The 102,418-nt window shown below is 44.5% G+C and overlaps 5 protein-coding genes and 2 non-coding genes across 15 annotated transcripts; 1 reads left to right on the top strand and 6 right to left on the bottom strand.

Moving 5' to 3' along the window:
- Positions 1-20,186: 20,186 nt before the first annotated feature.
- LOC129823823 (cytoskeletal protein Sojo-like) lies at positions 20,187-48,628 on the bottom strand. 4 transcript variants are annotated; one of them, XM_055882845.1, is made up of 7 exons: positions 43,368-44,142; positions 39,035-39,293; positions 31,166-31,266; positions 27,583-27,813; positions 24,041-24,204; positions 23,675-23,888; positions 20,187-21,769 (listed from the first exon to the last, which is right to left on the bottom strand). In XM_055882845.1, the coding sequence occupies exons 5-7, from the start codon at positions 24,156-24,158 to the stop codon at positions 21,652-21,654; spliced, it is 450 nt and encodes a 149-aa protein (XP_055738820.1). In that variant the 5' UTR covers positions 24,159-24,204; positions 27,583-27,813; positions 31,166-31,266; positions 39,035-39,293; positions 43,368-44,142; the 3' UTR covers positions 20,187-21,651. The 4 variants fall into 4 exon arrangements, 3 of the variants coding, with proteins under 3 accessions (XP_055738820.1, XP_055738821.1, XP_055738822.1); XR_008754695.1 differs by lacking the exons at positions 20,187-21,769; positions 23,675-23,888; positions 24,041-24,204 and adding exons at positions 44,199-44,308; positions 44,401-44,535; positions 47,393-48,628 and having other exon boundaries at positions 27,588-27,813; positions 43,368-43,488; XM_055882846.1 differs by lacking the exons at positions 39,035-39,293; positions 43,368-44,142 and having other exon boundaries at positions 31,166-31,805.
- Positions 48,629-49,032: 404 nt separating this feature from the next.
- On the bottom strand, positions 49,033-56,281 carry LOC129823821 (uncharacterized). 4 transcript variants are annotated; one of them, XR_008754694.1, is made up of 11 exons: positions 55,870-56,281; positions 54,830-54,917; positions 54,620-54,689; positions 54,357-54,455; positions 54,070-54,130; positions 53,610-53,961; positions 53,196-53,465; positions 50,349-52,125; positions 50,129-50,201; positions 49,265-50,014; positions 49,033-49,142 (listed from the first exon to the last, which is right to left on the bottom strand). XR_008754694.1 is itself a non-coding variant. In XM_055882839.1 (10 exons), the coding sequence occupies exons 2-10, from the start codon at positions 54,898-54,900 to the stop codon at positions 49,869-49,871; spliced, it is 2,919 nt and encodes a 972-aa protein (XP_055738814.1). In that variant the 5' UTR covers positions 54,901-54,917; positions 55,353-56,281; the 3' UTR covers positions 49,033-49,868. The 4 variants fall into 4 exon arrangements, 3 of the variants coding, with proteins under 3 accessions (XP_055738814.1, XP_055738813.1, XP_055738816.1); XM_055882839.1 differs by having other exon boundaries at positions 49,033-50,014; positions 55,353-56,281; XM_055882838.1 differs by having other exon boundaries at positions 49,033-50,014.
- A 411-nt stretch (positions 56,282-56,692) lies between these two features.
- Positions 56,693-73,163, bottom strand: LOC129823822 (metal-response element-binding transcription factor 2-like). Of its 3 annotated transcripts, none has more exons than XM_055882842.1 (15): positions 72,948-73,163; positions 72,129-72,345; positions 71,938-72,019; positions 69,925-70,020; positions 69,366-69,463; positions 68,195-68,319; positions 67,996-68,091; positions 67,806-67,874; positions 67,327-67,450; positions 61,323-61,390; positions 61,072-61,245; positions 60,721-60,829; positions 60,555-60,598; positions 60,357-60,464; positions 56,693-59,320 (listed from the first exon to the last, which is right to left on the bottom strand). In XM_055882842.1, exons 1-15 carry the CDS (start codon positions 72,950-72,952, stop codon positions 58,951-58,953), a joined length of 1,785 nt encoding a protein of 594 aa, XP_055738817.1. In that variant the 5' UTR covers positions 72,953-73,163; the 3' UTR covers positions 56,693-58,950. The 3 variants fall into 3 exon arrangements, with proteins under 3 accessions (XP_055738817.1, XP_055738818.1, XP_055738819.1); XM_055882843.1 differs by having other exon boundaries at positions 60,357-60,461; XM_055882844.1 differs by having other exon boundaries at positions 60,357-60,458.
- Positions 73,164-74,325: 1,162 nt separating this feature from the next.
- On the top strand, positions 74,326-87,459 carry LOC129823819 (divergent protein kinase domain 1A-like). Its single transcript, XM_055882836.1, has 6 exons — positions 74,326-74,452; positions 74,564-74,647; positions 81,182-81,316; positions 82,497-82,604; positions 84,660-84,836; positions 85,050-87,459. Exons 2-6 carry the CDS (start codon positions 74,594-74,596, stop codon positions 85,860-85,862), a joined length of 1,287 nt encoding a protein of 428 aa, XP_055738811.1. The 5' UTR covers positions 74,326-74,452; positions 74,564-74,593; the 3' UTR covers positions 85,863-87,459.
- A 118-nt stretch (positions 87,460-87,577) lies between these two features.
- Positions 87,578-91,588, bottom strand: LOC129823820 (60S ribosomal protein L5-like). Its single transcript, XM_055882837.1, has 8 exons — positions 91,494-91,588; positions 90,908-90,977; positions 90,467-90,582; positions 90,227-90,361; positions 89,330-89,532; positions 88,449-88,626; positions 88,024-88,112; positions 87,578-87,749 (listed from the first exon to the last, which is right to left on the bottom strand). The coding sequence occupies exons 1-8, from the start codon at positions 91,494-91,496 to the stop codon at positions 87,647-87,649; spliced, it is 897 nt and encodes a 298-aa protein (XP_055738812.1). The 5' UTR covers positions 91,497-91,588; the 3' UTR covers positions 87,578-87,646.
- Positions 88,822-88,945, bottom strand: LOC129824623 (small nucleolar RNA SNORA26). The gene has a single exon (XR_008754776.1). It is a non-coding gene; the product is annotated as a small nucleolar RNA SNORA26 (small nucleolar RNA).
- On the bottom strand, positions 90,669-90,768 carry LOC129824616 (small nucleolar RNA SNORD21). Its single transcript, XR_008754770.1, has one exon. It is a non-coding gene; the product is annotated as a small nucleolar RNA SNORD21 (small nucleolar RNA).
- Positions 91,589-102,418: the final 10,830 nt, after the last annotated feature.

Raw genomic sequence — 102,418 nt, 5'->3', positions numbered from 1 at the left:
AGTGACTATGGTGGTGTGGGGAGAGCGTCCTGAGCCGGAGCCACCACCGTGGTCAACTGCCCACCCAGACCCTCCCCTGGACTTTGTGCTGGTGCGCCCGGCGTTCGCACCTTGAGGGGGGGGTTCTGTAACAGTCCTGACCTGTTTTATGTTGTTTTTTATGTGTTTATGGTCAGGGCATGTGTTTTGGGTGGGCAGTCTATGTTATCTGTTTCTATGTTGGTTTTGGGTTACCTGGTATGGCTCTTGATTAGAGGCAGGTGGTTTGCGTTTTCCTCTAATTAAGAGTCATATTTAGGTAGGGCGTTCTCACTGTTTGTTGGTGGGTGATTGTCTCCTGTGATGTTTTCGTGTTGTCGATGTATATTCACATACGGGACTGTTTGGCTGTTCGTTTCGTTTCGATGTCGTCTGTTTCCTGTTCGTGAGTTTACGTTTCAGTTATGTAAGTTTATGTTCAGGTTTCGTTCTACGTCGTTTTCTTGTTTTTAGAAAGTTTGGTAAAGTGTTTGTTTTCGTGTTGCCATCATCTTCAGTTTTTCGTTTATAAATAAAAAGATGGCTTATTTCCCACAAGCTGCGTTTTGGTCTGAAGATCCTTCTCTCCTCACCTCGTCCGAGGATGAGGAGAGCGACAGCCTTTACACCACTTCTCAGTTCCTATGCTTACTGGCTGATGTTTTGGTCACTTTTGAATGCTGGCGGTGCTCTCACTCTAGTGGTAGCATGAGACGGAGTCTACAACCCACACAAGTGGCTCAGGTAGTGCAGTTCATCCAGGATGGCACATCAATGCGAGCTGTGGCAAAAAGGTTTGCTGTGTCTGTCAGCGTAGTGTCCAGAGCATGGAGGCGCTACCAGGAGACAGGCCAGTACATCAGGAGACGTGGAGGAGGCCGTAGGAGGGCAACAACCCAGCAGCAGGACCGCTACCTCCGCCTTTGTGCAAGGAGGTGCACTGCCAGAGCCCTGCAAAATGACCTCCAGTAGGCCACACATGTGCATGTGTCAGCATATGGTCTCACAAGGGGTCTGAGGATCTCATCTCGGTACCTAATGGCAGTCAGGCTACCTCTGGCGAGCACATGGAGGGCTGTGCGGCCCCACAAAGAAATGCCACCCCACACCATGACTGACACATCGCCAAACCGGTCATGCTGGAGGATGTTGCAGGCAGCAGAACGTTCTCCATGGCGTCTCCAGAGTCTGTCACGTCTGTCACATGTGCTCATGTGCTCAGTGTGAACCTGCTTTCATCTGTGAAGAGCACAGGACGCCAGTGGCGAATTTGCCAATCTTGGTGTTCTCTGGCAAATGCCAAACGTCCTGCACGGTGTTGGGCTGTAAGCACAACCCCCACCTGTGGACGTCGGGCCCTCATACCACCCTCATGGAGTCTGTTTCTGACCGTTTGAGCAGACACATGCACATTTGTGGCCTGCTGGAGGTCATTTTGCAGGGAGCTGGCAGTGCACCTCCTTGCACAAAGGCGGAGGTAGCGGTCCTGCTGCTGGGTTGTTGCCCTCCTACGGCCTCCTCCACGTCTCCTGATGTACTGGCCTGTCTCCTGCTAGCGCCTCCATGCTCTGGACACTACGCTGACAGACACAGCAAACCTTTTTGCCACAGCTCGCATTGATGTGCCATCCTGGATGAACTGCACTACCTGAGCCACTTGTGTGGGTTGTAGACTCCGTCTCATGCTACCACTAGAGTGAGAGCACCGCCAGCATTCAAAAGTGACCAAAACATCAGCCAGTAAGCATAGGAACTGAGAAGTGGTCTGTGGTCACCACCTGCAGAATCACTTCTTTTTTGAGGGTCTTGTTAATTGCCTATAATTTCCACCTTTTGTCTATTCCATTTGCCCAACAGCATGTGAAATTTATTGTCAATCAGTGTTGCTTCCTAAGTGGACAGTTTGATTTCACAGAAGTGTGATTGACTTGGAGTTACATTGTGCTGTTTAAGTGTTCCCTTTATTTTTTTGAGCAGTGTATAACTACATTGGTTCAAAGTGTCTGAAATGTGACAGTTACAGTACATATTGTCACAGAACGACAACAGTAGGAAGGAAGTCAAAAACAGAAGACAATGACAATGGTTTATCTTCTACAATAAACAAGTTAACCAGAATGTTTCCCTCATAAAATAATATATTTTAAGTCACTGGGTTTAGAGTAGTAAAATAAGAGTGAAGTATTCTTTTAGGGATACCTCTGAAACCTGTGATTCAAACATAGACCTACAGGCTGCATCTGCACCACATGCCAGTACAACCACATCCTCTTCACTGATAGCTGCACACGCACATCATCAACCTCAGTGATTCACGACGGTGTGTGAGAGAGAGAACCAACAGTACATTGACACATCACTAAACAGCTTGGTTAGGGATAGCGTGAAGAAAAAAATATGCACAAAAAAAACAACACTTTTCTGCACACCATTTTCAAAACTAAGATGCACCAATTTAAACACTTTTACATGACTAACATGTTAGTCACTGGAACACATAGTAAAATGGGCCAGTTCTACTGCTTTTGGAGGAGAGTCAACTCAGTCACTTCTGACCTTTTGAAGAAAACAAAACCTACAGAGAGTGTTTGGATCGTATGGACATGTCCAGAGCCTAAATGCTCTTTCTATGGCCCCTAAATAGTGCTCATCATAGTTCTTATCACTGAAGGGTTCAATACGAGCCTAGTACATTTAGTTTGAAAGGGTATTTTTCTCTTCATGTCACACACATTGTGACATCCATAGTAAGAAGAATACAGATGTATAAAACAATGGTGTCAACAACTGAAGAGGTTCTTCTTGTTTAGAGTTGTTGTTTTCATTGTTGTGTCTCATAACCAGGACAACCGGTGCCAGCTGTCGTGAGATGGCGTGTGGCACACACTTCTCTCTCTCACTTCTACGTCAAATCACCCTGGGTCCTGCACTAACATGAACCTAACCTTATTTAAGGTAATATCTTGTGTTTTTCTTGTCTATAACTGTTCTGTACTTTGTCATGTATTTGTACTTTTATGTGGGTCCTAGGAAGAGTAGCTGCTGCATGTGCAGTAGCTAATGGGGATCCTAATGAACTATACAAGCTCAAACAAAAGGGCTCATTATTTCCTACAATATATTGCTACATTGGTTCAAACTGTCTCTGAAATGTAACAGATACAGTACATACATAGTCATCCTCAACCTTAGTGATCCCTGATGGTGACGGGGGTGGACAGAGAGAGAAAGAGAGACACAGAGACAGCGCGAGAGAGAGAGAGACACCGAGTGAGAGAGAGAGACAGCATCACTGTATACAGTGGGGAGAACAAGTATGATACACTGCCGATTTTGCAGGTTTTCCTACTTACAAAGCATGTAGAGGTCTGTAATTTTTATCATAGGTACACTTCAACTGTGAGAGAAGCATCTCAAGGTCCTGGAGTGGCCTAGCCAGTCTCCAGATCTGAACCCAATAGAAAATCTTTGGAGGGAGTTGAAAGTCCGTATTGCCCAGCGACAGCCCCGAAACCTGAAGGATCTGGAGAAGGTCTGTATGGAGGAGTGGGCCAAAATCCCTGCTGCAGTGTGTGCAAACCTGGTCAAGAACTACAGGAAACGTATGATCTCTGTAATTGCAAACAAAGGTTTCTGTACCAAATATTAAGTTCTGCTTTTCTGATGTATCAAATACTTATGTCATGCAATAAATTGCAAATTAATTACTTAAAAATCATACAATGTGATTTTCTGGATTTTTGTTTTAGATTCTGTCTCTCACAGTTGAAGTGTACCTATGATACAAATTACAGACCTGTACATGCTTTGTAAGTAGGAAAACCTGCAAAATCGGCAGTGTATCAAATACTTGTTCTCCCCACTGTATATACATAATGACATTTGAAATGTTTTTCTTATTTTTGAACTTGTGGAATGTTTACTGTTCATTTTTGTTTATTTCACTTTTGTTTATCTATTTCACTTGCTTTGGCAATGTAAACACATGCTTCCCATGCCAATAAAGCCCCTTAAATTTAAACTGAATTGAGAGAAAGAAAAAGAGGGGGAGAATAAGAGAGAGAGAGAAAGAACGAGACAGAGACAAAAAGAGAGCAATAATATGACATTTAAAATGTCTGTCAGACATTTCTATATAAATACAGTACAAATACACATCACTAAACAGCTTGATTAGGGATAACTTGAAGAAAGAAAACTGCATTTATTTTTGTATAACTTTCAGATAAAATGGTACAGTCAGACAGTGGGGGGAGTCTGTGCAAACACATACAGGAAGACACACGCATGCACACACAAACAGTCCCCACAGGCATGCAGGCAGACCTTCACACACACACACACACACACACACACACACACACACACACACACACACACACACACACACACACACACACACACACACACACACAATGTACGTTTATTGCTCTCAGTAAGCAGCCAACCCTCAGCAGGCCTGTCTGTTCTTTCCAGACAGCTTTGTGTGTAGCCTACTGTCTCCAAATAGCAAACCCACATTTGTACACCAAGCATTGTGTTCCCTGTAGTGGTAGCCTGCTGTGTGTGTGTGTGTGTGTGTGTGTGTGTGTGTGTGTGTGTGTGTGTGTGTGTGTGTGTGTGTGTCAAATAATATTTGCCTGTCGTGTCATGACACGATAATCTTACTTGATCTGTATTTCATTGTGCTTGTAAACCTAGCTTGGGCTTGTTAACCTAGCTTGGGATTGTAAACCTAGCTTGGGCTTTTAAACCTAGCTTGGGCTTGTAAACCTAGCTTGGGCTTGTAAACCTAGCTTGGGCTTGTAAACCTAGCTTGGGCTTGTAAACCTAGCTTGGGCTTGTAAACCTAGCTTGGGCTTGTAAACCTAGCTTGGGCTTGTAAACCTAGCTTGGGCTTGTAAACCTAGCTTGGGCTTGTTAACCTAGCTTGGGCTTGTTAACCTAGCTTGGGCTTGTTAACCTAGCTTGGGCTTGTTAACCTAGCTTGGGCTTGTTAACCTAGCTTGGGCTTGTTAACCTAGCTTGGGCTTGTAAACCTAGCTTGGGCTTGTAAACCTAGCTTGGGCTTGTTAACCTAGCTTGGGCTTGTTAACCTAGCTTGGGCTTGTTAACCTAGCTTGGGCTTGTTAACCTAGCTTGGGCTTGTTAACCTAGCTTGGGCTTGTTAACCTAGGGTCATAAATAGCAGGTTTCAAATTTAATTCAGTCAAATCTACCTTTTCCTCAGTAAAAAATAAAGTATGCATATTAATTAAATGAGTGACTATTAGTGACAATCATGCAGCTGATGATCTTAATGAAAATATAAAACTTCACTAGTTTTAACTTACCCTCGTTTCTAACTTGAGTACAGAATATTTGTCCTTACCCCACTGCATTTCATCTGAGTCCTAAAAATATACAAATTCTACACTACTTTGTCCTTGTTATGTAAACCCCTCTCCTAGTGCCAATTCCAAATGAGAAAGTTGGGCTGTCGTTTGAACCACAAATTTCTCCCTAGGGCTGGCAAGTTACCTTCTCCCCCTGGCAACATGACTCCACAGTTCTGCACACAGATGCCAAAATCATCAAAGTAAAGTTCAGGTCAAAAGTTTACTAAAATTGATTTAATTCATTTGAATTGAAAATATATCATAAATATTTAAACTCAGCAAAAAAATTAACTGCCCTTTTTCAAGACCCTGTCTTTCAAAGATATTTCGTAAAAATCCAAATAACTTTACAGATCTTCACTGTAAAGGGTTTAAACACTGTTTCCCATGCTTGTTCAATGAACCATAAACAATGAATGAACATGCACCTGTGGAACGTCGTTAAGACACTAACAGCTTACAGACGGTAGGCAATTAAGGTCCCAGTTGAGAAAACGTAGGACACTAAAAGAGGCCTACCCCAACATACCTACTATACTACCCCCCAACACACCTACTATACTACCCCCAACATACCTACTATACTACCCCCAACATACCTACTATACTACCCCCAACATACCTACTATACTACCCCCCAACATACCTACTATACTACCCCCCAACACACCTACTATACTACCCCAAACATACCTACTATACTACCCCCAAGATACCTACTATACTACCCCCAAGATACCTACTATACTACCCCCAAGATACCTACTATACTACCCCCAAGATACCTACTATACTACCCCCAAGATACCTACTATACTACCCCCAAGATACCTACTATACTACCCCCAAGATACCTACTATACTACCCCCAAGATACCTACTATACTACCCCCAAGATACCTACTATACTACCCCCAAGATACCTACTATACTACCCCAACATACCTACTATACTACCCCAACATAGCTACTATACTACCCCCAACATACCTACTATACTACCCCCCCACCATACCTACTATACTACCCCCCCTACTATACTACCCCCAACATACCTACTATACAACCCCCCAACATACCTACTATACTACCCCCAACATACCCACTATACTACCCCCCACCACACCTACTATACTAACCCCCACCACACCTACTATACTACCCCCCACCATACCTACTATACTACCCCCCACCATACCTACTATACTACCCCCCCACCACACCTACTATACTACCCCCCACCACACCTACTATACAACCCCCCAACATACCTACTATACTACCCCCCACCACACCTACTATACAACCCCCCAACATACCTACTATACTACCCCCACTATACCTACTATACTACCCCCACTATACCTACTATACTACCCCCAACATACCTACTATACTACCCCCCACAACACCTACTATTCTACCCCCAACATACCTACTATACTACCCCCAACACACCTACTATACTACCCCCAACACACCTACTATACTACCCCCCAACATACCTACTATACTACCCCCCCACTATACTACCCCCCAACATACCTACTATACTACCCCCAACATACATACTATACTACCCCCCACCATTCCTGCTATACCCCCCCAATATACCTACTATACTACCCCCCCACCATACCTACTATACTACCCCCCTGCTATACTACCCCCAACATACCTACTATACTACCCCAACATACCTACTATACTACCCCCCAGCACACCTACTATACTACACCCCACCATACCTACTTTACTACCCCCCACCATACCTACTGTACTACCCCCCACCATACCTACTGTACTACCCCCCAACACACCTACTATACTACCCCCCACAACACCTACTATTCTACCCCCAACATACCTACTATACTACCCCCCACCACACCTACTATACTACCCCCAACATACCTACTATACTACCCCCAACACACCTACTATACTACCCCCAACACACCTACTATACTACCCCCCAACATACCTACTATACTACCCCCCACCATACCTACTATTCTACCCCCCCTACTATACTACCCCCAACATACCTACTATACTACACCCCAAAATACCTACTATACTACCCCCCAACATACCTACTATACTACCCCCAACATACCTACTATACTACCCCCCCATACCTACTATACTACCATCCACCATACCTATAATACTCCCCCCCCACTATACTACCCCCCAACATACCTACTATACTACCCCCAACATACATACTATACTACCCCCCACCATTCCTGCTATACCCCCCCCCCCCCCCCCAATATACCTACTATACTACCCCCCCACCATACCTACTATACTACCCCCATGCTATACTACCCCCAACATACCTACTATACTACCCCAACATACCTACTATACTACCCCAACATACCTACTATACTACCCCCCAACACACCTACTATACTACACCCCACCATACCTACTTTACTACCCCCCACCATACCTACTGTACTACCCCCCACCATACCTACTGTACTACCCCCCAACACACCTACTATACTACCCCCAAGATACCCACTATACTACCCCCAAGATACCCACTATACTACCCCCCACCATACCTACTATACTACCCCCCACCATACCTACTATACTACCCCCCACCATACCTACTATACTACCCCCCCAGATACCTACTATACTACCCCCAACATACCTACTATACTACCCCCCAACATACCTACTATACTACCCCCAACATACCTACTATACTACCCCCAACATACCTACTATACAACCCCCCACCATACCTACTATACTACCCCCCAAGATACCTACTATACTACCCCCCACCATACCTACTGTACTACCCCCAAGATACCTACTATACAACCCCCCAAGATACCTACTATACTACCCTCCAACATACCCACTATACTACCCACCAACATACCCACTATACTACCCTCCAACATACCTACTATACTACCCCCCAAGATACCTACTATACTACCCCCAACATACCTACTATACTACCCCCAAGATACCTACTATACTACCCCCAACACACCTACTATACTACCCCCCACCATACCTACTATACTACCCCCCCTACTATACTACCCCCAACACACCTACTATACTACCCCCCAACACACCTACTATACTACCCCCCAACACACCTACTATACTACCCCCCCTACTATACTACCCCCAACACACCTACTATACTACCCCCAACACACCTACTATACTACCCCCCCCAACACACATACTATACTACCCCCCAACACACCTACTATACTACCCCCAACACACCTACTATACTACCCCCCACCATACCTACTGTACTACCCCCAAGATACCTACTATACAACCCCCCAAGATACCTACTATACTACCCTCCAACATACCCACTATACTACCCACCAACATACCCACTATACTACCCTCCAACATACCTACTATACTACCCCCCAAGATACCTACTATACTACCCCCAACATACCTACTATACTACCCCCAAGATACCTACTATACTACCCCCAAGATACCTACTATACTACCCCCAACACACCTACTATACTACCCCCCCTACTATACTACCCCCAACACACCTACTATACTACCCCCCAACACACCTACTATACTACCCCCCCTACTATACTACCCCCCAACACACCTACTATACTACCCCCCAACACACCTACTATACTACCCCCCCAACACACATACTATACTACCCCCCAACACACCTACTATACTACCCCCAACACACCTACTATACTACCCCCCTACTATACTACCCCAACACACCTACTATACTACCCCCCTACTATACTACCCCCAACACACCTACTATACTACCCCCCAACACACCTACTATACTACCCCCCCAACACACATACTATACTACCCCCCAACACACCTACTATACTACCCCCAACACACCTACTATACTACCCCCCTACTATACTACCCCAACACACCTACTATACTACCCCCCTACTATACTACCCCCCTACTATACTACCCCAACACACCTACTATACTACCCCCCCTACTATACTACCCCCAACACACCTACTATACTACCCCCCAACACACCTACTATACTACCCCCCAACACACCTACTATACTACCCCCCCTACTATACTACCCCCAACACACCTACTATACTACCCCCCAACACACCTACTATACTACCCCCCAACACACCTACTATACTACCCCCCAACACACATACTATACTACCCCCCAACACACCTACTATACTACCCCCAACACACCTACTATACTACCCCCCTACTATACTACCCCAACACACCTACTATACTACCCCCCAACACACCTACAATACTACCCCCCTACTATACTACCCCCAACACACCTACTATACTACCCCCCCTACTATACTACCCCCAACACACCTACTATACTACCCCCCAACACACCTACTATACTACCCCCCCTACTATACTACCCCCAACACACCTACTATACTACCCCCCAACACACCTACTATACTACCCCCCCACTATACTACCCCCAACACACCTACTATACTACCCCCCAACACACCTACTATACTACCCCCCCTACTATACTACCCCCAACACACCTACTATACTACCCCCCAACATACCTACTATACTACCCCCCCAAGATACCTACTATACTACCCCAACATACCTACTATACTACCCCCAACATACCTACTATACTACCCCCAACATACCTACTATACTACCCCCAACACACCTACTATACTACCCCCCAACATACCTACTATACTACCCCCCAACACACCTACTATACTACCCCCCCAAGATACCTACTATACTACCCCCAACATACCTACTATACTACCCCCCAACACACCTACTATACTACCCCCCCAAGATACCTACTATACTACCCCCAACATACCTACTATACTACCCCCCCAGATACCTACTATACTACCCCCCCAAGATACCTACTATACTACCCCCCAACACACCTACTATACTACCCCCCAACACACCTACTATACTACCCCCCACCATGCCTACTATACTAACCCCCAACATACCTACTATACTACCCCCCAACACACCTACTATACTACCCCCCTACTATACTACCCCCAACACACCTACTATACTACCCCCCAACACACCTACTATACTACCCCCCCTACTATACTACCCCCAACACACCTACTATACTACCCCCCGACACACCTACTATACTACCCCCCCTACTATACTACCCCCAACACACCTACTATACTACCCCCCAACATACCTACTATACTACCCCCCCAAGATACCTACTATACTACCCCAACATACCTACTATACTACCCCCAACATACCTACTATACTACCCCCAACACACCTACTATACTACCCCCCAACATACCTACTATACTACCCCCCAACGCACCTACTATACTACCCCCCCAAGATACCTACTATACTACCCCCAACATACCTACTATACTACCCCCCAACACACCTACTATACTACCCCCCCAAGATACCTACGATACTACCCCCAACATACCTACTATACTACCCCCCCAGATACCTACTATACTACCCCCCCAAGATACCTACTATACTACCCCCCAACACACCTACTATACTACCCCCCAACACACCTACTATACTACCCCCCAACACACCTACTATACTACCCCCCACCATGCCTACTATACTAACCCCCAACATACCTACTATACTACCCCCCAACACACCTACTATACTACCCCCCAACACACCTACTATACTACCCCCAACTGACCTACTATACTACCCCCAACTGACCTACTATACTACCCCCCACCACACCTACTATACTACCCCCAACATACCTACTATACTACCCCCCACCATGCCTACTATACATTTACATTTACATTTAAGTCATTTAGCAGACGCTCTTATCCAGAGCGACTTACAAATTGGTGCATTCACCTTATGACAACCAGTGGAACAGCCACTTTACAATAGTGCATCAGATCTTTTAAGGGGGGGGGGCAGAAGGATTGCTTTATCCTAGGTATTCCTTGAAGAGGTGGGGTTTCAGGTGTCTCCGGAAGGTGGTGATTGACTCCGCTGTCCTGGCGTCGTGAGGGAGTTTGTTCCACCATTGGGGTGCCAGAGCAGCGAACAGTTTTGACTGGGCTGAGCGGGAACTGTACTTCCTCAGTGGTAGGGAGGCGAGCAGGCCAGAGGTGGATGAACGCAGTGCCCTTGTTTGGGTGTAGGGCCTGATCAGAGCCTGAAGGTACTGAGGTGCCGTTCCCCTCACAGCTCCGTAGGCAAGCACCATGGTCTTGTAGCGGATGCGAGCTTCAACTGGAAGCCAGTGGAGAGAGCGGAGGAGCGGGGTGACGTGAGAGAACTTGGGAAGGTTGAACACCAGACGGGCTGCGGCGTTCTGGATGAGTTGTAGGGGTTTAATGGCACAGGCAGGGAGCCCAGCCAGCAGCGAGTTGCAGTAATCCAGACGGGAGATGACAAGTGCCTGGATTAGGACCTGCGCCGCTTCCTGTGTGAGGCAGGGTCGTACTCTGCGGATGTTGTAGAGCATGAACCTACAGGAACGGGCCACCGCCTTGATGTTGGTGGAGAACGACAGGGTGTTGTCCAGGATCACGCCAAGGTTCTTAGCGCTCTGGGAGGAGGACACAATGGAGTTGTCAACCGTGATGGCGAGATCATGGAACGGACAGTCCTTCCCCGGGAGGAAGAGCAGCTCCGTCTTGCCGAGGTTCAGCTTGAGGTGGTGATCCGTCATCCACACTGATATGTCTGCCAGACATGCAGAGATGCGATTCGCCACCTGGTCATCAGAAGGGGGAAAGGAGAAGATTAATTGTGTGTCGTCTGCATAGCAATGATAGGAGAGACCATGTGAGGTTATGACAGAGCCAAGTGACTTGGTGTATAGCGAGAATAGGAGAGGGCCTAGAACAGAGCCCTGGGGGACACCAGTGGTGAGAGCGCGTGGTGAGGAGACAGATTCTCGCCACGCCACCTGGTAGGAGCGACCTGTCAGGTAGGACGCAATCCAAGCGTGGGCCGCGCCGGAGATGCCCAACTCGGAGAGGGTGGAGAGGAGGATCTGATGGTTCACAGTATCGAAGGCAGCCGATAGGTCTAGAAGGATGAGAGCAGAGGAGAGAGAGTTAGCTTTAGCAGTGCGGAGCGCCTCCGTGATACAGAGAAGAGCAGTCTCAGTTGAGTGACTAGTCTTGAAACCTGACTGATTTGGATCAAGAAGGTCATTCTGAGAGAGATAGCAGGAGAGCTGGCCAAGGACGGCACGTTCAAGAGTTTTGGAGAGAAAAGAAAGAAGGGATACTGGTCTGTAGTTGTTGACATCGGAGGGATCGAGTGTAGGTTTTTTCAGAAGGGGTGCAACTCTCGCTCTCTTGAAGACGGAAGGGACGTAGCCAGCGGTCAAGGATGAGTTGATGAGCGAGGTGAGGTAAGGTAGAAGGTCTCCGGAAATGGTCTGGAGAAGAGAGGAGGGGATAGGGTCAAGCGGGCAGGTTGTTGGGCGGCCGGCCGTCACAAGACGCGAGATTTCATCTGGAGAGAGAGGGGAGAAAGAGGTCAAAGCACAGGGTTGGGCAGTGTGAGCAGAACCAGCGGTGTCGTTTGACTTAGCGAACGAGGATCGGATGTCGTCGACCTTCTTTTCAAAATGGTTGACGAAGTCGTCTGCAGAGAGGGAGGAGGGGGGGGGGGGAGGGGGAGGAGGATTCAGGAGGGAGGAGAAGGTGGCAAAGAGCTTCCTAGGGTTAGAGGCAGATGCTTGGAATTTAGAGTGGTAGAAAGTGGCTTTAGCAGCAGAGACAGAAGAGGAAAATGTAGAGAGGAGGGAGTGAAAGGATGCCAGGTCCGCAGGGAGGCGAGTTTTCCTCCATTTCCGCTCGGCTGCCCGGAGCCCTGTTCTGTGAGCTCGCAATGAGTCGTCGAGCCACGGAGCGGGAGGGGAGGACCGAGCCGGCCTGGAGGATAGGGGACATAGAGAGTCAAAGGATGCAGAAAGGGAGGAGAGGAGGGTTGAGGAGGCAGAATCAGGAGATAGGTTGGAGAAGGTTTGGGCAGAGGGAAGAGATGATAGGATGGAAGAGGAGAGAGTAGCGGGGGAGAGAGAGCGGAGGTTGGGACGGCGCGATACCATCCGAGTAGGGGCAGTGTGGGAAGTGTTGGATGAGAGCGAGAGGGAGAAGGATACAAGGTAGTGGTCGGAGACTTGGAGGGGAGTTGCAATGAGGTTAGTGGAAGAACAGCATCTAGTAAAGATGAGGTCAAGCGTATTGCCTGCCTTGTGAGTAGGGGGGGAAGGTGAGAGGGTGAGGTCAAAAGAGGAGAGGAGTGGAAAGAAGGAGGCAGAGAGGAATGAGTCAAAGGTAGACATGGGGAGGTTAAAGTCACCCAGAACTGTGAGAGGTGAGCCGTCCTCAGGAAAGGAGCTTATCAAGGCATCAAGCTCATTGATGAACTCTCCAAGGGAACCTGGAGGGCGATAAATGATAAGGATGTTAAGCTTGAAAGGGCTGGTAACTGTGACAGCATGGAATTCAAAGGAGGCGATAGACAGATGGGTAAGGGGAGAAAGAGAGAATGACCACTTGGGAGAGATGAGGATCCCGGTGCCACCACCCCGCTGACCAGAAGGTCTCGGGGTGTGCGAGAACACGTGGGCAGACGAAGAGAGAGCAGTAGGAGTAGCAGTGTTATCTGTGGTGAGCCATGTTTCCGTCAGTGCCAGGAAGTCGAGGGACTGGAGGGACGCATAGGCTGAGATGAGCTCTGCCTTGTTGGCCGCAGATCGGCAGTTCCAGAGGCTACCGGAGACCTGGAACTCCACGTGGGTCGTGCGGGCTGGGACCACCAGGTTAGGGTGGGCGCGGCCACGCGGTGTGAAGCGTTTGTATGGTCTGTGCAGAGAGGAGAGAACAGGGATAGACAGACACATGGTTGACAGGCTACAGAAGAGGCTACGCTAATGCAAAGGAGATTAGAATGACAAGTGGGCTACACGTCTCGAATGTTCAGAAAGTTAAGCTTACGTTGCAAAAAAATAAGAATAAAATACAAGATCTTATTGACTAAAATGATATAGTACTGCTGGCTGGTGAAGTAGCCTGGCTAGCAGTGGCTACGTTGTTGAAAGTGAAGCTGGCTAGGTAACCTCGACAATTTCACTAAATTTCTCTAAACTACACAATTATCATGGATACAAGGACAGGAAAGACAACTAGCTAACACTACGCTAATCAAGTCGTTCCGTTGTAATGTAAGTTTCTACAGTGCTGCTATTCGGTAGAAGTTGGCTAGCTAGCAGTGTTGGCTAGGTAGGAGGACGGCAGCGCGGCAGGCGAAAAATAGCTGGCTAGCTAACCGATAATTACTCAAAGCTACACAATTATCTTAGATAAAAAGATAGCAAAGAAAACTATGTAGCTAGCTAACACTACACAAGTCAAGTCGTTCCGTTGTAATGTAATCGTTTCTACAGTGCTGCTAATCGGTGGCTAGCTGGCTAGCTAGCAGGGTTGACTACGTTACGTTAGGGCGAGAATACCTGGCTAGCGAACCTCAGCGAACCTTGATAACTACACAATTATCACCGATACAAAGACGGCTATGTAGCCAGCTAAGTAGCTAGCTAAGATCGAACAAATACAAATCAAAGATAGCAAAGACAACTGTGTAGTCAGCCAACACTACACTGATCAAGTCGTTCCGTTGTAATGCACTCGTTTCTACAATGCTGCTATTCGGTGGCAAGCTGGCTAGCTAGCAGTGTTGGCTACGTTGCGTTACGTTATGGCGAAAATAGCTGGCTAGCGAACCTCAATAACTACACAATTATGTTAGATGCAAAGACGGCTATGTAGCTAGCTAAGATCAAACAAATCAAACCGTTGTACTGTAGTGAAAATGAAAATCAGACCGTTGTACTATAATGAAATGTAATGAAAAGTTTATACTACTATTCGGTAGACGGTGGACGTTTGCTAGCTGCTGGGCAGATAGCAGTGTGGACTACGATAGACGACGGAATACGATAATTACGCAATTATCTTTTATACACAGACGGCTAAGTAGCTAGCTAAGAAGAAATTGCTAAGGTTAGACAAATTAAACCGTTGTACTATAATGAAATGTAATGAAAATGAAATGAAAAGTTATACTACCTGCAGAGCGAATGCAAATGCGACCGTTCGCTCCAAACCGGATGTCATACATATACTACCCCCAACACACCTACTATACTAACCCCCACCATGCCTACTATACTAACCCCCAACATACCTACTATACTACCCCCAACACACCTACTATACTACCCCCCAACACACCTACTATACTACCCCCCAACACACCTACTATACTACCCCCCAACACACCTACTATACTACCCCCCAACACACCTACTATACTACCCCCCAACACACCTACTATACTACCCCCCAACACACCTACTATACTACCCCCCAACACACCTACTATACTACCCCCCACTATACTACCCCCAACACACCTACTATACTACCCCCCAACACACCTACTATACTACCCCCCCTACTATACTACCCCCAACACACCTACTATACTACCCCCCAACATACCTACTATACTACCCCCCCAAGATACCTACTATACTACCCCAACATACCTACTATACTACCCCCAACATACCTACTATACTACCCCCAACATACCTACTATACTACCCCCAACATACCTACTATACTACCCCCCCAAGATACCTACTATACTACCCCCAACATACCTACTATACTACCCCCCAACACACCTACTATACTACCCCCCCAAGATACCTACTATACTACCCCCAACATACCTACTATACTACCCCCCCAGATACCTACTATACTACCCCCCCAAGATACCTACTATACTACCCCCCAACACACCTACTATACTACCCCCCAACACACCTACTATACTACCCCCCACCATGCCTACTATACTAACCCCCAACATACCTACTATACTACCCCCCAACACACCTACTATACTACCCCCCCTACTATACTACCCCCAACACACCTACTATACTACCCCCCCTACTATACTACCCCCAACACACCTACTATACTACCCCCAACACACCTACTATACTACCCCCCCCCCCACTATACTACCCCCAACACACCTACTATACTACCCCCAACACACCTACTATACTACCCCCAACACACCTACTATACTACCCCCCACCATGCCTACTATACTAACCCCCACCATGCCTACTATACTAACCCCCAACACACCTACTATACTACCCCCCAACACACCTACTATACTACCCCCAACACACCTACTATACTACCCCCCAACACACCTACTATACTACCCCCCAACACACCTACTATACTACCCCCCAACACACCTACTATACTACCCCCCCACTATACTACCCCCAACACACCTACTATACTACCCCCCAACATACCTGCTATACTACCCCCCAACATACCTACTATACTAAACACCAACATACCTACTATACTAAACACCAACATACCTACTATAGTTAACCAATAAGGTCCGGATGGGGGTATATGGACCGTATACCATGGCTAAGGGCTGTTCTTATGCACGACGCAACATGGATGCCTGTATACAGCTCTTAGTTGTGGTATATTGGCCATATATCACAAACCCCCGGGGTGCCTTATTGCTATTATAAACTATATTTGCCCACTTTATAATTTTCTCTATTTTAGCATATTTTTTTATACTGAATGTTATCAGATATTCAACCAAAACTTAATATTAGATAAAGGGAACCTGAGTTTACAAATAACAAAAAATACTTATTTTATTTACTTAAACAACCAATTCCGGTGTGAAAAAGTAATTACCCCCTTACACTCAATAACTGGTTGTGCTATCTTTAGCTGCAATAGTTGCAACCAAATGCTTCCTGTAGTTGTTGATCAGTCTTTCACATCGCTGTGGAGGAATTTTGGCCTACTCTTGCATGCAGAACTGCTTTAACTCAGCAACATTTCTGGGTTTTCAAGCATGAACTGTTCATTTCAAGTCCTACCACAACATCTCAATTGGGATTAGGTCTGACTAGGCCATTTCAAAACTCATTTTTATTTGCTTTTTAACCATTTTCATGTAGACATGATTGTGTGTTCTGGATCATTGTCTTGTTGCATGACCCAGCAGCGTTTCAGCTTCAGCTCACAGACGGATGGCCTGACATTCTCCTGTAGAATTCTCTGATACAGAGCAGTATACATGGTTCCTTCTATTAAGGCAAGTTGTCCGTGTCCTGAGGCAGCGAGCATCCCCAAACCATCACACACACTACCACCACCATGCTGACCGTTGGTATGAGGTTCTTACTGTGGAATACAGTGTTTGGTTTTCACCAGTCATAATGGGACCCATGTCGTCCAAAAAGTAGACTCAAGTTTGCCAAAAAGCACCTGGAAGCAGGTTCTATGGACAGACGATTCAAAAGTATAACTTTTTGGATGTAAATGTGTAAAAAAATATATACACTGAACAAAAATATAAACGCAACATGTAACGTGTTGGTCCCTTGTTTCAAGAGCTGAAATAAAATATGTACAAAATGCTTGATTCTCTCAAATTTTGTGCACAAATTTGTTTGCATCCCTATTAGTGAGCATTTCTCCTTCGCCAAGATAATCCATCTACCTGACAGGTGTGGTATATCAAGAAGCTGATTAAACCACATGCTCATTACACAGGTGCACCTTGTGCTGGGGACAGTAAAAGGCCACTAAAATGTTCACGTTTGTCACACAACGCCACAGATGTCTCAAGTTGAGGGAGTGTGCAATTGGCACGTTGACTGCAGGAATGTCCACCAGAGCTGTTGCCAGAGAATTGAATGTTCATTCCTCTACCATAAGCTGCCTCCAACGTCATTTTAGAGAATTTGACAGTACGTCCAATCGGCCTTAAAACCGCAGACCACGTGAGGGCGAGGGGTTTGCTGATGTCAACGTTGTGAACAGAGTGCCCCATGGGGGCGGTGGGGATATGGTATGGGCAGGCATAAGCTACGGACAACGAATACAATTGAATTTTATTGATGGCAATTTGAATGCACAGAGATACAGCCATCAACTCATGTTTCAGTATGATAATGCACAACCCCATGTCGCAAGGATCTGTACACAATTCCTGGAAGCTGAAAATGGCCCAGTTCTCCCATGTCCTGCATACTCACCAGATGTGTCACCCATTGACCATGTTTGGGATGCTCTGGATCAATGTGTAGGACAGCGTGTTCCAATTCCCGCCAATTTCCAGCAACTTCGCACAGGCATTGAAGAGGAGTGGGACAACATTCCACTGGCCACAATCAACAGCCTGATCAAGTCTATGCAAAGGAGATGTTGGTGGTCACACCAGATACTGACGGGTTTTCTGATTTAAAATATATTTTTTGTTTAAAATATCTTTGACCAACAGATGCATATCTGTATTCCCATTCATGTTAAGTCCATAGATTAGGGCCTAATGAATTCATTTCAATTGACTGATTTCCTTATATGAACTGTAACTCCGAAAAATCTTTGATATTGTTGCATGTTGAGTTTCTATATTTGTTCAATATTAGTACCAGACAAAAGTTTGGACACACCTACTCATTCAAGGGTTATTCTTTATTTTTACTATTTTCTACATTGTAGAATAATAGTGAAGACATCAAAACTATGAAATAACACATATGGAATCATATAGTAACCAAAAAAGTATTAAACAAATTAAAATATATTTTAGATTTGAGATTCTTCAAAGTAGCCACCCTTTGCCTTGATGACAGCTTTGTACACTCTTGGCATTCTCTTAACCAGCTTCATGAGGTAGTCACTTGGAATGCATTTCAATTAACAGGTGTGACTTGTTCAAAGTTAATTTGTGTAATTTCATTTCTTCTTAATGTGTTTGAGCCAATCAGTTGTGTTGTGACAAGGTAGAGGTGGTATACAGGAGATATAAGAGAAGTGGTGATTACAGAAATAAAGAGAACAGGTGATTAGGGAAAAAAAGAGAAACAAAGTGAAAGAGGAACTGTGGAAGAGATAGATATCTAAGAGCAGAAGTGTAGAGAGAGAGACAGAGGGAACTGAGGAGAAAGACAAAGATAGTGACTGTGTGTGAGAGACTGACTGACTGACAAAGAAAGAAAACAAAAGAGAGCGAGAGAGACAGCAACAGAGAGAAAGAGAGATGGAAACAAGACAGAGACAGCAACAGAGAGAGAAAGAGAGACGGAGACAGCAACAGAGAGAGAAAGGGACAGCAACAGAGAGAAAGAGAGACGGAGACAAATACAGCAACAGAGAGAAAGAGCAAGAGAGGCAGAGACAGCAACAGAGAGAGAAAGACAGATGATGACAAACAGAAACAGCAAGAGAAAGAGAGACAGAGACTGACTGAAACAAAGAGAGAGAGAACGACTGACAGACACTACAAAGACCGTTGTTGGGCCCAGTTGTACCTCCTTGCTGTGCCGTTCTCTCTCCTTCTCCAGCTGCAGAGAGGAGACAGTGGCTTGCAGTCTGGCCTCTGCCTGGACCCCGCACCTGCACCTCCTATAGAAGACAACACACAGGTAATCTTCTAGCCATAGTAAAATTGACAGAAATACCACACTTTGTTGTTATGGATACAACACAGATAGAATGCATGGTTTCTTTTTGGGTATGTCCTTTTATAAACAGCAACAAAAGGAAGGTTTCGCCTTGCCCCTGGCATGTTGGGTGATGCTTTCCATCGCTCTGCACAGCCTCTCACAGCGAGTGTATCCTGCAGCTCCCCAGTCGTCCTCTGGAGTTCTTCTGTTGTTCTCTCCCGACACACAGGTGCTGGCTCTGCTGCAGAGTCCTGGAGCAATAGGTCAAAGGTCAGTTAGAGGGTGCCTAGGTCAATCAGATATCTGAAGCTGATCTGGGACCAGTTTATGGTTTCAGATGGTTCTGAAAGGTAACTGAAGACTGAACACCATTAAATGATGTTATGATGTTACTGGTGGTGTTTTGTCAGAACAATACTTCAGGTACGCAACCCACCTTGCAACCATCCATCTCTCCCTGCATCCATCAGTATAATAATACCAGAACTCATCTCTCCCTGCATCCATCAGTATAATAATACCAGAACTCATCTCTCCCTGCATCCATCAGTATAATAATACCAGAACTCATCTCTCCCTGCATCCATCAGTATAATACCAGAACTCATCTCTCCCTGCATCCATCAGTATAATAATACCAGAACTCATCTCTCCCTGCATCCATCAGTATAATAATACCAGAACTCATCTCTCCCTGCATCCATCAGTATAATAATACCAGAACTCATCTCTCCCTGCATCCGTCAGTATAATAATACCAGAACTCATCTCTCCCTGCATCCATCAGTATAATAATACCAGAACTCATCTCTCCCTGCATCCATCAGTATAATAATACCAGAACTCATCTCTCCCTGCATCCATCAGTATAATAATACCAGAACTCATCTCTCCCTGCATCCATCAGTATAATAATACCAGAACTCATCTCTCCCTCCATCCATCAGTATAATAATACCAGAACTCATCTCTCCCTCCATCCATCAGTATAATAATACCAGAACTCATCTCTCCCTCCATCCATCAGTATAATAATACCAGAACTCATCTCTCCCTGCATCCATCAGTATAATAATACCAGAACTCATCTCTCCCTGCATCTATCAGTATAATAATACCAGAACTCATCTCTCCCTGCATCCATCAGTATAATAATACCAGAACTCATCTCTCCCTGCATCCAACAGTATAATAATACCAGAACTCATCTCCTTCCCTTGTTGTTGTGCTTTTAGCAGGTCTAACCTGTCACTCAAAAACTCCACCTGTAGAAACAAAACATGAGGTGATAGTCAACATCCCTTCACATTTATCACTATACCAGAATGGAGAGTATGTGTGACAAGAAGATGGTTTCCAGGGCCAACAACAACTCCAAATGAGTGTAATGTGGCCTTTATGATGTCTGTCTCAGTCTTTAACCTCATTCTCTGGTCCAGTCTGCTGTAGGGACTGACCCTTTTTGTCTATCTCCAGGTTATGGTCTGTGATGACCACGTCCAGCTGGCCCAGCTGAGGAAGAGGGAGACACACAGAGAGGCCTTATTTCTTATTATTCCATCCATTAAGACTTTGGCCATTCAAATTAAATACACTATAACGCACCACGCAATTAATGTTGCCTCAGTTTTGTATTTGTGTGTGTACCAGCTGTCCTCCCTGTTGGAGCTCCTCCTGTCTCTCCTTCAGTGCTGTGTCTATGTCCAACACCTCATGGTTCCTCTCTTTCAACTCCCTCTGGCTGTGTACACACACACACACACACACACACACACACACACACACACACACACACACACACACACACACACACACACACACACACACACACACACAGTGGATCTGAAAGCATGTTATGTAGAGCTGGGGAACCTACCCAGAAGCACCGGCACAACTGTGAAATCACACACTCAATTATTCATACATATTTGGGCTGTGAAATCACTGTTCACCAGGGGCATATTCTATTTCAACCAGAAGATCTCATCTGATCACATCTGTGTAAAGGGCATTTTGTTTCACACACACACATACACACGAGGGAATCAAAGGAAAACTACTTGCGACTGTAATGCAGAGATGTTGTGTGCGTTTGAGATGAACTGCATTGCTGTCTGAATCACTGATCTACAAATCACCTTGCATCCTAAATAACTAGTCAGTGTGTAATCTCAGTTAACCAATAACAAAAAATCTCACGCAATTTGATCAGATGTTTAGGTAGTTCTGTCCAGGAGAGATGAATCAGTGTGTGACCCAGATAAGTGATTCTGATCCCCTCAGACAGCCTGTGCTCAGTCACAGTACGTAGTCTTTTTGATGCCTTTAGTTTAACTTCAATACTACTGCATCCATGCCTGAGGGGAGGAGTTACAGCACTGTAGCTGTTCAATAGGATTTACAGATCATCAGGTGTTACTGTAGTTGTCATTATGTTTGAATGAGAGACCATCCACATGTATACCTGTCAAAGCTTCACAATAATCCCCATGACATACACCCGGTTAGAGCGTGCCCTTTGACAGTTTGTGACACTGTCAACTTGTCAAGTCATGTTGGCTGGGGGACAACTGTGTATTTGACAAAGACGTTTACCAAAGATGAAGTGGCTGGTTGGTATCAAACAGAGGGCATTAACTCCATACCAGACAGACAAGAGTGATATTGTATTTGGAATGGAGAACAGGATGTAAAATGTAATATCCTGTTCTGTGTATCTATGTACACAAAGAGATCATGTGTATCAAATGATTTATGACTCATCACGGGTGTTTGATATCCGTGTGTGTGTCCAAAGCAACTGTTCTTTGTTCTCCGCACTGCGACAAAGCTTCAAAAGAATACACAATTTATACATTATAAAAACAATACATTATGAAATATATAAACAATAAAAATAGAATGATCCATATTATGAATGACAGAGACCAACTCAGTCTGCCACTGCATAGTACAGTTAGCCTTCTCATCTTGAAACGGAGGCTTTCTCTTGATGATGATGATGATGATGAGCTCACGTCAGGATTCAGTGCAAAGAGGAGATACGTTTTCAGCATTGCACCTAATTCTCAACAAATAAGTTATGCACAGTACGTAATATGTACTTTTAAAAATAGTATATACATATATTACACATATCATATTTCCTTTTTTATATAGTAAAAAGTCACAGTAAAAGACAAACAAGGTAATCTAAAATCAATGATTATTAAATCTGACCAAAGAATGTTTTCATTGTGTAAAAACCAAATAAAAACGCAGGACTTTGGAATCAGTCTTCCCAAATCCGTCGGTCGACGAAGTCGCAGACACAAATCCACAGCGCTCGGCAGGTCAGCGGTTGCCATGGTTACACTGTCCATAGACAGCACGTACTACTTCCGGTGTGCTGGCAGCGCTTCTTCAATGAAATAAGTTTTAAAGATGAAATACCTTCACCTTCAAATTGCCATGCAGTCATTTTATTACATTTTCCACTGACCGTACATGGGGAGGGGGACTTTTGTCTGTTTGGAGATGATTTTGTTTATGACGCATTTCCTAAAGGTTTGAGGGGAGACCTGTCTTCTTCAATGAAGCAACAAATGGAGACCACCGGTCAAGGGTGTGTGTGTGTGTGTGTTGGGCGATTGGCAGAGAGGCTCACCTGAGCTCGGCGGAGAGTTTCTCCAATGAAATGTGTCGTTCATCTGCGCCGAGCTGCATGCGCTGTAACAGGTCTCTCAGTTCCTGTAGTTTCTCTAGGGTGTCATGCATCTCATCTCGCACCTCCTGTAGCTGTCCCTCCAGATCCTTCCCACGCTGCACAGAGTTCCGCCTGTCCTCCTCACAGCATTGGAGCTTCTCCTCCAAGTCCACAACTGCAGGGGGGAGAAGGGGAAGAAAGGGTTTCCACAATGAATGTTCAGTTTAGTTCTAGAATCACAGAAGTCTAAAGGAAATGGGCCCTAATGAATGAAGAACTGAAGAAAAAAGGAAGAAAGGATCTAAAATAACTCCCCCAGTGTCCTACCAGCGTCGTTCTTCTCCTCCAGTAGGCCCTGGGTCTTCTGCAGGGTCTCCTCCACGTAGCTGAGCTGGGAGGAATTCATAATGGTGTCTCTCCGCAGCCTCTGCAGCTCCTGCTCCATGGATGACAGCTCCCCGCGACACGTATTTATCTCAGACGACAGCAGACTGGAATACACACACGTTAGTAGGCATACAAGTATCCTCACACAGATCAAATCAAATACACTGTCACAGACATGCAGAGATCACACCGGGAACTCACACACATTCTAGACACCCTCCATCTGGCGTCCACCTAACAGTGCACAACCGTGCCCCCATTACGCTACTGCACTACCCGCAAAAAAACTCAGGATCTGTAGGACCTGGGACCAAATTAAAGTACTAACTGAGTAACTTAAAACTAGAATACTAACTGACAAGTGTTAGAAATCTGAGCATCTTCCTTCCCCTGTATAGACTACATAGAAGAAGCAATGTCCTAAAGTGGTCCTCTATTCTCCGTTGTTAAACTCCACCCTGAGCACCGAAAACTCACTCTTCCTAGGAAGGATGCTTCAGAGAGCAGAGCGCTGTATATATATACCCCATGAGAGTGAGCGTGGGGGGCGGAGATAGGGTGTGTGTGTGTGGGGGGGGGGGGGGGGGATGTGGGGTCAGAGGAGGAGATGGGGGGTTAGGGGAGGAGATGGGACACAATAAGAACACTGGTTGTGGAGGCACTAGAGTCATGGGGCTGTCTCATTCTGTCAGCTCCTCAGGGGATAAGAATATCTCTCCCTCTTTCTCTCTTTGTTATTAGGGTAGGAGCTGCTCTGTCTGGACTGAACTCAAACGACTCCCATTATACAACAGTGAACAGTTGGAGTCTCCAAAAATAAATTAATTTGTGGTCTTATCTGATGGTTTCTACAACGCCTTCAAAAAGTATTGACACCTCTTGACTTTTTAGACATTTTATTGTATCACATCCTGAATTTAAAGTAGATTATTTTGAGAATATTTTGACACTGGCCTACACACAATACCACCATAATGTCAAAAAAAAGAAAAGCTGAAATGTCTTGACTCAATAAGTATTCAACCCATTTGCTATAGCAAGCCTAAATAAGTTCAGGAAGAAGAATTTTCTTAACAAGTCACATAATAAGTTGCATGGACTCACTATGTGTGCAATAGTGTTTAACATGATTTTGGAATGACAACCTCATCTCTGTACCCCACACATACAATTATCTGTAAGATCCCTCAGTTGAGCAGTGAATTCCGAACACAAATTCAACCGCAAAGACCAGGGAGGTTTTCCAATGCCTCGCAAAGGGCAGTTAATGGTAGATGAGTAAAAAAAACAACATTGAACATCCCTTTGAGCATGTTGAAGTTATTAATGACACTTTGGATGGTGTATGAATACATCCAGTCACTGCAAATATACAGGCGTCCTTCCCCACTCAGTTGACGGAGAGAAAGGAAACCACACGACTGCCCTCATTTCACCATGAGGCCAGTTGTGACTTTAAAACACTTAGTTTTCTACTATCACAGCCATTAAAAACTCAAAGAAAACACCAACATTGTAGATACTCCACAATACTAATCTAATTGACAGAGTGAAAAGAAAGAAGCCTGTACATAATAAATATTCAAAAATATTCCTCCTGTCTGCAACAAGACACCATAACAAAGGGATTGAATACATATTTACTCAAGACATCTCAGCTTTTAATTTTTTATTAATTTGTAAAAATGTCTAAAAACATAATTCCACTTTCACATTAAATCAAATCAAATGTTATTTGTCACATGCGCCAAATACAACACTTTACAGTGAAATGCTTACAAGCCCTTAACCAACAATGCAGTTAAGAAAATACCTAAAAGAAAAATAAGAATAACAAACAATTAAAGAGCAGCAGTAAATAACAATAGCGGGGCTATATACAGGGGGTACCGGTACAGAGTCAATGTGCGGGGGCACTGGTGTCGAGGTAATATGTACATGTAGGTAGAGTTTTTAAAGTGACTATGCATAGATAATAACAGAGTAGTAGCAGCGTAGATGCAGATAGTCTGGGTAGCCATTTGATTAGCTGTTCAGGAGTCTTATGGCTTGGGGGTAGAAGCTGTTAATTAAGAAGCCTCTTGGACCTAGACTTGGCGCTCCGGTATCGCTTGCCATGCGGTAGCAGAGAGAACAATCTACGACTAGGGTGGCTGGAGACCTTGACAATTTTTAGGGCCTTCCCTCTGACACCGCCTGGTATAGAGGTCCTGGATAGCAGGAAGCTTGGCCGAAGTGATGTACTGGGCCGTATGCAATACCCTCTGTAGTGCCTTGCGGTTGGAGGCCGAGCAGTTGCCATATCAGGCAGTGATGCAACCCGTCAGAATGCTCTCGATGGTGCAGCTGTAAAACCTTTTGAGGATCTGAGGACCCATGCCAAATCTTTTCAGTCTCCTGAGAGGGAATAGGTTTTGTCATGCTCTCTTCACGACTGTCTTGGTGTGCTTGGACCAATGGGGTATTGTGTGTAGGCCAGTAACAACAAATCTAAAAAAAAATCTATTTTAAATTTAGGCCCGGAACCACAAAATGTCTAAAAAGTCAAGGGGTGTGAATACTTTCCATATTTTCAAGCATACCGGTGGCTGCATCAGGTTATGGGTATACTTGTAATCGTTAAGGACTGGGGAGTTTTTCAGGATAAAACATTTACAGAATGGAGCTATGCATAGGCAAAATCCTAGAAGAAAACCTTCAGTCTGCTTTCTAACAGACACTGGAAGAAGAATTCACCTTTCAGCAGGACAATAACCTAAAACACAAGTCCAAATCTACACAGGAGTTGCTTACCAAGACAGTGAATGTTCCTGAGTGGCCGAGTTACAGTTTTGACTTAAATCTGCTTGAAAATCTATGGCAAGACTTGAAAATGGTTAACTAGCAATGATCAACAACCAATTTGAAAGAGCTTGAAGAATTTTGAAAATAATAAATGGGCAAATATTGTACAATCCAGGAGCCTGAACCAGAAAAACTCACAGCTGTAATCACTACCAAAGCTGATTCTAACATAGAATCAGGGGTATGAATATTTATTTAAATGAGATATTTCTGTATTTAATTTTCAATAAATCTGCAACAATTTATAACAACATGTTTTCACTTTGTTATTATGGGGTAGTGTGTGGGGGTGGGGGGGGGGTGGGGGATCCATGAATTCAGGCTGTAACAACAAAATGTGGAATAAGTCAAGGGGTGTGAATGCTTTGTGAAGGCTCTGTAAAGGTAGTGCGGTATGTTTCCGTGTGGCACCAACTACAACTATAGAGGGTTATTGTCAATTAAACTTTCATAGATTAGATATCATAATATCTGTTTTGTTTTGTGCATAAACAAAGAAGCAAATTTGACTGGCTTGATTAACGAATCAGCCATTAATGCAATGACTTAATTAAATTGAGTGAATTGTGTGACTAAAGCGTTCTATAGAAAACTACACATGAAACGTGAATGAATAAAAATCTTCCATCTAGTGTTACCTGACAGAGCCAGAACGCTGTGCAGCCGGGGAGCTGTGCAGCCGGGGAGCTGTGCAGCCGGGGAGCTGTGCAGCCGGGGAGCTGTGCAGCCGGGGAGCTGTGCAGCCGGGGAGCTGAGCAGCCGGGGAGCTGAGCAGCCAGAGAGCTGTGCAGCTGGGCGGCCTCTTCTCCTGCACCTCCTTGTCAGCTCCTCATCCAGAGACAAGCCCACTCCAGCTCCAACGCAGACACCTGGCACAAATATCATTCACTCTGTATATCACATATTCATATTCAATTACTAATAATATGTTTAAGCACAATCCTAAACATACAGTGCATTCGGAAAGTATTCAGACACCTTTACTTTTTCCACATTTTGTTACGTTACAGCCTTATTCTAAAATGGATTGAATAAAAAATGTCCCTCATCAATCTACACACAATACTCCATAATGACAAAGTGAAAACAGGTTTAGACATTTTTGCAAATTTATATATTTTTTTAAATGATAAATGATTTACATAAGTATTCAGACCCTTTGCTATGATGAGACTCGAAATTGAGCTCAGGTGCATCCATTTTCCAATTGATCGGAGTCCACCTGTGGTAAATTCAATTGATTGAACATGATGTGGAAAGGCACACATCTGTCTATATAAATGTCCCACAGTTGACAATGCATGTCAGAGCAAAAACCAAGCCATGAGGTCGAAAGAATTGTCCGTAGAGCTCCGAGACAGGATTGTGTTGAGGCACAGATCTAGGGAAAGGCAACAAAAATGGCTGCGGTACTAAAGGTCTCCAAGAACACATTGGCCTCCATCATTCTTAAATGGAAGAAGCTCTTCCTAGAGCTGGCCGCTCAACCAAACGGAGCAAGCGGGGGAGAAGGGTCTTAGTCAGGGAGGTGACCAAGAACCTGATGGACACTCTGACAGAGCTCCAGAGTTCCTCTGTGGAGTTGGGAGAACCTTCTAGCAGCAGCACTCCACCAATCAGGCCTTGTAGTGGCCAGACGGAAACCACTCCTCAGTAAAAGGCACATGACAGCCCACTTGAAGTTTTCCAAAAGGCCCCTAAAGACTCTCAGATAATGAGAAACAATATTCTCTGGTCTGATGAAACCAATATTGAACACTTTGGCTTGAATAACAAGTGTCATGTCTGGAGGAAACCTGACAACCTACCTATGGCAAAACATGGTGGTGGCAGCATCATGCTGTGGGGATGTTTTTCAGCGGCAGGGACTGGGAGACTAGTCAGGATCGAGAGAAAGATGAACGGAGCAAAGTACAGTGAGATCCTTGATGAAAACCTGCTCCAGAGCACACAGGACCTCCGACTGGGGGGGGAGGTTTACCTTCCAACAGGACAACGACCCTAAGCACACAGCCAAGACAACGCAGGAGTGGCTTCGGGACAAGTCTCTGAACGTCCTTGAGTGGCCCAGCCAGAGCATTGACTTGAACCCAATCGAACATCTCTGGAGAGACCTGAAAATAGCTGTGCAGCAACGCTCCCCATCCAACCTGACAGAGCTCGAGACGATCTGCAAAGAATGGGAGAAACACCCCAAATACAGGTGTGCCAAGCTTGTATCGTCATACCCAAGAAGACTTGAGGCTGTAATCGCTGCCTCGAAAGGTACTTCAATAAAGTACTGAGTAAAGGGTCTGAATACTTACGTAAAATGTGATATTTCATTATCTTTATTTGCAAAAATGTCAAAAAACTATTTTTGCTTTGTTATTATGAGGTAATGTGTGTAGATTGATGAGAAGAAAAAATCTATTTTAGAATAATCCTTTAACGTAACAAAATGTTGAAAAAGTTTAATTCACATTAAGTTGCTTTCATCCCTGTGTAGTCATGGAAACGAATGTTTTTTGTTATTGTTTTGTTAGTTTTTTTTTTACAGTTGTAAATTTTGAACTGAATATCAGATAAGCAAAGTACAGTACACAGATAAATCAACAATAAATATTTATTTCTGTAGGCGATAGTATGTGCGTCAATGGGAGGGATTTCAAGAAGCACAAGACTTGCATTCATTAGATCTCTTTTTCTAGTGCTGCTTCCAGTAGGAAAACAGTGTTACTACTGTCTGTAGCCTAGTATTAGACAGACACAAACCAGGCCACATCAGCAAGTTAGATCAGAGTCCCTGTCACCAGAGCTAAATTCAAAACTCATATGATTTTTCACTATGGACCGACCCTGATTTGTGATAATCTGTGGGCGTAACATTAAGGTTGAAACAAATGCAGACCATTATGAATAAGAAATTGCACACGTCTTAAAATGATTTGTCAAGTCAGGAACGAAACTTTGATAATTTCCTGAATTGTGTTGGGATTGACCCACGGCGCTGCATCTCACTATGTCTGAGAGATATGTCCCTTTGGAATTCCCCATGATAGGAAAGGTCCACACTGCTTGAAAGACTCCTTTCTAACTACCGTAAAATAACCGTCAACATGACTCGGCTTAAAACAACGGAAGACTTGGTGATACCCTAAGATTTCAAATTTTACACAGAAAGAGTGTTGCCTTTGGGAAGTTCAGCTCTCATGTCTCCTGTCAAGCCGCGCTTTGTAAACAGAAATATTATTCCCCGCAACTGTAGATATTTAGATTGGATTTGGTCAATGGAGTCCTTTATACTGTGTTCTTGGTGAAGAACAAGAAAAAAAGAACAGTGACACAAAAATATGGCAAGAGCATGTGACATGATTAGCTAAGACGATTATAACCACATACAGAACCCTGCTATGTCAAATACTAAAATACATGGAATATTATGCAATAGCTTTTGCTTGACAGGTGTGTGTTTTACCTTAGGTCTCAATGCAATGTTAGGGTTGTCCCTGTCTGTAAGACACATTCATACCTGGCGTCTAGGTAGACCATTTGTCTTAGTCTCTCTAGTAGGTTTACCTCCCTGTAGCTGGCTCAATGGCCCGTGTTTTGCCAAGTTGGCACTACACCTCGTTATTTGTGACGTCCCTCTATAGAACACATTTACACCCATCTAGGTAGAGTATTTGTCTATTTATCTTGTCTCTCCCATAGGTTTCTCTACATGTCCCTGTAGCTGGCTCTGGCTGTCCTCCAGCTCGGCCAGCGGGCGCTGCTCTCCTGTAACATGTTCTGCTGCAGGGAGTACTGGAGCTGGACACTGAAGTGACTACACACCAGAGTGCTGCTCTCCTGTAACATGTTCTGCTGCAGGGAGTACTGGAGCTGGACACTGAAGTGACTACACACCAGAGTGCTGCTCTACTGTAACATGTTCTGCTGCAGGGAGTACTGGAGCTGGACACTGAAGTGACTACACACCAGAGTGCTGCTCTACTGTAACATGTTCTGCTGCAGGGAGTACTGGAGCTGGACACTGAAGTGACTACACACCAGAGTGCAGCTACGCAACTCCTCCTGCAGAGACAACAGCCGGCGGCGGAGTAGAGAGGGACAGGTGGTCACACACACACAAAGGGATACAAACACACATGCACAAACAGTCAAAAGCACACACACGAGCATGATAGTGGAGACTGTCAAACAGTCACAATGCTGTATAAGTAACAGGGAGGTACCTACATGTAGCACCGCAAAGCACACACGCCTCGTGGCTCTTGATGTCCAGCTGTCTCTGGTACTGATCCTTGGCCTCCATCTCTACAGGACAGCGCTGTCTCCAGCTGCCTCATTTGACACACAGAAACAAAACATGTTCATGTTATCAGAAATGCTCCTGTTATATGCAATATGTTAAGTATTTATGTCAAACATACATGTTATTGTAATTTCTCCTTTCCATATTGCACATCCTTGTATTGTATGCAATCCTTGATCAATGACCTATGGTATGATAATGGTAAGACATTTGATGAGGGAGAGAAGGGGAGAAGGGAGATGGAAAGATGGGTGGGGAGAAGGGAGACAGAAAGATGAGGGAGAGAAGGGAGACGGAAAGATGAGGGGGAGAAGGGAGACGGAAAGCTGAGGGGGAGAAGGGAGACGGAAAGCTGAAGGGGAGAAGGGAGACGGAAAGCTGAAGGGGAGAAGGGAGACGGAAAGCTGAAGGGGAGAAGGGAGACGGAAAGCTGAAGGGGAGAAGGGAGACGGAAAGCTGAAGGGGAGAAGGGAGACGGAAAGATTAGAGCGGCAGGTAGCCTAGTGCAGGTATAGCCCCAGGGGTAAGCGCAATGCAGTCGGGGGTACGCCAAATAAAAATGTAATTTACATTGAAAAGAAAAATAATAATAATATATATATATATATATATATAGTGTCTTTTATTAATTGTTTTTCCCCCCCCACATTTTTAAACAGTCCATTTATATTTTCCAATGGGGCTATACACTTGGGTGAGGTTTTTTTATTGCTTGTGTAGCCTCGTTTCACTGCCAAAAATAATATTAAAACATCTAGTGTTCAGTGAAATAACAACACAATGTCAAATACAGGTAGCCTAGTCAAATAATGAACATCTAATCACATTAACTGTTAGTCTCTCGCAGAAATTCCACTAACGTTCCGTATGTAGCTGCTGCTCATTTCGTTTGCTCGAAAATGGATAAATGATTAAAAAAAGTACGGCCCGCATCCATAGAGACACAGTCCCTCTCTACAGTTAGTACTGCTACTACCAGCAGTACTACACCTGCACCTGTCGACGACACAAGTTGTTCTGCTTCCACGAGCACATCCAATGCTAGCATCAGTAATTCTACATTTGTTAATAGCCCAGCTATTATTGACACTGACAGCTGTGAATCTGATGTAGTCAAAGAGCTAATGCCCCCTTCCCTGGGAAAGCACCGAACAACAGTCAGGGACGTTGGACCATCGAAGAGGCGCAAATATGATGAGAACTACATTGATTTGGGGTTCACTTATATTGGGAGTAGTGCCTTTCCTCAGCCACATATGTCCAAAAGTACTATCTCACAACTCGATGAAACCTTCACTCTTGCGCAGACATTGAAAAACAAAACATGCCAATTTGAAAAATAAGCCACAGGAGTTTTTTGAGCGAGAATTAAGACAACTTTTGAGTAGTAAGACATGTATAAAAGCAGGTACCATTAATAAGAAGGGTCTAGAAGGGTCTTATATGGTGAGCTACCGAGTGGCAAGGACAGGCAAGCCCCATAAGCCCCATATCGGGAACAAATCATTGTTCCCTCTCTGACATGGCAGGAGATGTTTTGAAACAATTACTAATTCGCATACAAGACAGTGAATTCTATGCGTTACAGCTGGATGAGTCAACAGAGGTGGCGGGCCTGGCACAGCTCCTGGTATATGACCGTTACGTTTCTGGGGGTCAATTAAGGAAGACATCGTCTTCTGCAAACCCCTGGAAACCAGGACAACAGGAGAAGATATATTTTAACCTGTTTGGGCTGCAGGGGCAGTATTGAGTAGCCGGATAAAAGGTGCCCATTTCAAACGGCCTCGTACTCAATTCTTGCTCGTACAATATGCATATTATTATTACTATTGGATAGAAAACACTCTCTAGTTTCTAAAACCGTTTGAATTATATCTGTGAGTAAAACAGAACTCATTTTGCAGCAAACTTCCTGACAGGAAGTGGAAAATCTGAAATCGATGCTCTGTTCTAGGGCCTGCCTATAAATGTCCTTGATATATATCAGTATACATGCACTTCATACGTCTTCCACTAGATGTCGACAGGCAGTGAGAGAAGAAATGGAGTGTATAACTTGATCTGGTGTCGAACAAAAGCTATTTGTTTGACCTGTCACCAGTAGTCTGTTTTCCTGAGAGTGCGTGAAGGGACCTGGTTTTGCCTTCTGTACAGCTGTCGTTATAGACGACTAATATCTCCGGCTTTGATTTTATTTGATACATGTGACGATATCATCGTAAAGTATGTTTTTTCAATATAGTTTTATTAGATTATTGAAATTTTTTCGGGACGTTAAGCGTGTTGCGTTGTGTGCCTTTGTTCAGGAAGGAGAGCTTCGCGCCACTTTGCTAGCTTTCCGTGCTAATTGACTGGAGAAGAGGACATTCTAAATCCAAACAACAATTGTTCCCGACAAAGGACCCCTTGTACAACATTCTGATGAAAGATCCTCAAAAGTAGGACCCATTTTATGATGCTATTTCATATATCTGTCGAACATGTTGTACTAGACGTTTGCGCCCAGAGTTTGGGGACTCTCTCGCTATAACTAAGCTGGATGTCGTAATGAAGTTATTTTTAGAATTCTAACACGGCGATTGCATTAAGAACTAGTGTATCTATCATTTCCTATACAACATGTATTTTTTAGTAACGTTTATGTATAGTTATTTGGTCAGAAAAGTTTGAGTGTCATAAAAATATCCGCACATTCTGGGAAAAAGATGCTACGTTAGCACAATGTATAACCACTGATTTCAGCTCTAAATATGCACATTTTCGAACAAAACATAAGTGTATGTATAACCTGATGTTATAGGACTGTCATCTGATGAAGCTTATCAAGGTTAGTCAAAAATTATATATCTTTTGCTGGTTTATTCGCTATCGCTAACGTGCCTATTGCTATCGCTAACGTGCCTTGATGAATGAATGCGGTAGTGTGGTAGGCTATAGTAGTAAGCTAATATAATGCTATATTGTGTTTTCGCTGTAAAACACTTTTAAAAAAATCGGAAATATTGGCTGGATTCACAAGATGTTTGTCTTTAATTTGCTGTACACCATCGATTTTTCAGAAATGTTTTATGATGAGTATTTAGGTATTTGACGTTGGTGTCTGTAATTACTCTGGCTGCTTCGGTCCTATTTGTGACGGTAGCTGTGATGGTAGCTGCAATGTAAAACTGATTTATACCTCAAATATGCACATTTTTCGAACAAAACATAGATTTATTGTATAACATGTTATAAGACTGTCATCTGATGAAGTTGTTTCTTGGTTAGTTTGGTTGGTTCTTGGTTAGTTAGGTTGGCTTTGTGCATGCTACCTGTGCTGTGAAAAATGTCTGTCCTTTTTTGTATTTGGTGGTGAGCTAACATAAATATATGTGGTGTTTTCGCTGTAAAACATTTAAAAAAATCGGACATGTTGGCTGGATTCACAAGATGTTTATCTTTCATATGCTGTATTGGACTTGTTAATGTGTGAAAGTTAAATATTTCAAAAAAATATATTTTGAATTTCGCGCCCTGCACTTGAAGTGGCTGTTGTCATATTGTGCCCGGCTTCGGGCTTGCAGCCCAAAGAAGTTAAGTACTGGACAGTTTTGTGACATCAAATGGACTTTGGTGGTCAAGATGTGCTGGTATCTGTACTGATGGCATGACAGGGAGACATAGAGGAGTGATAACGCGCGTGCAAGCAGTTGCTCCCAACGCCACTTGGGTACACTGCAGCATCCACCGAGAGGCTCTTGCTGCCAAAGGAATGCCTGACAGCTTGAAAGACGTTTTGGAGCCTACAGTGAAAATGTTTTTTGTTAAAGCAAGGCCCCTGAACTCTCGTGTATTTTCTGCACTATGCAATGATATGTACAGCGACCATGTAACGTTTTTACAGCATACAAAAGTGCGCTGGTTATCAAGGGGCAAAGTATTGACAAGTTTTTTAAAATTGAGAGACGAGTTTAAAGTTTTCTTTACTGACCATAATTTTCACTTGTCTGACCGCTTGCATGATGACGAGATTCTCACACGACTGGCCTATTTGGGTGATGCTTATTCTCGCCTGAATGATCTGAATCTAGGATTACAGGCTCTCCGCAACTATATTCAATGTGCGGGACAAAATTGAGGCTGTGATTAAGAAGTTGGAATTCTTCTCTGTCTGCATTAACAAGGACAAAACACAGGTCTTTCCATCATTGTAAGATTTTTTGTGTGCAAATGAACTCAAGCTTGCGGACAATGTCAAATGTGATATAGCGAAGCACCTGAGTGAGTTGGGTGCGCAATTACACAGTTACTTTCCTGAAACTGATGACACAAACAACTGAATTCGTTATCCCTCTCATGCCCTGCCTCCAGTCCACTTACCGATATCTGAACAAGAGAGCCTCATTGAAATTGGAACAAGCGGTTCTGGGAAAACTGAATTTAATCAGAAGCTGCTGACAGATTTCTGGATTGGGCTGTGCTCAGAGTATCCTGCCTTGGCAAATCACGCTGTTAAGACACTGATGCCCTTTGCAATCACGTGCCTATGTGAGAGTGGATTCTCGGCCCTCACAAGCATGAAAACTAAATACAGGCACAGACTGTGTGTGGAAAATTATTTAAGACAGACTCTGTCCAATACAACCCAATATTGCAGAGTTATGTGCATCCTTTCAAGCACACCCTTCTCATTAACCTGTGGTGAGTTATTCATAATTTTCGATGAACAAATAAAGTTTTATATGTAAGATGGCTAAATAAAGAGCTAAATTATTGATTATTATATTATTTGTTACCTGGTCTTATAAGAGCTCTTTGTCACTTCCCACGAGCCAGGTTGTGACAAACTCACAGTCATTCTTATGTTTAATAAATGTATTGTATAGTGTGTGTGTGGCAGGCTTACAATGATGTCAAAAAACAACATTTGAGAGTGCGCTGACCCTGGCGCTAGAGGGGGTACGCAGCTGGAGGTTGAACGTTTGAAGGGGTACAGGACTATAAAAAGTTTGGGAACCACTGGCCTGGTGGATAGAGCATTTGGCCAGTAACGAAATGGTTGCTGGTTTAAATACTCGAGCCGACAAGGAACTTAAACCTCATTTGCTCCAGGAGCTTCGTACTACTACCACTCTTCATATTTTCTGCATCATGTTATGGGTATGCTTGTCATCGGCAGGGATTAGGGAGTTGTTTAGGATAAAAAGAAACAGAATAAAGTCAAGCACAGGCAAACTCCTAGAGGAAAACCTGGTTCAGTCTGCTTTCCAACAGACATGGCTTGAAAATCTATGGCAAAACTTGAAAATGGTTGTCCAGCAACAATCAACAACAAATTTGACAGAGCTTGAAGAATTTTTTTAATAATCAAGTGCAAATATTGTACAATCCAGGTGTGCAAAGCTCTTAGAGTCTTACCTAGAAAGACTCACAGCTGTGAGCCCGGATCCTCAATTTAAACTTTAGCCCCCCTCAGTTTTATGATCCATATATAAAATAGCAAAAAGTTCAGTGAGTGACAGGTTGGTGAGAAAAAATATATATAGGTCCGCTGCGCTGTGTCAGCACAATGGACAGGGCCCACCACAGTGGCTCCCGAGTGGCACAGCGGTCCAAGGCACTGCATCTCAGTGCAAGAGGATACACTACAGTCCCTGGTTTGAATCCAGGCTGAATCACATCCGGCCGTGATTGGGAGTCCCATTGGGTGGTGCACAATTGGCCCAGCCTCGTCCGAGGTGTGGCCGGGGTAGGCCGTCATTGTAAACAAGAATTTGTTCTTAACTGACTTGCCTAGTTAAATAAAGGTTAAATAAATACATCTAAAACATAAAACAGTGTGTGTAAAGGGGCTATGGAAAGCCACTGGACTGTTAGGTATGGTTTCCATAAAAAGCGGGGGGAAACACACTCGTTCCTACAACACAGAAGTAAGACTGGAGCCTACAGGGCTGCTGAAGGCATTGATGGACCCTGGCTTTACGTTTACAGCCACCATGGTGCACAGAATCCTCAGTCTTCTCCAGCCTCCAAACAAATTACTGCAGGCAAAAGCAACAGATCTTTACGCTGGAGTCAAAGTGGTCCGCAATGCTTTGGGAGTGCGTCGAGAAGCTGCAGTGTGACAACGAATTCGAAGTCATCTGGGCACAGTGCCAGTGGCACTGTCTCACCACCACCAGCTCCAAGTAAACAACGATATTATGTAATTACAAATCTCCAGCAATACCTGGTGGCCAGTTCAGTAGGCCAACGGGACAGAGGAGAAGAGAACGCGTAAAAGACTGTTCTTCAGCACACTGGATGTTGTCATTGGTGAAATGTCAGACCGATTCAGCGAACGCAACAGCAAACTGGTGGAGGCCCTGTGTGCCTTTGACTTACTCGATATACAATACTCAAAATGAAATCATAGGGCTCATGAGTGAGATTGTCACTGAGGAAATAGTTAAAGAAATCGGATAATCTTGGTACACACTGAAGGTAGATGGGAAAAAGAACCCACTGCTGGATCTGAGCAAAACAGATTTGGTGGAAGCTGAGTTTAGTGTCGCTCGCCAGTTGGAGCGATTGATTGCTGTATTCAGGCTGTAACAACAAAATGTGGAATATTTCAAGGGGTATGAATACTTTCTGAAGGCACTGTACCTGGTTTGAGGCTGAGTAGATCTGCAGTTCCTGTATAATCCACTGGGGGCAGCATACAGGGCCTAACACAGAGCTCCTTGTTGCCCTGTAAGATGTGTTTAGTATCTCTAAACCTTTTTGAGATAGCTGCCAAGTTGTTTGTCTGTGTTTGTGCATGTCTGAGTGTGCATGTCTGAGTGTGTGTGTGTGTGTGTGTGTGTGTGTGTGTGTGTGTGTGTGTGTGTGTGTGTGTGTGTGTGTGTGTGTGTGTGTGTGTGTGTGTGTGTGTGTGTGTGTGTGTGTGTGTGTGTGTGTGTGTGTGTGTGTGTGTGTGTGCGTGCGTGCACATGTGTGAATATGCGTGCGTGCATATTGTGTTCGTGCACCTGTGTGTCAGTGTGCCCAAATGTATGTGGACACCTGCTCAACGGACATCTCATTCCAAAATCAAGGGCATTAATATGGAGTTGGTCTCCCCTTTGCTGCTATAACAGCCTCCACTCTTCTGGGAAGGCTTTCTATTAGATGTTGGAACATTGCTGCAGGGACTTGCTTCCATTCAGCCACAAGAGCATTAGTGAGGTCGGGGACTGATGTTGGGTGATTAGGCTTGGCTAGCAGTCGCCATCCCAAAGGTTGAGGTCAGGGCTCTGTGCAGGCTAGTCAAGTTCTTCTACACCGATCTCGACAAACCATTTCTGTACAGACCTCGCTTTGTGCATGGGGGCATTGTCATGCTGAAACAGGAAAGTGTCCTCCCTAAACTGTTGCCACAAAGTTGAAAGCACAGAATAGTCTAGAATGTCATTGTATGCTGTAGCATTAAGATTTCCCTTCACTGGAACTAAGGAGCCTAGCCCGAACCAATCAAAAACAGCCCCAAACCACTATTCCTCCTCCACCAAACAGCACTTAGAGTTGACCGGGGCAGCTCTAGCAGGGCAGTGATTTGACGAACTGACTTGTTGGAAAGGTGGCATCCTATGACGGTGCCTTGTTTAAAGTCACTAAACTCTTCAATACGGGCCACTCTAATGACAATGTTTGTCTATGGAGATTGCATGGCGGTGTGCTCGATTGATACACCTGTCAGCAACGGGTGTGGCTGAAATAACCAAATCCACAAATTTTAAGGGGTGTTCACATATTTTTGTATATATAATGTGTGTGAGACTCTTCCATACCTCTCAGACTCAGCAGGGCCAGGATGTTCTCCAGACTAGCTCATTCAACCTTGCTCTGCTGTTCTCTCTCCGGCACCGGGCCAGCCTGTGTTCCTGGCACTGTGCTCTGTCTCCCTGTGGAGAGGCCAGCTCCCTGGCTGCCAAGGCCCACTCGCCCAGCTCCATCTCCAGCCGCGAGGACTGCTGGGCACCCTCCTCCAGACGTCCCTGGAGCTCAGCGGCTTGTGTTCGTGCCTGGGTGACCTCGTCCTTCAGCTCACTGGAGAAACAGACGGGAAGTATAATCAAGATATGCGCTCCATATCAATTTACTCTGCTGTCATTAGCTATCCATTTTAGCCCTGGGTCGTGTCTTACGTTCGGTTTCTAGTGAACAACGGACCAAGACAGTTGCCTGACGACTCATCCTGAATTTAATTCTGCCGTTGTATCGATCTCTCCATACATTCAGTCTGAGTCTGCCATCGTAGAAGTCGAAGTGAGGGCCGTTGTACAAAACCAAGTCATCAGCGATTGGATCGTCTCTAACCAATCAGAGTATCAATGACATAGTTCCGAAACGGTTCTTTACCCACGTGTTCCGGCTCTTGCCCCCGCACCCCCCTTTTTACACACCGCTGCTACTCTCTGTAGTTATCATCTATTCAAAGACACTCTAATAACTCTATGTACATATTACCTCAACTAACCGGTGCCCCCGCACATTGACTCTGTATCGGTACCCCCCTGTATATAGTCTCGCTATTGTTATTTTATCTGCTGCTCTTTAATTACTTGTTACTTTTATTTCTTATTCTTATGTGTATTTTTTTTATTTTTAACTGCATTGTTGGTTAGGGGCTCGTAAGTAAGCATTTCACTGTAAGCATTTCACTGTAAGCATTTCACTGTAAGCATTTCACTGTAAGCATTTCACTGTAAGCATTTCACTGTAAGCATTTCACTGTAAGGTCGACACCTGTTGTATTCGTAGCGTTTGACAAATAACATTTGATATTTGGCTGGAACAATGTGGATGGACAAGCTAAACTTGTCCAATGAGAAAATGTTGCAACGGTTTGCTATAGTCTGTGACCCTAGTTTTCCTGGATCTGGGGCAGAGTCCCACAATATGATGATTTGGCTTGCTCTCCAGCGCCTCTCTCGGTCACTCACTATAAAAAAAAACTCCTTCAGTTTGCTCTCAATCACCTAAACATAGAATCAAGATGTTTATCTGTCTCTCTGTGACCACTGATAATTTAACAACAAAGTTAACTACAAATACAAAGTTGTCAATGTATTTGCAGTTGTTACAAACAAGCAAAGGATAAAAAATACGCTTCAAATGAATCTCGAGAAATAAAAATAGGACAAGACACACATCACAACAAGAGACAAAACAACACTACATAAAGAGAGAACTAAGACAACACAACAACACAGCATGGTGGCAACACAACATGACAACAACATGGTAGCAACACTACATGACAACAACATGGTAGCAACACAACATGACAACAACACAACATGACAACAAGGTAGCAACACAACATGACAACAACAAGGTAGCAACACAACAACACAGCATGGTGGCAACACAACATGACAACAACACAACATGACAACATCATGGTAGCAACACAACATGACAACAACAAGGTAGCAACACTACATGACAACAACAAGGTAGCAACACTACATGACAACAACATGGTAGCAACACAACAACAACAAGGTAGCAACACAACAACACACCATGGTGGCAACACAACATGACAACAACAAGGTAGCAACACTACATGACAACAACATGGTAGCAACACTACATGACAACAACAAGGTAGCAACACAACATGACAACAACAAGGTAACAACACAACAACACAGCATGGTGGCAACACTACATGACAACAACATGGTAGCAACACTACATAACAACAACATGGTAGCAACACAACAACAACAAGGTAGCAACACAACATGACAACAACAAGGTAGCAACACAACAACACAGCATGGTGGCAACACAACATGACAACAACAAGGTAGCAACACTACATGACAACAACAAGGTAGCAACACAACATGACAACAACAAGGTAGCAACACAACATGACAACACAGCATGGTAGCAACACTACATGACAACAACATGGTAGCAACAAGGTAGCAACACAACATGACAACACAGCATGGTAGCAACACTACATGACAACAACAAGGTAGCAACACAACATGACAACACAGCATGGTAGCAACACTACATGACAACAGGGTAGCAACACAACATGACAACAAGGTAGCAACACAACATGACAACAACAAGGTAGCAACACAACATGACAACAACAAGGTAGCAACACAACATGACAACACAGCATGGTGGCAACACTACATGACAACAACATGGTAGCAACACAACAACAACAAGGTAGCAACACAACATGACAACAACAAGGTAGCAACACAACATGACAACACAGCATGGTAGCAACACTACATGACAACAACAAGGTAGCAACACTACATGACAACAGGGTAGCAACACAACAACAAGGTAGCAACACAACATGACAACAACAAGGTAGCAACACAACATGACAACAACAAGGTAGCAACACAACATGACAACACAGCATGGTGGCAACACTACATGACAACAACATGGTAGCAACACAACAACAACAAGGTAGCAACACAACATGACAACAACAAGGTAGCAACACAACATGACAACACAGCATGGTAGCAACACTACATGACAACAACAAGGTAGCAACACTACATGACAACAACAAGGTAGCAACACTACATGACAACAACAAGGTAGCAACACAACATGACAACACAGCATGGTAGCAACACTACATGACAACAACATGGTAGCAACACAACATGACAACAACAAGGTAGCAACACAACATGACAACAAGGTAGAAACACAACATGACAACACAGCATGGTAGCAACACTACATGACAACAACATGGTAGCAACACTACATGACAACAACATGGTAGCAACACTACATGACAACAACATGGTAGCAACACTACATGACAACAACATGGTAGCAACACTACATGACAACAACAAGGTAGCAACACAACATGACAACACAGCATGGTAGCAACACTACATGACAACAACAAGGTAGCAACACAACATGACAACACAGCATGGTAGCAACACTACATGACAACAACAAGGTAGCAACACAACATGACAACACAGCATGGTGGCAACACAACAACAACATGGTAGCAACACAACATGACAACAACATGGTAGCAACACAACATGACAACAACATGGTAGCAACACAACATGGGAGCAGCACGAAACATGGTACAAACATTAATGGACACAGACAGCACAAGAAGGTAGAAACAACAATACAACTGTCAGTAAGAGTGTCCATGATTGAGTCTTTGAACGAAGAGAAGGAGATAAACTGGACAGTTTGAGTGTTTGTTGCAGCTCATTCCAGTCGCTAGCTGCAGCAAACTGAAAAGAGGAGCGACCCAGGGATGTGTTTGCTTCAGGAACCTTTAACAGAATGTGACTGGCAGAACAGGTGTTGTATGTGGAGGATGAGGGCTGCAGTAGGTATCTCAGAAAGAGGGGAGTGAGGCCTAAGAGGGTTTTATAAATTGCAGGAAAGATGCATCGTTAAAAACACTCGTAAGCCTAAATTCCATCGCTATCGGGAAACTTGGCCCTGGTCTCAATTATTTTTTGACTCAAAGGCAAACTTTTATACTTGTATTTCTATACTTACAAACATTTTTCTGTTTTCATTCACTAAGACAGGAGCTTCAAACTTGCCACATATTTTCCTTTCCATTTAAATTTACAATAGTTGTCTAAAATGTTACAGTATTAATTGACAGCTGGAGCCATTCTGCAAATGAGGGTGGCTGCTCCTCTTTCCAATGCCTTAAAATGGCCCTTTTAGCAATGGTTATAACAGCTGTCAAGTGTATCCCCCCTAGTTTCCTATGCTCACAAGAACTATATTGAAATGTATTACAGGCTGTAAACAATGTTATAAAATGGTATGACATTATAGAACTAGTGTTGCATGGTATACCGTTACCACGGTAATATCACGGTACCAAAACGTCATGATACTAAAATGTTAGAATACAGTTTCATATGATACTACCAACGATCTTAAGAACCAGCTGGCGCGCATTATAAAATGTTTATGGAGTCAGTTACATTTTTTAAGCAACAGCAACTAATCTTGTATGCGCCAGTCCAATAATTTCTACTTCACTTCATGCGCATATCACGTGTGGCAGCTGTGATCAGCTAGCCGTTACCCCTACAAGCGCTCACTCACCTGCTTCTCTCTGCCCACTCTTCCTGCATATCTATTCCTCCATCAATGTTTTAAATAGAATTTTGCCTTGATGGTGAAAGCGGGGATGCAGATCCTGATGAGTCTTCCGTTGTTGCATTTTCTACATTGGAGCAGCAAGCAGAGTGAGCAAAGTTGATACATTGTATAATTTCATTGCATGGTATAACCAAGAGCACAGACCAGTGTGAGTAGGCTTTGCAATTACAAGTTCGCGGTCACGCAGCCTCTGTGTGACAGAGGAAAAATTGAGCAGTTTCGTGACAGGCATACAGACAGGCATACCGACAGCTTTACAGCTAAAAAGTTTGATAAAATATTACCCATATTAGCAGAGCTACATTTTTTTTCTTTTTCTGCTCGATTTCATGCACATTTTATAACGTCTCATAAAACCATGTCGCGATCTGTTTTAAACTGATCCTGGGTCAGTAGTTATTGGTTGTATAACAAACAACGTTGTTCAGTCATGTTACCTAGTTAGCTAACAATCTGGTAACTTGACAGTAGGTCAAGGCACATCTGATTGGCCCAGGAAAAAAATAAAGGGCTCTGCTAATCATGAGATGTGCTTCAAAAGGTAGGATTCATGTAGGCCTAATGTAAGCCTAAACTGTATAAAAAATCTATCTTTCTGGTGCTCCTTAAATTCTGTTTGGTGCCTAATGTTTTTAAAGTTGGGAAATGTTGGTATCGTGACAAAACTAAATAGAACAATACAACATTTTCAGAATTTTAGGGCAAAGGTGTGTGTAGAAGTTCAGGGTTTTATGGTTATGTGAGAAGATGCTTAGTTACAAGATGCTTAGTTACCGGAGTTCTTTGGCTTGGGCCTCTACCTCGGCCTCCAAGCCCAGGATCTGTTATCTCGTGACAGTCACACTGGAGGTCTTAGCCCCTACTGTGGAGCCCAGGAGACAGACCTGAAGGAAGGAAGAGCAGAGAAACAGAGACCATTTAGCATCCCCACCTAGTGAACATCAGCATTCTTCACATGGTTCTTCTCACTAAGTACCTTGGTCTTGGAGCTGCCCAGTTCAATCTGGGCCACATCCAGGTCCCTAATGAGCTGTCTGTTCTCCAGGGAGTCGTTCTCCTGACGCAGGCAACCCAGCTTCCCCCTGAGGGGGCAACCTCCATCCACACAGCCCTGGATGAGGTAGACTGAGGTGAAAAACTGGCATACATTTAAGAGATGCCATCAGCGACAAAATGGCAATGCATATATAAGACACATATACAAACACACAGAAGCAATGAACGCCTAAATAAATCACAGACAAACCTAACACACACAAAAATCTAAGAAACACACTCATCTCACACATAATGGCTGGTTATACGATGTACCGGCAGGACAGAACAGCGGCGTCTGGTAAGACAAGAGGCGGCGGTCTATGTATTTTTATAAACAACAGCTGGGGCTAAATATCGAAGGAAGTCTCGAGCCATTGCTCGCCTGAGGTAGAGTTTCTCATGATAAGCTGCAGACCACATTACCTACCGAGAGAGTTTTAGTCTATATTCTTTGTAGCTGTTTACATACCACCACAGTCAGAGGCTGGCACTAAGATGGCATTGAATGAGCTGTATTCCGCCTTAAAGCAAACAAGAAAACACTCACCCAGAGAGGCGGCGCTCCTAGTAGCTGGGGACTTTAATTCAGGGAAACTTAAATCAGTTTTACCTAATTTCTATCAACATGTTAAATGTACAACCAGAGGGAAAAGAACTCTGGACCACCTTTACTCCACAGACAGAGATGCATACAAAGCTCTCCCTCACCCTCCATTTGGCAAATCTGACCATAATTCTATCCTCCTGATTCCTGATTACAAGCAAAAATTAAAGCAGGAAGCACCAGTGACTAGATAAGTGGTCAGATTAAGCAGATGCTAAGATACAGGACTGTTTTGCTTGCACAGATTGGAATATGTTCCGGGATTCCTCCAATGGCATTGAGGAGTACACCACATCTGTCATTGGCTTCATCAATAAGTGCATTGATGACGTCGTCCCCACAGGGATCGTACGTACATACCCCAACCAAAAACCATGGATTACAGGCAGCATCCGCACTGAGCTAAAGGCTAGAGCTGCCGCTTTCAAGGAGCGGGACTCTAACCCAGAAGCTTATAAGAAATCCCGCTATGCCCTCCGATGAACCATCAAACAGGCAAAGCATCAATACAGGACTAAGATCGAGTCGTACTACACCAGCTCTGACGCTCTTTGGATGTGGCAGAGCCTGCAAACCATTATGTACTACAAAGGGAAGCACAGCCGAGAGCTGCCCAGTGACACAAGCCGACCGGACGAGCTAAACTACTTCTATGCTCGCTTTGAGGCAAATAACACTAAAACATGCATGAGAGCACCAGCTGTACCGGAAGACTGTGTGATCATGCTCTCCGCAGGCGATGTGAATAAGACCTTTAGACTGGTCAACATTCACAAGACCGCAGGGCCAGACGGATTACCAGAATGTGTACTGCCAGCATGCGCTGACCAACTAGCAAGTGTCTTCACTGACATTTTCAACCTCTCCCTGTCCGAGTCTGTAATGCCAACATGTTTTAAGCAGACCACCTTAGTGCATGTGCTCAAGAACACTAAGGTAACCTGCCTAAATGACTACCGACCCGTAGCACTCACGTCTGTAGCCATGAAGTGCTTTGAAAGGCTGGTCATGGCTCACATCAACACCATCATCCCAGAAACCCTAGACCCAGTTAATTTGCATAATGCCCTAACAGATTCACAGATGATGTAGTCTCTATTGCACCTATGTGAGAATGCTATTCTTTGACTACAGCTCAGCGTTCAGCCATAGTGCCCTCAAAGCTCATCAATAAGCTAAGGACCCTGGGACTAAACACCTCCCTCCGCAAATGGATCCTGGACTTCCTGATGGGCCGCCCCCAGGTGGTAAGGGTAGGTAACAACACCTCTGCCACGCTGATCCTCAACACAGGGGCCCCTCAGGGGTGCGTGCTCAGCCCCCTCCTGTACTCCCTGTTCACTCGTAATTGAACGGCCAGGCACGACTCCAACACCATCATAAAATTTGCAGATGACAACAGTGGTAGGCCTGATCACCGACAACAACGAGACAGCCTATAGGGAGGTGGTCAGAGACCTGGCCGTGTGGTGCTAGGACAAAACCTCTCTCTCAAAGTGATCAAGACTAAGGAGATGATTGTGAACTAGAGGAAAAAGAGGACAGAGCATTCTCATCGACCGGGGCTGCAGTGGAGCAGGTTGAGAGCTTCAAATTCCTTGGTGTCCACATCACCAACAAATTAACATGGTCCAAGCAGACCATAACAGTCGTGAAGCTAGCACAACAAAACCTATTCCCCCTCAGGAAGCTGAAAAGATTTGGCATGGGTCCTCAGATCCTCAAAGTGTTCTACAGCTGCACCATCGAGAGCATTCTGACTGGTTGCATCACTGCCTGGTATGGCAACTGCTCGGCCTCCGACCCCAAGGCACTACAGAGGGTAGTGCGAACGGACCAGTACATCACTGGGGCCAAGGACTCCAGCCACCCTAATCATAGACTGCTCTCTCTGCTACCACACGGCAAGCGGTACCGGAATGCCAAGTCTAGGTTCAAGAGGCTTCTAAACAGCTTCTACCCCCAAGCCATAAGAGTCCTGAACAGCTAGTCAAATGGCTACCCAGACTATTCACATTGCGCCCCCCCCCCTCCCCCACTCTAGTTTGGGAACCCCTGCTCTAGAGTCAGACGACGTGGCAACCCACATGTTGTACTCTGCTCAGACCACTCACTGTGACTTCTGTCCTGATTGACTAAGAGGATGGGGAAGAGACATGTCAAAGTGAGGGCCACACATTTCGGACTTTCAGAGGACTGAACCTTCTGTTAATGTTAGTCAACTAAGCTAGCTATGTGGGTGATGAAATGGCATTTTTCTGGCTTTGGCCAACCTGACCTGCACCAGTAACCATGTCAATTGACAATTATAAGCTAAGTTGCTTACCATAATTGTTCTCCCAAAATTTTCAAACTTATCTCCGTCAATCACAATTGATTCCTTAAAGTGGCCACATCTACAAGATCCTCATCGTTGTTAAACATTGGTGGCTGTTATTTTACACACGCTAGCTAGCTAACGTTAGCCTGCTTACATCAATCAACAGGTTGCTAGGGTTTATGTTGGTTAGCTAACTGAAGCTATAGCAACTGTGATACTCTGGAAAATATGCGGTGCTCTTTTTTACCGCTTGACAGTTCCCTGATTCGCTCACTTCCCAATTAAAAACAACACAACTACACGCTCCAACATCACCTCATCCGATTGGACGAGAGGGAACTGTCTAAAAAGTGATTGGTTGTACAAAGAGGTCGTGAACTGCAAATGCCACGAATGGTGTCACGATTAGACCTCCCAATTGAAAACATTGCCAGAGATTTCTAATGTATCACTAATTTCATTATGGATTTAAATGAATAATATGTTTGCATCTTGGCCTCCTTGATTTTTCTTTTTTGTGTTTGTGTGTTAATTTCTGATATTCCTGGCAAATTGTTGTTCTTAAATATGCAGAATGACCAAATAATATAATGCATGGAGATTAAGTCACTGGGTCATACATTTTGATTCATGTAGTTGAGAACATATCATGAGTCATATAGCTGAATAAATTCCCTTCTAAATCAGATTGATCTCAGACATTTGATGAGAGAACAAACTTCTTACAGCAGCATTTTCATAAAGAAATACAATTACTTTGAAGGTAATTTAAGAGAGAAGAAATGCCATAAGGGGATAGTATCTACAGGTGAGACATTAAATTGTGTCCCAATATGCCACCATTTGAGTGCCAGATTCGACATACCTATATTTATATCACAAGTGGCTTCATCTGTTAGACATTTAATATACAGATTCCTTGGAACCGACTACTTGGACTATTCGATCAACTCTTGAATATGGATCAAGTGCATTAAACATGAGAGATAGGTGTGTTACACTCTGCTAAGAGCTAACACACATCTCCTGATTTACCTTAACACCCATTGAGACTTCGTGCTCCAGCCTCATGACTCCCACTGGACTCTGATCAACAAGGCACATTCTGATGGGAAGCAGGCTTTAGAGTGTGTTTATATGATAGATGTAGCTACTGTATATTAGCCAATGGGTGGATAGAAGACTGCACCATCAGTATTAGTGACCTTTGGGCGTCTGTGTAACATTTGAGTAATCAATACTGTTTTATCATCTGTTACAACCAACTTAATGAATGTGTGATTGAAGCCAGGATCACAGTATATAATGGAAAGCCTATTTATTTATGGTCAGATTGCCTCATGGTTTGCAATGGTGTATTACTCATAGCAAATATTCTTGTCAGACCATTCGTGTCACACATGAACCTGACTGCCAGGGACTTCATCAATATTTGAGTCCAAAGGGGAGAATAGATTAGAATAGGATCTACAGGCTTGGCTGCCAGACCTATATAGTCCGTTTTGAACTCTACCACTGGATTAAGACTCATAGAATGTCATGAAGGATTTCTTTGAACTTTGAATGCCCATTAATTTTCTTCTTTGTCGATCTCTCCACTCTACTTTACTTTTTTTAAATATAAATTTCACTAAAGGACTCATGAATGCATGAAGTGGCAGTTTATTATTGAAGGAAGTGAAAGTACGCTTCATGGGCATCTCCTTCCTCATTGGCGAGCAGGATGCAAGTTCCTCCTCTGGTGGTGGTGTAGACACTATGAACAAGAGGATGTGGTGTTTAAAAAACAGATTATAACAAATACTGATCATGCACAACACTACCTGCATTCTTTATGTCTCACTCTGGATGGTCGGAAGGGGAGTGAGATCCACTTACATTTTTGTTGACATATTTCTTTGGAAGCTTCATGAATGAGATGAATAGGTGAAAGGACAGTTTTGAAATTAGTTTTGAAAGATTTGAAAGGACTGGTTGACAAAAGAGTAACAATTCTTGGGCCTCTTCTTCCTTGTTGGGGAGTAGGAGGCAAGAGGGTCCTCTGATGTAGTTGCAAAACCCGTGTAGAAGACTGACAACAGCAAATCCCACTGGGCACAGATGTCAGTTCAACATCTAGTTTTGATTTACGTTTGGTTGAGTTGTCAACTAACGTCACTTCAACGTTTAAAAAACATCTCCATGTCATTGGATTTAGATTAAAAGTTGGCTGAAAAAAAGACGAAATGCTCTGACGTTCGTGACTTGTTGTAAATCCTATCAGTTCATCATGTAGATTTTTTGGGGTGTTGAAATGATGTGGAAGCGATGTTGATTAAACCAGTTTTTCCCCAATGGGATGTCAGTAGGACTGAGTTGAAATGATTGGTTATGGCAGTGAAAATGAACACTTCTTGAGCCTCTCCTTCCTCGTTGTGGAGTAGGTGGCGAGATGGTCCTCTGGTTGTGTTGCCAAATAACCAAAAGGACATTTCTACTGACGCTAGCTGTTGTCATGCCTAGACTTGGCAGAGTATACCCTGATTAAAAATAATTGGTTCTTTGGCCATTCCTTCCTCTGTGAGGAGCAGGAGGCAAGATTTTCCTCTTGTCGTTGTGCATTCTCTGGTGTTGGAGTAGTGCAGAATACTGTGAACAAAGAATGTGGCTTTAGAAAATGGATAACAGAAAACACTGATCATGCATGCACAGTACTACCTGTATGCTTTTGAAAGCAAAGTTAGTAATCTATTAGCTACATACTACTATAGTCAACATCAGTAGGATCCTTGGTGGTCTCAAGGGGAGTGATATCCCCTTTGTTGACTTTCTTGCTCTGATGGTTTAAACGTGAGGAAAGAAGAATTTCAAAGAATGTCAAACAAGCTTAACATTTATTTTTGATTGCAGTCAAAATACCAATACATTTACTGTCCAAGTTGATCTCAATGCCTTGCCCAAAATAATGAAGACTGGGTTTTACCTTTATGAGACTGATCTTTGGGAGCTTAGGAAATGAGAATGTCAAGCTCTTGACTTTGTTTGTTGGTTTGGTCACCAAAGATCTGTTGCACTCACGGTTGATCGGGTGGACAGATGGGGTTGAATCAGTGGGCAGTGGCGCTATGTTGCTACAAAGCCTTTCATCAATGTTCTCTCCGGGGGGAGACATATCCATTTCACTGGCTGTCTCAACCACCTGTCTTGTGATCGTAAAGACATCTATGATCACACGGCAAATCATTGAAAGAGGGTTGCAGCACCCTGGGCTAACTTCAGAACTCATCATCTGAGAGGGAGTGACTGGTCGGATGTTCTGACATGACCTGGCAACCTCAACCACTGCAGATGGAGGGAGGAGGGCAGTGAGCAGCTGCTCCAAAAGGGTCTTTATCGATCTCTCGGTGATAGTATATGCTATCTCCAGCAAACCCTTCCTTGAGATCTCCCTTTGGAGTTCCCCTGTCATGCTGGACTTCGGCAGAGCAGATTCTGATTTTGACCTGCCAGACACAGATTGTGCTGTAAGTGTGCTGTTCACCATCAAAAGGCTTCGCAGCTGGTCGACTAACTTGTCAGTGTGAGGACGAAGAATGCCAGAGAGGAGGATCTCCAGGCTCTTTGCTGACGCTGCATCCTCACGGCTGAGCACAATCCTCTCCATTAACTCCTTTTTTGCAGAACTTAATCCCTCTGCGTCTGACCAAGTTGCAGGGCTCTTTCTTCCACTTCCAGCCACTCTTCTCTCTGAAGAGACAGGGCTGTCCAGTCCACCTCCCTGGTGGTGCAGACTCTGCTCTGGCATTTCTGGGGTAGTGATAATGCTTCTACCCCTGTCACTTCCAGAAGTGGTCAAAGTAGCAACAGCCTTCTGGATGTCATCCATGCTGAAAGTGGTGCTGGTTGAAGAAGTTGTCCTGGAACAAGCCTTAGACAAGCCTTCATCAACACGTTCTTCCTGCACCATACTTTCTGGTGTCAACTTTGATGGGACACTGTCGTATAGCTCCACTGAATCCTCTGTATGAGGCATGGATCCAACGTGGAAGAGCATTCCCCCAATGGAGGGAAGTAGAGAATCATCAGATTCCGACTGAAGAACTTCACTGACCTCTGTGATCTCCTTCCTAGAGGGTTCAGAAACTGTACTTGATCCAGCTTCCTCTGCTGCCTCTTGCTCTGTACCCTCGTCAGATGATGCTGGCAGTTCAACAACTAGCTTGTGCTCTTGTTGTGCACTCTCGCCTCTCTGTTTGATCCCCTTGGAGATAATCCTCATTTTTGCTGACAAAACACGAACAAAGCTGTTAAAACAATGTTTCAACGGTCTACTTCCTTCCTTGTTGCCATCCCTGTCTCCCTCTGCTGATGAGGTGATCAAAGGAACTCCTTGGCCCTCAACCGCTGCCAACTCATCTTTGCTATAGAGCTTGGCAGATCCCACTATACTAAGTAATTGTGATCCCGAGCATGTTTGTTGTATAGCCCTGGACAGAGCGGCATTGATCTGCTGCACTACCGCCTTTACAATGGCTCTGGCTTGCCTGTCAATGACACTCTGGAATAGCTGTTGCTCTAGCTGGTTAGCTGCCGAGTAGATGTCCTGCAGCACTTCAATCACTCTATCCTGGACGTCTGTGTATATCATATCCTGAGTGATACCAAAAAGCTCCACCAGAGGGTCCATCAGGATTTGGAGGCTCACTTGTGTGCCTGAGCTGTGTGCAACCTGATCATGTGCCTCAGTGGAGGTAAGGGATCTGTAATAGACAATGAAGGACACCGTTGGGAACATACAAAGAGTTTCATTCCAAATGTTTGTTGCATTGTGAAGAAAATGTCCTGAATGCACTCATGACTCCATTCTATGCACAAAAGAATTACGATCTGGTTCTCTGAATTGCCTTGTGAAAGCCTAAGACTGTAAGATTGTATTTTATAATTTGTTGGCAATAGAAAAAGCTTTGAAATTATGCCCACCTGACTCAAATTGTGATTTATAATGAACCGTTCTTAGGATTGCGTAAACAACAGTAATTGTGTTCTAAACAAAACAACTACAAGTGTGCTTGGTCTAATTCTTCAACGGCACAGCTAGATAAAAAAAAAAGCACCTTATAGTTGAAGACTCTTAAGTCATAAAAGTGCATGGAAATTACTTAGGAAGTGTGCACACTTTGGAGAGGTATGTGGCCACTTGGAAACCCCAGTTAGACCTCTCACTCGAACCCGTGTAGTTTTTTTTGTCTTATGTTGCACCAAACCCAAATTTTTCAAGAATATTCGTATTATGTTACTGAATGTATCCAGAGTGTTTTCAGATTTCTTTATCAACAAATGCAGCAAAAAGTTGCCGACAGTAAATTTCAAATGTGCATAATATCAACAGTGTAATGTTTGGATTCAGTCTTGTCAGGTGAACTGTTGTGTCCTCAACTTTAGTCTAATAATTTCCCCATAATCTCCAAATTGCTACCATGGTTATGCATATACTTTCCATATTTCTTCTGTTTGAAACATTTTAATTTAGCCCTAACCATATAGACCAATTCCCACGAGTGTAAGGGGTTAAACAATGGATATATAGTGTTTAGCAACTAAACACATTTTAAAGCTAAAATCTATTAATTCAAATTCTGAGAACAGTACTATTAATATTAACATAGTAATCATTTACACACAAATGTGAAAAATGTGTGAATATTGCATTTTGCAACAAAACTCTTACTATCAGATAAGTGATGTCATAGACCACCTGTTTAGGACCTTTTTTAAACTCTTACAAGAATGAGAATGGAATGAATAACGTAGTCAAACGAAATTAACATACAATCTTGACTGGTAGGGGGTGGGCGACCGTACACTACTGCAATACGTCTTCAAGCTTCCACTCCTCTCCGGAATTGGGCAGCTTTCAAAGCGAACTGTTCTCGACAGAGAGCGACAATCCATAGTGTCCATGTCCAGCACTCTGTCGTTCTCCTCCTGAAGAATACTGGAGAAGGAAATCCGGTCCAGGGTGAATGAAGATAAGTCGATATTGAGCACCTTGGCCTCCACCTCATTTTCAGCCCCATGTGTGTCAATAGATGTAAGGGATCTACAATAGACAATGAACAACAACATTGGGTTTATTCAGATAACTTTCATAGATCTAGGACTTGTTTTCAACTTTCACATTTAAAATTAAAGTAAGAATAAGAAAAGCATAGGCTGTCACAGGATTGGTAAAGAAAATACTTACGGTTTTGAAGCGTAGGGAGTTGCCGAGCGTACACCACTGCAATATGTCTTTGTGCTTCCACTCTTCTCCGGAATTGGTCTGCTTTCAAAGCTAACTGTTCTCGAGAGACAATCGACAGTGTCCATGTCCAGCACTCTGTCCATCTCCTCCTGAAGAGTCCTCAAGGAGGCTATCTGGTCCAGGGTTGTCAAGGAGTCACAGTCAATGACTGTGGGCATCAGGGTGTCATTATCTACAGGCACCTTGACCTCCACCTCATCACATGTATCCACACTCAGGACCCCTTGGTACTGCAGCTGCTCTAGACTCTCCCCTGAGTTGTTATCCGTGTTGACCGTAGATGTAAGGGACACTAGAGGAAAGGAGATCAAATGTCTGACACTTATCTCACACATTGGACATATTGCTGGTGTTATCATAGTGATACAATAAAGTAATCAAGTAAAGATTAAACACTGACCTGAGTCAAAGCTTGGAATACATCCAAGTGAACACCCAGCAGAGGACAAACCTAGGTTTCCCTGTTTCGAGACAATTGTAAACCATGTCAAATATAGTAATATAGGCAATGCAGCAATCATAACATTTGATAGCACATTGAGTTCATGAAGAAGATGATGAAATGCAGCCGTTACACTAGGTAAAAGAGCAAGAGCTAATAGCGTTTGACGAGAGTCCCCTTGGCTTTTGAAGGCAGGTTGGCAGGTTGTGAGAAATGTGCAGGCAGTAACAATAGATGATTGCTACCTTTAGTCTCTTCCTCTGACTTTCAGTTGCTTCCACTTGTTCACCATTTTCTTGTGTTTGACTGTCCATCACTTGATCCAGGGAGCTAAGCATCTCATTCTGTGAGCGTAAAAATCTATTGATTAATAGCTTGCTAGGCTAAAGGTACAAGATCACCTATTGTAGATTATAGATTGCTATCATGTTTTTAACTAGACCCAGCAGATTAGAAAAATACATTTATGCTCAAGATTTCTTCAACAATTTCAATATTCATTTTTCACCGTGTGTTCCATTGCTCCAAGGAAGCACACATCTGTCACGGGCAGGACAGCAGGCTCAGGAGACGGGTCCCTGTAGACCACAGCACGTCTGAGTTAACCATTGAGATTTGGTTGAGTCTATTTAGTGGTCGTAAGTGGTTGTTGAGCATCTATCTAGATCCATTTTAGATCTGTCAGTCTGTCGTCTCTGTTTGCTTTAAAAATAGCTACCTGGACTTCTCAGGGGACGCCTCGGACTCCTCAGGACCAGTTCCCTCGATCTTCACAGTGTAGTCAGACATTTTTAGGATGAAGTTGTCTGAAGATAAACATATGTCTTATTCCCACAACTCAATTAAATGCATGTGTTTTCAGGTTTTAAAGGGGCAATCAGCAGTTGTTTCGCAAAAAAGCTTTGGGATGGGGCTGGAGACATGTAACCGCTCTCAAATTCATAGACAGAGCTATGGATGCAAGGACTTACCATCCATTATATCAAAAATATAGTTGGAACAATGTTTTGAGGGTATATAGTGTTTGTTTACATTTACTTTGTTTACACACATTGGAGTTAAACAAGCTTATGACAATTGAACTAAGCTCACGCGGCATTTAAACGTTTTTTCAAGAATCAAATGGGTACATATCGTTAATAAGTCCGGAAATGGATGTAGGGCCTAGCAACTGCTCTAACTTTGTTAAATTATTTAGCTATATAACTTTTTGTAAATAACAAAATAAAAGATCAATGTACCTCAAAACCGTTTTGTCGGTGCGACTTACAAAGTTGAGATGAGACAGATGACAATTTTAGTTGAGCAAGACTAGTGGCATCCAGTGAAAGTGATGAAATACATGTTGGTGACATATAGTGGTTTATGCGAGAATTACAGGAGGAGGCGTTTAACCCCAAACCACCCTATAGCCTAGTCCCACCACCACATAGCTAATAATCATTATTTTTCTTTGACACCCATAAGGTGTTAATCCTCAGTGCCCTGTTAGCAACACGTTAACCACGTTTATCAAACATCTAGGAAACTCAGGCGGCAACAAGGTTAAAATTCCTTACTGAAGGGACAGAGAAACATTTCCCTGCGTGTGTCTCGTATCCGTTTAACATTACATAGAAACCTACGGCAGCATTTCCTTTTCCTAGCCTCAGCCACAGGCTTTCGTCTCCTGAGTGAAGCCTGGAACCGAGGCTAGCAACGCATTGACGGGTCATCTGCTAGACAGGTCGCAGTGGTCTACAATCAACATACATGTACCTCGTGGATTAGTCTACATTAGCCTCTGTGACAGACTTGACTTCACGAAGTCTGAGCGGGTGTCCTTTCCTAGCTGATGGTAGTTAGGCCTGAAAACTGACTGACTCCTTGATGAAGAACTGACCCAAGAAGTCCTGTCACGCTCATGTTCAAGTGACGTATTTCTGGACGAGATTACGTCATAGGCGAAAGAATAAAACAAATTACCCCACGACAACAATAGGCTACACTTATTATATAGTATACCATCTTGCCTTGTATCTTGGGACATATGCCGCGTTCAAAACTGGGAACTCGAAAATCTCCGACTTCAGCGCGTTCTAGACCAATGGGAACTCGAACATAACGAGCTCCACACTGTGAACAATCGGAATTCCAAGTCGGAAACTCTGGCATCTTTCTAGATCTCCAACCTGAAGATCACAGTCATGATTTGCCCTCATTCCCCCCCCCCCCCCGAGTTTCCAGTTGTCTCGAAACTGCCACTTCAGGGTGGACACATTCATCTTTGGAATAAAACTAATACGAATAAATTAAAACTACCCTTGTATCATGTCAATGATGATCACCAGAGATGACCATAATGACACAGCTGAGATGTAAGCCCACTACTGGAGTGAAATCAGAAACACCAAGAATTATTATTTCTGGGTTTATGTTAACTAGCTAGCTGGTGACAATGTTTGACCTGAATTAATTCTCTACACTCTTACTTCATGGAAATGTAACATGCCATACATAAAAATAAATTAAACAGCAAGATGACATACTGGAATCAAAACAAAAGTGCCAATGTGAAGAAAATAAATAAATGACATCAGTAGGCCTTTTAGATATTTATTATTCGGCTGAAGAAGCCTGCCCAAAGCCAGTAGAAAACAGAAAGATCCAGGGGTCTAACACTGGAACAACATACACACACACAAGCATTTCACTACACCCGCAACAACATCTGCTAAATGTGTATGTGACCAATAAAGTTTGATACAGAAGAAAAGCTTAAAATCACTCTTAAAAAAAAAAAAAACATGAATAAAGAGGTATCAACGACTTGACCCAACTCCACTGCCTCAAGGGGAAAATGGCATTTTCTGAGAATAACAAAACATAATCCAACAGCAAGAGGCATTAACTGCTTGACCTCTTACAATGAAACAGAGGGGGGGGGGGAATACCTAGTCAGTTATACAACAACGCATTCAACTGAAATGTTCTTCTATATTGAACCTAACCCCTCAGAGGTGAAGGGAAATGAAGAGTAAATACTACATGTGATAAGTGGAGGATAATGTTTTCAGATGAACTAAGAGACACTTGTGACCCTGAAGCACAATGGACTGAACTGCAGCTTTTTGAAAACAACCAGTCACAGAGCAATGACTAAATGAATGCTACATTTTCTTTTAAATTAACTTCAATGAAATACTGACACCACAGAAAATGTTCCATCAATAACATGTTATATTCCAAATCTTTGAGTACGTCGTACATACAATAAAGTTGCTGAGCATATCCTGAGTGGGTTCTAGGTGAGCTTGGTTGTACCAGCAGACATCTGACTAAGTGCACAGTTCTGAGGAGTAAAAGGTGAAATAAATAGCACCTGAAAAAAAAAAAAAAAAAGGCCAGAGTCAGATGTAACCAAAATATTTTTGCGGTTTGTTGCTGATGCCAATCTTGCGGTCAAGTGATTGAAATACAAAAACAATTGTCTTTCGAGACTTAAGTTGCATAGGCGGTTTTAAGAACTGAAATCAGTTTTATTTAAGTGAAAAGGTCCATGAGATTTTTGCATTCAATGTTCGCACTGATCAGTCATAAAATATAACCACACAGAGGGAAGAAAATTAAGGAACAAAGTTCTTTAAGAGGTTCATAAATGTAACTGTAGATATTTAAAAGTACAATGATTGCATATTAAAAAAATGCCGCACAAATGTATATCTTCAGAACATATATTGTAGAACACAAGTAAAAACGTGGGTACATTACTCAACCTTTCAAATGTAACACAAGGCCTAACGGTACCAGTTACCACATGACACATGAATTCAGTCACTAACGTTCTTTCGCACAAGCTCAGCCCTCAAAGCAAATTCTACCAGTAATTAATAATGCGTTAGAAAAAGTCTGAGTAAAATCTTGACAGTGTAGATTGGGACTAGAACACAGTGAAATTAATACTATTCATAGTGAGATGATTTGCAAAACATTAAGCAGAGATTAGAGCTAGAGGTTACACGCTTTCAGCTGCCAAAGACTGAAAAGAGAAACTTCATATCTAAGTGATTTTATGAGCCTGGGTACAACGGGTTCAGGAGAATTGCTGTATGACAGGCTGAACTTGATACAGTATGTGCAATCAAATCCAAATCGTAAAAAAATGAACTGTGTCTCACTAGACACTCGAGGCATATCAATAAAAATGTAGAAAAGTAAAGATATATATAATAATTCATAATAAACAATAATAATAAAACGGGTTTGCAGCAGCACAACATCATCTCTGTTGTTTGAGTCCCTCTCGAACATCAACTACTCGCAAACAGGCACACTTTCAACATATCAATTCAGGCGCAAAGACACTCAAACACCATTCACACCCTTTACCTAACCACTCTAAACACCATTCATTTTACATTCTGCCAAAGCTGATCTCTTAACCTCTTCAGTTTACAAAACCGAAACAGATCTGAAACACAAAAGACAAGTCACAGAAAGACCATATCACTGGAGCATATCACTGGAAACGCAAGCGCCGTTCCAGACTGGGCAACACGGGGGAGCCCGATCTCAGAAGAGGAGTGCAATTAAGCAATAAGGCCCGAGGAGGTGTGGTGTATGGCCAATATACCACGGCTAAGGGCTGTTCATATACCACAAACCCCCGAGGTGCCTTATTGCTATTATAAACTGGTTACCAATGTAGTTAGAGCAGTAAAAATAAAGTGTGTCATACCCGTGGTATACGGCCTGATATACCACAGCTTTCAGCCAATCAGCATTCAGAACCACCCAGTTTATAATGCTTTATAAACGCTGTGTAAACATGTTATGCGATACATAAGCGATATGACAAGTTTAGGAGGCAGTGACACCCTCCCACTCCACCAGGTATTGAACCTTGCCATCCAGGGTGACCCGGCGAGCTAGGATGCGGTACTTCTCCCCGCACTCCAGGCGGCCTGCCACCCCAAAGTAGCTACTGATTGAGCTCTTCAGGTGGGACAGCTGACCACCTTGGCCCAGCCCGTGCACTATGTCCGTGGAGTGGAGCCCCAGCAGGGGGTTGGGGAGCTCTGGGAGGTGGTGGGGGTCTGGCTGGTGAGGGGGGATCTCAGGGTTGGGAGGCTGGAGGGGGGCCCGACGTGGCCGGCCCCGTCTCCTCTTCAGGGGGGGCTGGGCGATGGGCCAGTGGCGACCCGTGAACGTCTTACTGGAGCTACACAAGCTGGGGAGGAATAGGGAAGAGAGAAAGCGAGAGGCAAGAGTGAGGCGAGAGAGAATTAGTGAGGTCGTGCACTGATGTTGGGCGATTAGGTCTGGCTCGCAGTCAGCGTTACAATTCATCCCAAAGGTGTTCGATGTGGTTGAGATCAGGGCTCTGTGCAGGGCAGTCAAGTTCTTCCACACCGATAGACAAATCATTTCTGTATGGACCTCGCTTTCTGCCCAGGGGCACCGTCATGCTGAAACATGAAAGGGCCTTCCCCAAACTGTTGTCAAAGTTGGAAGTACAGAATCGTCTAGAATGTCACTATGCGGTAGGATTTCCCTTCACTGTAACTTAGGGGCCTAGCCCGAACCATGAAAAAAACAGGCCCAGACCATTATTCCTCCTCCACCAAATTTCATAGTTGGCAATATGCATTGGGGCAGGTAGCGTTAACATGGCATCCGCCAAACCCAGATTCAGATGGTGAAGCTTGATTCATCACTCCTGAGAAGGCGTTTCCACTGCTCCAGATTCCAATGGTGGCGAGCTTACGCCACTCCAACCGACACTTGGCATTGCGTATGGGGATCTTAGGCTTGTGTGAGGCTGCTCGGCCATGGAAACCTATTTCATGAAGCTCCCAACAAACAGTTATTGTGCTGGCGTTGCTTCAAGAGGCAGTACAGAATTCAATAGTGAGCGTTCTGTGAGCTTGTTTGGCCTACTACTTCACAGCTGAGACATTGCTGCGCCAAGACATTTTCACTTCACAATAACAGCACTTACAGTTGACCGGGGCAGCTCTAGCAGGGTAGAAATTTGACCAACTGACTTGTTGGAAAGATGGCATGCTATGACGGTGCCACGTTGAAAGTCACTGAGCTCTTCAGTACAGGCCATTCTACTGCCAATGTTTGTCTACGGCGATTCCATGGCCGCATGCTCGATTTTATAAACATGTTAGCAGCTGGCATGGCTGAAATAGCCGAATCAACTAATTTGAAGGGATGTCCACATACTTGGTGTACCATAATGCTATTGTAGAATGTACCTGGACTGTCTGGAGAGGCTAGTTGAGGTAGTTTCAGTTGTGCGGACGGCACTGATGGATTCCATCTCGGAGGTACTGGAGGAGGGAACAGATCTGTCACTCCTGCTGCTGGGAGTAAAGAAGAACACCACAATTCAACAGTTTCACAAACTGAGCAAAAGTTTCACAAATTACATTTTTTGGGGGGGGATAGCTGACCTCCTTAAGGACTGGGAATCCAGAGGTGGTGGTGGCTTCATATCCTTCAATAGGGATAAAGAGGTATTACACATGTCAATGGATGAACAACATACCCCTCAAAATGTTTTAACTTTGGGTAAAGGTGTTAACGTTGATCAATACAAGTAGTATTAAACACACACACCTGGGCCAAGAGTTCACTGGAGCGACTTAGCTTGGCCAGAGTCGCCAGGGAGTGACCTCCCTGTTTCTTCATCTTCTTGGTCTTCTTCACCACGCCATTGGTTACTTCACTGGAACAACAACCGTCAAATTGAGTCATCATAGTTCACTGAAAACAAAAGGATAGCTCTCTTTTCTGGTCCCTTATCTTACCAGTCAACTTCTGGCTAACCAAACCCAACCAAAAGTACTGAGATAAAAACCAAAACAGCCTTACCAGGATATCTTGCATGCAAAAAAATGGGTTTTTAAATTAGTATATATTTTTTTACGAGTGTCTCATAACATAATTTAGTAGAAACTTGAGTTCCACCTTGTGTTAGAAAGAGGCTTGATAGCCTTCCTGCCTTTGATCTTGATCTCGTTGGAGGCCCTCTCTGGCTCCCCTCTGTTGGCCAGCAGGTCAGAGCTCTGGGGACCCGGAGGAAAACGGATCCTCAGCCCAAAGAGGTGCTTCTTCTTCTTGATCTCCTTCCCTGACATGAACCTAAGAAAGATGGACAAATGAGGGTGGATTTGTATGCTAACATTACAGAAATCATAAGGTCATAGAGAGTTACTCACATGCTGTGGTTGCTATTCAGTGCTTCCAAAATACTTTCATATCGGTCCGACTGAGGAGTAGCTGAAAGCTGTATTTGGAAAAACGAAAAAGTCAGATTTATTTAGTGTTAAAATGTCATATACTGCTGTATCAAATAAAATAAACTCAACAAAAATATAAAAACGCAACATGTAAAGTGTTGGTCTCATGTTTCATGAGGTGAAAAAAGATACCAGAAATGTTCCAGATGCACAAAAAGCTTCTCTCTAAAATGTTGTGCAGAAATATGTTTACATCCCTGTTAATGACCATTTCTCATTTGCAAAGATAATCCATCCACCTGACAGGTGTGGCATATCAAGAAACTGATTAAGAGCATGATCATTACACAGGTGCACCTTGTGCTGGGGACAATAAAATGCCCCTCTAAAATGTTCAGTTTTGTCACAACACAATGCCACAGATGTCTCAAGTTGAGGGAGTGTGCAATTGGCATGCCGACTGCAGGAATGTCCACCAGAGCTGTTGCCAGAGAATTGAATGTTCATTCCTCTACCATAAGCTGCCTCCAACGTCGTTTTAGAGAACTTGGTAGTTTGTGCAAATTGCCTTAAAATCGTAGACCATGTGTAACTCCGCCAGCCCATGACCTCCACATCCGGATCGTCTGAGACAAGCCACGAGGACAGCTGATGAAACTGAGTAGTATTTCTGTTTGCAATAAAGCTCTTTTGTTGGGAAAAAAACTGATTCTGATTGCCTGGGCCTGGCTCCCCATTTATTTATTTTGGTTTTCCATTAAAACAATAAGAAAAAGTCAGAAAATTAAATAAAAAAATTTATGAGGCTGCGCTGCTACCAGCAATATTTTGGGTCTCACGGTGCATCCCTTTCAGATGGTTAAGCATTGCACCTGTACTACCATTACTGTACCTTAATTCCAGCTTGCACATTTCTTCCATTTAACTCTCAAAGTACTTCCATACAGGACTTTGCTGCTGTCGCTTGCCTTTGGTCAGAGCGTTGGAAGGTTGCTGGATCAAATCCCCGAACTGACAAGGTAAAAATCTGTCGTTCTGCCCCTGAGCAAGGCAGTTCCCCAGGCGCCGAAGACGTGGTTGTCGATTAAGGCAGTCCCCCGCACCTCTCTGATTCAGGGGGGTTGGGTTAAATGCGGAAGACACACTTCAGTTGAATACATTCAGTTGGACAACTGACTAGGTATCCCACTTTTCCCTTTCCAATTGTTAATGACGTAATGGTGGGGAGTCGAATCCCGGTGTCAAATCCCATTTCTTAGTGTCAAGATACCAGAATCGACTCCTAAGATTAAGTGTTTTTTGGATCGGAGGAGACGGATTAGTTGCCGTACTTCCGAGAACACAAACACCTGCATTTTCATACCGAAGGACGGAGTGAGAGGGAAGGGGCACAGTATAGGCAGGTCGGCCACCAGGCAGAAAGTCAGAACCATGCACTAGGCCTATCTATCAGCAATCAAAAGCTATATCTTTCAAGTTCTTGGCTTACAATGTCTCACTTCAGTAAAGCAGGGCCTATCATCAATGAATAGGCTAGAATATTCCACATGCAACAGACCAAAGACTGATCACACTCGCATCACTAGAGAAGAGGGGGCAGGCAGAACAGCGCGAGGGAGAGAGAGGAGGCAGGCAGAACAGCGTGCATATATCTTGGTAATCTGTATATCGCAATATATTGTATGCCTCGCAAATTCACCAAAGTAACCCAAAGTTTGCCTCTTACACTCTGTTTTTTATTTAAATTACACAACTTTCCCCAGGCAAAATATCCAAGATGGCACAGCAGTCAGATGTCTGTTGTCCCGTCCCATGTATATATTTTTTTCTTGTTTTCTTCTAATATATATAATTTTAAAAATCTCAATTGCCATCTACGAACTGAACATACTCTCCTACAACCCGCCTCACCCAATGTGGTACGGATCTGCTATTTTTACACTTTAGAACCGGAACCCCCATCAGAAGGTAGCCAGCTAACTAGCTACTAGCCAGTAGTCAGTTAGCCACTGCTAGCAGTCATCACCGTTAACACGGACATCAGCCAGCCTCCGCCTGGTCAATTCCTGCCACTCTGCACAGCGCGATATCAACCCAGAGCATATCGGACTGCTTTTTCTCTACCATATCTCAGGATTCCTACCGCAAGCTCTGAACCTTTGCACCGAATCATTGCAGCTAGCTAGCTGCTATCCGAGTGGCTACTCCTGGCTAATGTCTCTGTCCCGAAGCAAGCACCAGTTAGCCTGGAGCTAGCCTCGAGCTAGGCCCATCTCCTGGCTAGCTGAAGAGGTCCATCAGCCAATTCTTGTGCTTCAATACATATTTTGGCCTGAACCCTTTTACTGCCGACACAGAGCCCAGCCGATCCATCACGACTGGTCTGCCAACGTAACCGTCCGAGGGGGTTTCAACAGGCTCCTCCGTTGCGACGTACCACCTGCTTGCCCCGGCCCGCTAGCTGTCTGAATCGCCGTGTCTCCAGCTCGCCTAGCTACTCACTGGACCCTATGATTACTCGGCTAAGCATGCCTCTCCCTAATGTAAATATGCCTTGTCCAATGCTGCTTTTGTTAGTGAAGGTCTTATTTCACAGTAGAGCCTCCAGCCCTGCTCAATATGCCGTAGCTAGCCCTTTTGTTCCACCCCTCACACATGCGGTGACCTCACCTGGTCTAAACGATGTCTCTTGAGACAAAACCTCTCATCGTCACTCAATGCCTAGGTTTACCTCCACTGTATTCACATCCTACCATACCCTTGTCTGTACATTATGCCTTGAATCTATTCTTCCATGCCCAGAAACCTGCTCCTTTTACTCTCTGTGCCGAACACACTAGACGACCAGTTCTGATAGCCTTTAGCCGTACCCTTATCCTACTCCTCCTCTGTTCCTCTAGTGATGTAGAGGTTAATCCAGGCCCTGCAGCCCCACTCCCATTCCCCAGGCGCTCTTATTTGTTGACTTCTGTAACCGTAAAAGCCTTGGTTTCATGCATGTTAACATTAGAAGCCACCTCCCTAAGTTTGTTTTATTCACTGCTTTGGACATGTCGCCAACCCGGATGTCATAGTCGTGTCTGAATCCTGGTTTAGGAAGGCCACCAAAAATCCTGAAATTTCCATCCCTAACTATAAAATTTTCGGACAAGATAGAACTGCCAAAGGGGGCAGAGTTGCAATCTACTGCAGAGATAGCCTGCAGAGTTCGGTCTTACTATTCAGGTCTGTGCCCAAACAATGAGCTTCTACTTTTAAAAATCCACCTTTCCAGAAACAAGTCTTTCACTGTTGCCGCTTGTTATAGACCCCCTTCAGCCCCCAGCTGTGCCCTGGACACCATATGTAAATTGATTTCCCCCCATGTATCTTCAGAGATCGTACTGTTAGGTGACCTAAACTGGGACATGCTTAACACCCCAGCCATCCTACAATCTAAACTAGATGCCCTCAATCTCACAAATTATCAAGGAACCTACCAGGTACAACCCTAAATCCGTAACCATGGGCACCCTCTTAGATATCATCCTGACCAACTTGCCCTCTAAATACACCTCTGCTGTCTTCAACCAGGATCTCAGTGATCATTGCCTCCTTGACTGCATGCGTAATGGGTCTGCGGTCAAACCACCACCCCTCATCACTGTCAAAAGCTCCCTAAAACACTTCAGCAAGCAGGCCTTTCTAATCGACCTGGCACGGGGATCCTGGAAGGCTATTGGCCTCATCCCGTCAGTACAGGATGCCTGGTTGATCTTTAAAAGTGCTTTCCTCTCCATCTTAAATAAGCATGCCCCATTCAAAAAATGTAGAACTAAAAACAGATAACGCCATTGGTTCACCCCAGACTTGACTGCTCTTGACCAACACAAAAACATCCTGTCGCGTTATACATTAGCATCGAATAGCCCCCGCGATATGCAACTTTTCAGGGCAGTCAGGAACCAATATACTCAGTCAGTTAGGAAAGCCAAGGCTAGCTTTTTCAAACAGAAATTTGCATCCTGTAGCACTAATTCCAAAAGGTTTTGGGACACTGTAAAGTCCATGGCGAATAAGAGCACCTCCTCCCAGCTGCCCACTGCACTGAGGATAGGAAACATTGTCACCACTGATAAATCTACGATAATCGATCATTTCAGTAAGCATTTTTCTACGGCTGGCCATGCTTTCCACCTGGCTACCCCTACCCCGGCCAACATCTCAGCACCCCTGCAGCAACTTGTCCAAGCCCCTCCCCCGCTTCTCCTTCACCCAAATCCAGACAGCTGATGTTCTGAAAGAGCTGCAAAATCTGGATCCCTATAAAATCAGCTGGGCTAGACAATCTGGACCCTCTCTTTTTAAAATGATCAGCCGAAATTGTTGCAACCCCTATTACTAGCCTATTCAACCTCTTTCGTGTCGTCTGAGATACCCAAAGATTGGAAAGCTGCCGCAGTCATCCCCCACTTCAAAGGGGGAAACACTCTAGACCCAAACTGTCTATCCTACCCTGCCTTTCTAAAGTCTTCGAAAGCCAAGTTAAACAGATCCCCGACCATTATCAGCAAACTCAATAGCCTTGGCTTTTCAAATGACTGCCTCGCCTGATTCACCAACTACTTCTCTGATAGAGTTCAGTGTGTCAAATCGGAGGGCCTGTTGTCCGGACCTCTGGCAGTCTCTATGGGGGTGCCACAGGGTTCAATTCTCGGGCCGACTCTTTTCTCTGTATATATCAATGATGTCGCTCTTGCTGCTGGTGATTCCCTGATCCACCTCTACGCAGACGACACCATTCTGTATACATCTGGCCCTTCTTTGGGCACTGTGCTAACAAACCTCCAGACAAGCTTCAATGCAATACAACACTCCTTCCGAGGCCTTCAACTGCTTTTAAATGCAAGTAAAACTAAGTGCATGCTCTTCAACCGATTGCTGCCTGCAACCTCCTGTCCGACAAGCATCACTACTCTGGACGGTACTGACTTAGAATATGTGGACAACTACAACTACCTAGGTGTCTGGCTAGACTAAACTGTCCTTCCAGGCTCACATTAAGCATCTCCAATCCAAAATTAAATCTAGAATTGGCTTCCTATTTCAAAACAAAGCATCCTTCACTCATGCTGCCAAACATACCCTCGTAAAATTGACTATCCTACTGATCCTTGACTTTGGCGATGTCATTTCCAAATTAGCCTCCAACACTCTACTCAGCAAATTGGATGCAGTCTATCACAGTGCCACCCGTTTTGTCACCAAAGCCCGATATACTACCCACCATTTCACTGGTCACCTCCTAAGCCAACACTTCCTTCGGCCGCCTTTCCTTACAGTTCTCTGCTGCCAATAACTGGAACGAATTTCAAAAATCACTGAAGCTGGAGTCTTATATCTCCCTCTCTAACTTTAAGCATCAGCTGTCAGAGCAGCTGTTACCTGTACACAGCCAATCTGTAAATAGCACACCCAACTATCTCATCCCCATATTGTTACTTATCCTCTTGCTCTTTTGCAGTATCTCACTATCTCTACTTGCACATCATCATCTGTACATCTATCACTCCAGTGTTAATGCTAAATTGTAATTATTTCACATACATAGCCTATTTATTGCCTTACCTCCCCACTCTTCTACATTTGCACGCACTGTACATAGATTTTTCTATTGTGTTATTGACTGTATGTTTGTTTGTGTAACTCTGTTGTTTTTGTCACACTGCTTTGCTTCATCTTGGCCAGGTCGCTGTTGTAAATGAGAACTTGTTCTCAACTGTCCTACCAAGGGTGAAATAAAAAAATAAAAAACTTCTTTATAGCCTATCATCTAGTTATGCTATAACACAGAAAATAATATGTTTTGTGATAACGGCACTGTGATAATTTGTTGGGGGGGAAACTATTTTTTTCTTGCCGTCAAGGATCACAATTTTGTTTAAACGTTTTAATGTTTAAACATTCACACCCCTATTCCCAACTGTGTCAAGCTTCGTCCTACCTCCCCGAGCTGCAGTTGCTCCCAGTTGTCATTGATGTAAGTCATCAGCTCCATCTCAGAATCAAAGTACTTCTTCTTGTGAATCACACTCATGTTGTAGAGGCTCAGGTGTGCAACGTCCACCCTATTGGACAGAAACAAGGAAGGAAGCACAGAACAGCCACAAGTCAATGATTCAGTACGGGGATTGACGTGGAATAGAATAGCTTCATTTTGCCTAGAGGGAACTATGATAGACTGCTACTCCAGTTTCATCAAATATATACATACATATACATACATATACACACACACACATATATATATATATATATATACACATATACATATATATATACACACACACACACTGTTAAACTGACTCAGTGTCATTGGGGTATCTTGTTTGCTTCAACAGATGGAAACAATAGATCAACAGCTCGAGTGAATAACATCAATCCTTCTCGTACACCAATCAATTCGACACAAATTTCTCTTACCATCTAAGAGGCAGTCGTTTGAGGTACTCTGGTTCACTACTGCAAACTGAGCAAATAAATAGATAGAACCTGGTGAGAAAGAAGCACAAGAGTAGATTTATTTTCTTGCATGCCATAGGTAGTCACTCAGCACATGCTTCCTGAGAGATGACTTATCAAACGAGGCTTTAAAGGTGCGGTTGTTTAGTACCTGTCTCCATAGAGCATGGGCGTCTTAAAACACTGGATACATGCCTCGTGGAACCACTGCTTACACCTGTTGCACTGCAGCATCTTCAGGTACCAGCTAAAGGAGAGAGGGGTTAAAACAGAGGGTGTGTGTGTGTGTGTGTGTGTGTGTGTGTGTGTGTGTGTGTGTGTGTGTGTGTGTGTGTGTGAGAGAGACCCACTCTCCAGGGCCTCCACAATAGCAGTAGCATTGCTGGATGTTGGTCTTGTGTCCCTGGTCCCACACCAGGTCCTCCAGGGAATAAGGCAGAGATTGCTTCAGCTCCTGCAGAGCTTTGGGACCCTTCTGTCAGAGAACACATACACCGGACTGTGAGCTCAATTTGGTTGGAGCGTTCCCTTACTATTACTACCTTTCACACAGTGGTTCTGTAATATGAATATTATGTGTGGGTTCACTTTCCAGTGTTTTCATATTGCATTATGTTGTATTGTATTACAAACTGGGTGGTTCGAGCCCTGAATGCTGAGTGTCTGAAAACAGTGGTACATCAGACTGTATACCACGGGTATGACAAAACATGTATTTTTACTGCTCTAATTACATTGGTAAACAGTTAATAATAGCAATAAGGCACATCAGGTATTTGTGGTATATGGACAATATACCACGGCTAAGTGCTTTATCCAGGCACTCAGCGTTGCGTCGTGCTGAGAACAGACCTTAGCCGTGGTATACTGGCCATATACCACACCCCCCCGGACCTTATTGCTTAATTACTGTATTTATTTTTGGGTACCTTGCATGCTGAACTCACTAAATGTAAAAGGACAATATACACAGACAAAACCTTAGGAACCCAGTCCTAATATTGCGTTGCACCCCGCCCTTTTTTACCCTCAGAACAGCCTCAATTCGTCGGGGAATGGACTCTACAAGGTGTTGAAAGCATTCCACAGGGATGCTGGCCCACGTTGACTCCAATGCATTCCACAGTTGTGTCAAGTTGGCTGGATGTCCTTTGGGTGGCGGACCATTCTTGATACACATGGGAAACTGTTGAGTGAAAAACCCAGCAGCGTTGCAGTTCTTGACAAACCGGTGCACCTGGCACATACAACCACACCCCATTCAAAGGAACTTAAATATTGTGTCTTCCCCATTCACCCTTTGAATGGTACACATACACAATCCATGTCTCAATTGTCTCAAGGCTTAAAAATACTTCTTTAACCTGTCTCCGCCCCTTCATCTACACTGATTAAAGTGTATTTAACAAGTGACATCAATAAGGGATCATAGCTTTCACCTGGTCTGTCTGTCATGGAAAGAGCAGGTGTTCCTAATGTTTTGTACACTCAGTGTTAGTAATAATATAGTATCGTAAGTACCTCTGTTGTGGCGAACACACACTCCCTACAGAGCCACTTCTCATCGGTGTCGATCAGGCTGGAGTCGATGATGGGGGAGTGGCAGAGCTGGTGGTATCCTGAAAGGAAAAGACGGGTCACAGTTAAGAGAGAATTACTATTGTATCAATACATTTTTCCAGAGGTGGGACCTCTAATGACTAGATAGCAAACAAGGAATCCTTAAATGGGATATAAACCTACAAACATCTGGCCCAAAGCATATTTTCCCAACCTTGTCTTTGCGCTACAGGACGAAGAAGTTACATTGGGTTTTGACCAGAGGCGGAACCCTCTTGAAAACACATTGCTACTCTTGAAATTTGCATAAAGTTTTTCCACCCCTCTGCTAGCAGGGCTCACCCTCCCACAATTTCTCTGCATGTCCTCATTGAAAATTAACGGGGACGGAACATCTCTTGCCAAATTCGTTGTTGGTGAAAATCCACTCTTAGGATGGTGATTAAGCCATGTCCACATTGTTTGGAAGGTGATTAAGCCCTACCTTGTCCACATTGTTATGATGGTGATTAAGCCCTACCTTGTCCACACTTGTCGCAGATGACAATCTCGTTGGGATCCTCTGAGCACTCATCCTGGCATATTGTGCAGACCATGTCCTCTCCTCCCTCGTCCCCTAAAAAAAACAGGTGGGATGGGTCATTCCTCTAGATCAGGGTTTCCCAAACTCAGTCCTGAGGCCCCTCCTAGGTGCACGTTTAGATTTTTGCCCTAGCACTACACAGCTGATTCAAATAATCAAAGCTTGATGATGAATTGGTTATTTGAGTCAGGGTGTAGTGCTAGGGGGAAAAAAATAAACGTGCACACGTGGGGGGGACCAAGTTTCAACAACGCATAACAGTTAACTTTTGTACATTATAACTGACAAAGGTGCGAGACCATGGTGGGAAGTCTCCATTTTACCAGTGTGATGTGTGCACAGTGCTATATGCAGTCCTATCTCCACAAACCTATCCCCATGTGCTACCAATCCAACATAATCAAACAAGATATGCTACTTTCACCCAAAGTTGACTGAAATAGGAATCTGTCATCCATATCCAGTCCAACGAGAGAGGGATCCTTTTTGAAGTGGATGTCATTTAATATAGAAGTTAAACACTTTTATTTATTTTTTGCAAAACCTGCAACCGCACAAAATAAAATGGCGTAGTCTAGCATGCTGACCACACCACTTGCGTCACGTGTGCTGCAAAATAATGCATGTTATTCAATCATTGCACCCACACTGCTCACGCATGTCTGCGTAGCAAGGTGCTAAAATATAACTTGGTTCTATTTGTGATGCTTGACGCACTGCAAGTCCCACCTCCTCATTGGTTTTTAGGAGCATATACCCACGTGGGTGATTGAAAGATGAACTGAGGTCTACACTCCAGTCCAGTCGGTAGTGCACCTTAAAGATGGTTGCCAACCGCCATATAAATTCCAAAGAAGAAGAAGCCTGAAGGAGGAGAGATTACTAGAAACAAACTTTTACCCTTTTATCTGTAGATTAATTGTCGGAGTAGAGGACCTTGTGGTAAAACAACAACCCAATGTTTATATCCAAGGACAAATTAGCTAGCAACAGCAAGCTAGCTAGCTAAATTGCCATAAATGTTTAATGCTTTTCGACCTGTCCCCAAATTAATATAGTTGGTTCAGAGTTCGTTTAGATTTTTCAGCCTGCGTGTTCTGATCGTGTCTGGTGTAGGTGGACAAAATGGCGATGGCGGACGCACGGTCTGGTCAGAGTGTAAGCATAAGTGCAAAGGCCATAGAATATGAACTTTTTAACTTAAGGTGACTTTAGTTGAGAGGCCCAACTTAAATTAATTCCTACTCAAATACAACTGGGGGTGCCATTTGAGGTTCAACATAACACAATCACATTTTCTGCCACTTAGACCAAATACGATTGTGCAATTCCAATATGTCAAACATCAGTCATGAGTAATCTAACTAAAATCGGTGCTAATAGATGACAATTAATTTCTAGGCCCCTCCCTGAAGTGTGACTCATTAACATGTATAAAATTAACATGTATGAACACAGTAGTAACACAGGCTGAGGAGTGCCTTCCCTATGCTTGTCTGTGGGGAATTTACGGTTGGTGTAGGAAATTCTGTGGTCTGTTAACTGTCAGGGACAAATTACAAAAGATAAACCAGGAGATGGAAGAAATCTCAACCAAGGATATGAAGACAACCGGAGATAGAATGAATGAGGGCAAGCCTAACGGAATGAATACACACATTTAACTGAAAAACTGCACATCCTGGATCAGAAATTATACTTTCTGAAAGCAAAATTCTAAGGATTCTGCCCACGGTCTATTGGCAATATCTGTGGAGAAAATAGAAAGGCATGTATTTTTACTAGCAGGCGGCTTTTTTCTTTAGAGTGTAATACACACATGGCAAATATCCAACAAGATGAAAGTTCAACATACTATCAAGTAAGCATAAAACGGTCCATCACATTGACTATCAAAAATATGACTGGAACTTGACATGGCAGCATGTCTTGTGCAGAAGAACTACTTGCCTGTCTGAATGTCCTTCCACAGAACCCAGGACTTGGACCAATCTTCAAAGACAACAAAGCAGCGTTGCTTGTCCTTATTTATCTGAGGGAGAAAGAAATATCAAGATCCTTTACTGCAAAATGACATAAGATGTCTGAAATTGCATTTACACCAAATTGAAACTTTCCACCTAGTAACTACAGCTGCTTACCTTCGTGATAGTCCCCAAATAAAACAGCCCATCCGACCATCGGGCTAGGACCTCTTGTCCCTCTTCAAACTTGTTGCCGAGCTTGGTGTCCGTGTCCCCTCCATGTCTAGCCTCGGTAGAGTGGACGCTGGTCAGGGACACTGGCGTCTTGCACTGCTGCCGAAGGGAATGTGCTTTCTGCTGGTGGACCGGCAAGCGCTCTAATGCCGTTGAGTCTCTGTCATATTGGAAGAGAGAGGTTAATTAATTCCTACATCGTCCCCCCCCCCCAAAAAAAAATAGGTGTCGCTGTCAAGCGTTGTCATTGTATTGAAGCTACAGGCCAGTTGAGTCTCACCATAGCAGCATATGTGAGACACAGAATAAAAGGAGATTATTTCAAAGGGAACACTGGAAAGCCAAATCACATTTTTTAAGTAACAGAAGCAAGCCATGCACGCTACTCAATAGAGAAATGTCTAGAATTTGACAGGTTGCGTCAACTCAGCTGTCAAGTAACCCAGCATACTAGATATCTGTGAGAAAATGAGTAGTCTTGGGGTGTTAGAGCCCTATCCCACTCTGCACCGTCACTTTTTCCTTTTGTTCGTGGGCTAGTTAGCTAGTTAGCTGTCTGGACATTTGCATCCAGGATGAAATAATGAATTGATAAAATTAACGGCATATACGTTTTCAGTTCAATGGCTAGCTGGATACATCATGTATGCAATTTGTCTTAGCAGTTGTCTACAGGCACATGTCTCGAGCTATAACAGACGGAATGATTCTGGAGCGCACCCACAGCTAATAACATGTTATTTTGATAAGTTTGCGAGCTACCTCATTCGGTCAGTTAGGAGGGTCAAAATGCGACATATATTGAAATACTCGGTCGTAACCGGTGATTGGCGTCTTGTCCGAATATCGGTAAATCTCTTTGAAATGCTCCTCTCAAAATATGACACAATACAAATGTTGTTTAGAAAATAACAAACGGGTCATTCTCCCCTAATACATTCGCCATTTTTATTTCCCGCTGATATGGGAGTGCATTGTGGGAAGCGCTCGGTCAACCATGGCAGAAAGGGAGGTCCTACTCGGCGGGAAATTTGTTTCCTTCCAGCAGTTAGTGTTGTTTCGCACACCAAGCAAGGAGATTTTGTATGGAGGTCAATGAGAGTGTCGAATTTGGTCAACAAAATTTTTTATCTTATTTGCTACGTGAGGTTTATTTGATCCAATAGAAGTTTCATAATGCTGATATAAGTAGGGAAGGTGACATCCCGGAAACTTAAAGAAAAAACACTTTATATCGGAGATGTCTCGAGATGACTATGCATGTTCATTAAATTAGGCTAGTAGTATAGCGTCTCTCTCCACTGAATACAGGCAGTTGATGTCAACAACCCTCATCGAATATTTAAAAAAGGACAACAATAATGAGATGTATCCACCAATCCAAAGAAATGATAAGGCGGGAGAGAGACAGCCAGCAATGCCGCTTTGTGGACAACGACTCCCATTGTAAAGGCGGAGAGACATGTATCTTGGCACTATATCAATCATCTTTGACCCACTAGATACATTTGAAAATTAAGGCAGGACACTTTTCCACCCACGACCCACTTAAAAATATATATGTTTTACTGTCAGAACCAGTCCAATTATTATTATCTACACGTATTGTTTCGTCCCACCTAGACTGCATATCCAGCTTGTGAGCCCACAACTAAATTATAGTGTGCATAGTGGACATGGCAACCTACTATTCTGGGATACTTCTGAAGTTTTGGAAAATGTATAGCTGTAGTAGACTAGCCTATAGTTATTCATATTTGTAATATTATTTGAATTCCAATCAAATATATGAATTAATCAACCGTCCACTTGTCGGCGCTAGAGAACCATACACCATCTTCACCTCTGTTACTATTAGTAGTCCTGTAACATTGTGTATTGTTACATTGTGTAACATTTACATATTTGTTACAATGAAAGGCTGAAACCTTGTTGCTTTTTATGACTGCGAGCTGCTGTAACAGTTACATTTTATGGCAAACCCAAGCATTCATGAAATTCAGAATTAGTGAGAGAGAAGAGTTATAATCTATAAATGTATAATGATTTCATATAAATTCTCATTATTTCATAGGGAAATTTTCATTGGAAATGTGATGGTTATGCATTGCTTGCACAGAGGAAATCAAAGCTTTTGCGTCGCCAAAAAATCGTCCCAGCGCCTTTATTTTCTGTGGTCTTTCTTGTGAGGTGGTGATCAGCAGCTGCACGGACAAGACAGCAGCGCTGCGTTCAGAGACAGGCTTCGGCTGTAACTACACGAAAGGGTAACTAAGAATAACTCTGCAACGGATATATTCAGTGTTAATAGAATCTGCTTCGAACGCATAGGAATGCACTGAAATGCATTCTCCATTTATTTGGATTCTCTTTCGCAGCTCCGCGTATGGAGATCATCTATTTTTGTGATGGCGAGGCGTCTGTTTCCACGTGCCTGGATAAATAAATCGTTATATTTCCAGGTAACAGTTCTACACCGTTTTACAATTTATATTGATTGAGCTCAGTCTACAATCAACCGCGCCACAAGCGAATTGACGTCGTGTGGCCACTGTCATCGACAGCTGTGGTGTGCTTTTTGTCGAGTAATATTACGCACGCGGGACACAGTGCTCCCTCTTAAAATGCTGAAGGGAATCAAATGTTGGTTTTATAGTAGCCTATACAGTAAGGCCATGTATGCGAGGACAGCCACGAGCTAGACATTTAGAGATTGAAAAGACTGTTTTGCTGCAATGCATATTCTTGCATGCTGAAATTGTTGATGCTGCCATGAAGTGCGTCAATTTGGTTTGGAAAAATAGGCTACCCCAAAGAACTGGCAGAAATAAATTGTGCCAGACTCTTTAATAGGATTTTTTAGACTATGGCTATAGGCTACACTTTATTGCATATATCTTTATATACTCTTGTTGAATGTAGGCTAATTCATTGGCTCAATGTAGTCCTGCGATCCTTATTTCATAATATTGTTTTATATTTCATTACAAATTGGTGATGGCGTAATAACAGGTCACGTCCAACAGTAAGGGGTGGATGTGGGTCACCTTTGTCCCTGCCTGAGGCCACCAGCGGCATATTTGATTTACGTGTATCCAGTGCGACAGCAAGAATAATCCGCTGTGCTTAGTAATATGGCTGAACTAAGGGTTTTGGGCACTCGGGGCCTGCAATTCCACTATACCATAAAACGCTTAGTGGAAAGAGGGAAAGAGGGGCCACACAGTGTGTGTATGTGTGTTTCAGTCTGTCTGTTAGTTTGTTTTGTGTTGGATAGTATAAAAGTTTATCTCACTTGGATGTGATAGAGTTGCTTGTGTACTCAGGCTTTGCATCACTGCCCTATCACGATGGTTCCCAATCCATCACTGTGGTAATGTTGACATTGCTCTCAATGTCTGACAGGCTTGCTTTGCTTTTGTTAAATATGTCATGGAGACTTAGCTAATATGTAACTTATTCAAGCCCCTGAATACATTTCTGACCACTGGCTGTAGGGGTGTGTTGAGTGCATTCAATAGCACATTATAATATTATATTTCCATGTTTAGCTATACTTAACAGTTGTTCCACCATCTGTTGAAACACAGCATGTGTTGTATTCAGTGAGGGGAAATGTTCTGAACATTGCAGATATAATCAGAACGAGTAGAGCACACACTGTTCGATCTGTCAGATAATCATATCTGTTCTACAAACCACATTTCTATCTGAACGTTCTGTAACATTACATCCTCCTGAACAGACCACTGTTAGAACAAGATTACTACTCTCTGTAGAATGTGGCCTCTTGGCAGGACGGTCAACAGAATACGCCTGCTACAGTGATTCATGAGGCGACCATAAATCCAAACAGCCTTGACCGGACCAGACACCGGAAATGTAAACGTGGCTCAGCAAATCCATTTATTTATTTATATTTCTTTCCATAGTTGAGCAGATACATTGTTTCAACCTTTTGTCTGTACTTTCATAGGATTGCAGACACTTTAAATGTAGTATAGCTTTTGTTTTTGCTAGTTTAGATATAAAAGGATCCTTGACTACTTATTAATACAAGTGGGTTGAGAGGTTTACAGAGTACTCAGTCCACCACCTATCTGGCACCAAACCCCTTTCTGTGTTGCCAGACTGTCATAGCAACAACGCTATTTCTTGGCAGGCCGTGTAAGTTCTTCACAATGCAAAAGGTTTGGCTGCCATAGGCACAGTACTATTTGATTGCGAAGTGAAATACTGTCTGGCATAGGGTCTTTGTGACATCTAACAACCTATGAGTTCTCAGCTACATCAAATGATGTTTCACCCTGTGTGAATTCCTGAGCCCCCCCCCATCTTTTCCTGAGGTTAACACTACTTGCCAGCATCTGGCTAGTTATTTTGAGCAATGCAAGCTTATAAAAAAGTTTATTGACAACACACTAACACAGCAAGGAAATACTGTATTTACTCAGTAGATAAGTTGCCCTTAAGAAGCAGTTATGAGAGAGAGCAACAGAGAAATAGATAGCAAGGAGCAGTGTGGGAGTGAGCAAGGCCAATGGCAAGTGCTATTATTTCCTTCAGTGTAAAAACAGTCTGTGCTATGTGCAAGCTGCACAGACTAACCCTTGGCAAAGGAGGTGTTTGAAACAGTAAAAGGTGATATTACTATTTTTACTGTTACTGTATTATTAAACATGCGTTAGTGGATGTGACCTGTGGTGACTTAAGTGGCAGGCCTGGCTTATGCAGTGATGCTTTTACTGTAGAGCTAGCCGTGGCCTGGAGTAGGGGAATGCAGGATATCGCGACAGCCTTTATTGCATAATAGTGTCAGGGAATGTGAAAATGGCATACTGTAGACCCTTAGAAGCAAAGAGCAATGGGTTGTAGGACAAATGTTACTCACACATGACAGAGCCGCTAACTGTCTATGAGTCAAAGTGCAACCCAGCGGCGAGAAGTATTTAAACCTATTATTATATGCATTATTGTTGCATAACACGAACACAATTAGCATTTTGGCACCTCATTGACCGTTTTACTTATCAGACGGAAGCTAGTAGATGTGCAATTTTGATCTTACCTGTTTCAACTTGTGAGACTGGAGTATTATTACTGCATGCAAACCAAACACATCGATCAACACGCACACACAGCTCCTCATCGAAACACAAGCACAGGTAGAAGTAGTTACTCTGAAACTCACACAATGACTTTTCAGACATCCTCTGTCTGCCTACAGGCACCCCTATCTGAGGTATCTACTGCAGCTCTCATCCTCCACATACAACACATGTTCTGCCAGTCACATTCTGTCCTATATTTTTATTACATTTATTTATATTTTTAATCCCAGCCTCCGTCCCCGCAGGAGGCCTTTTGCCATTTGGTAGGCCGTCATTGTAAATTAAGAATTTGTTCTTAACTGACTTGTCTAGTTAAAGGTTAAATAAAATAAAAAAGTTATCTTGGCAGATGATATGAGACCTGTTACATAGCCTTTAGCACAGGGCTTAACTTGGGCAGGAGTTCACCGGAACTGAGTATCGGCACCTCAAATGTTCTTCTGCTTGAGTTCCTGCACCTCCTATAGAATATCAGCTCAAATGTATTGAGGAGTTACTTCACATGAATATAAACAGTACCGGCACCTATTTCAGTCCAAGTCAAGCACTGCTTTAGCCTATTGGTTGTAACTCAATTGATTTTACAACTAGGCCGATGTCTCGAGTCTTCAAACACAGACTCATCATGGAGCCTCGTACCTAAGTGACTGCCAGAGCCCTGTATCTTTAAAATGTGTGTTAGCCCACACACACACACTACAGAGGTCAGATCAGATAGTCTAGCGAGGCTTTTGGGAGGGGAATATCTGATCCCTATCTGTTACCGCCTTTCTGTGAGGACAACACTGAAAGATGTGGGTCAGGTTCATTGGGGCATACAGTGGAAAAACAAAATGGGAACGAGCGTTTCTCATACAAGTTCCATTTCACACCGTTTCAGAGGTCAGACAGCTTTCTTCCATTTCGTGTCTGGTGAACACAACTCAGGACTCTCACTCACTCTCTCACACCCCTTTAAGCCATAACTCTGTCACTGTTCAGGCTTATTCTTCTCATCCCAAAACAACACCTCTTTAAGCTCCAGCCCTGGTCATAGTCCTGATTTAGAAATACCAAGTCAGAGAAAGTCGAAGGCGATTGGTCCCTGTCGCCTCATAAGGATCTTATTGGTCGCAGTTGCCTTTCAGACATGCTCTGATTCCAAAATCCACACACTAGCATACCACTTAGTGTGAAGCAATGTATTGTCATGGCAATAGGGCAGCCCTTAACGTCAATTCCTGATTGGGTATGCAACATTAGTATGCTAGTATGGACATTGGAACATAGCCTATGTCTGCATACAGCCTGTTAACCTGTCATGTGATACATGCCACAGCTGAAGTGATAACTCAATTGGTTTACAACTATGTCTCGAGTCTTCTATTACATTAGGACCAATCCAACACTTAACCCCCGAACTCTGTTGTTTAGTCTCAAAGGGACATTGCTGGGCCACTGTGGTTATGAGATCAATAGCTAGAATATGTGACCCCACCATCACTGTGGAAACTACAATACGGCAGGTAGCCTAGTGGTTAGAGCGTTGGACCAGTAACCGAAAGGTTTCTAGATCAAATCCCCGAGCTGACAAGGTAAAAATCTGTCATTCTGTCCCTGAACAAATCAAATCAAGTTTATTTTATATAGCCCTTCGTACATCAGCTAATATCTCGAAGTGCTGTACAGAAACCCAGCCTAAAACCCCAATCAGCAAGCAATGCCGGTGTAGAAGCACGGCGGCTAGGAAAAACTCCCTAGAAAGGCCAAAACCTAGAGAGGAACCAGGCTATGAGGGGTGGCCAGTCCACTTCTGGCTGTGCCGGGTGGAGATTATAACAGAACATGGCCAAGATGTTCAAATGTTCATAAATGACCAGCATGGTCAAATAATAATAATCAGGAGTAAATGTCAGTTGGCTTTTCATAGCCGATCATTAAGAGTATCTCTACCGCTCCTGCGGTCTCTAGAGTGTTGAAAACAGCAGGTCTGGGACAGGTAGCACGTCCGGTGGACAGGTCAGGGTTCCATAGCCGCGGGCAGAACAGTTGAAACTGGAACAGCAGCAAGGCCAGGTGGACTGGGGACAGCAAGGAGTCATCATGCCCGGTAGTCCTGACGCATGGTCCTAGGGCTCAGGTCCTCAGAGAGAGAGAAATAAGGAGAGAATTAGAGAGAGCATACTTAAATTCACACAGGACACCGGATAAGACAGGAGAAGTACTCCAGATATAACCAACTGACCCTAGCCCCCCCCGACACATAAACAACTGCAGCATAAATACTGGAGGCTGAGACAGGAGGGGTCAGGAGACACTGTGGCCCCATCCGATGATACCCCCGGACAGGGCCAAACAGGAAGGATATAACCCCACCCACTTTGCCAAAGCACAGCCCCCACACCACTAGAGGGATATCTTCAACCACCAACTTACCATCCTGAGACAAGGCCGAGTATAGCCCACAACGATCTCCACCACAGCACAAACCAAGGGGATTCGCCAACCCAGACAGGAGGATCACGTCAGTAACTCAACCCACTCAAGTGACGCACCCCTCCTAGGGACGGCATGAAAGAGCACCAGTAAGCCAGTGACTCAGCCCCTGAAATAGGGTTAGAGGCAGAGAATCCCAGTGGAGAGAGGGGAGCCGGCCAGGCAGAGACAGCAAGGGCGGTTCGTTGCTTCAGAGCCTTTCCGTTCACCTTCACACTCCTGGGCCAGACTACACTCAATCATATGACCTACTGAAGAGATAAGTCTTCAGTAAAGACTTGAAGGTTCAGACCGAATCTGTGTCTCTCACATGGGTAGGCAGACTATTCCATAAAAATGGAGATCTATAGGAGAAAGCCCTGTCTCCAGCTGTTTGCTTAGAAATTCTAGGGACAATTAGGAGGCCTGCGTCTTGTGACCGTAGCGCACGTGTAGGTATGTACGGCAGGACCAATTCGGAAAGATAGGTAGGAGCAAGCCCATGTAACGCTTTATAGGTTAACAGTAAAACCTTGAAAACAAGGCAGTTAACCCACTGTTCCTAGGCCGTCATTGTAAATAAGAATTTGTTTTTAACTGACTTGCCCAGTTAAATAAAAGGTTAAAAAATGTAATAAAAATACTGCTGGGCTGTCAGTTTTTGGTCACATGACGGTGTTGATTAGGAAGTGTTAATTAGTATACTGCCATTGACCAGGCTAGCCTCATTTTTCCATCTCATGGCTAAATGGGGCATGTTCTTTATGTTCTCACTCCATTTTTTTGTACTGTAGGTTGTGTGTGTCATATTTAAAGTCAGTGGTTCCCAACCTTTTCCACTTACTGTTCCACCAACTGAATTGTGCTCTGCCCGGAGTACCCTGAAAGTACCCCCTTGTGTATTTTTCCCATTAGGTCTCATGAGTCTTCTCAACTACCCCCTGTGGATAGGCCAAGTACCCCTGTGGATAGGCCAAGTGCCCCTGTGGATAGGCCAAGTGCCCCTGTGGATAGGCCAAGTACCCCTGTGGATAGGCCAAGTGCCCCTGTGGATAGGCCAAGTACCCCTGTGGATAGGCCAAGGGCCCCTGTGGATAGGCCAAGTACCCCTGTGGATAGGCCAAGGACCCTGGAGTCCTAGTACCCCTGGTTGGGAATCACTGTTATAAATCAAAACAGAATAGCTCAACTTAACCAGATCATGAAATTAGTGAAAAATCCATTATTTCTGATGTATTGACAATCAAATAACATCAACCAACTGAACTTAATATATAATTAGTTATATCATATGGTGTGATGTTTACTATGTAGGGTAGGTGCTCGACACACTGTATAATTTCACAACATGACATGGTAGAACTGCATGCTCATGCATTTAAAGGGAATGAAGCAACCAACCAACCGTCTTTCTCTGTTTGACGCCTACAGGCTCGTATCTCCTTTGTGCGGGTGAAATACCTGTTCCTCACCTGGCTGACAGTGTTCGTGGGAGGCTGGGTGATCTACGTCCAGTATTCTAACTACACCGAGCTCTGCCGAGGACATGAGTGCAAGAACGCCATAGTGAGTACAGACACATCTGACATATCATATTCATGACCAACTTTCATATTGTTATGCTTTTATTGATAGACAGGGGAACAGGAATAACAGGAGGAGTGTGTCAAACAGGCTATGGGACAGATTGGAATGACTACATAATATTGGGGTGGCCGATCGGCGATACTAACTGCTGGACCAGCCAGGTCACGACCCAGTTCTACTGTGATACTGTAACGTGTCAGTTTCTTAATTCCATTCTTTTACTTTTAGATTTGTGTGTATTGTTGTGAATTGTTAGATGCTACTGTACTGTTGGAGCTAGGAACACAAGCATTTCGCTACACACGCAATAACATCTGCTAAATATGTGTATGTGACTAATCAAATTTGATTAGATTTTTAGTAGTTGTAGTAGCACTGCTGTAGTGTAGAGCAGGAATCATTAACTAGATTCAGTGGCAGGACGATTATGTTTTCTTGAGTGGATGGTCAGGGGGCCAGAGCAAATTGACCTCAAGAAGCCCATAATGTTGAACTAAAACAGCATTTCAAACCTTGCTTACATTTGTATACGATTGCTTACATTTGTATACATGTTTCTATTTTATTGGAATACTTTGGGACAGATTTCCAAAATGTAAATAACTTGCAGCTGATTTGCTGGTGTTTTTATGGTCTTTTATGTCCAAAAATGTCCAAAAATACAAATTATACGCGGGCCAAATTCGGCTCGCAGGCCGCCAGTTGGGGAACCCTTGTAAAGAGCATCACCCATACAATATCACCCATTTTTATCCTACACCATTTTAACATCATCCATCTCATTCAACCGTTGAGGGTTAGAGCACTGAGGCTTATGAAGCTTAGACACAAAGGCTCAAGGACAAGCTATTTGGCATTCGGACCCTTGCTGTTACCAGAACTGCTACCACGAGACTGATTTAATTCGTAACATGCGAGCGTCAAACAGAGAAAGAAGTTAGTGAAAGGTCTTTGGGTAGTCTGTGGCAGTTAACTTTCATCTTGAGTGAAGTGTTGTTGGTTCTGACCATATAAATAAAACAATAGTGAGGTCACTAAGATTAAAATCTGTCACAAGTGGTTTAAGCGCTATGGTTCTGACTTTGTAATACCTAGCATATTGTTATATTGAATAAATAAATGGAGAGGAAGAGACTAACACTAACCCTCCACTTGTCAGTGTGATAAATACAGGAGGGGCATCATTGACGGCTCGGCCTGCAGCAGTCTGTGTGACAAAGACACCCTCTACCTGGGAAGATGTCTCTCTACCAGCCCCAACCACCAGGTGAGGTAACAGACCATGCCCCTACCTTTGAGCTGCAGGGGTTACTGTAAATCAAATCAAACTGTAGACTTTACCATGAAATGCTTACTTACAATCCCTTAACCAACAGTACAGTTCAAGAAGAAGAAAATATTTACCAAGTAGACTAAAATAAAAAGTAATAAAAAAAAGTAACACAATAAGAATAACGAGGCTATATACAGGGGGCACTGGTATGAGTCGGTGTGCAGGGGTACAGGCTAGTAATCTGTACATGTAGGTGGGGGCGAAGTGAATATGCATAGGTAACAAACAAACAGCGAGTAGCAGCAGTGTACAAGAGGGGGGGTCAATGTAAATTGCCCGGTGGCAATTTTTATGAATTGTTCAGCAGTCTAATGGCTTGGGTATAGAAGCTGTTGAGGAGCCTTTTGGTCCTAGACTTGGCCCTCCGGTACCGCTTGCCGTGCAGAAGCAGAGAAAACAGTCTATGACTTGGGTGACAGGAGTCTCTGAAAATGTTATGGGCTTTTCTCCGACACTGCCTATTATATAGGTCCTAGATGGCAGGAAGCTTGGCCCCAGTGATGTACTGGGCCGTTCGCACTACCCTCTGTAGCGCCTTACAGTCAGATGCTGAGCAGTTGCCATACCAGGCGGTGATGCAACCGGTCAGGATGCTCTCGATGGTGCAGCTGTATAACCTTTTGAGGAGCTGAGGTCCCATGCCAAATCTTTTCAGTCTCCTGAGGGGAAAAAGGCTTTGTCGTGCCCTCTTCACACCTGTCTTGGTATGTTTGGACCATGATAGTTCGTTAGTGATGTGGACACCAAGGAACTTAACTCTCGACCCACTAACGGGGGGCTGTTCGGCCCGCCTTTTCCTGTAGTCCATGATCAGCTCCTTAGTCTTGCTCACATAAAGGGAGAAGTTGTCATCCTGGCACCACACTGCCAGTTCTCTGACCTCCTCCCTATAGGCCGTCTGTTGTGTTGTCAGCAAACATAATGATGGTGTTGGAGTCGTGTTTGGCCATGCGGTCGTGGGTGAACAGGGAATACAGGATAGGACTAAGTACACACCCCTGAGGGGCCCCAGTGTTAACGATCAGCGTGGCAACAACACGTCTGCCTACCCTTACCACCTGGGGGCCCGTCAGGAAGTCCAGGATCCAGTTGCAGAGGGAGGTGTTTAGTCCCAGAGTCCTTAGCTAAGTGATCAGCTTCGTGGGCACTATGGTGTTGAACGCTGAGCTGTAGTCGATGAACAGCATTCTCACATAGGTGTTCCTTTTGTCCAGGTGAGAAAGGGCGGTGTGGATTGAGATTGCGTCATCTGTACTGCAGGGCTCTACGCTGACCAGGTTATTGAAAAATGTAGGCGCACACAAAGAAATGTGTGAGCACAATGAAACATATCTGAGATATTAAAACTAGAATCCTTCATTTTTCTATGCGCACTGGTGCTCCTAAATTAAAATTCCATGTCACAAAGCAAAATATTTAGGTGGATATGCACTTTAGAGGCGGCAGGTAGCCTAGTGGTTAGAGCATTGGGCCAGTTGGATCGAATCAGTCATAAAAATCAGTCATTCTGCCCCTGAACAAGGCAATTAACCCACTGTTCCCCGGTAGGCCGTCATTATAAATAAGAATTTGTTCTTAACTGACTTGCCAAATTAAATAAAAGTTTTTAAAAAATTGAGCCCTGTACAAGCTGTTGGTAGCACTGTAGAGCCCTGTACTGTTCAAGTAGTCTTGGTTTGTTTTAAGTACAGATCCAGGTTTTGTAAAACCAACTTTAGATCAGTGCATCTTGGGACAACCTACTACAACCGGGACCTACAGCCCTAATGTCGACCCAAGAAGGCACTTCGGCAAGTTCCAGTATGTAGCCAATAGTTTTATTGAAGGGTGTGGTGTCTTCAGTAGAAGTTCACTATAGTATTTCCCACGCAGTCAGTCCAGAAGAATAAGTCAGAACCATTGGTCCTTATCGACTGTAGGTGTATAATAATGTAATTCCACTAACTTGGGTCTGGTTGTCCTTCTCATTCCCCTTGCCTGGGCCCTCAGGTTTATACAGGTGGTTGGGGTGATGTGGACGGGGTGATCCGCTGCCGGGTGGGGGAGGTGCTGCACTATGAGCTGGGAGAAGAGCCGGATCCCCGGAGGAAGGCTGCAGTCTTCGACAAACCCACCCGTGGCACGTCTGTGAAGAAGTTCAGAGAGATGGTCTTCAATCACTTCAAGGTTCTGGAACTCCTGCTGCTTTGACTTTAGCATATGCTGTGTCACAATGGCAACATCAGCATAGCATTACAACTATCATTTGTCTTTTGTTGAAAGTGATTTTGTTGTTTCACCATCAGTTTTACCAAAATCTCCAGATTGAGCATGAAACATCACCTTAACTTCTTTCTCTTTTCTTCTTACCTCCCCTTCCCTAACTCCTTCCGTCTCCAGTCAAAGCTGGGCGAGCAGGCCAACCTGGCCAGCCTGGTGACCAAGATCCTCACCGTCGCCGACGGCAACAAGGACGGGCACGTCTCCCTCCCTGAGGCCCGTTCAGCCTGGGCTCTTCTCCAGTTGGATGAGGTGCTGCTGGGCCTGCTCCTCCAGGACCGGGGCCACACCCCTCGGCTGCTGGGCTTCTGTGGGGACCTGTACGTGACCGAGAGGGTCCCCTACGGCCCCCTGTACGGTCTCAGCCTCCCCTGGTCCCTTGAGGCCTGGGTACCCAGTGAGGCCCGACGCAGCATGGACCAGTGGTTCACGCCCTCTTGGCCCCGCAAAGCCAAGATCTCCATGGGTCTCCTGGAGCTGGTGGAGGACATCTTCCACGGCAACTACGGCAGCTTCCTCATGTGCGACCTGAGCGCCGACCATTTCGGCTACACGGACCGTCACGACCTCCGCCTCACCGACCCCAGGGCCATCGTCTCTGAGGACGCGTTCCGGCGAACCATGCGTGCGCTGCACTGCGAGAAGGACGACGACTGTGTGCTGGGGCCGGACTGCCGGACATCGTGCGACATGGCTCAGAGACGATGCAGGGAGGAGGTGACCCAGCCCAACCTGGCCAAGGCATGCAGGGTGCTGAGGGACTACCTTCTGAGAGGGGCGCCGTCAGAGCTGAGGGAGGGGTTAGAGAGGCAGCTGTACGCCTGCATGGCCCTCAGAGGCTCGGCGGGACAGATGGACATGGAGCACTCCCTGATTCTGAACAACCTCAAGGCCCTGCTGTGGAGACAGATATCCCATACTAAAGACTCGTGATGAGGGGACAACACAACCGAGTCCTCAAATACTTAAAAGGAAAGATTCACCCATTTTGAATGTTATCGTTTTTGTGCATCTGAGTGATGTTCTATCGATTCCAGGGGTCATTTCACGTGTCTGAGCTATTGCTGTTCAAGCAGGCAGAAATACAATATAACATTCAAAATGAGTGAAACACAAAAACAACCACTTTGGGTGGATCATTCATTCAAGACGTACTACATTGTTTTATTTATGTTTTGCTGACTCATTGGAAGAATAATAATAATTCCTGTTCAGGATGCTGGAAAATAACTGTAGATCTGCTGTTTATGACAGGGCTCATGGAGTCTTGTTTTCCCCTCAGAAAAAAACAGATGGAACATTTGGTAAGTTATGAACTACACGTTGGAAGTACACTTGCACATTTCAGTTTCTTCAATGTGACCAAGGAATCTATCCGAAGAAACAGTATTATAGAGGTCTAAGGTATTGTTCCAATTCTCTCCTTTCCAGTGTGCACTTGCTCCCTTCTGATTTGAAAGGAAATGACTGGTATAACCAATATGGTGGAAACTTCCTGTAGTCCATACCTCAACCAATCCAATGCTTTTAGATTTATGGGAAATAGTGGATAGTGTACACTTCAGGAGACATTAGAATGTACCCAGCTGTTGACCTGAATTCAATTCCCGAATCGGCCTATGACGAGCCATTATTCTTGGTTTGTGTACCATGTACATTTTTTTTTATCCCCTCTTCTCCCCAATTTTTCGTGGTATCCAATCGCTAGTAATTACTATTACTACTATTGTCTCATCACTACAACTCCCGTACGGGCTCGGGAGAGACGAAGGTCGAAAGCCACGCGTCCTCCGAAGCACAACCCAACCAAGCCGCACTGCTTCTTAACACAGCGCGCCTCCAACCCGGAAGCCAGCCGCACCAATGTGTCGGAGGAAACACCGTGCACCTGGCCCCCTTGGTTAGCGCGCACTGCGCCCGGTCCGCCACAGGAGTCGCTGGAGAGCGATGAGACAAGGATAACCCTACCTGCCAAACCCTCCCTAACCCGGACGACGCTAGACCATTGTGCGTCGCCCCACGGACCTCCCGGTCGCGGCCGGCTGCGACAGAGCCTGGGCGCGAACCCAGAGACTCTGGTTGCGCAGCTAGCACTGCGATGCAGTGCCCTAGACCACACCATGTACATTTTCACTTGTAGTTTACCACTAACCGTGTAGCGTATCATGAGATCATGCTGGAAACTATAAAACTTGGAATTAGTCAACCACTTGTGAAGGAGGTACTGTACATGAACTGCTCGCTTTATTCAGCTTCCTGTTTCTACAATCTTTCAAGCGCAACTTTTAAACAGGAAACCCGGTCTGGTTTCTGAAGGAGCTGAAGCACACAGCTGATTTTGAGGGATCAATGTATGTTTTCCTTGAAATTTGAAACAGCATGATTTTGCACAATAAATCCACATACCACTCACTGTGGTCTCATCTTAATTTCTTTGTCAGCTGAGTTGTGGATTGTCCTGACTGTAGTATGCAGTGACAGTCTGAGGAAATGTAATACCCAATACTAAAAAAATAAATTGTTTTAAAGAGTTCCTAGTATGTTAAATGTTTTCAATCAAGTCTATCATTCAATCACACCAGAATTTCCCCAAAATGTCTAACACACGCCACACTGGCAGAATTTCCATAGAGAGCAAAGTGATGAAGTCATTTGCAATAAATTTATTGAGGCAATGTGCAGTGGTGTCTTTGGAACGGGCAGTGATCCCCGTCCCTCTAACCGTCCGCTGCCTCGGCTTCCTGTGCTCGTAGAAAGCTGGCCTTTTTCTGGGCGACGCGGTCCTTTCTCTGTGCCAGCGAAAGTTTGGCACGGTTCCACCTGCGACAGAAAACAATGCCCCCATTAACCATCAGCACAGTAAACAACATTAAATGGCAGACCGCTCAATGTTTTTAATACTACAAGTGGATATACAGTATACAGGTTGCTTCTCTCAGCCCCGTCTTGAAAGGACAATGGACATCAGCTGTTGCAAATGAAGGACCAACTACATTTTGCTCAGCGTACTTCTTATCATCATAAAGAAGCACTACTCCAAAGAACAATTTGAAAGTGTTCCCAAGCGGAAATCCAGCAACGGTGACAAACCCACCTCTTCTTTTTGACGTCTTTTTTGGGTTTCTTTTCGTGGACTGGGTTCTCTCTGATCGCGGCGTGTGCTTTCTTGTACATCTCCTCTACCTGAAAGAATGACATTGTTTAGACAGAGGTAGGGTAGCGGTTTTGGGACGAGAGTCACAGAACAAACAAATAGCCTTTCAGCACTGGTAATTATTCTTGCTTCTCTCAGCCCCGTCTTGAAAGAACAAAAAAACATCAGCCGTCGCAATTGAAGGACCAACTACATATTGCTCAGAGATCTTGGAATCATCATTAAGAAGCAGCGAATTTACACAGCAAACTGAGAAAGGAGTTGCCAAACCAACTAATACCCTCACACACCAGGAGTAACTACCATCAGTCTGGCAGCATTACATTTCTAATATCTAATTCAGTGGGATGTGCAAAAGGACTTACTGTGTCTGGCGTGACTCCGTTCTTTATGAAGCGCGAGAACTGTTTCTTGTAGGCGTCTTCATCCTCTTCCATCAGGTAGCTCATGTAGTCCGACACGTTCATGCCCATGATGTGTTTGCGATGCATCTCTGTGTTGAACTCTTTGCTCTCCATGTCATAGCCAGGGAATCGTTTTGTGCTGAGGAGAAGAAGATGGTGATGTGGTACAACACTGGATTACTTGGGTTGATTTAGTGACTTTGAATAGTCAAATAAAACAAGTTTTTCCAGAATCACATTGTATAATGACAAAGGCCATGTCTTATTACAGGGCCGATGGTCTGGTCTTGGCCATTCATTATACAAACAAATCCATGGCGAAGAGACATGGACACATTGTATCTCCCGACAGGATCCGCAGTGAGGTGTTCAGCCTTCACTACAGGTTTATGAGAGAACTATCATCCTCTACCCCTCTGTGTTGATCATATAGGACACTTCAAGTCCTAGATGGGCAAAAAAGGGGATACATATTCAGCTTTAAGCTGCACTTAAAGGGATAGTTAGTGATTTTGATCATGAAGTCATTAATCTACTCCCCCCAGAGTCCAATGAACTCATGATACAATTTTGATGTCTCTGCATCCAGTATCAAGGGAGTTAAGAGTTAGTTACCCAGACTAATGTTAACCAGTGTTAGCACAATGATCATGATTCGCATAGACTGTTCGCATAGACTTTGGTGGGCTCAGGAACAGCTGTTCGCATAGACGTTGTCATTGCGCTAACGCTAGTTAAAAAACTTCCTTCGTACTGGACGAAGAGACAAAAATGATATCCACGAGTTCATCTGACTCTGGTGGGGTAGATAAAGAACTTAATTGCCAAAATCTCAAACTAACCTGTGAGGAATTGAGAGCCCACCGTCGACGGCGCCCTTTAGCGCTCCGAACACCTTGTTTCCTGTGGACGTCCTGGCGAGCCCGGCGTCTAGGAAACATGTGAAGGCCCCCGGCTGGCCATCTATACTCTCCACGTTGAACTCGTCTCCCGTCACCTCCACCTGGCCCTCGTACACCTGGTCCAGGCCGAACTTGTTCAGCAGCTGAGGAGACAAAGATGTTTCATTAGAGAAATGCAGTCTAAGATTTAGCAGCAACTCCTGTTGACAATTCATATCTAATGAATAGAATCTTGATAAACTGAAAATTCATTGCATTAATTGTGCTGCTGGATATCAGACTCAGTTAAGGAATATCCCCACACCAGCTTACCCCCCCCCCCAAAAATCAAAGAGTTCAGTGTATTAGACAAAATTATAAGCATTTGCTAGCATCAAATCTATACACAAAGGGAAGTCCACAAAGGCCGGGTCTGTCTTGCTTTGTCAGCACAATGATACTGGTTCTGGCTATGGTGGAAGGTTTTAGTCAAAAGCCCTCAAACCCAACATCAGCAACAATTCCTCTCCCATAATTTGAAAAAAAGTATCATTTGCCAGTGCAGAACTGCAGATGAATGGCTACACAGGTGTCATCAACACCCTGACATACAACTTCACTCAAGGGAAAGTCATGCCTGATGAATCACAATGACTTCAACTAGCTACCTCATGAAAACAGAAAAATTAACTATGAGAAAAAGCAGGAAATCTTAGCACGAGTGCACACATGTGGCCATCTCTATGGGATTGCACAATGACATGTAGCTATGCATTCTTCTCTGTTTGAGACTTCAGTATGTGTATGCATATAGTATGTGTGTAAGCATGTCATAGGGGGTGTGTGTGTGACCCTTACCCTGCGAGCCAGCAGAAGGCCCGTGCAGTAGGCTGCAGCGTAATTTGTCAGTCCCACGGTGATGCCATACTTGAGCAGCTCATGGGAGTAGGCAGCAGCGACAATCTGGTCTCCCTCGATCTTGGCGTAGGCAATCTGAAGCAATTGATAAAAGTGGTGAGGGCCAGGATGTGTATTTACAAATCTAAATAGTTGTTGAAATCACACCAAGGCTGCACACATCAGCCCTCCAGCAATCACCTGGCAACAGATATCTCTGTTGGAGAATCTCACAATCATCCTGTATTTGGGTGTGTTGTACTTGTTCTTGTCTTGGATGACCAGGCGCTTACGGGCAAAGTAGTCAGTCTTACCCTCTGTCAAAGACAAATCACACCAAACACACAACTGGTTAGTATGCCAGCATTAGCCAATAGGACAATGACAATTACAAGACTATCTTGCTTCTCTCAGCCCCGTCTTGAAAGAACAAAAAAACATCAGCCGTCGCAAATGAAGGACCAACTACATATTGCTCAGAGATCTTGGTATCATCATTAAGAAGCAACGAATTTAACGCACAAGTTGAAAACTGGTTAGTATTCACCATTAAAATAAGCCAATTAACACACTGTTCTACAATCTATTGAGTCCGTGGCTCGTAAATGTGCATTACATAAAGAAAATTGTATGATTATTCACCTCGCCTTCTCCTGAATTTCACCTGGTATCTCTTGAAGTACGCCTTACTTTTCACTACTTTCACGAAGCCCTGTGGAGGAGAGAAGTGAGACATCTGCCATTGCATATTTCTGGTGACATGGGTGTCACTCACCTAACGTGCAATACATATTACTGCAGTGTAAGTTCTCCATGGCACAGCTAGCTTGGCCGGTTGAAACACTTTTCTTCAGACTGGTGGCCAATTTGCAAACCTAACTTGCTAGGTAACGTTAGGACTTTCAAATAAGAATATCGACTGACAACTTCTTCACACAATGACCAGTTTCATTCGCATGGAAGATAAGCAGGCCGATATATTAACAACAAACACGTTATGCAATTGGCATGACATTATTTATTAATAGGAATAACTAAGAAATGTCAAAGGCCTTTGAGCGCCATATCACCACGCTGGAACCTAGCATTCAGCTGACCGGTGAAAGTTTATATCACAAATCCAACGTCATCCATTTCAAAAGAAACGAACATCAGACATAGAAATGCACAAGACAAGTAATAGCATTAAATGTTTAATGTTGACAGTATATGACGACAATATATTTACCATTTTTGCAGTTTTTCCAACTTCTCAGTTGACAGCCTTTTCCAGAGCTGGTAAAATATGCTGACGTTGCAGACAGGATGTGTGTTCTTGTAAATAGAAACTGTAATGCACGCCACCTAGTGGATTGGAAGAGAAATTGTATGAATATTAACAAAAAATATCAAATAAAATGTATCTCAGATCGCTAGCCTCGGCTTCAGGTGAATGCCTGGGCAGAGGCTACAATATTAGTCTCTGATGTGTCTCCTATCTGTGCAAGGATGCAAGCAAAGTTGCAAAAATATTTACGCTTTTGCAAGAATAATCTATTCTGGCCTCTCAAATATGAATATCCCCATAATGAAGGCAAAGACACAATACACATACAACAAGGAACTAACACCCATGAAACTACATTCAAAATCAATTCTGACTAAGTAAAGAATCCCTGTATGACATTGTGAATCACATACATGACATTGTGTGGTAAAACTTTATATGTGTGTTGTTCCCCTCCAGCGCCACTGGATGTTCTTACCATGGGTGAGGATAATAAACCATCACAGAGTTTCAAGTTTTAATGTCAAATGTAACCTTTATTTAAACTAGGCAAGTCAGTTAAGAACACATTCTTATTTACAATGACGGCATACACCGGCCAAAACAAGCGCACAGGTACAGAGCTCGCCTTTCTTGCGAGCTCCAAACCCAACAATGCAGTAATCAATATCAATGTAGCACTAAAAATAAACAGGTAGAATAACAGGTAGTATAAAAACACACCAGAAATAGAATAAGAAACAAAGGGTCATTGTCCTGGCTGACATTTACCAAGACACCAGCAGAGGGCAGCAGCAACCCATTCCAGTGTACAGTAGCCCAGCCCTGCAGTATGTGATCTCGGGAATAAGGTATTTGGGGAGTACAGGCTAGTGGTAATGGCTGGAATGGAACCCATAAAACGGTATCAAACACATTGAACATATGGAAACCACATGTTTGACTCCGTTCCATTCATTCCATTCCAGCCATTACAATGAGCCTGTCCTCCTATAGCTCTTCACACCAGCCTCCTCTACTACGCAGTGGTATTCAACTCTTACCCTACGAGGTCCGAAGCCTGCTGGTTTTCTAATGTACCTGACAAGTAATTACACCCACTGGTGTACCAGGTTCCCCCCTTACTAGAGGGGAACAATGACAAAAAGCAGTGGAAGTGCTTCAAGGTCATGAGTTGAATTTGAGAGGCCAATAGCCTATATACTTTTTACTGTTTCAAAGGAGAGTATTTCTTCCTTTTTGGATAGGTATAGATTAGAACAAGATGGGGAGACAGAGTTGCTGGTCATAGAGCAGGTTTCGAACCCTTGCCCGAAGGGACTATGTGTAGACCCAACTTGGCAGCACTACCACCAGACCAGACTGCCACTGCTTTACTTTATTTATTTCTATGCTGCCTTCTGAAATGAATTAATTAATATTTAGAAAAAAAGTTATCTGTTGTTAATGGCATTTTTAAATAGACTGAGTATAAGGGTTCTGAATTGAATAGGATGTTGTGATATTAATCACAACCTCATGCTCCTTTGTAAACTGCATTGTGAAACGTCATGACTCATGAAAAGTGGGATTTTTAGAACTAACCCAAGATAGACCCCAACCTGTAGTATCCAATGGGAACAAATGAATCCTAGTGGGCAGAACAAGCAAGGAGGTGGGCAGAGCCAAGCATGAGATAGCGAGATCCTTTTGGCACGTTCTAGCGTGTACAGTATTAGCATATTTGCATATTGGTCACAAGCATTTCACTACACTCGCAATAACATCTGCTAACCATGTGTATGTGACCAATAACATTTGATTTAATTGTATTTCATTAGGGAACGCCAACTCTGTGAAGTGTGAGTGTGCAATAACTCAATTCACCCTTGCACTCCTAAAAAACTACCCTTTTAGAAACTTTGGCAAAGGGTAAAGTCAACAAACTTAATACACTCTGTTTTTTACAAATTCTAGTTTTGGAAACATAAAACTGTACTGAGATCAAATGTTTCATCAATGAGAAAATTAGCAGAATGTCGTACAAAATCCATCTCGCTCCGTCTTCTCCCACTGCCGGCCACTGGGCTTCCTCTCATCACCATATTTGGTAGTGAGTGGAAACATCAACCGGATGCTTCTCACATTTATACATTCGATGAAAAATCTGCTTCATTGTTCTATCTGTGACTGAACTAGCTGGCTAGCTGAATTGTGCTAAATTTCATCCTCATAGAGCCCGCCAGTTTGTAGTCTGAATACTGAACGCTAGCTACTGAACCATTGCTCCATTTGGTTGCCCATCAGTATCTGCTCTGCTGTCCTGGAGCGCGATGGCAGGGACAGCCACAGTATCTTTTCTGCTGTCCTAGAGAGCGATGGCAGGGACAGCCACGGTATCTGCTCTGCTGTCCTGGAGATCGATGCCAGGGACAGAAAAAAAGAAAGATAGAAAATATAAAACATTAAGATTTCTTCATCGCACTATGAGTTTGTTAAAATTTAGCCCTATCTGTAGATCACCCAACCCCTAAAAAGGAACCAATGTCTTCTCCTTTTCTTGATAAAATGACCGATAAGATCTTTCTCTCTCACTCTCAGTGAGAATATCACTGCTGTCATTCAGTCACATTGGGTCCTAGTGAACAGGTCACTGCAGAACTGGTTTCGCAAGAGAGAGCAACTGTGAAAGGAGAGCCGGACTACCCCATTTGGGGCCCCAGGGGACCAACCTTTTTTGGGGGGTGAAAACAGATAACTTCATGCATTTCAACAAATTGTGTGTTGAAAAAATGTTTTAGAATGCTATTCTACACGTTTTGTCATGAGGCTATGAGAAAATGTACAGTTTTAAAGCTAATTTCCTGCAATTCTATACTTTTGGCAATGGGTCAGAGAGAAAGAATGTGCTGTTTTATAGCTTATCTCATGATATTGTTCACATTTCCTGCTATTCTACACATTTTTCCATGAGGCTGAGACATAGTTTAGTAGTTTTAAAGCTCATTTTCATGTCATTCTAAAGATGTTGCTATCCTATGGTATCTGGGGGTCCCCAACCTCAAAAATATTTTGGTTGGTAGCCTTCTTGAAGGTCGAGGGCCCTAGGGCATGTGCCCTGAGTGCCCATCCAGTACAGTTCAGTCATCTTGTAGTGCCTGTAATAGAACTAGGTGGTTGAGTGAGAAGCCACCCATGGTTGACTGGTGCTGCAGAAGAACAGACAAATCTTGCATAGGATGACTGTGGATGCAGAACGTCAATTCAGTGGAGTCACGGTATCTGCTCTGCTGTCCTGGAGCGCGATGGTAGGGACAGCCACCGTATCTGCTCTGCTGTCCTGGAGAGCGATGGCAGGGACAGCCACGGTATCTGCTCTGCTGTCCTGGAGAGCGATGGCAGGGACAGTCACGGTATCTGCTCTGCTGTCCTGGAGAGCGATGGCAGGGACAGTCACGGTATCAGCTCTGCTGTCCTGGAGAGCGATGGCAGGGACAGCCACACCCAGTTAAGTTAGCAAGGGTAAATTCTAACTGTATAAGAAATTAGTTAAGGTTTGCCAAAATTGGTTACCTATTGGAATGCAGTTAAAAAAATGGCCACATTGCAATACCCATACTAAGTATACCACTTAGAATGCATGTTCAATACATTGCTTCACACTAAATGGTATGCTAGTGTGAATATATTGGGACAGAGTCTCCCTTGACATGGAAGCAGCCACGCCCAGTCTGCTGATCCAGCTCTTCCCTGGTAGGACCGGTGGTGATGAGTAGAGACCATTGACCTATATGTGGTAACCTCCCCCAATGAGCACTCTGCTTTGATTAATCAGCCTAGTATCATGCAGCAGTCAAGCCTTGGGAAGGTCCTCAGTCACAGGGGCCAACTATAGGACAGGATGCTTGAAATGTTTATGCTAAAAATCACTATTGTGTGTGTACCTCACTCACAAGGTAAAATATTGATGACTCTTTGATAATTCAAAACAAATGTTATTATCATACATATTGAAGTTGTCTATCATTCATTGTTTATTAAATTATGTTAAAATCACATTACCCGTCCGCCTAAAAATGAAACTTTTTCCACCTCCTTGTCATGTTTGTGAAACGGTCTTTGAGATAAGATCCAAAAGGTCTACAGTTCATTTGAAGAACATTCAAAACGTTTTAGAATGTTACGGCATTCTGATTAGCCAAATTATGTTCTCTTTGCACAATTTTGCAAACTTTACAGTGTTTCTCATTTGTAATTATATATATAGACAGAGAGATAACAGTACAGTAGAACATCAATGACGGATAAACTATTAAATAACGTTTCCCAGAGTTTGATATGTCCGTTCAAGTACATAACAAACAACTGCCTAGCCGGTCGACTCAAACCCCGGTCTCACGATATAGAAAGATAAAACATTTAGATTTCTTCATCGCACTATGAGTTTGTTAAAATGTAGCCCTATCTGTAGATCACCCAACCCCTAAAAAGGAACCAATGTCTTCTCCTTTTCTGGATAAAATGACCGATAAGATCTTTCTCTCTCACTCTCAGTGAGAACATCACTGCTGTCATTCAGTCATATTGGGTCCTAGTGAACAGGTCACTGCCATTCCCAAGCTCTGTTCTGCAGAACTGGTTTCGCAAGAGAGAGCAACTGTGAAAGGAGAGCCGGACTACCCCATTTGGGGCCCCAGGGGACCAACCTTTTTTGGGCGGTGAAAACAGATAACTTCATGCATTTCAACAAATTGTGTGTTGAAAAAAATGTTTTAGAATGCTATTCTACATATTTTGTCATGAGGCAATGATAAAATTTTCAGTTTTAAAGCTAATTTCCTGCAATTCTATACTTTTGGCAATGGGTCAGAGAGAAAGAATGTGCTGTTTTATAGCTTATCTCAAATCAAATCAAATCAAATTTATTTATATAGCCCTTCTTACATCAGCTGATATCTCAAAGTGCTGTACAGAAACCCAGCCTAAAACCCCAAACAGCAAGCAATGCAGGTGTAGAAGCACGGTGGCTAGGAAAAACTCCCTAGAAAGGCCAAAACCTAGGAAGAAACCTAGAGAGGAACCAGGCTATGAGGGGTGGCCAGTCCTCTTCTGGCTGTGCCGGGTGGAGATTAAAACAGAACATGGCCAAGATGTTCAAATGTTCATAAATTACCAGCATGGTCAAATAATAATAATCACAGTAGTTGTCGAGGGTGCAGCGAGTCAGCACCTCAGGAGTAAATGTCAGTTGGCTTTTCATAGCCGATCATTAAGAGTATCTCTACCACTCCTGCAGTCTCTAGAGAGTTGAAAACAGCAGGTCTGGGACAGGTAGCACGTCCGGTGAACAGGTCAGGGTTCCATAGCCGCAGGCAGAACAGTTGAAACTGGAGCAGCAGCACGGCCAGGTGGACTGGGGACAGCAAGGAGTCATCATGTCAGGTTGTCCTGAGGCATGGTCCTAGGGCTCAGGTCCTCCGAGAGAGAGAAAGAAAGAGAGAAAGAGAGAATTAGAGAGCATACTTAAATTCACACAGGACACCGGATAAGACAGGAGAAGTACTCCAGATATAACAAACTGACCCTAGCCCCCCGACACATAAACTACTGCAGCATAAATACTGGAGGCTGAGACAGGAGGGTTCACATTTCCTGCTATTCTACACATTTTTCCATGAGGCTGAGAGATAATGTAGTAGTTTTAAAGCTAATTTTGCTATCCTATAGTATCTGGGGGTCCCCAACCTCAAAATATTTTGGTTGGTAGCCCCCTTGAATGTCGGGGGCCCTAGGGCATGTGCCCTGAGTGCCCATCCAGTACAGTCCAGTCATCTTGTAGTGCCTGTAATAGGCCTAGGTGGTTGAGTGAGAAGCCACCCATGGTTGACTGGTGCTGCAGCAGAACAGACACATCTTGCATAGGATGACTGTGGATGCAGAACGTCAATTCAGTGGAGTCCTAGTTTTTTCCATTCAACACAAAAGTGGTTTCAAGCCCTAATTACAATAAAGGCCTACATAAAACCACATTTGTGTTAGTACCTACTATGGGCTGTCTGGCTCGGAAAAGGCAAATTTGTCCTAAATTTACTCATTATGATAGATTACCCTACAAGGAATAAGTAAATTACATGCCAAATATATAGCGGAAATAGTGGAGATGGCACTAAGATCTAGCAACTCCTGTTTGAAAAGGTGTTTTGTTCTCAGTCAGCTATGTGACAGTATGACCAGACTTCTCACACCTTATTTAGAGAAGAAAATCTCTTTGTCAAAACTAGGTCTGCAAAGCTACTGGTAATTTACCAAAGATAACTGAATCTTCTGTAATTTTGGTAATTAGCAGGTAATCTATGGCAATCTATGGTAACTTTGGTAATTTATACTTGAACAACCTTTAAATATATTCATGTAGAGTATTTTTATATCTGTGTCGACTTTCTGGTGGATAGGGAAAGGGAAAGTGGGATACCTAGTCAGTTGTCCAACTGAATGTATTCAACTGATGTCACAACTTCTGCCGAAGTCGGTCCCTCTTCTTGTTCGTGCGGCTTTCGGCGGTCGACGTCACCTGCCTTCTAGCCATCGCTGATCCACTTTTCATTTTCCATTTCTTTTGTCTTTGTTTTACACACCTGGTTTCAATTCCCCAATTACATGTTCATTATTTAACCCTCTGTTTCCCCATGGTTTTTGTGCGTGATTGTTTTATGTATGTTCGGTCCGTTATTGTGGGCTCGGTATTACGACATGTTATTGGAATATTTGAGTAAAGTTACTTGTGTTACTCATCTCTGCTGTCCTGCGCCTGACTCCTCTGCACCAGCTACACCCAGACCACTACATGGAGTCAGCAGGAGCAGTCAACCCCTCTTTGGCGGCCGAGGAGCGTGTCCAGCACCATGCGACCATGTTGCAACGTCTCGGCACCGCCATGGATTGTGTGCTGCAGACGACGGACCGATGGGAGACAGGAGGAGTTCTTCCAGCGCCTCCACCGGCACCACTACAACAGGCACCACTGTTCACCCCTCCTTCACCCGGTCCCAGTGGGATTCGGCTTGCGCTCCCGAGGGAGTATGATGGGACGGCTGCCGGATGCCAGGGGTTCCTACTGCAGCTGGAACTCTACCTGGCGACCGTCCACCCGGCTCCTTCGGGACGTGAGAGCGTGTCCGCCCTTGTCTCCTGTCTCTCAGGGAAAGCCCTGGAATGGGCCAACGCCGTATGGGGGGAAGGAGAAGCGGTGTTGGATCATTACGCGGACTTCAGTTTTCGACCACCCGCCTGAGGGTAGAGCGGCAGGTGAACGTCTGTTCCACCTGAGGCAGGGGACGAGGAGCGCACAGGAGTTCGCCTTGGTCTTCCGGACCCTGGCCGCCAGTGCAGGAGGGATCAACAGGGCCCTGATCGATCACTACCGGTGCAGTCTGCATGAGGACGTCCGTCGGGAGTTGGCCTGCAGGGACACCACTCTCACGTTTGACCAGCTGGTGGTCCTGTCCATCCGGCTGGATAACCTGCTGGCTACCCGTGGACGTCCGGATCGGGGCCAGTCAGTTCCATCCCCCGCTCCAACGCCCATGGAGCTGTGAGGTGCTGCACTAAGGGCGACCAGAGGGAGGGCCGTTCCCTGTACCATCTGTGGCCGCAGAGGGCACACTGCTGGTCGGTGCTGGGGAGGTTCCTCTGGGAGTCGAGGCAGCAAGCAGGACACTCTTGTGTCACCCCAGGTGAGTCAGCACCAGGCTCACTCAGAGCCACCTGTTGCTCACATGTTTTGTTTATAAATTTTCCTGAGTTTTCCCCGCATTTCCAGCATAAGGCACTCGTAGATTCCTGTTCCTGTGGATATGCCCTTCCCTGTGCACGCCCTAGATAAATGACCATTAGAGTCAGGGTTAATTAGGGAGGCCACCGCACCACTGGGCATGGTTACGCAGGAGGGTCACAAGGAGAGAATTAGTCTTTTCCTTATTGATTCTCCTGTGTTTCCCGTGGTGCTGGGTCTACCCTGGTTGGCCTGTCATAACCCCACTATTTTGTGGCAACAAAGGGCTCTCAAGGGGTGGTCACAAGAGTGCTCGGGGAGGTGTTTAGGGGTTTCCGTCGGTGCTACTACGGTGGAAAGTCCAGAACAGGTCTCCACCGTGCGCATCCCCTCTGAATATGCCGATTTGGCTCTCGCCTTCTGTAAGAAGAAGGCGACTCAATTACCACCCTATCGACGGGGGGATTGTGCGATAAATCTCCTGGTAGACGCAGCACTTCCCAGGAGTCACGTGTATCCCCTGTCACAGGAGGAGACGGCGGCTATGGAAACATATGTCTCCGAATCCCTGGGGCAGGGGTACATTCGGCCCTCCACTTCACCTGCCTCCTCGAGTTTATTTTTTGTGAAGAAGAAGGATGGAGGTCTGCGCCCGTGCATTGACTATCGAGGTATCAACCAAATCACTGTGAGGTACAGCTACCCACTGCCTCTCATAGCCAGTGCGATAGAGTCAATGCACAGGGCACGCCTCTTCACAAAATTGGATCTCAGGAGCGCTTACAACCTGGTGCGTATCCGGGAGGGGGACGAGTGGAAGACGGCATTTAGTACCACCTCAGGGCACTATGAGTACCTTGTCATGCCGTACGGGTCGATGAATGCTCCATCAGTCTTCCAGGCCTTTGTAGACAAGATCTTCCGGGACCTGCACGGGCAGGGTGTAGTGGTGTATATCGACGACATTCTGATATACTCCGCTACACGCGCCGAGCATGTGTCCCTGGTGCGCAGGGTCCTTGGTCGACTGTTGGAGCATGACCTGTACGTCAAGGCTGAGAAATGTCTGTTCTTCCAACAGTCCGTATCCTTCCTAGCATATCGCATTTCCACTTCAGGGGTGGAGATGGAGAGTGACCGCATTTCAGCCATGCGTAATTGGCCGACACCCACCACGGTAAAGGAAGTGCAGCGGTTTCTAGGGCTTGCCAACTACTACCGAAGGTTTATCCGGGGCTTTGGTCAGGTAGCGGCTCCCATTACCTCACTGCTGAAGGGGAGACCGGTGCGACTGCAGTGGTCGGCTGAGGCGGACAGGGCTTTTGGTCACCTGAGGGCTCTATTTACCTCGGCTCCCGTGCTGCTCATCCGGATCCCTCTTTGGCATTCATAGTGGAGGTGGACGCGTCCGAGGCTGGGATAGGAGCCGTGCTCTCTCAGCGCTCGGGTACGCCACCAAAGCTCCGCCCCTGTGCTTTCTTTTCGAAGAAGCTCAGCCCGGCGGAGCGAAACTATGATGTGGGGGACCGGGAGCTGTTGGCTGTTGTCAAGGCTCTGAAGGCGTGGAGACATTGGCTTGAGGGGGATAAACACCCTTTTCTCATCTGGACTGACCACCGCAATCTGGAGTACATCCGGGCGGTGAGGAGACTGAACCCTCGCCAGGCAAGGTGGGCCATGTTCTTTACCCGTTTTGTTTTCACCCTGTCCGACAGACCAGGTTCCCAGAGCGCTAAGGCAGACGCACTGTCCCGGCTGTATGACACAGAGGTCCATAGATCACACTCCCATACTTCTGGCCTCTTGCCTAGTGGCACCGGTGGTGTGGGAGCTGGACGCGGACATCGAGAGGGCGTTACGTACAGAGCCCACTCACCTCCAGTGTCCAGCTGGGCGTCTGTACGTTCCGTCTGCTGTTCACGACCGTTTGATTTATTGGGCCCACACGTCAACCTCCTCTGGTCATCCTGGCATTGGCCGGACTGTGCGCTGTCTTAGTGGGAAGTACTGGTGGTCCACCTTGGCCAAGGACATGAGGGTTTATGTTTCCTCCTGATCTGTGTGCGCCCAGTGCAAGGCCCCCAGGCACCTGCTCAGAGGGAAGTTACAGCCCTTACCCGTTCCACAACGGCCGTGGTCGCACCTATCGGTGGACTTCCTCACCGATCTTCCTCCCTCACAGGGTAACACCACGATCCTGGTCGTTGTGGATCGGTTCTCTAAGTCCTGCCGTCTCCTTCCTTTAAGTCCTGCCCGGTCTCCCTACGGCCCTACAGACTGCAGAAGCCCTGTTAACACATGTCTTCCGGCACTACGGGGTGCCTGAGGATATAGTGTCTGATCGAGGTCCCCAGTTCACGTCAAGGGTCTGGAGGGCGTTCATGGAACGTCTGGGGGTCTCGGTCAGCCTTACCTCGGGTTTTCACCCCGAGAGTAACGGGCAGGTGGAGAGAGTAAACCAGGATGTGGGTAGGTTTCTGCGGTCTTATTGCCAGGACCGGCCGGGGGAGTGGGTGGCATTCATCCCCTGGGCAGAGATGGCCCAAAACTCGCTCCGCCTCTCCTCCACTAACCTCTCCCCCTTCCAGTGCGTACTGGGGTATCAGCCGGTTCTGGCACCTTGGCATCAGAGCCAGATCGAGGCTCCTGCGGTGGATGAGTGATTTAAGCGCACGGAGGAGACCTGGGACGCCGCTCATGTGCACCTGCAACGGGCCGTGAGGCGTCAGAAGACGAGCGCCGACCACCACCAAAGTGAGGCCCCGGTGCGACTGGGTCTGGCTCTCGACCCGAAACCTGCCCCTCCGCCTGCCCTGCTAAAAACTGGGCCCGCGGTTTGTGGGGCCATTCAAAGTCCTGAGGAGACTGAACGAGGTTTGCTACAGGTTACAGCTTCCCCCCGATTACCGTATTAACCCCTCGTTCCATGTGTCTCTCCTCAGGCCGGTGGTGGCTGGTCCACTCCAGGAGTCTGAGGTGCGGGAGGTTCCTCCGCCCCCTCTGGACATCGAGGGAGCCCCGGTGTATGACTCGAGGCGTCAGGCGAGGGGCCTTCAGTACCTCGTGAAGTGGGAGGGGTCCGGTCCGGAAAGAGATGCTGGGTGCCGGTGGAGGACGTTTTGGACCCTTCGTTGCT

This window comes from Salvelinus fontinalis, chromosome 26 (assembly GCF_029448725.1).
Source record: "Salvelinus fontinalis isolate EN_2023a chromosome 26, ASM2944872v1, whole genome shotgun sequence".
NCBI lineage: Eukaryota > Metazoa > Chordata > Actinopteri > Salmoniformes > Salmonidae > Salvelinus > Salvelinus fontinalis.
This window is presented reverse-complemented; position numbering and strand designations above follow the sequence as displayed.

What these genes read in the sequence shown, in the direction of transcription:
- LOC129823823 (XM_055882845.1), bottom strand. Translation starts at nt 24,158, where the DNA reads ATGGAGCAGGAGCTGCAGAGGCTGCGGAGAGACACCATTATGAATTCC. An exon ending in GGAGGAGAAGAACGACGCTG is followed by an intron (nt 23,889 to 24,040) that starts GTAGGACACTGG and finishes TCCCCCCTGCAG; the next exon opens with TTGTGGACTTGGAGGAGAAG. An exon ending in AAACTCTCCGCCGAGCTCAG is followed by an intron (nt 21,770 to 23,674) that starts GTGAGCCTCTCT and finishes GTGTGTACACAG; the next exon opens with CCAGAGGGAGTTGAAAGAGA.
- LOC129823821 (XM_055882839.1), bottom strand. Translation starts at nt 54,900, where the DNA reads ATGTCTGACTACACTGTGAAGATCGAGGGAACTGGTCCTGAGGAGTCC. An exon ending in TTGGAGCAATGGAACACACG is followed by an intron (nt 54,456 to 54,619) that starts GTGAAAAATGAA and finishes TTACGCTCACAG; the next exon opens with AATGAGATGCTTAGCTCCCT. An exon ending in CAAAGATCAGTCTCATAAAG is followed by an intron (nt 50,202 to 50,348) that starts GTAAAACCCAGT and finishes TTAAACCATCAG; the next exon opens with AGCAAGAAAGTCAACAAAGG.
- LOC129823822 (XM_055882842.1), bottom strand. An exon ending in GTGGAAGGACATTCAGACAG is followed by an intron (nt 70,021 to 71,937) that starts GCAAGTAGTTCT and finishes TGTTTTTTTTAG; the next exon opens with GGGACGAGGGAGGAGAGGAC. An exon ending in CTGAATAGCAACCACAGCAT is followed by an intron (nt 61,246 to 61,322) that starts GTGAGTAACTCT and finishes CATCTTTCTTAG; the next exon opens with GTTCATGTCAGGGAAGGAGA.
- LOC129823819 (XM_055882836.1), top strand. Translation starts at nt 74,594, where the DNA reads ATGGCGAGGCGTCTGTTTCCACGTGCCTGGATAAATAAATCGTTATAT. An exon ending in CTACCAGCCCCAACCACCAG is followed by an intron (nt 82,605 to 84,659) that starts GTGAGGTAACAG and finishes CTGGGCCCTCAG; the next exon opens with GTTTATACAGGTGGTTGGGG. An exon ending in TGGTCTTCAATCACTTCAAG is followed by an intron (nt 84,837 to 85,049) that starts GTTCTGGAACTC and finishes TTCCGTCTCCAG; the next exon opens with TCAAAGCTGGGCGAGCAGGC.
- LOC129823820 (XM_055882837.1), bottom strand. An exon ending in GCCTTCTGCTGGCTCGCAGG is followed by an intron (nt 89,533 to 90,226) that starts GTAAGGGTCACA and finishes TTGTCTCCTCAG; the next exon opens with CTGCTGAACAAGTTCGGCCT. An exon ending in AAAGACGTCAAAAAGAAGAG is followed by an intron (nt 87,750 to 88,023) that starts GTGGGTTTGTCA and finishes TTTCTGTCGCAG; the next exon opens with GTGGAACCGTGCCAAACTTT.